The sequence below is a fragment of the Lagopus muta genome, chromosome 5 (assembly GCF_023343835.1).
Source record: "Lagopus muta isolate bLagMut1 chromosome 5, bLagMut1 primary, whole genome shotgun sequence".
In the NCBI taxonomy this organism is placed as follows: domain Eukaryota; kingdom Metazoa; phylum Chordata; class Aves; order Galliformes; family Phasianidae; genus Lagopus; species Lagopus muta.
In genome coordinates, this window is record NC_064437.1 from 35,678,051 (window position 1) to 35,799,946 (window position 121,896).

The window sequence follows — 121,896 nt, forward strand, 5'->3', positions numbered from 1 at the left end:
ATTTGTTACTTTTCCCCTTTTGTACTTTCTGTGATGTATGCTTCCTACACAAAATTGAACTGTAATTGGCATTCTTTGTAATTGGTGCTTTAATTGTTATGTAATAGCACTGTATTCTGGGAAGGATTTAAAAGTTCAGCACCTTTGTTGTAAGAGGAACTCATGACAGAAATTGCTAAACCTTACCAATTCTTAGGATGCTCCCATTGTATCCTTAGCTTAAAAATGCTTATAGTTGATCTTCATTCTGGTGTTGTTAATTGCACAGCTATGTACAAATGCTTATTTTTCAGTATTTGGCCCCAGTATGTGAAGGACAGAATTCGCTCTACCTACATGTACTTTGCGGGAAGCATTGGCTTGACAGCACTGTCAGCTGTAGCAGTAAGCAGATCTCCTGCACTCATGGGCCTTATGACAAAAGGCTCCTGGCTGGTAAGTTCATGTTATATTTAGAGTGTCTGTAAAGTGATCCTAAATGTTAACGGTTGTTATCAAATATAAAAAAAAATCTGTGCAGATATTCACAGATGTAGCCTTTAAGGGCACAGACAATAGTGTAATGCCCTGATGGCTTTTTGTGACTAAAAATCCAATTACATGCTGATGTGCCCCTTTGGTGCCTTGTTGATAGTTTGTGGAAGACCAACTATGTATGCAAGAAATAAAAATGCTATGCTATCCTGACCAGCCGTATGCAAGTAATAACTTGCTATGAGTGGCTGTCTGAAGCTAGTGACACTGCTTCTGTCACTTTCTAAGAATCAAATCAGAGATTTTGATGCGTTTGTACTCCTTTGTGTGCTGTTCTTTGTAACTCTTTGAAAACTTTCCTTTTTGCTGAGACCTAAATGATATTGGCAGACAAATCATCCAGGTAAGATAACAAGACATGTCTGCTTCCTACGCATTCAGTGTGCTGAGTGCAGTGGAATAGTGGTGGTTCAACATAGCACAACATCCAGTGGTTAATCTTTGTGATAAGAGCAAGTTACCTCCTAGGAGGCTGGAAAAGATCACGTGGGAGAGCAGAGATCTTTTGTCCGTATGCCAACTTGAGCTCTGTGATGCTGTTCTTACAGGCAATCGGTGCAACTTTTGCTGCTATGATCGGTGCTGGAATGTTGGTCAGGTCAATATCCTATGAAAACAGTCCAGCAGCTAAACATCTTGCTTGGATGATGCATTCAGGTATGTGTTTATAGTTTTTGTTGTCTGCTTCTGTATGACTAAATTGTCACTTTTACTATAGTATCTAAGCTTTGTTAATTTTTACATGCTGCTGTAGATTTCAGAAACCAATGAGGTGTTCCATGTGTCCTCTAATTTCTCATAGTCTTGTAAAAATCATGCTTAAGCAAAACTTGAGCCAAACTGGATTGAACTCATTTCTTAATACTTGCTTTGGTTTCATGATTGCGTTCTGGCTCCATAGCTTCTGTAAGCGCTACGCTTACTGTATTTCAGCTGTACAGGATAAGTAAGTGTATGAAAACTGATCAGAAGGATACAGTTTTGGTATTAAACTGCGGCTTCTTGATCGTATGTTATCAATTCATTTGTAGGATGGAGTACAGATTTATTTCTTACGGATGTTACACGCTTCAAGTAACAATGGCTGTCATAAAAACTTTTGCCAGAAGCATGGTTTGGGAAAGACAAACTCATCAGGCACTGGAATTGCACTTTTCTTTGTAGAGCTGAAGTTTCTACTAAGAAGAAAGTGAATTTATTGTAGTTATTTGTCATTAATAGGTAGAGGCTTCATAGAATTATCTAGCAGGAAGTATGACTGACGTAGCAAAAAAAAAAAAATAATAATGTATCAGTTTTGAGAGTTCCTGAAGCTGTGAAGGAGTTGACTAGTCCATTATAAGATGAGCTTCCTGAAGTATTTTCTAAAGCCAGAGGAAAGTAGATCGCTGAGCTTAAGATTGCATGCCTATCTAGAAGGCAGCATGATAAATTGGCAGCTAAGTGCCTTGGTGTCATGGAGTTGACCAGATCAATCTATGTCCATGACAGGGGCGACAGGCCTCTGCCCTCCCCCTCCACCCCAGTCCCACAAAAAATGGGAAGGAAGGAAGGGAGGAAAAGAACAGCGGCAACAATCTATGGAAGAAAACTTATTTTACTATAATATTGGAATACAAGATAACACAATATATACAACTTAATTGAAATTGAGATTAATAAGTCAGACAAGATGAGAGAGAGAGTTCCCAGGGCTGAGTCTAACCTGAAAAGCTTGGAATGGCTGGGAAAGCACCTCCAGCACCCGCTGCCAGGCAGCAAGAGAGCGCCCCCCCCACCTGGAAGGTCCAGATCCCGTGACTTCTGTAATGTACAGGGATAGGTACCTGGAATTGGGGCACTAACACTTTAGTACACCGTACACTACATGGTGTTTTGATGTGGAATACTGAAACCCAAAAAGAAAAAAAAAAAAAAAACAACATAGAACCATGACACTTGGTATTCTGTCATGTGAGTGAATTCAAGCCATCTTATCTGACTCAAATAGATATAGTTTTGGTAGGTGGTGTTTTTACCTGGACTGTTCCAAACCTGTTACATTTGTTTTTTTGTTACTTTGGCTAGGTGTCATGGGTGCAGTGGTGGCTCCTTTAGCTTTCTTGGGTGGTCCTTTGCTCATCAGAGCTGCCTGGTATACAGCTGGAATTGTTGGAGGGCTCTCAACTGTGGCCATGTGTGCTCCAAGTGAAAAATTTCTGAACATGGGAGGACCACTTGGAATAGGCTTTGGCTTCGTTCTCGCCTCTTCAATTGGTAATGTACCATTTTAATGCTGTTAAATAGAGTAGGCGGTAAACTGAAGCTGCTAGAATGTGCAGCTTACTTCTGATTGCAAACTGGTCTGTCCAGTTAAAATTGGCCTGGAGTAGCCATTGCAAGACATGTGCTGCAGCTCTGTGTAATGCTATTGCATATTCTTTTCCAGGATCCATGTTCTTGCCACCGACTTCTGCTCTTGGGGCTGGCTTGTATTCAGTAGCTGTTTATGGAGGATTGGTACTCTTTGGCATGTTTCTGCTCTATGATACGCAGCATGTTATCAAGCGTGCAGAGACTATTCCATATTATGGAGTAACAAAATACGACCCGATCAATGCGTAAGTATTTAGATTTGAAGGCACGTGTAACAGTTTTGAGCTGTGTAGAGCTACACTTTATTTCTAAAGAGCTGTGCAATTTGTTTGTTTTTGTCTTTCTGTAAAATGGGAAGAATTGTCAGGTTTAGGAATGTAACATGAAAATAACTAGTGGAGTTGAGACTGAAATCATTTACCTGAAATGAGGGAAACGACTTCGAATATGTGGTGGCACATGCCACTAGTGACACTAACTGTAAAAAAAAAGTTTGTTTTGTGAATCATTTCTAGGAGGATTTGTAGCTGATCTCTGCAAATAATTATCAGTATCAGCTGAGATGAAGAATGCTGAATCTTCTGTAGTCGTGTAATATTTACTAGTCTTAATGTCCTTTAAAAAAAAAGAAAAAAAAATCAGCAAGGCTTTAAAGAAAGGATTAACTGACCGTCGGTCAGGATAAGTCTGACTAATAGGTAACTTCCTCACTGTAAACATCTGTCTGGTCTTAGGTGAATTCCTCATTTCTTTGCATCTGGTCGTCTGTAAATAGGATAGTAGTCATCACCAAAATTCTTGAAGTTAAGCAGTGAGAGTGTAGAAGTAAAAGAATCCTGTGAGAGAATGTTGTGTTGTCTGTGAAGTTTTCTTGCAAATTGATGCTGCTGGCAGAGATGGTAGAGTGAAATAAAGGCGGTATTATTACTCATCGAGCCTAGAAGATGTGCTGTAGTTGAGTTTTATTACAGACCTTTAATGGAGGCTTTTAAGAAGTCAAGTATAATGGCAGGAAATAGCAAAAATAATACTCATTCTGTTTAACAGGATTAACTTTCATTTCATCTCTCCTAGGTGCATGGGCATCTATACAGACACGCTGAACATCTTCATTCGTGTGGCCACCATGCTTGCTGGTGGTGGCGGTGGAAGGAGAAAGTAAACCGAGACTCTTAGCAGCTGTCTGACAGCTCAGACTGTTAAATTGTCTATCTAGTGCATATAGTAAATAAAAATTCATCGTTACCAGCAGTTTTGCTGCAGGTCAGAAGTTAAACGCATTTCAGCCTGTTGTTTAAGTGCAATGTGATTCAGACTTAACAGTGTTTCATCAAACACCTTCCAATAGCGTGAACAACTTCAAAGCATACATATTTGGGGAAAGTAAATTATTTAAAATATATCTGAGTAAAATTGTCTGATTTTTTTTTTTTTTTTTTTAATGGGCTTGGAAGCAGTTCAACTGTTGCTTTCCTTTTTAATGGAACTGCAGAAATAATAGTCACTTGTATAGACATGTATCTTATATGCAGACAATGACAAGCTACTTCAGGAAATACTGTTCACATATAACAGTTTTCAGTTAAGATTGTGTAAATAATATTTTCTTGAAGCGTTTAGAAGAACTGAGCGAAGTGCATATGACACTGAATGTAGCAAAGGCTACTGCTGTCTGGGCAGAAACCTCAGAAAGATTTAAGCAGTTGTCAGAAATGCACTGGATGGGATGGGGGACGTGACCAACAATGTAAAGGAGACAAGATGAGGAGCCTATGTGACATCTGCCCTACGTGAAAATGTCATTCTCCTCCTGGAGCATGTGAAGACACCTTGTCTGTTTCCCAGTACTTTAATGTTGAATGGATGTAATAACAGTTGGACTTTTTTGATAGTAGATCTATCAAGTTGGGTAATTATAGAGGTCTTTCTTGTAGTGACTAATTTTTGGTATTTTAAGTGAAGCACTGTTCTTCAGAAGAGCTCCCCATGTTTACTTGCTCTTAGAAGCTTGTACAATTAGCACTGAAAGAAAGGGAATTGAGAATGGCCTGCTGTAAACCCAAGTATCACAGGCATACCATTGTTAGATGCTGTAGTCTCTCTTTAATTCTTTTCCAGATTGGTATATTTAGCTCAATTGAAAGGAAATGTTCCTGTCAGTGAAATTGATTTAACGTTAAGAAATATATACATGCAAAAGTAGATTGTGTTCTGCTGGATTAAGGGGCAAGGGCACAAGGAAGTTTTGAGCTCATAGAAATGACTCTACTTCAATTTTTCTGGTAAATTATGCTGTGTTTATGGGAGAAATAAAATTCTAGTCTCACATGTTGATAACTCTCACTTTTCCTGTTTACTGAAATATTTTAACATTGCACTAATAATGCACTAATAATACACTAATAACTCGGCGAAGAGTGCTATACTTCTTTCCCCTACTGATTCTTTTGTAAGGGAATGTGTTCTCAGTTTAAAATAAAATAAAAAAAAAAAAATCCATGACTTGCAGTTTCACTGGCTGCCATCCTTTGGAGGATGTTTCCCAGATGGAAAATGATGACCTACAGTTGCTTCCACAGAATGGCCAGGACTGGGAGAGCCTCAAGGATTGTGAATCTCCAGCCTCCTGTCACATGCGGGACAGCCAACCTCCTCACTTAATACCAGACCAGGCTGCCCATGGCCCCATCCAACCTGGCCTTGAACACCTCCGGGGATGGGGCACGCACAGCCTCTTTGGGCAGCCTGTTCCAGCACCTCACCACTCGTAGTAAAGAAAGGGGCCTGGTGTGTCCTGTTGGCTGTGGACTGCAGCCAGTACTGCTGGTTTGTTGTATACTACATTATTTCTCTTCAGTCACAGTGAAGAAATGCTGGACTGTGAAGAACCCTGCCCAAAACCTTTTGTGCCCAAAGATTAGACAGCACAATCTTGTTTCCAGCACTGTTTTCCATGAAGTGAAATATATGGTGCTTAAGAGGAGGGAAGGAATCTCTGAGTTGTGACAAGTATTAACTTTAAACGGTCTCTCACCTTTTCAAGCAACTTCATATGCTTAATCAGTTTCCCCATACTGTTGCTGTGGCTGAACAATAATCAATAATAAACAGTAATTAATAATAAAATATGCTTGTAATCAAGTTCTAATCTATGGCGGGCTGCCCTGTTAGGTAATTCAGATAAACATGTCTGTAACGAAAGAAAACTTAGACCAAACTACTGTTTTTGTTTTTCTGGGAACAAAGGTTTAGAGGCTGAATGAACTGCGATGGGGGTCCCTGGGTGCTTTGGAATTGTAAGGTATAGAAGACAGCACTCTAATGGGAATGTCTCATAACCTTTTAAGAAAAAAGCTAACAACCTAAGGGTGTTTCAGGAAGCATGAACGCTCATTTGTATTGGGTCTTCTGGAAAGATACAACTCCTGTAGATGAAATTGTGTCGTCAGGAAAATATCTTCTTAGGGCTGGCTGTGTGGCCCCCCAAAAATGGGGGAAATGAAACTTATTTTACGTGTGAATACCGTGTGACAATCAAGATTTGTCTTAATGCAGAGCTGATTCGAGGAAGGATAAAAACTTAAAATGCAGTGGTTTAGTAGGCATGAGAACCTGGTGCTCATTTTTCCAGGGGCAGCATCAATCCAGGAGTTTTTCATGCTGGTTTTCTGTCCTGCTCCAATGAATATGAACTTGGAACTTGAACTTTGCATTGAACTGAAAAGATTGTTGAATAGTAATGATAAAATTTATTAGAGTGCTGTTCATGGGAGTAGTTTATTTTGTTTCTGTAGGTTTTGAAAACTTAGGAGATTCTCATAAAGTAAGAATTAAGATCTGTTCAGTACGTCTTAGTTTTGAGAGCAAAGGGAAGCTGTGGAAGGGCTGTTATTTAAGTCTCTTAAATATTGAGTACTTTCAAAAGGACATTAGGTGCTTTATATCCTGAAATTCAGACCTGTAAAAGCTAATCAATACTGCAGTTAGTTTTTACACTCAATTTCATTCAACTCAGAAGAAGAGGAAGCTCAAGTAGTTGTTACCAGGAGGCTAAAAATTCAAGACTGATGAAGGAGTAAAACTGGTTCTGTGGTTTCTTTGAATGAGGAATGTTACTTAACATTTTGCTGGTTTTACTTTGTCCTCTCTTTTGGCTACTTTTGTTGACTTGTTTTTTTGTTTTTTTTTGTTTTTTTTTACAGTTACGGGGCTCTAAGAGGTTCTTTTTTACATCTGATTCTTTTTGTTGTTAGATTGAGGAGAGTTATATGTAATTGAATTCTATGGTTGACTTTTAATGAAGCCTTCAGGAAAAAATTCTGTATGGCACTTAAATTATTTTTGAATTTATGAGGAGTGGAAGAAATGCGTTATAAAAGCAGGCAGGATCAAAACCTTGCTTAGTTTCCTCTGTTTCGAGTGAGTAAACTTGTATTTAAGAAAGGACAGTTGTCAGGTCTTTGAGTGAGATCACAAAGCACTGTGTAGTTTAGTGAGAAGTGTGTAAGCAAGGCAGCAAGAAATTGTAGGTTTCATTAACCAGAAATAGGGCCTTATTTAAATCATGATTAAAATAGTATAAAACCCATGAGCACAGTGCAAGGGGAGACAATTCAAAACTCCCTTCAGTCTAATGGAGATTCTGGTTAGCTTTGTTTATTGAGGTCTTAAGTCAAGTCTTATATCCTATGCTGAATTGTGATGGTTACTGTGAACAGTTGGCTTGCTTCAGCATGGTTTATGCAGGAAGTTGGACAGGATAGCAAAGTTACAGCTTTTCTCAGGCTAAAAATGTAAAAGCCTATTTACTCATACGTAGTGATGCTTAGGGGTCTGTTTCTTTTCTTAACTGAAGCAATTCTGTTGAAAACACTTTTTTCATTTGGATTGTATTTGTGCCCATGAACTACAAGGAAGGAAGAAGGATGGGGTAGGGAGGAGAAGACTAAAGGGTTTTGTTAGCTCATGCAGGCAGCCAAATGGAGCCTCTTGCAGTCATCGAACCATAGATTCTCAATCATATTAGTAACTGAAGCCAATAAGGATGGATAGAGATATATGTCATGCTTCCAGATTGGTCAATCAAGGGTAGTTCAAGGTAATAAGGATTGCTTCAAGAGCAAAATGACTGATATTTTTGCTTGTTTCATTACTCTTAATGTATGTTTACTTGGTGTGGGCTTTATTGCTAAACAGGTTGTAGTTGATCTTGCCCTTGTTTCTGCTGTGTGTGATGGTACCTGAGTGGTCTGTTGCTACGTTTCAATGGGGAGGCTAACCTGCCTTTGATGTGGAGATATCATTTGGAGGGGAGAAAAGAAATCACAATTCAGATCCATGATAGCAGAATACTGATGGAAATGAATTCTGTCCATAAGGACTTAGACTGAATGCGGTGCTAAGTGTTCTACGTGTGAAAGAAATGTTTTTTCTTTTGTTCTGGTCATCTAGTTTAAGCAGGATATAATTTAGGAAACTTTTGACAGCTGATATGACAAAGCTTGCAGCTCCTTGAGAGGGCAGTGAGAAGAGCTGTGCAACTTTCTGGTTATGGAGGCAGTTCTGTTCCCACTGTGCCCCACTCCTTTTCCCCAGAGCGAGGGAGAAACAGCTCCTACATGGGCAGGACCATCTATGCTTCCATTGATTGTAAGAGATTCTTCTCTCATTCATAGCTGCTGCTGTTTGAGAAGTCACTTTTCCTTGTCCTCTTTCAGAAAAAATGATGAAAGAATGCAGGACAGCTGACCGGGTCTTTTGCACAGAGTGCCTGCTTAGATTGCTCAGTGCTTAATGCCTGAAGACTTAGTATGAGAAAATGAAGTAGTACATTGACAAATGTCTGGACAGACATCTTGTTCTCCTTCCTGAATAGGTAGGGCATTTAATCAGCTGGCAAGCCTCCAGAGCAGGAAATACTGTGCAGCTGTCAGCCTTTGGGGTTTCCAGAAAGATGTTGTGATTAATCTGCATATTGATCAGTTTCGAACATAAATAAAACTTGTCTGCTGATCTGACAGGAGCTGGTTTCAGGGGTGGCAGGGAGAGTTTGCCCTTCTTGAATGGGTGTATGTGATGTTGCTCAACCATTGTGGCGTATTCCTGGTTCTTCTGTAGTGTGTGTGTTTATGCTGATGGTTTAATGCAAGACAAGTAAGCGTTTCTTCTTGTTTTGGTAGTATGAAGTCCAGATTTTGAATAAAGGTGTTTGGAAGCACAGGCTGAGGCCTTATGCGTTTCTGTAACAATATAAATTTCAGCTTCTATTCCTTCTGTCGTCTCCTACACAGACAGTTGTACGTTTCATCATTTGGTGTAGTTTCAGCTACTTGTGTCAGCTTGCTAAAACCATGTAGTTCTGTTCACTGGGTGCTGTTTCAGTGAAATGAGCCCAGTCTATCCCTCCAAGCATTTATGGTCACTTCAATTGTATTTGTGACTGGGAAGGAAGAAAAAAATAGACTTCAAGAACAATCGTTTTGCTTTTAGTTTGAAGTTTGATAGGGCAGGGAAGCATGGCTGAAACTTCTATTGAGAGCCCAAATTTTGACTGAATCTACACAGGCAAGTGACATCGGTGATTAGAAGGTAAGCTTTTTGCACTGCACCTGAGCTTGCATTTCTCTTTGCCCTGGGGCACTAATGTGTAATTTGCCAACATATCAGGAGTTTTGTTTTCCTAAAACTGTTCTGGAGAGAAATAAAATCTGCCATGTCACTTGCTCTTACAAGTTCTAAGCTCACGAATGGATGTATTGCTTTAAGAAATGTGGTTATTTTTGCTTGGTTTTGCAGGTGTGTTGTTGTTTTCAGCTTTCTTGTGTTGTCATTCTTCTTCCTTAGAAGAGGATTTGTTGTACTGCTTAGGAGGAAGAAGCGAACTTCTTCATCCCTGGGCAAGCAGTCACCACAAAAAAGGAATGAGGTGGTATTGATGGTAGATTCATAGCAACTTGTTTGGTCTTGGTGGGAGAGTGATTTTGGGTTTGTGCTTAATAAATTAATGGTACATCTGCTATAGCATGACAGCAGTTGTCTTGATACAAGTAAGTCATCATGTCCCCACTACATCACCAGTGCAGTGGTGATGAGTTAGTGACTTGGAAGAAATATGGTACCTCTATAGGTACCTGGACTCCCATATAATTTGTATACTGTATATTTAGGATATTTTGTGAATGTTACCTAAGTCTTAAAGATTTTCCAGTGAAGTATTTAATGCTGTTTTTTTTTTTGTTTTTTGGTTTTTTTTCCTGTTAGTGGTCAGAAGCTCTATTTTTCTCCAGTCCCTGGCAGATTCCTTGTTGACCAAATCCAGGATGACAGTGTTGTCATGCTATTTTCTTATGAAATTAAAACTTAAAAACAGTTTGCAACAATTATTTTTTGTAAGCCTGCTAGTAAGAAGTGGCAACACAATGTGTTAAAAGGTTGAATTTATGTTCTGTTGATTTTTTTTTTAATAAACAAAAATTAACAAATAAAAAGAAAAACACTATTTTTTAGTTACAGCTTCCTTCTTGAGAATGCTTCTGAGGTAAATAATTGTTCAGAAGCTTAATATGGGTGTCTACAAAAACGAATCAAACAGCATTTAAAGTAGGAATGAGGAAATCAGCAAAAATATTATGTCTTTCTGACCCTCTTCCCATTCGTCTATCTCTGAAAGTAGAATCTGAAAGGAGAAATGCTTAAATCTTAAGGTCAGCACTCTAAGACACAGCGAGAGAATATGTGGGTGAGAGAATTATATTTCTAGAGTGGGTCACTTCTGCTGCCATTGGCTATTCTGCACTGCTGGAGTGAGGTTGGCAAATGGTGGGTTAATGACTAATCTGGGGACCTCCTGCTGCTGGGTTTTTTGGCTCTGTAGCAGCTGGAATTCCAGCACGGGGCTGCAGGTCTGAACAGTCATCCTTACTAAGAACTGCCACAGACTGATGTACTCAGTTTCCCATAAGAAGAGCTCTTATAAGTTGTAAGAGCACATCTGTACCTTGTAGCGATGAAAGCCACTGCAACTGAGCGCTGAAATAAAAATCCAGTTCTTCCTTAAATACTACGTGGAAGGGTTATTTAAGTGCATTATTCTTCTCCCAAAATGAGTCCATTTCAAATTTTTAAGTGCAAAGATGGTGCAGCTGCTGACTTAAATTATGGTATAAAGCAGACCTACTTGAAACACTGTGGGGAAAGGCAGCATGCTCATGGCCATAAGGCCATAAAGAAAAGTGCCAGCTAGGTGAAGAGCACCCTTGCTACTACTATTCCATCATTTGAGAGGGAGCAGCTGGGAAAAATATTGCAAGGAACTAAAATAAACCCTTGTGATGAAGGCAGGTGTTTATCCTCATGGAGTAATGGATAACAATCACGTGCACAAGATGTTGGCAACGGAGAGAAGAAGGAAGAGCAGAGCTAACAGGCAGAATAATCATTGTACTGCAACACTAGCAAGAGATCTGTGAGTATCAGGGGAATGGAGGAAACTGCCAGCTGAGTGTGGAGGGGTTAAAAGCAGGGAAATCTTGCAAAAAGTTATAAGGGAATATCTTATTTTACTACTTTTTCATGAGGTAAGTTTGGTAAACCAATATCAGAGCTGCTGAAAGGTGAGTAAGCATGTAGTGAGCTCTGTAAATTCTGGAAGCATTTGCACCAACAGTTATAGCTGCTTCTAGGCAAAGGCCTTATTTTGTGAAAACTAATGCAATGGTTATAGTTATACCAACCCGTTATGATTAACCTCTCCTTAGGAAATTTATGTGTACAAATATGAAACGAGATTAACACACTAAAATTATGATTTTTAATGACTTGAAGGCCTTTAAATGGATGTTTTCTGTAGTACATGGAGATGAGGTACAGTCCACTGTAGTCTCAGTCTATGATGAGATGCTGCTTTTATTACAGGCTCAATTCTTGCCATAGCTGTAGTGTCCATTAATACAGGCATCATACCAGAGGCTCCTTTGAAAAGCAAGGGATTAACAAATTATTTAATAGATATCAACTTTCTTTAGTACAAAACAGGTTTGTTTTTTTTTTTTTGTCCTTCCAGTCCTGTCACTCTGAAGTATATGGGCATCCTTCACATGTACAGAACAAACACAGGGCCTGTTAGTACCAAAAAGGAAGGGGAAGAATGATTGGAATCATGCAAAGAGGCAGGGAGACAGTCCAAGTGAGTCTCCAGTCTCTAAGTGAGAAGACACTTAAAAAGCTAATTGAAATGAGCGTAATTGCTGGTACAGATGTGCTGTCTGAATAGGGGACACTGCCATCAGCAGTGGCAAAGGCGTGAAGCTAAGACTATAAATCAAAACCTATAAGGCTGAGGATAATTTGTCTTGCAGCACACCGTGTGTTTTCACTGAAATAGATGAGAGAAGAGAAAGACGCTGGAGAAAATCCAGAATCAACTGTTCTGCTGTGCTCTGGAGCAGAGATCCTCCATGTTTGATGGGAGGACCAAAACCATGTTGCAGACAGCATCCTCCTATTTGCTTATGAGTTAACCAAAGTTGCAGAGATGGTGGCAGCCTCTCTTTGTAGCAAGCAGAGCTGGGTGCCTATGGGCAGTACTTCAAACTTACCTGGCCAAGTCTTCTGCTCTATCTTGATTTGATGGCTTTTAAGGAAGTGGTTTGTTTGGCTTCTCCAAACTCAGAATGAGAAATAGAAAAGCAGGCTGGAAGCGGACATCACAGCTTGCTGCTATCTGCATGGTTTCCTCACGGTAGTGTATTTGAGCAGTCAGAGATGAGGCAAACACAACTATTATCCTTATTTCCCATGACAGCAGCTGGAAGGCTTGGATTGCTCAACAGATGAGACCTAGTAGCAACCTGCTTCTTTCAAGCAGAAAGCAAGTGAGGTATCCAAGCAATGCATACTTATCTTGCTTGCAGTGGGTGGTAAAATTACAATCTAGTCATCTGTATTTAGGAGAATAATTATTTTTAAGCACTCCTGTTGCCAATGTTGTTTTGTAAGTATTTGAGAAAAATGATTCCTTTTCTTGTGGTGGGTGTTGGTAGCAGCTGTATTGCATTCAACATTCCAGTGCCCTTCCAGCTCACTTAGATGAACGTAGCTGGGGATGTCAACAGCCATAATGTGGCAAGGTTCTCTTATACAATACATATCCCTTATTACTTAGTTACTTTCCCCTTCTGTATTCAACTTTTATTTCTTATTGTGCACACTGAAGGAGGAGGCGATGGTGTTATTCAGTTCTATAGACATGAAAGATTCTTGGGGTATAAAGTCTTACTAGGTTTAAGTTAATATGTGCCTTTTATGAGGTGTTTTTTTTTAATTTATACTTTGTTTAAGGAAGGAAGCCAGTTGGGTGAGGCAGTTTTAAAAGGCAGTTTTAAAATGTTCAGGGTAGGTAACAATTAAGAATTTCAATTCTTTGTCTTTAGAGATTTTACGTATTTCAATTGCAAACAGTAGCTGTTTTCTGGGTTACCATTGAAATATCTTGTTCACGTGGTTACTACCTATAAATAGTTATGCTCAGTCACAGAACTAACTTTTTACCAGTAAAGTAACTGTTCTTTTTCTCCACAACACAAAGTAATACACCTTTTGGAAAACTTTTTCAATCATGATCAGTGTATGGTTTTTGCCTGTTCCTCTGCGTATGTATTGATGCAAATTAAAGGATCCATTCTATACTAACATGCAGAAGTGTTGTTGGCTCTTAAAGCACGAGATCAAGGCTTTCATCCATATGTTTAAACTATTTATGAGCCTAAAATCATAAACATAGATCAAAGTTCTGTTGTCCCATTCATATTTCTGTGTCACTGACTGTAATAGAAAAGTACTTTGAGTTTAGTCACATGAGGGATTGAGATGTAGCTGTGGTAAGGAAGGGATGTTTGTAAAGCACTTAGAAGAGAATGCTTTGTATAGCAAATACTGTTTGTGATTTTTATCTGAAAGGCTTGGTAATGTCAGCCTTAGAAGAAAAGATGGGCAAATTATCAACCCTCGCAATACTTGGATACTGTAAGGTATTAAGGTAGAGAAAAACTTTGTGTGCTAAAGCTGGTAGGCTAAAGGACTGACACTGATTTGGAAGGCTATTGATCCAGCACAAGAAGCAACCTAATTTGAGAATCTGGAATATGGAACTTTTTGAAGTTCAGGGTTGAGAGAAGAGGGATGAATGTGCAGGAGCACCAGAGTGCACCCGTATGTCCTGCTGCAGTTCCAAGTCCAGGCAGCTTGTGGGTGTAGCCCAGGCGGCTGCTCAGCTCACAGCAGATCTAAGTCATTTCAGAATAAGCTGTGAGAGCAAGGTGCCATCAGACCTACACTGCCTCATTTAAGAGACTCAACTGCAGCTGATCCTTTCTTGAAAGGCTTTTTAAACATGCGTTCTCTGAACTTTGATACTTTGTTGAATTTGATGGACTTCCTAATCTTGATCGTCAACTGGAATCTCTGTGAGAGTCTTAATTAACCGAGTATATTAGATACCAAGAAGTTAATGATAAACTCAGAAATATGCTGCATAGCCATCTGTCTTGTTAATTATGTTGACACCACATTGGAGTTGCTTTGATTTAGTTCCTCCAGGTTCAGTGTGGCTTTTCAGTTTCAGCTCCCTTCATTTCAGCTGTGCTCTGTCCTTCCAAGCAATCCAAAGGCTTTCACCAAGGAGCTGCTGTGAGCCACAGGACAAGCGCTCTGCATTGGAGCATCCTTCTGTGCTCTGAAACTCAAAACCAGGCATTCTCTTAACTGGTAGTGCTTTCGCTAAAGCAGCTAACTGCTGCCTGATTTATGAGTAAATTGTTTCTCGTAGGAGGAAGGGCTGTTTGTTTCCATACCCTAAAGTGCAATACAAAGGCCAAATCTCCACCCAATCTCAAGACAGGTCTGATCAACATTATAAAAAAACGTGAAGCTATGCTGGAGGCAAACCAAAACGCTCCTCAGCCTCCTAGAAGACACCTCCTGACTTGTTGGGAGGATGAAGCTCCTGGCGCTCTGTGGCTTTCTGTTTGTCTTCCTTTTGTGCCTCAGTGCCTTTACTGCAGAAGGTACAGTATATATTTTTCTAAGACGACTGTTTCCCTTCTTCTCTTGTGCTTCTCTCTTGTAACTTTAAAAAAAAAAAAAAAAAAAGTGCTCATTCTCTGATTGTTGATTTTAATTAGAGGAAACAAACAGAGCTTGGCAATCGGGGAGGAAAAGACGACAAATTAAGGGAAGAATTTAGAGCTGCCAAATATCTTTGCATGCTTTGCATGGTGGTTTTTTTCTTTGCTGCCTGTTGCACACCGTGTAGAGTTCTCAACCCTTATCTGTGTTCTGAAACCCACTCCCCATCTGCAGCCCTGAAAAGAGGTCCTTGTTATATTTTTTTCCAGTAGACAACTATCTAACATTGTAAGAGTTGCACATTGCTCAAGTTGTGAAGAAAATTAGTGGAAGGCATCTTTACACTTGTGGAATGAGGGGAGTATGGAACAGAATGAGTAAATGGGAAGGTCTGTTCAGAGCATGAGACAGGTGATGGTAGCTCTCCTGACCATCAGTCGGTCTCAATTTTTTTCTTTGGTGCTGATATTGCATAATTTAACAACTGCATTACTTTATGGCACTCATTTACCACTTTGTAGTATTCCAAAGCACGCAATTTCAGAGTGCTTTAGACTTTAAAAGGGGTTTCTTTGTCCACAGAACATATCTGTAGATGCCATTCTGGCTTTGCGAGGTAAAAGGTTTAGTAGGATTTTGAAACTGAAGAATGTCACACTTAGAACTCCTGGTTACCTCTTCAGATTTGATCTTTGATGTTGTAAAGGTCTGAGACCTACCGTTGGGCCCCTCACTACAAGAAAGACATTGAGGCCCTGGAACGTGTCCAGAGAAGGGCAACAAAACTGGTGAGGGGTCTGGAGCACAGACCTTATGAGGAGCGGCTGAGGGAGCTGGGATTGTTCAGTCTGGAGAAGAGGAGGCTCAGGGGAGACCTCATTGCACTCTACAACTTCCTGAAGGGAGGTTGTGGTGCAAAAGGGTCTGGCCTCTTCTCCCAGGCAAATAGTAGGACCCGAGGAAACGGCCAGAAGTTATACCAGAGGAGGTTTAGGTTGGATATTAGGAGAAACTTTTTCTCTCAAAGGGTGGTCAGGCACTGGAATGGCTGCCCAGGAAGGTGGTGGAGTTGCTGTCCCTGGCAGTGTTCAAGAGACATCTGGATGAGGAGCTACGAGATAAGGTTTAGTGCTTGTGGTACTAATAGGAATGGGAGGGTGGTTGCACTGGATGATCTTGCAGGTCGTTTCCAACCCCGTGATTCTGTATTGTTCCATGGTATTTATTTTTTAGACAAGATGTAGTGAATGACTATAAGATAAGGAAAGCCAAATAAGTGTCCAGTCATCAAAAGCAGCAGATTTTTCATGCTTCATGCGTTCTAGAAAGCTCATAAAAATCATTCGATGTGTGCATGAGCATGGAGAAACATGCAGAAGCTGTTCCTCAAAAGTAGTAAAGCGAGTTGCCCAGTTTTCTCCTTTACCAGGGCTGATCTGAGAAGTAGATACGTCAGCCAGAGTTATGGTGAGGGTGACTGAATGCTGGGGTGTGTTGTTATAAGTGTGCCTTAGGTCAAAGGAAGCTGGAGTGTGTCTAGATTTGTCTTCAGGAGCATAGCAGAAGCAACAGCAGTACCCAATAAGACGTAAGTAGAGAGCTGCCGTGTATTAATGTTCCTTCCCAATAGTGTGCATCCAAGGAAGTTCATACTTCCTAGGATCAAAAGAGACAGAAGAATTTTTGTAGGATGCTCTTCCTTATCCATAATGATCCACAAGCACACTGATCAGCAAGACCCCTCCTAAGTAACGTGCATGAGGTTTCTGGGTCGTGTAAGCATGTGAGCGTGCTTAAGTGCAACTGATGCAGTGGTGTTGAAGAGCAGTCTAGAATGAACTGCAGCTATCTGCTCACTTCTGACTGTGGTTCCAGTGCAGTGTTACTCATTCCAGCTGCGGTGAAAGTGCCTGGGTATACAACTTGGTTACATTTTACGTAAAATGTGTTAGATCAGAATGAAACAGTGGTAATGTGACTTCTCAAGCCTCTTGGATGCTAGAGCAGCCACCACCACTTGCCTTGGCTGTAGAACTGTGCCACAGGGATTTCTGGGATCGCTGAGCGTGTGGGAGACTTTGCTGTTGAGAATTCAACCAACCTCCATCCTTTGTGTTCCACCTCTGCTCTGTGCTTGCTACCCTGTCAACCTTTATTCTCCCTATAATGTATCCAGCTCTGTACCAAGCATTCAAGCACAATCAACAGCTCACTTAGGTCTATTAGGCAGGGAGTGACTAAATGGCTTTGCCTGTTCAAAACAATTTATTCTGTATCTCTGTGCATGTGGACGCAGAGATGCTCTATTTGTCCTCTTGGATATCTTCTATCCTTTCCTTAGGTGATGTAGCTGTAAAAAAAAAAACAGAGCTTTGTTTGTTTGTTTTATATTAAGGCAGCTGGAATTTGCTGGTCATGTTGCCTGCTAATGCGTGACCTTCTAAAGGTAAAAATCCTCACATTGTATCTGGCATATTGTGTCTACTAGTAATGATAGAAGATGATGAATTAATTCCTTCTCTGTGCTAGGAACAAGGTGTGAACGAATGTAAAAATCAGTTGTGGTGATCCTTTGTTTCAGAGGTCTCTCTTCTTCAAGGACTTTAATGGTAAATAATGTAATCAACATGTCTATGAACTCTAACACATTTTGTGCATGTACTCTGCATCTTTTTTTTTCCCTTGACAGTGTATGATTTTTTCACTCTTAGGTCGGAATGTTAAAAAAGGCTGCTGTTTAAAACTGGCCAAAATCAACAGAAGAGTGCATAAAGGTAATATCTGCATTTTTATTGCAGCAATTAGATAATGCTTAATAAGATAAGACTTAAAGATAAAATCACATGGTTTAACAGAGTTTGCCATGCAAGAATTACCTTTGTTGTACAAATGAGATGCTGTTTTCTTGATCACGTAATGCTTCAGCATTTGGAATTGAAGAAATAAGACTAGAAAAGCTTCTGTTTGATGCTCACTGTGTCAAACATTTTGGAGAAAGGTAATAGCCTGATCTAAGCATAAAGTGTTGTATCAATTCATGCATTGTGGAAGGCTGTGCTGCTGTTTTGAAGGCAGGAAGTATAGGATCATAGCATGGTTCCTCGTTGACAAGAACAGGGACTACGAAAGTGCAATTTTATGGTGTCTTTGCCTTGCTCCATTTTGTGACTATCTGTGGGTGAATACATCTCCATGTCTTGAGAGACTGACCCTGAAGCATAATTCTGTTAATTACAAAAAGCTCAAATTTTGATCTTGCAATGCTGTTCGGGCTAAGAATTGTGTGAAGCTGGATTTGCCCTAAGTAAGAATGTCTTTGCACTTCTCAAGTACAAGCGTACTTGCATTTGAGAATTTCAAGGCCATCTCTAGCCAAATGTGTTCCCTGCAGGCATAGGTAGAAGAGGAGGGCCACCCTCTAGTCTTCTGAGATCGTTTGTTCTGAGGGGAAATGCCAAAAATCATAGCCTTCGGAGTGAGGACGAGACATTTTGTTGCCTTTCTGGATGGTGATTTTATCCTTTCAGAAAACTTTGAACGTAATTGTGTTTGGAGTGAGTTTTTTTGGCTTCATTTTTTGACTGACTGGTGCCTTGCTGTGAAATGGTGATCAAATGCTTGTATCTATGGACTTGTTATATCCTGTCTGTACCTTTTTGTTGACTGAAAACACTGTAGTTGAACAAGCCTGCAAATGGCTCTATTCACTTGGCACAAGCAGATGAAAAGTGAGAGAAAGCTGAAGGTTGTCTTCTCATCCAGATGGATGATGGAAGAATTATGCCTGATTTCCTTGTTCTAATTAGGTTATTTTGGATAGCAAAAGGAAGGTTCCACTTCCTCCAGAAAGAATCAGATAGAGTTCCTTTCCTCAGAAAAAATCAGTAAGGCGCTGATTAGATTTTTCTACAACTATATGCTTCAGTACATTACACTGTTGTCTCACTTAACAATCTTGTACATTTTTGTTTATCCTTACTACAGTTGCTCAGTACCTTTTCTAATCTCAGCCCAAACTGGTTCTTTCTCTATTTCCATAATGTCATTAGCTTCAATAAGACACGGGTAAAAGAAGTAAACCATGAATAGATATATGAGTGAAAATAATAATAATTAGGTTTGTTCCCTAAAGTAACAATATTTGAAATTGTATGTTTCTAAATGCATTAAAATGGACAGCTAATAAGTTTCAATAAACTTTAAAGACACAGAATATGATCAATAGCCTTTTCTTTTTCTTCCAATTTTTCCTCATGGAACTACTGATATTGAACTTCCCTGCAAATTCATTTCCAGTGAGAAAATACTTGGAATCCTTCATTCCTCTTTGTAGTTAGGTGACCTATGTGGAAATCCTTGTATTTCTCTGCAGTTTTCCTTTAGCTGGTGCCTCCAACTCTTCCTATTTTATCCCCCCTGTGCTGAGTGAAATGGGTAACCTCCAGCAAAGCCATGAAGAAAACGTACTGCTGTCTCATCCTTTTTGTTTTCAGGTAACTTAAGACAGGCCATGTTAACAGTTCAGTTTCAGGTATGAATATTTTGTGTTGTTGCGAGCACTTCAGATTAAAAATCTTACCATTTTCTCTCCTTTCTGTCTCCGTCTTACAGGTTCGCGTTCCAAAATGACTCCAGTGCAAATAAGGAAATGCAAGCCCTGTGCTGCACCAGGCCCTGTCTTCGCTCCCGGACCTCTTCCACAGCTAAAATGAGCAGACGGAGCATCTGTCTGCCCGCATGTCCCAGTGCTTTACTTGGTTGAGGGTCCTCTTTTTGCAAATAGTGCGTGAATGCCTGCTACTTTTGTCAATATTTATGTATTCCCTCAGGTTTCATCTTGTTAACATTAACTTGGCAGCTGAGAAGCCAGGCAGAGCTGCCTGGCTGCTACTAGACTTTATCTGTTGCATGTTCCTCTTAACCAAACAGGGATTTAGCTCTGCAAGCAAGCGAAAGAGGAGGGCTGGACAAAATGCTTTGGTTTGCATTTCTGGATGGGAAAAGGCTGATGTTGTTATTGTTTCTGGTTATTGCTATATATATATGCGTGTATTCAACATTTTATCTGAGGAATTTCTTATTGACAAAAGGATTCTGCTTGTAGCTAGGACAGACTTGTTCCTGCAACATTTGTTCTCAGTGCTCGAAATCCACTCATAAGTGGATTTCTAGCAAGTGAAAATGAGCTTATGATTTAGAAGGGGCTGAGAAGCTAGATAAGCAGGCTGTTTTAAAATAGTTGCAGAGGACTAGATTCAAATACAGTTCTAAGCACTTCAGTATCTCCTCTGGGGGACAAACTGGGCTTCAAAAGCATGGGGGCTGTTCTTTCACTTCCCAGAAGCATGTCATCAGGTGGTTATTAAATATACTGAAAAGATGTTGAAGTTAATCCGATTAAATCTTCTCCTTCTGAAGCCAGAAGGCAGTTTTCTGTTCAAGCACCTGATCTGTGTGATCACTTCAGTAAACAGAACTCACTGAAGTGTGATATTAAACAAATGACATGAATATTGCTTGAGTGCTAATGAGAGAAACGGAAGTTGTCTGATGTCATCACCACTGGAGTTTTCACTCAGGTATCTCTTGTCCTTTTCTACCTGTCTCCTGTCTGTGCTGTTATTTCTGTGCCCAGGGTGAGTCCTCAAACAAGAATTGCTCGGAGGTTTATGAGCTTGGCTTTCCCTCTAGTGAATATGAGGTGCATTGGAAAGCTTTTCTGCTCTTGGGCAAATTGAAATTTGCCATTAGTAATTTTACCTTCAGCAGAAGGAAAACTGCAGTTTCCCTAAGGTAATTTCCAGGATGATAGAAATGGTCTCTGTGCCCTTCATTAATCTGGGGTAGCTGTGTAGGGGTGGTTAGATGCCTATTGTAACCCACCCAGGCAGAAGTGTTTCCCCTGAGAGAAGTTAACGGGCACTCAGATCTGGCCATGCTCTCTTATTGTCAACGTTTATATTGTGCTGAGCAATTGCTATTACTGCACTTCATTGCTTTTTTGAGTTCAGGTAGATCTGACCCTCGGCTTCCTAGCTGTGAGCTGACACACATGGTGTTTTCATATCAAGGATGAAAAGGATCCTCTGGTCCTTGCAGGATCTGAGCCAAGGTTGATGGAAAAGCTGTGTTCAATAGTTACGCTGACCACTGAGCAAACATGTTTAGCTTTATTTTGGTTTTGTACGTCACAAAAGGTGTCAGCAATAGCAGTGATATAGTAAGTGTTTTGGATATGACATGTTTTCAGCCGTGGTTTTATCTCTAAAATGTGGCAATGTGTTTACAGCCCCATGCAAAGCATTAGTAACAGCTATGAGGGGTTCTGCTCTCTAACAACATGAGTTAAGGCCATTTGTTTTATGTTTGCAAAATGCTATGAGATTTTTCTTTTTGTCCTCCTAACAGCAGGATCCACGCTCTGGTCCTTTTTCAGGCAGCGTTGTTTCTGGTAGCAAAAGAAGTTGCCCAAGACCATCAGCATAATTAGAGAAATGCATCACCAAGGCACTTGGGTATTTTTATTCACCTGGCTTTTCAGACTAGCCTCAACCTAGGGTTAAGGGCTCTTCAAATATATAAATATGTCATGTCAGTGAGGCCTTGGTTTTGACTGAACAAACTAAAGCAGGACTCCTCAAGCTATTTCAGCTCTGACTGTGATGACTGCTGCTCAAACACGGTTTTTGCCTGGCCTACTGGTATCCAAGAGGTCATCTGTCATCTTCCCGAAGGTGATTCCTCACCTTGAAGTCGGACTTCTACTTCTTGAACTATTTTCCCTATGTGGTAGAACAGAGTTACCTCCTGATCACAGCTTTACCTTATAGGCACCTGTTCTTCATTTTGTTTCCTTTATTTCCATATTTGTTTTTTTTGGCTTTACCTGAGGAGAAACATATTTACTCAGTGGCTTTGCAAAATCCACAGTCAGTATGCTTACACGAAGCAATAAATTCAGCGTGCCCAAGCTCACACATGCATTTCTTTGTATCCTGCATTTTTGTGTGCACCTGGCTGTCAGGCATGAAGACTGTAGAGCTTTCAAGTTCCAATAAAGATATTTTTGCTGTATCTCTATGCCTCCCAGAATACATGTTGGATCCTAGTCTGATATTGTCCACTTGTTCTGAGATTAATACCATCAGCTGACACCAAATTGGTCTTTTATATGCTACTACGGATGTGACCCATCAGGGGCACAGAGAAATGGTTGCTGCTGAGAGGGGCTGTTAGAGCACAAGCAGTTTGTTGTTTTTTTCCTACAAACTCTGTACCAGAAGACTCAAAGCTACATATTCTTTGTACAAATAATAGCCTCAGAGGTGTATTGGGGATTCTTGCTGTTGAATCCTCAGCTGTCTTGACTCTGGCCTACACCTCATTCGAGGGTCTGGGTGTAGCTGCTTTCAGGATTTTAGCTCTGCAGAAGTTCTGTTAATCCAAAGTATGGGCTACTATCGCAGTTTCCTATGATTATATTTTCTAAGAAAAAACAAAATCCTGCATAGGTAACGTCATTACAGATGATTAGCCAGGTGAAGCATGAAAGCAGAGGCATGACTTCTTGCTCTTGCAGATCTGTATGCTCTTGCTGAAGCTGAGTGGAAGGTTCTTGGTGATTTGAGTGTTCAGAGGATTGAGTCTAGAGACACATTGCCTGATCCTCTTCTGTCCAGTTTTGCTGCTAACTGACCTACCAGACAGATACAGCAGCATTGCCAGATGGTGAATGCAGATTGAATTCTATCTATATTTGACCAAAGTTCATTTTGAGAAGAATCCAGCTAAAATTTAGCTGTGACTTTCTTCTCTCCTCAGTTGAAGCTGAGAAGAAAATTGCTTCACAAGTCAATCTTTTTTTTTTTTGGCATCAAATGGACAAATTTTTCCCTCATTAGATCTGAGCAGTTGTCTCTGCTGTTTTCTCTGCAGAATTAAGTATTTGTTTAGATGATGGTGGGGAGAAAAAAGAGCTCCTTAGCCCTACATTAAGTAACATGTGCAGGCATGTTGGTTCTGACTCGTGCGTGACTTCAGTTCCCAGCAGCAATTCAGCATTATAAGGCTTCTGGTGGGCACTGGATGACTAAGTTGCTTTCTAGCACCCAGCTGTCTCATCATATTTCACATTTTCATCTCAGAGTAGGTGTATAGGCATGGGAGAATTTCCCCCAAATTACTTGTGTTTTCAGTGCGTCACTGGTGAAATCTGCTGGAAAAGTTATCTGGATGTGCATTTGTCCGAGTCATCATTCAGCCCTTCAGCTGCCACTTTGCCTCAGAGGCCCTGCTGTGAGTGTCATCAGGCGTAGGGGATTTAACTCCACATTTTCAGGCTGGTACTCAACGAGGGAATGACAGAGGCCAGAGATTTGCAGTAAGATAAGCACATTACTGTCTCAGTGCCATCTAGTCAGCCTCTGAAAGCATGATCAGAGAAATAAGGTCACTTGATGCCTTGAGAGATCCTAAACTGGGCACGACTTGCCTGTTTTCTTGCACACTCCCAAAAACCTCTGCAATTGCAAGAAGCTGTCAAACCAAGCCCAGTTGATGTCAGGCTCAAACTGCATGCGGCGCGTTTGCTGGAGAGCAAGTAAGTCACAGCTAGCAGTGCAGCACAGATGCTTGCAGGAGAGGGTTTAAGCCTTGTACGGGAGAAATACCAGCCCAAACATTTGAAAGCTTTTGTGCACAATGTGCCTGTTCAGTGAGTGATTGTGATCAAGTCTCTAAAACTGGACCACACGTGCAGCCTTCTAACAGTGTAGCTTACACAATTGTGATATGCTTAACACACTCAAAGCACTAATAGACCCTGGTTAATAAGATGTCCAAGTCTAAAAGTGAAACAGCAGTAGGGTTTCTCTCAGCTGACAAGCAAGGTGACACAATGTCTGTTAGTGGCAGAAGAGAGCAGTTCTCCTCATTTCTCCAATGTTGTTTGGTCATTAGCACTGATACCTCAACCCGAGGGACAAAAAGGCACATTCCCAGGGAGTGCTATGTGGTTAGTTGTAGCCAATTCATCTTCCCTTGGTTTCTGGAAATAAGATGTCTGTGGCATGCTCTTATAATTGGATCCTACAGCCATAGTGCGCTGGATATTACCGTCTTTGCTAGGTGGTTTTTTGAGTCAAAACTTCCCATCTGTCTCACTGAAGAGCCCTATGTCATAGTCAGTGCTGGCTGTGCGGTGCGCTCACTGAGCAGACCTAAAACTTGTTTGCATCTGCTTGGCAAGAAAGATGATTTCATGCAAAAACAGTGTGAAGAAGTCCATCTGATCAGAGAAGCAGTCAGATGTTTTGAAACAAGTTTATGAATGGGATGGATATTCAGTAGGGTCCACAAGTCCCTCTATAAAACATTCCCTTCAACTTAAGAACCTTTCAGTTGCTAACTTTTGATTATATGGGAAACAATGAATGATGGCTGTTGTCACTGGGTTCTTGTCTTGAAGTTGTTTGATTGTACTAAGGTTAAACAAACAAGCATTTTCCTTTGTCTTGGTTAAGTATATACTTAGGCTGCTTGCTTCTGTGAAAGCATTTGGATGAGTGGATGATGAGATGAAACAGAAAATACCTGAGCTCAAGTTATGTCTGGGAAAGGATTACATACGTGGTTAATATTAGCCTTGTAATTTCCACCTTTGATGTTTGAAATCCCCCATATTTCTACTGAGTTAGGTGAAGACTGACTAGATTGGAGAAAAGATCCTGAAGTCTGAGAAGTGAAATCCATTCAGTCCTCAAATTGGCACTTGTAGTTGAGATTCTCACTATATAGTCCTATCAAATCTACTAACGGGATGTTAAAAAAAAAAGAGAGAGAGAAAAATTCAATAACTGTGGTACTTTGAGATAAAGTACTTGAATGTGTGTGAGGTGAAGAGCCTGTCTGTGGGCTTTATCCAGTGTAAACAGCTTGCTTTGAAAATCATGAAAACCAGTGTATTTAGAGGACTGTTGACTGTGTAGAAATTTCTCCAGTGGCAGTTACCAAAAGTTTATGTGGGAACAGAGTGATGGTCCCATGTGTTTTTGAGGTAAGGTAAATTACTTCAAAGCCAAGTTTTTAGATCTCGTGTTATGGATAGAAAAATTATTGAAATGTATCTTGCATTCAGAACTTTCAGGTTAAGGATGAACTTTGGTGTAAGGATTGCCTCTCATTACAGCAATCCAAGGTGAAGACTGAGGTGTTCTCCAGCCAGTTAGATCTTCAAAATCCTAACAAGGTAAGTACCTTGACACATAGTGTTGAGTGTAATTGATCTGTGGGATTCCCCACTGAGAACAGTGAAGGCACACATCTGCATTCTCAGCTACAGAAGTTGTGGAAAGACCTATCAGCAACCATGGTGCCATGCATTTACCTGAGTAAAATCCAGAGACTGCATCATCTGCTGTGGCTGAATTGCTTGTGTGGTTTAAAGCTGATCTCCAGTCAGGGGCGTAGTTTACCTGTGATCTTCGTATTTGTCCATTTCCTCTACTAAAAAGCTGATTTTACTTATATATGCCAATAAAATAAATATATGTAATTTTCATACATCCTCTGATTCAACAAGTCATACCATTGCCTTGTAAACAGACCATCTATACAGTAATGTCCATGGCATGCACGCCACCCATCAAATTTACAGGGCAAACAAGAACGTTTCCTTATTCTGCATTGACAAGTTCTCTTATTTTTTGTTTCATTTTCTCTTGTTTTTCACAGCCATACCAAGTAAATGATAAAATCTTGATTCATTCATTATTCACACCCCACCCTCACAAACTTTGAGATATATGTACAATTTTTGCAGGGAAAATGAACAGTTGTTATTCTTTCATAAATAACTTGGACTGTTTGCTGCTAAGTGGCACCCTTCACACAAATCTGTGTCATGCTCCATGGCATCACATATTTTAGTGACCGTGCTGCTGAAGTGAATACGGGCTATCTAAATATACCTGAATATTTTAGTGTCTGTTTGTTTTTGTGTCCCTGTCAAAACAAAATGAGGACAGCAATATGTAGCTTTTAACAGACTGCATTTACTGAATTGTGAACTGATTTTTCAGTAGCCTTAGAGAGCTTCCAAGCTAATGAAATGGCTTAACAGGAATTTCAATTACTTACCAGACACGTTAAAATTTCTCCATGCCCCAGTTACCTGCAGCACCATTTCTTCAAGTATCATAAACACCCTATAGCAGGCTGTAATGAGGAAGAACCACATCTGAGATGAAGCAGTGGGAATTGTTGCTTCATCCCAGGAATTCCCCGAACCTACTCCATGACCACCTACTGCTAATGACTGCAATTTGTGGTAAGTCATGCTGGCAAGTGCTCTAAAAGTTTTGTGTTGCAGATTGGCATTTTTATCTAGGGGATGGTCTCATTATGCCTGAATTTACCTATCGGGGGGGGGGGGGAAGGAAAAAAAAAAAAGTTTGTTGGGAAGCATTTTGACATCTGTTTGAAAGTTGCCCTGGAAACAAATCAGTAATATTTGTGCCTGCTCTCCCTCTGTTTTCCTTCCATTGTCGGTTCTTAGTTTGTTTGGAGATATGATCTCACTGCTGTGGTTGCCTCATGACAGCATTGTATAAAACTACAGCATGGCATTAACTGTACTGTGGTATGTAAAACTGCAGGCTGTCTGATCACACAGAATAGTATTACTCTCTTTCTAAGACTACCTTCTTTGTCCTAGGGAGGTGTGAGTACTTTCTCTCCGCAGGACATTACCTCGTGTTTGCACTGCTGCCTGGGAGATTTTGTTGGTTCCTGATGCAGAACAGTGAGTCATTTCGTACAGTGCCAAGCAGAAATATTAGCAGATGTCCAGCAAGTTGGGCCCACAGAGAATGAAAATTAGTTTCATTTAGATGTTTCTATAGAGTTTGACATTTTAAATAGTTCCCAGCTAGAGAAGGTTCTGGTCTGACTCAACTGTATCGGACAATTTGAGGAGTTAGGGACAAACAAATCTGTTATTTTTTTGAGCCTTTTGAAATTTTGACCATACTTACTTCCATATCCTGGTTTCCCTCTGTGTATGCTAGAACAACGAAGTATTTCATCCTTTGGGTTCTGGAACGTAACCTCACAAGAACGTGTTGCTGGCAGTTACTGAAACAAAACTTTTTGCTTCCTTCTGCCTTTTCAGTAGCACTGAACACAAGTAGAGGTTTAATTGTAGGTAGACTTCCAGCTTTGGGAGTTTTCTTTGTTTGTTTTTCAATTATACATATTAGAAGTATTTTCCTTTTATTAATTTATTATACTAACAGACTTCTACAAGCCCTCTCTTACCAGAGAGAAATAACCTTTCTTCACAATCACACCTGTAGCAGAAATGCAAGGTCGTGACCTGAACCAATGATGGAGCACCTGGCGGGAAGGCAGGGTCAACCCGGGGGAGCTCAGGTGCACACAATGCCGCTGAGTGATTGGGGGGGCTGGAGCCAGGATCCACCCCTTCCCATACCTCATTTAAGGGCTGACAGTGGAAGCAAGGGTATCCCAGTGGAGATCCCTGCCTATCTGAAGCCTTCCAAAGGTAAGCAGCTTCTTTAATCTATGTCTGTATCTATAGTTGTTGCATTTGAGCAAGTCCTTGCTTGCTGTAGCCTGGGACCTTGCTGCTCTGCTGTCACCACTGTATCTTCCATCTTTGTTCGTGTGACATGAACACTTTGTTCATGTCACAGGTTTTTGGTGATCCGTACGTTTGAACAGTTCTTTTCAAGGGTGAAGAAAGGAAAAGTTTCCAAAATCTCTGATGTACACCTTGAGAGCTCACTGAGAATTGCAGCCACTGCCATTGAACCAGACATTGATGTATTAGCTTTAAAAAGACAAGGTCGTGTATCTCAGTCATTTTATGGTTTTGTTGCCCTCCTTTTTTATGTTTTAACAAAAAATGTACTAAAAAAAGTTTTGTTAACTGTATATGTAACTATATTATACATTCAAAATGTGGCCTAAGGCAGTTCTTCACTCAGTGCAGCTGAGGCAATCCAAAAGGTTGGACACTCATGATCTAGTTCAACTTCCTTGTTAAACAAGTGAATGTACTGCTTCTTTCACAAGGAAACTGCAATTTGTGTGCAAGTTTAATTAGTGGCTTGTTGTTTTTGTTTTGTTTTTTTTTCCCAAACTTTGTGCAAGGACTTCAAAAGTAATCAGCCATTCTGAGTGCTTTCATTTTGTTGTCCAAAATAGGACGCTTCAAGAAGGATCACATTGACATAATGCTTGTTGTAAGGTGCTTGTAGTTGTTTCTCTAAATCTCTCATTTTCTTCTCAAGGATGAAGAATGCTATTCTTGTGTCTTTTGAGGGGAATTGGCATCTTCTTACGTTAGTTACCAGTTTTGTCAAGGGTTTTCCCACTCTGTGTACTACTGATGTTTAGCACAGCTGTTCAGTGAAATTGTAATATAAAAAGGAGTGTAGACAGCTGAGTATAGACTCATGCTGTTTGTTCTTTAAACTCAAACCAAATAGTACAGTAATGCTTTCTGTAGAACACACTGGTAATGTTATTTTCCCCCTCTTTTGTTTACCCTTCTATTCTATGAGCTGCAGAAGATTTGTAAGTTTGGCTAAGATCGCTCATGAAAATCAGTTGCTATCTTTTGATGACTTCAATATGAGTTTAACAAACTTGAGCTGATTATTCATAAACTGTGGCAGAGGTGAAAACTGAACTTAGACCCCCATGTGTAATGGTGTAACTGTGAGATAAGCATTTATTTCAGACATAAAAGCATTAAGCTCATTCAATTCATAATAAAGCAGGAACATTGTGAGAAGAAGAAAGAGATGTTTATTGGCTCCAAGACTATCAAGAAATTCCCTATTGTTTTTAACAATTTTACATATTTCCAGTGACGGGAACAAGTGTGGAGAGGTACATAAACTTCATAGAAGAAGTGATTTATTTGTTCTGGTAACAGGGAAGTATCGAGTTGCCACTGTCTCAAGCACATATCTCTGATTAGATCTAACTCCTATTATCACACGGCTGTTTCTTTTTTGCTGTTGTTATTATGAAATGGTACTGTGAGTCTACTTCCTTACAGCTGGGAAGAAAACTGATGATGATGGATGGTGGAGGGGACCTAAAGGAACTTGAAGCTTTTGTCTACTGCCATCAGACTGCTCAGGGTCCAGTGCTAAGGATTCCAGTGAGCTTCTCATAAAATGAGCTCCTCAGCAGCCAAAAGCTTTGGTGCTGTGGTAGGCAGATTCAAGGTGATACATGGAAATATCACGACTAAAAACAGTTGTCTGAAATAGATGTCATTGCTTGTTGCTAGTTTTTTCACCACCGTTGTTTTTACCCTTGTGTTACGGGTGTTGTGGAGAGTGGTGATGTACCGCAGTCTGATTCATTTCTCTGTCCTTTGGGGGTTGATTTTTGAGGGGTAGAAACTATGTGGCTGTGGTTGCAGCTGTGCCAGGCTTGGGGCTGTTGGAGTGTCCACATTACTGCTGCATGTCGGTGGACTACCCTTCTCCCTTTCCTTTGCCTTCAGTGGTAAATAAGCACTCCCCTGTTGCACCTGAATACTCGAAAATAGGGAGAATTTCAAGAAGGGTCTGGAAAATGGCTTAGCCTCCATTTCTCTCCTTCGTGGCTGTTGAACCAAGCAATTCTGAGTGAATCGTTCTCTGCAAAGTGCCTCCAGAAATGGCTGATTGCTCCCACTGCTCCTCTTTGCAGCTGATTTAGAGAGGGAAAGCAAGAGTAATTTGGGCTCTTTCTTCACACGCTGAGGTTTATATAAAGTGTGCAGTACTGGTAGTGTTGAATTTATTTACGCACATGTACATATAACAAATGCAGAATGTTCTGCCCTGAGGTAGCACTTAATGGTGTATGCAGCCAGCGTAGGAGGATGAGCATAGGAAAAAGAGGAGCTGGAGCAGTTATGACACAAATGGGAATTTCATTACTTAGCAAAACTGTCTGGAGACTAAAACAAAGGAGGCTTTAGCTCAAATGGAGGCAGGCACAAAATATGAAGACTGTGCACAGTTAATATAAAGAAAAGCAGAGCCGTGGAGCGTAATCACTTATTTTCTTTAATTTTATTTTCCTCTCACTTTTAAACTCACATGCAAGCATCTAAAGCCTGGTGGAAATGCAGCTTGGTGAGAACTTCACACACAGATGCCAAGTGGGTGCTGTCAGGAAGGTGTCAGCGAGGGCATTGCTCCCAGGTGGAAAGGCTACCTCCATGGGAAAGCAGCTTTTATCTCCAGGTGCTTTGCCCTTAGCTTGGGTGGAGTTGGGTGCTGGTGGGTTCTTGGCTTCTGGCCAACAGGGACACTTGTATTTTGTTTCTTGCCATTCAGTACACTTAAAATTAATTTATGAAATGGAAATTTAATTCTATAGGGTTTATTCTGTAGAGAGTGGGATTCTGCCACTCCTACAAACATCGCTGTCCTGAAACCCCCTACTGCCATTTCTTTTCCCATCAAAATCAGCCTGGTTTCATGAATTCTGCTAGCTTTAAAGCAAGAATATTTGCTGACTGAAAAAATGTTTTGCTTGAATGCTGCTCCCTAGCTGTATCACCTGTGCGTGCATGGAAGCACATCAGCTGGGTTTTAAAACTCTGTGGGGATTAAGAGCTCAGCCTCCTTGAAATTCAGAGTGAGACATTTTGCTTCCCAGAGATGTGGGCCCTGGGGATTGAGATCCCTGGGGTGCAGCCAGATGAGCTGACAGCTAATAGCTTTGCAGGGCTTACCCTCCCTTTTCTTAGGAACAGGCTGCAGAAAGAAGTGTGCTAAAAACTGTGGGCTGAAGAGGCAGCAAGTGGAAGTTCAGGTGCTATTTGTGTTTCTTCCCAGGTACCAGGCAAGTGTGTTTTGTTATTTTATCTGTGGTTCAGTATTATTGTTAACAATGATGACATGCTTAAATCTGTAATGGGGATTAAACTGATATCTGCCTTCTGTACATGCATTCTCTCCTGCACAGTTTTCAGCACTGGATCCTTGTATTGTGAATTCGAATGCCTTGTCCCCTGAGCATTGCAGGGTGCTGCTACAGCCAAACATTGGTTTGATGCCATGCTTTTCCCAGCATTGCTGTGTAAGAGTAGTCACAATGGGTCACACCACGGGTGTGATCTCTTCAGTGGAAGCTGTAAGAGGAGCAAGTTGACATAAGGCAGAGGAATGTTTCCCCTGGTTTAAACTTTTCAGCTTCTGTCAGGCAGTAATTTAGTGCCTCCTTGAGCCAGGGTTTGCTTCTGTCCTGTCATAGCTATTACTCACCAGTGAGCCATACCTTCATGAGTCTGTCCCATCTACACTGGAGACTTTCCAAGCTTTTTCTCTCTTTGCCACTCTCTGACAAGTTCCCCTACGGATGGTGAGTTTTGCTGACACTATCCACAGTGCTCTTTTCTGGGAGCACCACAGTTGATTCGTTCAGGGGGCAAAGGAGTCCCCACAGGCATACTGCAGGTCCAGTGGAATCTGAAGGCGTACAAATGCCAAAAATGTCCCCCGTTGCCAAATCCAGAGCTGCTTCCTGCTCCATGCTTCTTTGTATCATTGGCCACCGAGCTGCAGTCGCTTCTGGTGCGTTAAAAGCACCGCAAGGGGGAACTCTTTGGTTAACTCTTCCAACACTTTTTTTCATGGGCGTTGTTAGTCAAAAAGCAGAACCAAAACACCGTGAAGGCGTGCTTAAAGGACAAGTGCTTTGCCTCGGGTTACGCCCAAACAGCTAACGCTCTTTGTATCACCACAGGGGGAGCTCCTTCCACCAGCCAAAAACTTGGTCATCAACTTCCCACACCGGCTGCTTTTTAGCTCTATAATTTACTGTATGATAAATGTAGATCTAATTAAAGCAGGCAAGTCTTATGTATAGAGAACCAAAGCAAGAAAGAAAAGCCATTTTTAAAGTTTTTCCACATTTTTAATGAGTTGGTTAGAAATTGCTTGCTGAATGTATGTTTCCAGAAATTTATACATTTAAGAATTTAATAACTGTTCAAACTAACAGGAAAACAAGAAGAAAAAAGACAATTCTGTATTTTTAGTGTGCAATTTTAAGTATTTTCTGCCATCATAAATGCGGTTTGTTTCCTTTAAGCCAGTAACAACAGTATTTACTCTTTGCTGCTTGTGTTAGATTTTCTTCCTTTATAGTTTGTTGTAATTTCTATAACTGAAACAAAAAGAAACCTCTCCCAGTTCTTAGAAGCAGAGGGCTGGCTTAGGGAATTAGAGACATCAGAAAGAAAGCAACCTTCAGATTCACCTTTTCTCTGATTTTTTCACGTTTGGACAGTGCAAACATGGCAGCTGAATTTGTGAGAGGTGCACTGCTTCCTTCAAATCTTGCCTGAGAAACGAGTCCCACAGCTCCCTGCAAAGTAATTGGTCTAATTACGTGGTAGGAAGGAGTTTCTTTAAATTCCTTAGAAATTAAGACGTGTCATCCGCTTAACATCTTAGCATCTGTTACTGCCTCTTGCACATTTCTCCACTGCATCAGCCTGAAGGATGCTTTCCTGGACATTTCAGAGAAAAACAATTAAAATCCTTGAAACAGAGAAGAAATTGTCCCCTTCTGCAGTGGGATGAAGCATGTAAGGCATTTCATCCCCTCCTTATTTCTCAGTTTGGTGCACGTTTGTCTGGGTGAGTACAATGATCCCTTTAAATAAGAATATAGCAGGGTACAGCATAACCTTACATCCTGTGGTAATTCTTACTGATGTGGTAATGTTGTCCTGAAATATTTTCCCTGCCAACTGCTGACCCCTGTGCAGTTGTTGCCCTCTGTGCTTACATGGATTTGTTTCAGATAGGCTGTTAAGAACTCACACACTTCTAACCTGTTTATTGTTTTTCTTTTCTCAAACTCTGCTGTTGTCTGGCAGGAAGTAAGTAACAATTTAATTCTGGCTAATTGCTCATGCAGTAGGCATAACGTTAGGGCAGAATGTGTTCAGAGCCCTGGGAGAGGTGCTGAGGCACCGGGAGCTTCAGATCTGCGTGTGCAGCTCAGCGAGACGCGTGTGGGCATTGCCAGGAGGGTTAATGTTTTGCCCAGAGCTGAATGAGACTTCTTAGAGAGGTCCTGCTGCTTGCTTTGGTTCCCTCGATGTTTTTTTACATGCTCTTCTTCTTCGTTGGCTACTGTGTGAACACAGAGTAGCAGGTAGAAGCGAGTGTATTGAAAGTGCCCGTGCAGATAGAACCCTGAAAGTGCACTGCAGCAACGGATATGTTGTGCCCTCGTAGTATTCCCAACGGAGCTCGTGTTTACTGAGAGTCGGGTAACAGCCAGGTAACTGCCACCGATGACGTGTTTTTCTGTGCCTTCTGTTTTAATTGCAGTTCAGGCCAATTATGCCCCCTATTTCTTCGATAATGGAGCCAGGAGCACAAATGGGAACATGGCACTCCTCAGCCTTTCCGAGGACACACCAGTTGGTCAGTATGTAGACACGTATGGTTAAAGTATGGAACTGAAGCCGGTTGGTCTTTTGCTTGGCAATATGCATTTTGTCATAGGTGGTGCTAAACACTGTGGGTTTTCTTCTCAAGCTTTTGATTTACAGCGGCACATCGGAATTGCAGCTGTAATTTAAAGTGTGACATTTTGCTCCCCTTTCCTCGGTCCGTGAGTCTGCTCATAGCATCAGAGTATGGACCTTTGGGATCTTCTCATCAGTGCTGTAAATGTTTATGAGAAGAAAGCACAAAATTATCGCTGATAACTTTGTCAGCCCTGATAAGAGCAAGCTGTATATTGCAAAGTGAGAGACCTGGTTTTCTGTGAAGAGTTACCACGTTCCTCATGTGCAGCACAAATGGTAGAGCGCGTTTCTGCTTAGAGTGAGAATTGCTTGGTAACAACTGTTTCTTTTGAAACAAGTTCAGTTTTGTTTCACTGAAAACTCAAAAACTGATGCATTCTCTGACTGAATGTTTTGTGGTGGGCTTAAGCATTTCCTTTTTAAACTGTAATTGCAGTTGAAGAAATTAAATAGAACAAAAAGATGATTATTAATCAGTGTTTCCCATGGGGAAAAGGACAACTTCTTATCAGCTAAAAAATGTTACATATGTAAAATCACTCTGATGAAGACCTCCACCTTAATGCTGAAGTCTAGCATTAAGGTTTTCTTTAGGCTTTGCTCATTTGTAAAGAAAAGCACTCGCTATTGTCAAAGCAGTACCAGAGCACCCATTTTCTCTCACATTTGTGTGCAGAGCTGTCTGCACTCTTGCGTCTGTCTGGAGCTGCAGGCAGGCAAAGGAGAGTGTGCATGCCCAGGCAGCCATATGGCCATGAGGGGTCAGGGGTTGTGTCAGCTGCCCCATTTGCAGTGCTACTGTTGTTCATGACTACTAACTTTGGCCAGAATGCATCTACATTGGCTGGTCTGTACTTGCAGTTTGCTTCATAAATGTGTTCAGCTACCCCTGAAGTTTCACTGTCAGCTCAGTGGGATGCGTAACTAAGAAAGAACTGAAGGTTTTTTTTGTTTTGTTTTTTTCCAAGAAGTGTAACAGGACTGGAACCAGAATTGGACGTGCAAAAGCTGACTGGCCTCCACCCCCGCAGTGTTTCTCTGGTGTGATGTTAAGAAGATTTGCTGAGGCCAAGGTGGTTTTCTTGTCTGCTGCTGAACTTTGATCGTGTCTAATGATTAAGGTCTTATATAAGGCATGAGCAACCAGTCCTAGTTCTTCAATTTTCCTTGGCATTTTTAGTTTACTGATAGATATTCTGGTGGTCAAGGTATTAGACTGCCTGTAAAATGACCTGGGCTTCGTCTCTGGAGGTGTCACAAAAATGTGACCCTCTAACTACCCCCGAAACCAGACAACTCTAGAGATCTTCCTCATCTCAAACAAGAGGAGTGAGATCATCCCATGTTTGGGGTGCAACTACATCCTACAGAGACAATGGCTCTCACCATTTCTGTAAATAGCTACTAAAGGGATCGCATCCACATGCCCACTCTGGAGAAATCTGGAAAGTTTGGTTGATCAAATATATTTTGGTTCCATATTTTTTAAAAAGGCAGATTGCTCAGGATAGTCTGTTAAATATTAAAAGAATGTATTCATACATCCAAATTCTGCGTGCTGTTGACCTGGTCAGATGATATTGAATAAGATATTAATTAACACAGTTGGCCATCAGGTGCCAACTTTTACATGGTCTTTGATGAATTCCCATTAAATACATCATGGTAGTTAGAATCCCACAAAGAAGAAAAATGACTTATGTAAGTTAGCCCCAATCTATAACATATGAAGTGCTTTAAGACTCCTTTTCCACTTTAGAGATACCTGGGTGTTCTCCACACGGATAGTTATTCTGGTTTTTGTGATTTTTTTTTTTTTTTTTTTTTTTTTTTTTCCTGATGTTTTTGTGGGGTTTTTTTTTTTCTTTTATGTGCTCAGTTTTGTTAGTGCAAAGACATTGTATTACAATACATCTTTTCATTACCTTTGGCTGCACGTTAGTAGGAAAATGAACAGGTTCACATCAGCTCCAGTCATAACGTGTTCTTCACATTCCAATCCAGGTTTCAGAGAAAGTGAGGATCCTTGTAAAGGATGCTAATGATGAGAGCCCAGAGTTCATCAATACACCTTACATAGTCCAAGTCCCTGAGGTTGGTGAAGTTTCTTTGCATACTGTATTTCAGTAGAATGTAAAGAGGAGCGAGCTGGTGTGCTTCCAGTAAAGTCACAAGATGTGGAGTACTAACTCGCATTCTTATGGGGGTTGGCCAAAGTCAGTTCGGACTTAAGGCATGCTACTTAGTGGGTAAGTTCCACAATGTGATTTTTAGAATTGGTTTCAGTGGAAATAGGGTACACTCTTTTAGCAGTTTTCCCTCCTGATTATTCCAGAAAGCTTTGCTTTGCTCCAGTTTCCTCCATTTTCAATCTCTTGCCTGTTTGATTCCCTCATTCATTTATATTCTTTCTACGAGCACTCTGTCTCCTTACATGCTCCATTTTCACTTCTTGTAGTTCTGCTGGTTTACCACTTCTGTCTCACTGTAGTATCTGTTTTTGGTCACAGAACTCTCCTTCTGGCAGCAGTATCTTTAAGATTGAGGCAGTTGACAGAGACACCGGTTCTGGAGGAAGTATCACCTACTTCTTGCAGGTAAAGTATTATCTGTACTTTTAAGAGTCATCTCTCATTTAAGATTCAGAGGATTGAGCTGCTACCAGTGTCTACAGGGCCAATTCTGTAGCATGCACAAGAAAATAAGCTTTGGGAAATGGATATTGTCTGCCATGAAGCAGTCAAGCACAGCCTGGCAGGCAGGCGTTGGAGCTGGGGTCTCCACTGTCACTCTGGCACATCACAGCATGGCTCCTGTTGGCCCCTTCTTTGGCCCGATGGGAGAGCAAGTCTAATTTGTAACCCTGTGTGCAGGTGGGATATCAAAAGCACGATATAGCTTCCTTCAGAAGGAAAAGTGCATGGAAACCCTGTCTGTACTTGGATGCAGCAGGCTGGTGCAAAATTGAAACCTGTGTTGCATTATAGAGTACTACCTGTTCTTACTGATGAAGCCAGAGCCCACCTGCAACCAGCCTTCCTGGTGTTGCCCTCTGGGGAAGAACAGAAAGCTTTCGTATTTGAAGCTGGACAGACGTTTGTGTGCCAAAAGGGCAACTTTTTACACAATGCCCTTCAAATCCACTATTTCTGTAAGCATTTTCCTCCAGATGAGTGGTAGTTTCCCTTATTCAATAGGCAGTGGAATTTAAAAAAAAAAACACACGAACCAATTTGTTGCAGTATGTACCTTAGATACAGTATGGAGACAAGTTGGAATATATTTACATAGTATTAAAGGTAATCTGGTTAAGAGCTCGGGCACACTGAGAAAGAACACCTTGTTGAAATTCAGTTTTGATTTCACCAATTATGAGCCAATTAAAATGCAGTATGTGCAGGATTCAGTTTTGCACGGGGCTTTTTCCAGTAAGCCAACAGACTCCAAAGCCAGGAACAGCTATTTCGAGCTTCCAGGTCTAGCTAATATATTTGTGTAACAGAAAGGTTACTAAATAAGTTTATTTATTAAAAATATGCTGCTGCATCCTTTCACACAATTCTTGAGTTGCTCAGAAACAGCATTCTTGTAAAGTCTGGTGTGGGCAGGTAGTGATGTCACCAAAAGGACAAAGACTGAACTCAGGCTCCAGTGCCAGGACAGCGAGCTCCTCTGCAGCAAGTCACCTGTACACAGTGAGAGACACCCAGAAGCATGCACTGTTGCACGCAGCCCCAGCTTTGGGATGCATCAGTCCCTTTGGACTCCCTGGTGCTGCTCAGCATCCAGCCCTGTCACAGCAGGGGCAGAGCTCTGGAAGAGTCTGAGGATGTTTCTTTTTTTCACATTTCCGCTGCGTTGCAGCAGGATCTCACACCAATCCCACACATGCTGCTGCAATTCTTTCCTCCCCACTGTTGCTCACAGTAGCGCGGTGCCTGCAGCATGGCTGAGGATTCATAACAGGCATTAAAAATTCAGACTCTGAAGTAAAGTCTCCCAGGATCCTGCAGAGAGCTGTAAGGCTGGCGGCCGCATGTGTGGAAGGAGAATAATTTCACTGCTACTTACAGTGACTTTACATTTCTTGTTTTGTGAAAAATGTATGGACCTTGTTATTTACTTATTTAGCCAGGATTCATTTAAAGAGAAATAACAGAACTTGGGTTAAATGCTGCTTTTGGGCAGTAAAGAGCAAATCTCTTCCAAAATCCAGAACTTTCAGAACGGGCACAGCAGATGCCCAGAATAATTCACACCAGTATGGCCACTGACCACTAGCCAGTGCTCTGAGAGTAAGGGTGTTAAAAGCTTCCAAAACCGTGAGGCATTTCTGTAGTTGGCACTGCTGGATCACCAGCACAGTGCCAATGGTGGTAAAGTCCCCAGAGATTGTTTATATACTGTGGCTGTTGCACAGCTCCTGGGTGTGTGTTGCCATGCTGTCACTTATGCCACGTAAGATCCCCTGGGAGGCTTTGGTCAACTCACCTGTTTAATTTTCCCCTGAAAATGCCCTATTTTACTGCAGTTGCCTTGGTTTCACGGCAGGGTTTTATGGCCTGATAATTTTTTCCATCTGTTTCTAGCTTTCTCCTATTCCAAAAAACAAGAAGAGCCAACAGGATAAAAAAGCCCTGAATTGTCTGTTCTCTGTGTTGTTGATAAGCAATAATGCGTGACTGCATATATGAGCACAATTACTTTAACAGAAGAAATTGCTTCTGAGATTTCGTAAGGTGTCTGCCCACTCAGAGAGGAAATGGAACAGATGGAAAAGAGAAGGGAATAGGGCAGTAGAGCTGAGTGTGCGCTGAGAGACATTAGAGATTCCTGGAACCATGTTCGTGAATGCATGCCTGATACGGTGCGCATGATGCCGTAAATGGATTTGCCTGCATACTTCAGCAGCGGGATCTGACAGCGACTTCTCTTCTAGGATGGCGGTGGGAAGCTGAGGGGAGACAACAAAGTGTTCTCAGCCACAACAACTGTCACCATCAACGTGGAGGATGTTCAGGACACTCCTCCCATGTTCATTGGGACTCCCTACTATGGATACGTCTATGAGGATACGCTTGCAGTAAGTGCTGGTTTTGACCTGCGGAAGTGCAGTCTTTCACGTTTCAGCCAAAATAAACATGTGCTTTGGGCTGCTGCACTAGCCTCTCAATATCTCATCTGGGCCAAGGTGAACCTGACACCAAGTAGCGCAGGATACTTTCTGCTCAGCTAGGCAGGAGGAAGGGCCCAGGAAATCCTCCCAGGTCCAAATGCACCAGAATACTAAGAAAGCAGGGGCAAACTGAGGAGAACCACATACGAGTTGTCCTAAAACTGTGCTTGTTGCTATGCCTATTGCTGAAGATACACCTCCTTATATATCACGGACAGTCTAAGGAATACAGAGATCTCCTGGCTGTGCCACCATCTCAGAAAGTCCTACTGTCAGATCTGCTCAAAAGAGAGCGTAGAGTTTATCCAGTCAGTGTATCATGGCATTTTGAGCCATACAGTAGTCTTGATGCTGGTGATGCTTCCAGACACATATCATTCCCAAAGCTGCAAACTCATCAGTTTGAGGTGCAACTCTAAGCAGAGGCACAGTACTGAATAGGGATCAACTTTCACCCTGATACATGTTTTAATTAAAATTTGCTTCATACAGAGCATGAGAAATGGTACCTACTTATGAAACTACCCAACTTTAGACTATTGTCAATGTTAGCACCCCCTTTGCCTCATTTTTCACTTGAATTGGCATAATGCAGATCTTTACTTTCTGTCTAAAACTGTGACGCAAATGTGTGACAGTAGGCAAAAGCTCAGTTCATAGGCTGTTACATTTCAGCAGGGCCAAGTAAACATTTGCATGCTTTGCAGATGTTCAAAATGTATGGAAGATAAACTTATTCTGAGAGTTACACATAGATCTTGAAATACTATCAGGTGCTCAAAGAAGTGAGCATCTAGCATGAAACGAAAGTCAATAACTGTTACTTATGGCCAGCCTTGAGCTCATAGCTTAGACAAGTATGATATTATAATGATATAAGCACCGACAAGTCTTTTAAGTGATTTGCTATTTTTAAGAGATTTGCTATTAGATTTAATTTCACAGAGAGAAGTGCAGTAAAAGAGTTCAGCATTGTTTTTATTTTTTACTTGAATTCCGTAAACTTGCCTTTTCCTTCATGGAGTTGTGAGGATTAACAAGCCCTGTGTCACTTTCAAAGGGACTGTGCTATATTTTGCTCCATTGACAAGTTTTATTGCAGCTTCCAGCATGAATGGTAATAAATACAGTTTTGTATTTCCAATTGCTCTATTGGAAACTTGCTCTCATTTAAAGAATTTACTCAAGGGATGAGCGAATGAAAGGAACAAAAACATTCCCTGCTGCCATTTGTGTTTAACTGACAGTTTCTTGAGCGTTTCTTGTTTTCGCAGTCCCAAATAATAACACTTCAATTCAGACACCTAAATTGTGCAGCCCACGGCAACTTTTGTGAGCGCTTTAAAGCTGACAGCCTTCATCCTTTTCAGTCAATAGGAACAGCCATATAAATAAATGTTTTCCAGACCACATCCATGTATGGCCCTGGACATTTTCCTAACACAGAAAGACAGCGAAGGCTTTGAGAATGGTTAAATCATCATAATCTTCATTGCTATTTTATGCCCTATGTGTTCAATGAAGCAAGTTGCTTTCTGACCCTTGGCTCACGTTTGCTGCCTGTCTGAACCTGATGAAGTGGTGCTGAGACTATTCTTCAGCAGCTATGGGGGTCTCAGCACACTGTGGGACACACAGCAATAGTATGAGTTCCAGTGACTGCCAGAGGGCATGCTGGTAGCAAACCAAAGCAATCCTCAGGTCTCAGATTTGTTACTCCAAATCTATAGAGAAGGACAAAGGCTGGGTCCTGGGCAAACAGGCACAGCCTCTTGGCAGGAACAATTTTTCTCATTGCAAGTCAATATATCTCATGCAAAAGTACCGCCATTCCCTCTACACCTTACTGCAGAAAGGCTTTCTGAAATTCAGTTTATTAATACACCACTGCACTTTCATTGCTTTTTAATCTCAACACACAAACCGTAACGCCCTATTTCTCTAGGGCTCTGAGGTCCTCACTGTTGTCACACTCGGTGGAGACAGAGGAAAGCCAAATAGCATTCATTACTGCATCATGAACGGTGAGTAGACTTGGCTTATATGAATTCTGAGGGGAAGTCAAATCTAGATGTGACATGAAATTAGAGAGAGAAAAGCCTAGAGCTTGATAACGTTCCGACAAACTCAGATGGAATAGCATTATATATCTCAAACAGCTCCAGGGCCCTGCCTACCAGAAAATAAGATAGGATTCACTGAATTGCAGCACTGTGCTTGGAGTTGTTAACGCAGTCGATTTGTTAGGCATCAGTAGCCCGCTTGTCACTTCAGAAAACTTAAAGGAAGACACATTCAGTGCCACTGAACATCTCTTTAATTCAATTAAGGAAATGAGAAAATGCTTTGGGAGACCCAGATGTGGCATTAAAAGGACTATTTTTATTATTATTTTCATTGGAGTGGGTAAACAGCTGAATCTCTGGTTTCTTGGAAGAAATTGTATTTACTAGAGAAGAGGTCAACCGTACTGTAAGAAAGCAGGTATTATCAAAGCAGCAATGCTTTTCATTAACACTTCTGAGGGTGGCTGTAGCCTCTCTTTCAAGTTTTGTACTTATGCTCTTATCTGAATTGAGGACTCATTAGCTGGTGAAATCAACCATTTACCTCCAAGCCACCTGGTTCTCTCTTACCTCAAAAGAGGACTTGCACCATGACTGGGTACCCAGACTCCCAGGACCCCAACATTTCATACAGTAACTGTCCAGTTTACTTGCAGAGCTACTCATGAAATTATTCCCAAATTTTGTTTGTTACATCATCTAAAAAGCAAAGACTTGAGTGGCCAGAGAGAGGCAGATTTCAGATTTTGTGTTGATGTGGGATGGGACCCATGCTCAAGTTTCTTCTCCCCTGATGCAAGGGAATAGCTAGAGTAGGGGTTGCAGAAGAGAAAAATAGATGAAAAATGAGAGAAGTTGAAAAGAAAGGTGGAGAATGAGGAATGCAAACAAGGAAGTGGGACAGAAAGAAGCTCAACAGGGGAGAAAACTGTTGAAGGAGCGTCAAGGTAGGCAGGTGAACAAGGGGCCATGTCTAAGGAAATGGGGCACATAAAAAAAGAGCATGGCCATCAGGTCAAAGGAGGCAATGCTCCCCCTCTACTCTGCCATGGCTAAAGTACCACATGCAGCTCTGGGCTCCCCGGTTATAGACATGTAGAGAGAGTGCAGCAGAGGGCCACAAGGACGATGAGGGGCCCTCGCACCTCCTGTATGAGGGAAGGCTGAGAGATCTGGGACCATCCAACCTGGAGAAGGCAAGGCTGAAGTGGGTGGGGGTAAATGAGTACATAGAAATTATTTATTCTTTTTAAGCCTTTTCTATCCAGAGTGTGTAAGACTACTTGAGAAAGTACTCTAACCCTCTAAAAATGCAAAAGAGAGGAACACATGTAGCACTACATACCCGGAGTTAACTGTTGCCCTATATACAATTTCCCTGCAGTATGCAGACGCTAACATGAGGCATTGTGGGTTGCAACTGCTATTGATTTCTGCTCCTTCTCAGTCAGGATGTGCTTTCCAGGCCAACACATCTTAATAATTGACCCCCTAGATGTGTCAATCTGTTCAATGTCATGTCCAATATACTTTAATGAAGTTGCAGTTACCACAAGTATTAGCAAAATGGGACTCTATCAGATGGTTTAAAAATAAACATTAGAATCGAGTTAGAGAGAAATAAAAGCGACTGGGCTGTCAGATGATCATCCTCTTTTCTAAAAGCCTCAAGTTCCTTCATTTTAAGAGCTTTTCCCTCACCTCCTTTCAATGGTAGATTCTGCAACCAAGAAGAACCTGTGGACAATCCTACAGGTGAGACTGCATGCAGGGGCGCATAGGGCAGGATGGGTCCCCAGCTGTCAGCCATCCCCTCCTCGAGCAGGGCAAATTCACCAGGTGGAAAGGGATCAAAGCTCTGTAACTGGTTTTCTGTTCAGAAAGATAGAAGTTATGGCACAGGGATCAAAATCAGCCTGCAGCCCCATCCTGCCTGCGGAGCTGTCTCAACCTCTGTGAAAAAAGCCTGGCTTTTACCCTAGATTCTCCTAAATCCCCTTTCATGCAGGCCAGCCTTGCAAGAAGATGCATGCTTTTTAACTAATTGGATGTTTAAAGCCAGAAGATGCTTCTCCCAAGCCGCTCTTCACAGAATGAGTGACTGTGCTTCTTTAGGATAAATTGTCAAACTTCTCACCTTAGCTGATATTAGCAAGAGCAATGTTCTTGTTGCTCAGAAGCTTAATTATGTATGCACTTGCTAATTACAACCAGTTTTTTTTTTGTTTTTTTGTTTGTTTTTTTTTTTTGTTTTTTTTGTTTTTTTTTTTTTTTGTTTTGTTTCTTTTTTTTGTCTAAACTAGCACGTAAAGATGACAGCATAGCAAGAAGGAATACCAAATGTGCAGGCCCGGTTGCTGAGGCTCAAAGGGAACCTTGCCAACACAGGAGAGAGGAAACCAAGGTTGGCCACCTGCACTGTCAGAGCTCTGCCTAGCTGCTCCTGGAAGAGCAAACTCTTGTTGGCCCTCATCTGTGCTTTTACCACACTGCAACCAGGCATAGAAATGCTTCACTTTTCAAAAATTGCCGCAGATCTACTGATAGGAGTAGACACACATACAGATAGATATGCTTAATGAAGCATACAGTTAGTTTATCATGCTGGTTCAAGATACAGGAAGAACAGCACTTAACTAGACTATCTTGTCTTATTGCAGGAGGCGAAGGTTCCTTTGAAATCAGCAACAGCACTGGAGCCATTTCCGTTATAAAAAGTCCAAATCAGCTCAAGAAAGAAGTGCATAAACTAAGAGTTCATGTATATATTGAGGGCCCCAGCTGTGCTCAGTTTACCCCGCTACCACCCCCTTCCTGGCAGACCCCTCATGGGGAAATCTCCTGCTAATTGTGAGTGTAGTTCCCTATATTGGTGCAACCAGAGACATTGCAATCCATACAGTGATACTTATGGGAGTTAAGAAACAATTTGCAGAATCCCCCTAATATCTAGTCTAAATTATGCTGCTGCTTGGCTACTGCTGTTAGCACTAACTGCATCTACTTCAAGATGAGGATCTTTCTTTCCATCCTCAGAAAAAAAGACAACTATTTTTTAAGGAAATTTCATCATATTTTTCCATTGCAGAGCTTTAATACCAAACCAGCGAACATACCAATTTTTCACATGGGAGACAACAAGCGTGCTAAGGAATTTAATTCAGCACTGCCCAAAGTCTGGCATGCTTCAAATAATTGAGCAGTAACTCTTCAGAGGGGTGCAGCAGCAGACAAGTGCTTTTTTTTCCTTGAGCCCTTGTAGCACAAACACATCAGTTAGGGATGTGTTTTGTTATAAAAGATTTTGTGTTCAGACAGCACAAAAGTCTTAGAATGAAGGAGGTGAGTCGGTCTGTACGTTGTGATTGATTAAAACAGATATCATCTTTCTGTTAAGGAAAACACCAACTACATTTGCTCATCTGCACAGCCTACACCCAGCTTAAGCAAAGACAATCTAAACAGCAAAGGAGAATTCCAAATCGGAGAACAAATCTGTCATCTTGCTCTTTCAAATTTCATCCAGCCTCAATTTGAGGAAGTACAGCTTCTCTATCAGAATTCCAGAACTGTCACCCTTCCAGAACAGCAGCAATCAAACACCTATGGTACTGTTACAGTAGGAAAAATTAGCACAGTAAAAAGGCAATACAGGAGCAGAACAGCAAAAGAACAAACAGGAAAGCAACGCTCACCCACTTCAGGATCTAGGCTCACAGGGAAAAACTCCAGAAGGGAGGGATCTCCAACCACAGAGATCCTTCCCTGGCAGCAGTCAGCTCTTAAATGCCATCTAAGTGAGGTGCAGCCAGGCTCCACCCTTCCTGTCACACAGCTGAATTGCCTTCACCTGCACTCTCTGGGCTGACCAGGTCCTTTCCCCAGATGATCAATCAGTGCTTCAGGCCGTGACTCAACAGTTACTATACACACTCCCAGCAAATTTAGTGTACATTTTCACTTTTTATTTTGTCAACACTTCAGGCAAGCAATTATCTTGCCTGTATCAAGTTACCTGTCTTTAGAGAACTGTTTTTACATAGGGTAAAATACAAAGCTCACAAAGCAACATTTTTCCAGCAGAGCTTGGTTGGGACTGGATTATTACCACACTTTCTAATCACCATGAAGTCCAGTGCAAAGCAGACCAATATTTCTATGGAAAGGTAACATTGTGAATGCTTGTACACAAGTCCTGTGTCAGGGTGCTTTGTGCATGCAGAAGACCCGAACGCAGAACTAAGGAAGGAGACAGCTACAGCTAAGAAGGGAATATTCCCTCATCACTGTTCTCCCGCTTTACTTTGTGCGGGCATCAGAAGTCTGCCCAAAAGGTGACATCTCAGCATACTCCTTTGCCACAGTGACTATAAGGGTGGTCGATCTCAACAACTGACATTTCATGGAGAAAGCGGTTCCCAGAACAGATTTGAACTGATCATATAGGAGCATCCCCAGAGGGTGAAATCATAAGCAGATTTAAGATGACAGTCTATAATTCAGATCAGGTACGTGCAAAATGCCTGCGTTTTCCTGCCCTGTTTTCCCAAGATAGAAAGGGACACCAGAGAGACAAATGTCAGGCCTTCGTTTTTTTTTAGAACACACGTTGGAACACGTGCACTCCCAGAAAGCTTAGGGCAAGCAAAATACTTGCCAGGACCATTGCCACAGAGAATTTGGACTCTAAGGCATATTTAGTTTGTCATACATCATTTAGTCTGACCATTATGTCAGAGAAAAGAGCACCGGTCCCAAATCTGCAGCCCACCTCTCGAGGACCTCTGAAATTGAAAAGTCTTCATGCATTTCCTTTGTCTGTTGGTTATGTTCAGTTGCTGTCAGCATAAAGTCTGGGAACATATTCCCTTTAGATAACTACTGAAGCCCCAATTGCTTTAGCAACTTTAAGTGCTTTAAGTTTCCATCCGTACCTTTCATAAGCCCTCTGGAAACAATTCTGTCTGTGCCCTTACATTGTATTTATGGCAGCGTATTATCCTTCTAGAACTTATGTTACAACCAGAGTCTGTAATTCATGCTTTGAAATATCATTCCCATTGGAGTCATATTTTTAGGTCATCTTAAAAATTATGCCTGCACAAAACTAACCATAATCAGATAAAGGAAAAGACAACTCCATCCATCTCAGTCCAATAACTAGCTGACCCCTGACACTCACAGACATTATTGTGACAGTCGCTATAGGCATCCCTAAGCTGAATACTGCAGGAAGGGCATCTGTTCAACTTAGTCTCAGAGTAGGTAGCGACAAGAGAAAGCTTAATGAATCTGATAACTGTATTGCTATTGGAAAGAACACTCTTACTCAATCATTCTCAGTATTGCGCTGTTTTGACTGTGCTGTATTCTAAGAAACCCACCTTCTTCCACCTCCCTCCAACTGCTCTGCAGCAAGCAGATAAACAACTGGTTTCAAAGCAGCACTACGTCTATCTCACTACTGTCACTGAAGATGTTTCTACAGAAGAAACTAAACCTCTTTTATTTGGAGACCAAACATATATGTATCACCTAGACCGACAAAATACTCAGGGCCACAAGTTAGGCTATAAAATAGGCAGAAAATACAGCTAATTGTTCAGATTTCACAAGAAACTTCCTAATACAAGATAAGATACCACTCTATGAGGATTGGGTTGCATAACACTACAATAGGATTGAAAGTACCTGATAAAAAGTACCTGATAATAGTAGGATGATAAAGTCTTTGGCTAGAGCAAACAAGGAGAAGCCCAAACGCAGCAGCTGCAGACGTAATGAAGGAAAAGAGCTCTTACCTTTAAAATACTTACATAGTTGGAAAGAACATCCAGCAAGAAAAACACTTACTCCCACCCTGCCGATCGTTAAATGAAGTCTGGGAAGGGGTGGATCCTGGCTCCAGCCACTCAGGTTACTCACTTGCATTGCACGCACCTGGGCTGGCCCCACCTTCCCACCAGGTGCTCTATCAGTGGTTGAGGCCCTGATTTAGCATTTCCAGTCAGGCTGATACAGTTTCAAGGATCAGAAAGCAATGTTTTTCCCCCCATAAAGACTTACGTCTCTGTAACAGCCATCAAGGTCTCTGGTGGTGCAGGCGAGAAGGAAGCTGCGATCACGGCCTAAGGTTTGATGGAAATGCCATCTTGCAAGAACATCACACAGAAATTTCTCACCCTGCTCTCTTTAGCCAGCAGACGCCACTGAAGGCCTGGTGTGATCGTGCCTTCCGTTGCTCCTCTGTCCCACGGCTATCTGCTTTGCTATGTGCAGCAGGGCTTACTCTGTGCAGATCCGGGCTGGGCGGATAATACTGTAAAAATCACCGAGCCTTTGAAGGGAGGCTTTGAACTCTGAAGTCCAACCGTCCTGAGCGTTCAAAGCATCTTATATATTTAAACTTTATGTGGGGGAAGAATGGAACTCAACACTTATTTGACGGCATAACAATCTGTAGTTTCCTCCATCTGCTTTCTGGAAGTGCAGGCTAAGAACATCCCGATACATCGGTCTTGCGTAGACCGTTCACAACCCAGCAGTGATTTTCCATCTTTTCAAAGCGTGACAAAGTTAACTTGTTCTATTCTTCAAATGTGGATATATTAAAAGGAGCAGTAAATGGAAGTGAAAAAACCGCATGAATTCTCACTACTTAAGTCAGAGTTCTGGCTTTATCTTGACACATTTCTTTGAATAAAATAGCAACCTGAGGAGAAAGCACTCATCATTGACTAATATTTATGAACAGGTCTTTCCTACAGGGAAACCTTTAGTCAGTTGCTACTTAATATCCAAGATACCAGAACAGTCTGAGTTAGGAATATCAAATGTAAAACTGGAAGCTCGATTTTAAAAAAGTAGGTTATGTGCCATTACTGGACAAAGGGTCTGTTATTTATCTAAGTTTCTAAATATAACCGCTCACCTGCATACTCAAAACTCGATCGAACGGTTCCTATAGCCTGGCACCATTAGCAAAATGTAGAAAAAATCAATACAATAGCTTTTCAGATATGGAAACGCTGATGAAGTGCACTCAGGGTTTAAGCTTTTTGTTGTTGTTGTTCAATACCAAAATTAAAATTCAAAGTTCAAATTCTTATATTAAAATAGGAGCACGAGGATGTAAATCCAGGGAGACAGCGGCGAAGCATAGGAACAAAAAACGAGAAAGAACCCCTCAGAATTATTCCTTTAGATATAAGTCTCCCTGGTAAGCCAGTCTATGTCGAGAAAGGTGATTAAAGCCCATCTGATACGTGCGCCTATCTCTGCCTATTCTCTCATTCGCTACTCCAGCCCCTGTCCAATAAATGTTCCCCGTCAGAACAAGCAAAGCTATGGAGTTACATTAAGCAGCAAATTTCAAGTGGAGACAAAGTAGGGAGCTGAGAAGCTCAGTTTAAAGGCCATATTTACTCTCTGTTCATTTTTGTCTCCGTTTTCCTTCCTAACCAGTCACATAACAGAAGTATTTTCTGGAGACGTTGTCATCTGTTCCTCTCTGCTGTATGTTTTGCATGAGTATTTGTTTTTTGTTGTTGTTGTTGTTGTTTTTTTTTTTACAAATGCCTTGGTTTTCAAAAGTGTCCAAAACGCTGTTCCACAGTCATTCTTCCCATATTTTGTAAGCCATCTAATTTAAAGAAATAAAGCAACTCCGCTCTATCCTTTGTCGAAGTGCATCCATTACTGTAGGAAGGGCTGTACATCATTTGTTGGAATTGCTCTATTCCAACAAATCAGCAAAATAGCGAACGTAAGGATTCGCTCCGTGAGGAGTCATAGATGTGGCTAGAGTCAGTGTGAGATAAAAACAGTCAAATGATAAAGGATGGTACTAAAGAAACAAATGTCAGCGGTTTAAACGCGCTCAATAGTACGGCTGAATCGTATATGGTATCGAACCGCTCTCAAAGGGAGAACACTTAAAGGCACTTCTCATGCCACAGCGAGGTCCGGTTGATTTGTCACGGCCACAACTTGTCATAAGTTAAAATTGCCGGATCAATGGAAACAGAACAAATTGTCTTACATTGTTAAAAAGGATGTGTTTAAGTTTTCAAAATGAGGATGTCTGAATTTGTTTTATTCCTTTTTTAGAAATAAAAAATGAGACTGGGTTGATATACGGTAATTTATTTTTCCATCAGTTTCTTCCCGAGAAAACACTTGCAGTTTATTTTTTTTTAGATAGATGTGCAGGCAGGTGATCAATCAGAGCTGACGAACGCACACACAGAACCCTACGAAGGAGTTCCCCTTCACTTGTAGATTACCTTTGTCTTTCAGAATTAGAAAAATTCATCGTTAACCAGCTTGAAGATGCTACAACCAATTCAAAGAGGAATTGCAGTTGGTGACGTTTTAGGTAGTTTTGCTCTAACAAGGAATTACCACAGCGATTCGAAACGGAGCGGAGAAAACATCGTTCAGAAGCTTGCTCCTAGCGCGCTAGTATAGTCGTCAATAAGACGCTCTCTTTGCAATTTAGGCAACCCACCGTGAAACCATCTTGTATTTATTATACCAAATTGCAGGTGTTTTCATGAGAAAGTTTAGATATATCAGTAGTTTAAAAGTAGCTGTGGGCAATAGCTGTCACAGACATTCCACGCCGACATTTCTTTCAAGACCTTGTCATTACGACTGCGGAGTCAAAGGGACTGTTTTCTACTCGTCCACACAGCTGCATTCGGGGCAGAGACAGAAAGCATACAGCGAGGCTTCAGAAAACGGAGGCTGGGGATGTTCTTTGGAAGGGTGTCGGACATGATCCGTTCAAATCACGCACAATTATTTGATTTATTAATGAATTCAACAATGACGTGCGAAGAGAAAGCGCATAATAAACTGTACCGAAGTGCAGTTTCAGTCCCTAAGTCAGATCTAGAGCCCACGCGTCTAACTGTCAGGATCCCCAGCCGGTCCGAGCGAGCCCCGCCCGCACTAACGAGGCAACGACTCTCAGGTGCGGCGGAGCCGCGGCCGGCCGGCCACAGGTGCGCCTCGTCGGCATCCCGGGCGGGGCCGCCCCGACGCCTCTTAAGATCCGCCGGAGGCTGCAAGGAGCCAAGACAGAGCTGCTGGGATTCGCTGCGTGCGGGCGCGGTCTGCGTTCTGTCGCCTGGTCCTTGCGTCGCTGGTGTTGAATAGCGGTACGAGGGGCTGTTTTTAACGCGAGGCCTCGGGATTCTATGCGACGGTCTCTGTTGTGTCGCTTTGTTTCAGGCCGCAGCGGGATTTCAAGCGGCGAGGATCAGCCCAAAGCGGTGAGTCATTCTGGCAGCGGTGGGACCGCGGAGGCAGTGAGCATTTCGGAGCCGGCGGGGGGGGGGGGGGGTGGTCCTGCCGTGCCGACTCTGGTTTCTCGGAGGCGGCAAAGCACCGTTCTCCGTCCGCCGACGTGGTTTCGGAGCGGGCTGCTGCTCGGTTACCCGAGCGCTAGCGCGGCTGCGGGGTTTTGTTAGCCCCAGTCCCTACAGCTTTTTAGCAGGTGTCTCGGTTACTCCCGTTCTCATTAGCGGGAACAAGGCGGATGGAGCCGTGTTCCTGCAGCCTCGATGGCGCTGGGAGTCGGAAGCAACGCCGCGAACTGCTGACATAGAAGCTTTCTCCGATTGCAGGCTGTGCGGGGGTTGCAGTGGAACTTCTTCAGCCCGAACAGGCGAGACGGTGGGAGCGATGAGCGTTTCTGAACCACCCGGTGAGATTTCTTAGAAATCGCGTTGGACCACCGCTCGACCGCCTCCGTTTCTTCGCGATCAGCTCGGTGCCGCCGCCGATCCGGCCGTGACAGAGCGCGACCCCGAGGCGGCCTCGACGCCCCGGGAGGATTTTTCGGGCACTTCGGTCCCTCCAGCTTGCGGCAGCGGCGCGTGCATTTCCTTCCTTCTTTTGTGTAACTTCAGGCGTGTCCTCTTACTTCCCTCGTGGAGACGCGGCGGGACAGCTTTCAAAACTGGAATGCTGTTTTGGATGAGACGTTGTATTTTCTCGAGAAGGAGACCAGCAACTATGCAGCGGCATTTGGCAGGAGAGACGAAGACTCGCTGGAGCGCTGGGGAGGCGCTCAAAGTAAGCCTCCACAGGGTACTTAATATCACATAGGTCACAATGCAGATTCATGGCAGGAAGTTATTGGTTATTATAAAGTCATATTCTCTGGCTTCGTTGTGAAATAATTTCTGAGTTAATGGGAAGCGAGTAAAAGTATTCACAGCCACTGAACACTCACTGTCTTGTAGATGTATTCCCTCACGCAAACTGGTTCTCTCAGCGATGGGAAAAGACAGTTTCTCATTTCTAGACTGTCATTTTTGTGCGATTTCAGTCACACTCAAAATGATATTCTAAACTAAGTTAGAAGACTTAAGGGAGACCTACTTATCTGCTGTTTATTTTTTACTCCCACGGAGACAGACAAGAAGCATGGTTCTGTTTTTTTTTTTTTTTCTGGCAGTACAATCACGACTAGGGCAAAGCTCAGAGCAGTGTTAGATTGCTCTGTTTCTTTCCAGCATAATGACTGTGTGTCTGTGAATGCGTTCAGATGCTGCGGTGAGTTAGCTGCAGCTAACAGACGTGCTCCCACCTGGCCTTTCTCTCTGTGCACCTCTTCATTGGGAACTGAAGCTAGAAATCTCTGGGCAACAGAATAATGAGGAGATCGCTTACCAGTTCTGTTGTGAGAAAAAAGAGACTTGCCTTGGGAAAATTAACTGACTATCAATTAAAAAAAAAATTACTGATTTGACTGATAAGTAATAATAATAATAATAGTAAGCTTTGGGAAAACACTTTTCTTCTCCCCCTTTCCCTTACCCTGGGGGGGGGGGGGGGGAGAAAGCAAGCATTCAAAGCCAGGATAAGCATCCTGGTCTAAAGGGAAGTGTCCCTGGCTATAGTGGGGGGTTGCAACCAGATGATTTTCAAACAAACAAAAAAGTTCCTTTCAACCCAAATGATTCTGTGATTTCATGAATATTCTTAGCTTTCGTAAGTGTGAGTGACGGTTTTTAGAATCTTAAATTGTACTTTTTTCAAGTGCATTTTCTTAGATATTAGATCCGATATTAGATCCATTTCTAGGTAAGGAATGTTGTTGCCCCTAAAGTGCAATGTGTTACTTGGATATATAAAATGAAAACTATGGCAGGCATTGCAGACTTTATTATTTTTGATACAAAAAAAAAAAACAATGATTACTGTAGTCAAATCTCCCTTGAACATCAGAAGCAGAGAGTCTCCTTCTACTGTATGTAATTTATTTTTGGTGGCATTAGTTCAAGTTCTGCATTTAGGAAAGAAAGCAATTGTGAGGCAGGTTGTAGGTTCAACATTCACCCCATAGGAAGAGCAGATGTTTATTAACCAGGAAGATACTACAGGGTCAGACTGCCTAGACTGTAGGCAGTCCAGCCTACAATATAGTGGGAAACACAGGTCAAGGCAGTAAGTAAAGGGACGGCTGCCTACCTTCCTTGCCTGTGGCAGAGGGAATTATGGCGGCTAAGCAGCCTTCAGGCCTGTGCTGCTTTAATCTGTATTTAACAGGGTTCACTGGTCCCTTTGATTTCTCTCCTGCCTATTCTGTGAACCTGGCCTTTCAGCTGTCTGGGAATGCTGAAGGAAACAGACAAGAGCAATATGCAGTTAATTGTACTGACTCTGCTGCGTTCCCATGCCGGGAAGGTGATCCCTTGACCTTCTCAGGCAAGCCCTATGTTTTCTTCTAACTGGAGTCACTGGTTTATGGGACTGAGCTATCTGTGTTGTGGTGGTGTTTTGATAGTGTAGAAAAGGCGTCACGGTGGTCATCAGCCTTTCGCACTGTTTTTTTTTTTTTTCTAGTTCATAGCATATGAAACAGAAGTGTATTACCCATTAAGCTCGAAGGCGGGCACTGCAACTTCCTTCATTGGTTCCTACTGGGGCTTCCTTTCTTCTTGACCAGTGTCTACAGTGGACAATTTACCTAATGCTCCCTGAAGTATAGTATAATACCCTGATCTCATCAAATTGAGATGCTTATGTTTGTTATAGCCATACTGTGGCATGGGATTCAGCAGGTCTTACTCCAGCGAAACTCCTGCTTAATTCTATGATTCCATAATGGCAGCAGCAGGCCTGATTACTTAAGAGCTGAAAATGGACTGTGAGAATTACAGTGTTTTTTTGGTGTGTCCATGAAGCTCGCCACAGTTTTTAGACACAGCGTTCTTAAGACTCACTGTCTAAAGGAATTTCTGTTGTTTCCTTCTTTTTCCTGATACGCACTTGTAGTCTCTTTTGAAATAAGCTTGACTCTCACATACATGTTGGGATCCAGAGCTACACCAAAACATTTTTGTGGTTTCCAATATCTAGAGAGAATGTAATGCCTTTATGCTGCAATACACAGATCAGAATATGTGAGTCAGAATAACTGCATCTCTGGCAACAACAGTAGGAAGACTTGATGTGTGAGTAGGACGATCAGGGGATAATTCTCAAATATATGCTCAAGTAAATACCTAAATCCTTACTTAGTGTATCCTCTGCTAAGATTATTTGTATTGACATCTGCTTCCAAGTTCTGCAGGGCATTCACTCGAGATTTTCAGTGTCTCCTAACCTAGAGCTCCTCACTGTTTCAGTTTCCAGTTCATTCCAGTACAGAGCATCTAGCCCCTTGCTTTCCACAACCCATACCCCCACTACCTCAACCACATAGTTCACAATCTCTCAAGCTTACTGCTACAACTCTTCCCTTCCCGATGAAGAGCTACATCCTAGATCCTCGCCTTCTGCACCTCTTCACTCCATGCCAGTTGAAGTGCTTATTCTGGTTTGCCTCACAGCCCTTCAAAGCTTCCCCAGAGTCTTCTGCTCGCTAATGTACTCTCCTCCTACCCTCAGTCTTTCCCACTACATTCCAGTGTTTGCAGCTGGAGAAACAAGAGGCTGTTTCTTCTCCCCAAGAATTTCAAGTATCTCAGTGCAGGAAGCAAGTTAAGTTAGGCTAGGCATATGCTAGCCCTTTGTGTGCTGTAAGAATGGATGGCTCCGGGCATGGTTTGGAGCAAGACCAAGCCAAGAAATACTTCAGCATGGTATATTTTATAAAATGTAGCCCTTGTTATTTCTCTTGCAAGTAAGCCATCCAGTATTCAATGCATCTTGTGAAGCAACTTCAGCCCAATGGGGGCTTTTGAACTGTTTGGTGTGGTTCTCCATGTGATCTTTTCTGTACATGTTATTTCTGTGGTCATGTGTTAACATATCTGTTTCTTGGATGAACAGTGTTTTCAAACATAGGATTTGGAAGCGCTACTGGTTCAGAACTTTTGATGAATGCAGCCCTGTGAAGAAGTGTTATCACATCAGTGTTTCCTAGACAATTTCTTTTGAAAGAAAGCTTACTTATGTAAATGAAGTTTTGTGAAAAACAGCAATGCTGAGGCATCACGGTTTCAGAGAAGCCTTGACTGGGGCTGTTAGTGAAAGTTGTGCTTCTTCCTTTCTCCTAGGGACAGCCAGGGGCTACTGCAACTTGTAGTGAAAACATCAACAGCCTTGGGGCTTCTCTGACTAGGACATCAAGGGTGTAATGGATTACATTTGTCTGAGCTGTTTACTTGCTCAGTGTTTACTGCATTATAGAGCAGTAAACTTGAGGTGGAGGCCGTTAGGGAGCTCCTCCTCCATCTGGACAGTCACAAGTCCATGGGACCAGATGGGCTTCATCCTAGGGTGCTGAGGGAGTTGGCAGGGGTGATTGCTAAGCCACTCTCGTCTATCTACCAGCGCTCCTGGTTGACTGGAGAGGTTCCAGAGGATTGGAGGCTTGCTGATGTGACTCCCATCTACAATAAGGGCCGTAAGGAGGATCCGGGAAACTACAGGCCTGTCATCAGTGCCAGGGAAGGTCATGGAACAAATCCTCCTGGAAGAGATCACACGGCTCGTGCACGATGTCCACGGGATCAGGCCCAGCCAGCATGGGTTCATGAAAGGCAGGTCGTGTTTGACCAACCTCATCTCTTTCTACGACTGGGTGGCCAGACTGGTAGATGAGGGAAAGGCAGTTGATGTAGTCTACCTAGACTTTAGCAAAGCCTTTGACATGGTCTCTCACAGTATCCTTCTGCGGAAACTGGCTGCCCGTGGCTTGGACAGTTTTACCCTCTGTTGGATAAGAAACTGGCTGGAAGGCCATGCTCAACGGGTGGTGGTCAATGCAGTGAAGTCCAGCTGGAGACCTGTTTCAAGTGGTATCCCCCAGGGGTCGGTGCTGGGGCTCATCCTGTTTAATATCTTCATTGACGACTTAGATGAAGGGATTGAGTGTACCCTGAGTAAGTTTGCAGATGACACCAAGCTGGGAGGTGGTGTCAATCTGCCTGAGGGCAGGGAGGCCCTGCAGAGGGATCTAGATAAGCTGGATTGCTGGGCTGAGGTGAATGGCATGAAGTTTAACAAGGCCAAGCATCGGGTCCTCCACTTTGGCCACAACAACCCCATGTAGCGCTACAGGCTTGGGGATGAGTGGTTGGATGACTGTGAAAGGAAATGGACCTGGGGGTGTTGGTTGATGCTCGGCTGAACATGAGCCGACAGTGTGCCCAGGTGGCCAAAAGGGCCAATGGCATCCTGGCCTGCATTAGAAATAGCGTGGCCAGGAGGAGCAGGGAGGTGATCGTCCCCCTGTACTCAGCACTGGTGAGGCCGCACCTCGAGTACTGTGTTCAGTTTTGGGCCCCTCACTACAAGAAAGACATTGAGGCCCTGGAACGTGTCCAGAGAAGGGCAACGAAACTGGTGAGGGGTCTGGAGCACAAACCTTATGAGGAGCGGCTGAGGGAGCTGGGATTGTTCAGTCTGGAGAAGAGGAGGCTCAGGGGAGACCTCATTGCACTGTACAGCTTCCTGAAGGGAGGTTGTGGTGCAAAAGGGTCTGGCCTCTTCTCCCAGACAAATAGTAGGACCCGAGGAAATGGCCAGAAGTTATACCAGAGGAGGTTTAGGTTGGATATTAGGAGAAACTTTTTCTCTCAAAGGGTGGTCAGGCACTGGAATGGCTGCCCAGGGAGGTGGTGGAGTCGCTGTCCCTGGCAGTGTTCAAGAGGCACCTGGATGAGGAGCTACGAGATGTGGTTTAGTAGCTTGTGGTACTAATAGGAATGGGAGGGTGGTTGGACTGGATGATCTTGCAGGTCGTTTCCAACCTTGTGATTCTGTGATTCTGTAATCTACTCCTGATCTAACAGTAGGAGCAGGCTGCAAAGGATTACCACAGTGTATTCCCTTTTCAGATCATGAGTTGACAATTACGTACCTTCCTGGAAGGAATCAGGCTATTGCCAAGCTCAAGTCTCTGGGCAATAAGCAAAAATGTTAGAACGAAATCAATGTTGAGGTCACAGTAAACAAAGACCAACTCAGCACCTGAACTTAGATTCAAGAGATTTCACGGGCTGCTTTTAAAATGCTGATGATAATACAATTTATAATTTTACAAGTAATTCTTCTTTAAAAATGGGTTATTGTTAATGCAAAAAATCTACATTATAATAATTCATTAACAGTAAGTGAATTGAAGCTCCACCTTAAGCTTCTCTGAGGGTAGGTTTGTCTCAGTTTATCTGGCTTGTAGTTTCTCAGTCCATACAAAGTATGCCTGCTTGTTTGTGTCACAAGATTGATCTAGGACTTAAACTGTGTCTTATTTGAAATCTATGTAGGCTACTGTTAAAATGAGAGGTGAGCACACAGCTGTGGTGCATCCCTGGCTTGTTCATCTGCCATCCCAAGTTCCCATCATCTTGGCAACTTCATAGATGAATATTTAATGGCAAGGTGCTTCCTCCATTGAACCCATACCTTTTGTGTATCACTTCCTTGATACTTAAACTTCAAAACAGCAAGATATAGAATAAAATGCTTTCTTCTCTACCTTTTACTATACAGAAATTCCAGCACAGGCATACTATGGAGTCAAGGGGGAGCAGAATCCAGTCCCAGAATGAGACACTTGCTACTGTGTACCATGCTTTGCAACCTGTGTGTCACTGCCTAAGAGGGGCAGGTTTCCTTGCTTTGACAAACAAACAGTGGTTTAAAACTTTCGGAAATTGCAACACGAAGCAGCATTTTATCAGCATACTCAAGATCAAAGCTGCATCCTCCTTATTTTGAGAGAACAGATATATTGAAAGGTACCCATGAGTTGTTTTTGTAAAGCCTATTGATTTTGAAATCCATGGAAAGAAGCTCGGCACTTGGCTACATTTCTAACAGGCACTGATTTTTGCTTGCTTCATCACACATGAACATATTGGGACAGAGCTGAACTTTGTTTGATAAATCAGGTAGAAAAAAATCTATATTTCTCTTGCAGTGAAACTGTGAGCAATACTTTGTCTTACCCAAATTTGCCTGCTGGTTAATATGAACAAATCTTGTCAGAAGGAATATCACAAATGACAATTATGGTGATGACAACTCCCGGTTTGTTCTCAGTTACTATCAGAATTGTGGTTTCTCTCATCTGAAGTGCTCGATTTTTTTTCATCAGGCAGCCTAATCATTTTCCATTGAAGGCTCATGATCTGTTATTTTAACGTAACCAGATTTATATTTTATTACAGAACTGGGTTTGGCAGATTTAGCAAGTGTTCTCAGCGTACTTTTGATGAATGGGATGGGATAAAAGATTTTCACAGCCTTCTTTGTAGAGGATAAAGAGCAGAGGCTCAGCTTCATTTTTATTTGTATAAGATTTCAGTTATAAGAAAAGAGGCTCTAATACCATGACCGGAGAGAGAAAAGGGAATCAAGTTGCTTCTGGTGTTTTTTGGGCATTTTTTGATTGTCTCGCTTTCTGTCTTCTAGCTTCCCAACTTTCATTCTTTCAGTGCAGTAGGCAAACACCTGATGATTCTATACATGTATTAACTGTTGACTTTGAGGTAAAAATGGAAAAAATTAAATGAGGTAAAAATGGAAAAAATTAAAAAAATTTTTTTTTAGTAAACTTGGGAAAGATGCCACAATGTGATCAAAAGAGTTGTTCGATTCAGGCCTATACATCTGAAGAATCTGAATTTTGAAGTTGTTCTCTATGGAAGATTAGACTGGATCTGAAAAGAGGTAATTCATGAAATTCACTTGATGTCTGAACACGTACAAATTTAGGAGAACTGGAATTCACATTGTAACTTGATGTTGGGATTTTCTCTGGCTGCCTGTAGACTCCAACTGCAGTCAGAGTTCGACTTGTGCATTGATTGGGAATGGAAAAAAATATTGCATTTCATCCGTCATGAATTAGGAATAGCACTGATTTACAGTCTGTGATCTGGGGAAAGTATTCTAACAGCTAGTGATCATTTCTCAAGGTTTTTGAGATCTAAACCTGTGATCTACTCTATTATTCATTTTCTCCACTCATTCTAGTATCTCAAAGTCGCACTGTTTTTTTTGGTTTGGTTCGGGTTTTGTTTTAGCAAATCCTGCTGAAAATGTTTAGGGTTTTCATTCCTCCTAGTAATAGATCTTGGTATCTTTATTGGGTTTCTGTGGTAAGATAGTGGAAGGGAAGCAGCAGGAGCGATCTCTGTGAAATATTAGGTGTTGGCTTTAGCATGCTCTGCACTAGATGTATGCCAGAAATGAGACAATATCGTTAGAAGAGCTGTTGGTGAAAAGGAATGTAAGAAAGGACAGAAAGAACTGGACAGGAATACTGAGCGAGTGGGAAGGAGCAGAGGGATCGTGAAGGTCAGAGACAGAGGCGTTCCACAGCAGAGCAGGCAACCCAGGCACACATAACTCATGCAAGAGGAGTTACTTCACTACAGTAGGAGTTACTTCACTGCCATCCATGGATGAACCCCCACTGACATGAGTACACACCAAAGGGACGGCAGCCAACGGAGGGCCCTTGTTTGAGCAGATGAAAAGAGCGAGAGGGAAAGAACAGCAGAGAGAAACCATGACATAATCTTTCACTGTCTGCTCCATCACAAAGGGGTCTGAGCATAAATCGTCGTGATAATAGAGAGGTACTTAGAAGTTAAGCGTGGAAAGGGGGAGAAGACAAGCATTTTCTCAAAGCATAGTAATTTTTAGTATTATTATTTTCTGCTACTGAAATCAGTAATTTTTTTTAATTGACAGTCAATTAATTTTCCCAGGGAAAAAAAAAAAAAAAAAAAAAAAAAAAAAAAAAAAAACGGGCTCAGCCTCAGTTGATCTATTTCTATCATGGAGCTGCTCGGGTTGTAAAGGACCTAAAGGATCATGTTGTTCGAATAGCTCTGCCATGGGCAGGGCCACCACTCACTCGATCAGGCTGCCCAGAGCCCTGTCCGACCTGGCCTCAAACGTGTCTGGAGATGGAACCATCACCACTGCTCTGGGCATCCTGTGCTGGTGCCTCCCCACCCTGAGAACAATATTTCTGCCTCCTACTACATCACCTAAATCTCCCCTCTGTTAGTTTGAAGCCCTGTCACTATCAGACTGTAACAGAAATGCTCAGTCACAGCTGGAACCAGCAACTGATCACCTGGAGAGAAGGCAGGGCCAACCCAGGGAAGCTCAGGTACACGCAATGCAGCCTAGCGAGAGGAAAGGGTGGAGCCAGGATCTGCCCTTTACAGACCTCATTTAAAGGGCTGGCAGTAGAGGTGAGAGCACCTTTCTGGAGCTGTCTGCCTATGGCAGGCTTTTTGCAGGTAAGCAAATTTTTTCCTTTGTTTCTGCATCTGTGGCAGTTCCAGTGTTTAAGTTTGTCCTCTGTTTCAGCCTAAGGCTTTGCCACACTTTGATTATTGCTCAACATCATGTTGTAGCATTACACAGGCCATGTAAGTAGTGCTGCTCCTGTTTATAAGCTCCGTTAGAGTGTTGCAGTGAGGCCTTGTCTTCTGTGATTAACACATCTAATTCCTTTAATCATGTAATTTCTTTGATAAGAGAGTTCCACTCCAGTGGCTCAGTGTTAGTCCTCGTGTTGGCAACCCCAGGCCAGGGTACAGCATTGTAGATGGGGTCCTGTCAGGGTGGAGCGCAGGGGGATCATCTTGTCCCTCTTTCTGAGAGCCGTCTCACTTGTGATGCAGCCCAGGATACCATTGGCCCTCTGGGCTGTAAGGGTGCGCTGTTGGCTCATGTAGAGCTTTTAGTCTTTTAAAATCCTCAAATCTTTTTCCACAGGGCTGACCTCAGTGAGTTTTTCTCTGGGTCTGTAGTTGTGTCTGGGAAGACCCTGATAAGGGGCAGGCTTGGCCACATTGAACTTTATAAGGTTCACACGGGCTCACTTTTCAGGGTTGTCAGCAAGTCAGACCGTGACTTTAGGCACGCACTTTACTGTTTGGTCCTTGTTCTTGATGGGACTGCAATTAAAAACAGAGCAAAAAAAAAAAAAAAAAAAGTTTGTGTGCCGGGCCGTGTCCACAGCCAACTTCTCTGGCAGTAACCACCAGCACGCTCAGTGTTCATCCTCTGAATGCATTTGACCCGTTCTCATGCACTTTAGCATAAGCTCTCCAAGTTTGCAGGATCTCTTCTCTCAGGAAAGGCTTGGAAAAGGACAAGCGATTCCGCCTCACTCTGCAAAGCGCTACCGCCTGGCTTCTCCAAGGCCAGCATGTCTAGGTAGTCTAAATAGCTTCTCCCCTCAAACAACTAACACCAACAGCTGCAAAAAAAGAAAAGCCTGCACAATCACTAACATGCCACACAAGACAAAATATCCCACCACCACATAGTGCAAAACCAAACAAGGCCTCAACTGATTCCAGGTTTGGGCTCAACAGAGACCTGGTAGCACTTCTCCTGCAACTACAGCTTTCAGCAAACTCCAACCCAGGCAAAGAGAACAGCTGCAAACAAACCTATGGAAAAGAGCTATCAAACAAGCTGCAGCACTAGCTACTTTACAAACTGCAGGAGACCCAGGCAGCACTTCTCATCACTCCATTCCTCCAGGGAACAACTTGCCATACAACTTTTTTCACCAGGAAGCACCTCCCAGTTGGGGAAGAAAAAAAAAAAAAAAGTCTCACCTCGCTCCCCAAAGGCACTGCTGTATCAGCATCCAGATCCATTCTCCAGCCCTGAACCTGAGCTGAGAGCTCCATACATCCCTTCTGCAGGGCAACCCTCTAGTCCAAAGCCCCCGCTGCTGATGAATCCTGTCATTGCAGGATGTCAGCGTGAACAGGACATGTTCCCATTCAGCTCCTTTGGTTAAAGGTCTTCTGTAACACACCTCACATACAAAACCCTCTGGACCTACCTTGTGTCCCCACTGAAGAAAACACTCTTTTCATAGGACTCCTGGTGCTCCCGAACAACAGTGCTGCTTCTGTTCTACTGCCAAATACATCCAGCCCCATCTGCAAGACTCCAACACTTCAAATAGTTAAAACCAGTACTGATATTCCCCCACACAACACACACATCCCTCACTTCTCAAACTGCACACGCTCTCAACAACAGAAAAGGCTACCTGGTTGATTGCTGTTCCTTAGAAACCCCTTGTGAGAATCCTTCTCTGTTTTTTTGGCTCAAAGCTTGCTTCCTGAGAAATTTCTTGTGATAAGACTCTGAATGATTTGTTGAGGAGGCAACTAATGGGTGCTAACCGTGTGACAATGGATATCGCTTTGGGAACATTTGAAAGCCCCTTCCCCCAGAACTGCTTGCTCTATACAAGAGCGGATGAGAATGCTCAGCAGTGTTCACTGGCGGAAGATCTGGCCTGTGACTAAACCACTCCAGCTAAGTATGGAAGGCTGGGGGATGATACCATTGTATCCTGCGAAGGCAAGATGCAAGTTGGTGCCTCCCTGCTTCCTCTTATCTGCTGGCAAGGCCAGGAAGATAAGAACAAAGGAGTTTCCTGCTGAGGCCCCAGAGCCAGAAGCTGCCACTCAAAGGAGAGCTGACTCGACCACTTTGGATTTGAGCTGTCACTCCAAAGATAGCTGACTCAACCACTTTGAAGCATTGAAAAAGGGCCATCATCACCATGGTCGTCGTCGTCATTGGCAACAGGACAACTCTGCCTGACGACCCACCGCTACTGAAGATCAAAGACTGAACTACGAACCTCGCTGGATCCATGGTGGTGACTATGTCCCTCTTGCTGCCTGTAATGACTCCTTGCTTCTTCTTTTCTATCTTTTCTATCGCCCTCCTTCCCTTCCCCCATTACCCTAATTCATAATAGTGTCCGTCCTCCCCTTCCCCATTTCCCTGATTAAGATTTGTAATAAACTGGTCGGACCAACATTTGAACCGTTGCTTCTTAATCTCACGCCGGGTATATAGATAATAAAAGAACCTCCTCTCCCTCCTATAAATTGGAGCGAGACACCCCTTCACTTCCTCTTGCTTGCAGATGACCTCTCACACAAGCCATTCTCTCACCTTTCCAGGGAAGGAGGTGAGGCTGCTTGCCCTGTAGCTGTGCGAGCCGTCCTTCTCATTCTTTCTGAACTCCTCAGGGATGTTGGTTATCCTCCAGTCCTCTGGCTCCTTTCCTACAGGAAACACCACAAGTAATAGGATAGAGAGCTATTTCAAAATTGCTTCAGCCAACTCGGTACGCAAAAGTGCATCCTCAACTCCTCTGCCACACAGCTGCCGCTCTCCTGGCTGCCCATGGCCCTTCAGTCCCCAACTGGCCTTTCCTCAGTAAGGAGGATGAGCTCTGGCCGTGGTCCTCCATCTTCTGCAGCAGAAGTTGTCCTTGATGCATCGCTGGAACTTCCTGCAACGAGAAATCTCTGCTTTCCTAACAAACAGCAGACAGGCTCTGGTCTACTATGAGAACTGATGCCCTCAGCTGTGTGCAAACAGCTTCATCTACTTCTTCATCCTGCTCTGTAAAAAAACCTCCCCCAATGAGGTTACCCACACTTACCTACCACATGCTCCTTCCTCCCCTGCGCTCCAGCGATTCTTCATCGCTCCCAGTTCTCTCACCAAATGCTGCCATAGTTGCTGGTCTCCTTTTCAGAGAAATACAGCCTGCCATCCAAAACAGCATTCCAGTTTTGAAAGCTGTCCCGCTGTGTCTCCACAATGCAAGTGAGATGACACACCTGAAGTTACACAAAGGAAGGGAGGAAATACACACTTCAGTGCCACAAGCAGGAGGGCCTGAAGCACCCGAAAAGCCCTCCTGGGGCACTGAGTGTCACGCTGTCCCAGGGTCACACTCAGTCTCAGCACTTACGAGAAGCCATGTGGGAGCCCAGCAGCGGCACTGGTGCGAAGAAATGGAGGCTGTCGAGCAGCGGTCCAACGCGATTTCTAAGAAAAGAAATCTCACCAGGTGGCTCAGAAACACTCATCGCTTCCATTGTCTCGCTTGTTCAAGCAGAAGAAGCTCCGCTGCAATCCCTGCACAGCCTGCAATCAGAGAAAGCTTTTGTTTCAGCAGTTTGTGGCTTTGCTTCTGACTCCCAGCACCACCAAGGCTGCAGATGTGGCCCCATCTGCCTTGTCATCCACCTTGTTCCCACTGATGAGAACAGGAGGAACCGAGACACCTGCTAAAAAGCTGTGGGGACTGGGGCCCTAGACAAACTGGACCTGAGACAAACTATCCCACCACTCAACTCAAAAAACAACCCAGGCAGCCCTGCACCCATTCACAGATTGTGGGGCCTGTGCTTCTCCCCTTCAGCTCAAACAACACCAACTCCAATTAAAGAAAACAACCCTTTGCTTCAACTCCACACTGCAAACATCCAACCCCTAAGGAAAATTGAACAAGCAGACACAGCAAGCAAATCAAACCAATCGAGACCCCAACTCGCTTCTACACAAGCCACAGCTTCAACCAGCCTCCAACAGAAAACGAACATACAGGAGCCCCAGGGAAGTACACACCACACAACGAACACAGGGATGAGGAGGCCTACCACAGCCAAGGAACCACCTGCAACACACAACTCATGCCTACCTGTTGAACCCCCTCTGCTTCTTCTGCAGCTCGCAACCAAGGATGTGGACCTCACTCCTCAGACACCAGCTGCACAGGAACCTGAGGAAGGAGAAACAGCTCTAAAGTGCTGGACCTCAGAGACAATGGCCCCGGGACCCCAGACTCCTGCAGGCAGCGCTGCTTGCCTCCCCTGCTCCAGAAGCAGACCTGCCACGCTCCAAACATGAAACCAAGACAAACCATCACATGCAAAGGACCTGTACTCTGGCACTCAGCCAGAAACTCCTGACTAACCCCAGGGATGGAACAAAAGCATGTGGCTTACCTCGCTCCACAGAGGCACCGGAGTCTCACTGTCAGAGTCCCTGCACTGGCCCTAAACCTGCAAGCACAGTTCTTTTGAGCACATTCAAGGGGCTGCCATGGAGGACGGCCCTCAGGTCCGAAAGCTCATTCCCTCAGGCTGCCCTCTGCTGCTGAAACCTCTCATACCTTTGGACCAACCACCCTGCAATGAGATAAATTGTCCAGTCCCACTTTGCTAAAGCCCATCACCCAGGAAACCAACCTCAAATAGACCCAGAAAAGGGGACTCGGCAGCCTATTTCATCACTGGTGGTGAAATCATTCCTCCTTCTATTTTCATAGAACTTCTGATGTGCAGTAAACACTGCATACCTCCCATCAGCATGCAAACAAGACTCCTGTGCTTAAGATATTCACTAATTGTACTGACTTACCCCCTGCAACATCTAACAGGGAAACACAGAAGGCTACCCAGTTGATCCGGCCACATTTCCCCTTGCAGAATCCACTGTGACCATTCCTTTACGGTTTCTTCTCTTCCGCTGACTTAGAGATGACATCTTAAACAACCTGTTCCTTCACCTTTCCAGGCAAGGAGGTGAGGCTGATTGGCCTTACTGCCCTTTTTGGAGATAGTGGTGATGTTGGCCATCTTTTCTGTAAGAGAGAGCATAGAGAATGTAATACAGAGCTACCTAGCAACTGCTTCTGCCAGCTCCCTCCGCACACACAGTACATCCCCTGTTAGGGCCCAGGTACTTACAGACATGGATTTTACCTAAATCTTTGACCAGCTACTCCGCAATCGAGACAGGGTCACCCCTCCTCAAAGACTCTTCCGCACCAGATCCAGGATTCTGAAGGAGCCGCCTCAGCAGTGACCCCTGAAACCGAGAAGGCATTGGACACCCCAGCATTCTCCCGTCCTCTGTTAACAGGGCCTCTGCATCATAAGCAGGCAGGCTGCTATTTTCCCCTTGATCTTATTTCTGTTGTTGCTAAACTTGTGAACTCCTGTTAGCCTTGACCTCTCTTCCCAAAAGTGATTCCCAAGTGGGCCTTAGCCCTCCTCACCCCATCTATTCCTCCTCCTCCCCTTTGATTTTGCCCGCACAGGTTTCCTGCTAACTCTGCTCTGTTTCTTACTTTTAGAGATCCACTGTGTTCAGAGGAGGTGTAAGTAACACCTGAGCATCAAGAACTGCTTGAGGACCTCTCCCAGTGCTCTAACCTAATGGACACCACCAATTAAGTCCTTTAAGAGGAGGAATTCTGCTCCTTCCAAGACCCATGCATCATTCCTACTTGTTGCTTTGCAGCTGCTGCACTCCAGGCCTCCCCTGGTCTTCTTGTCTCCAGCTGGCCCTTCCTCAGTAGGGAGGACAAGCTTCTGCAGCACCCCTCTCCTCATTGGCTCCTCTGCCACCTGCAGAGAACTAACACACACGGTTCTGAGGTTACTTTCAGCTGCGTGCATAAGATCTCATTGGCTTCCTCATCCCCACCTGTCCCCAAAACCCCCAGTGACATTACCCACATTTACTGCCTCTTGAGCCTCACCCAGCAGCACACCCCTGGTTCTTCATCTGTTCCCAGGCACACCTCAATATGTTCCAATTAGCTCACCGGAAGAGCAACTCCACCACCTCACTGCTCTGTCTTCCCTACTGATAAAAAAAAAAAAAAAAAACCTACAAACAAAACACAAAGCATAGCCATCCACAACAGCATTCCAGTTGTGCAAGCTGTCCCACCATGACTCCACTATGAGAATGAGATGACGCTCCTGAAGTTATCCATAAGGGGCAGGGGGAGGTTGAGGAAATCCATGGTCTCTCACTCTGTGCTGGAAGCGGGAGGGACCAAATCATTGGCAACATCCTTCGGGGTGGAGGGGAAGCTAAGGCCAGCCCACAGTCGTGCTCTGTCTCGGGCGGTTCGGCAAAGGAGGCTCCGTGCTGATCTCAAAGAGAAAAAAAAAAAAAAAAAAAAAAAAAAAAAAAAAAAAAAAAGCCGAGCAGCAGCCCCAGGAATCACAGAATCACCTGGGTTGGAAGGGACCCCAAGGATCATGTAGTTCCAACCCCCCTGCCTAGCAGGGCCACCAAACATACACATTCTGATCAGGTTGCCCAGGACCCCGTCCAACCTGGCCTTAAACACGTCCAAGGACGGGGCATCCACAACCTCCCTGGGCAGCCCGTTCCAGGGCCTAACCACTCTCCTAGTAAAGAACTTCCCCCTAACATCCAACCTAAATCTTCCCTCCTTCAACTTGGATCCATTCCCCCTAGTCCTGCTGTTGTCAGCCCTTTTGAAGAGTTTACTCCCCTCCTGGGTGTAGGTTCCCTTCAGGTATTGATAGGCTGCAATGAGGTCACCCCGCAGCCTTCTCTTCTCCAGGCTGAACAAGCCCAACTCCCTCAGCCTGTCCTGATAGGGGAGCTGCTCCAGCCCCCTGATCATCTTAGTCGCCCTCCTCTGGACCCTTTCCAAAATCTCAATGTCTTTCTTGTACTGAGGGCTCCACACCTGGACACAGTACTCCAGATGGGGCCTCACAAGAGCCGAGTAGAGAGGGACAATCACCTCCCTGTCCCTGCTGGCCACCCCTCTCCTGATGGAGCCCAGGATCCCATTTGCCTTTCGAGCTGCCAGAGCGCACTGCTGGCTCATGTTCAGTCTCTCGTCCATCAGGACCCCCAGGTCCTTCTCTGCCGAGCTGCTCTCAAGGACCACTCCTCCCAGCCTGTACAGGTGCCTGGGGTTCTTCCGGCCCAAATGCAAAACCTTGCACTTTGCCGTGTTGAACCTCATTAGGGTCACCCGAGCCCAGCCCTCCAGCCTGTCGAGGTCCCTCTGAATGGCATCCCTTCCTTGCACCGTATCAACCGCACCACTCAGCTTGGTGTCGTCAGCAAACTTGCTGAGGGTGCATTCAATTCCCTCATCGATGTCATTAATAAAGATGTTAAAGAGCACCGGTCCCAAGACAGACCCTTGGGGGACACCACTTGTTACCGGCCTCCACCTGGACATAGAGCCATTGACCACCACCCTCTGTCTGCGGCCTTTCAACCAATTGCTTATCCATCGGGTCGTCCACCCATCAAATCCACTTCCCTCCAATTTGGAGATGAGGATGTGGTGGGGGACCATGTCAAAGGCCTTGCTCAGGTCCAGGTAAATGACATCGGTCGCCTTCCCTTCGTCCACCAATGCCGTCACTCCATCATAGAAGGCCACAAGATTAGTTAGGCATGACTTACCTGGTGACTCCCAGACACTCGCCGGCTCGAGCAGACAAGCCACTCTGCTGCAACCCTCGCTCAGCCTGCGATAGAAAAAAGCTCGCGTTTTAGCAGCCCTTGGCGTTGCTTCTTACTCCCAGCACCGCCGAGACCGCAGGAATACGGCCTCGTCCCGCTCGTTCCCACCGATGAGAGCGGCAGAAACTGAACCACTCTCTACAAAGCCCTGGAAAGGCTGAAAACATTCCATGGCTACACTAGGACTCAGGAAACCGCACGGCGGACCCCCCGGAAGTAGACAGCAGCCGAGCTGAGACGAAGAAAAGCCGGGGGAGCCCGGCGGGAGCTCTGCGCCAGCCCCGAATGGAGCGCGGCGAGAACCAGATGGCCTCTTGCTGCGGGCGGACGGTCCCGAACGGCCCCAGAGCGCTCGCCTCCTCCGCGGTCCCGTTGTTACCGGAACGGCTCACCGATTCGGGCTGAATCTCTCTTCAGGAGAGACCTCCCTCCAGCCTGAAACGAAACAGCGCAACAGAGAACATTGCATAGAATCCCGAGGTCTCGCGTTAAAAGCAGCCCCTCGTACCGCTATTCCACTCCAACGGCACAAGGACTGAACGAAGGACCGCCAACCACTCCTGCACGCAGCGAACCCCAGCAGCTCTCTCACAGCTCCTTGCGGCCTCCGGCGGAGCTTGAGAGGCGTCTGGGCAGCCCCGTCCCGGGATGCCGACGGGGCGCACCTGGGGTCGGCCGACATTCCAAGAGAATCTTAAGTGCTGAAAAAGGCAAAGAACGAGCTGCAGGCACTGGCAGACAAACTGAGATATAATAATAAGACTAACAATACAGAAAGATAATCATCATTTCTACAGTTAATACCCGCATTGACTAAGCCCCGAAAAGATGTACAATAGGGTTGCTTGGCACGTTTCTAACAGGCTAATTGTGAACGATGTTCTCAAATAACACAAGAAAGATACATCATAATTTAGACAGACTACACAGCTCATAGCTGACCTTATCAAACCCAGGCATGTCGATATAGAAATAAAACTGTTTGCCTATTCTGCCAGGAATGTTTTATCAGATCTTGAAACACTGTTACCTAGAGGAGGGCCACAAAGATGCTCAGAGAACTGAAGACCCGCCCCTATGAAGAAAGGTCAAAGGAGACAGGCTCATGCAGCTCAGAAAACAGAAGGTTCAGGGAAGATCTCATTGCAGCTTTCTAGGACTTGAAGGGAGCTTAAAAAATAATTAAAAAAAAAAAAAAAAAAAAGCAGGAGGGGGATAAATCTCCCCCCCCCCTCCCCCCCAGCAGATGGGGGCAGAACAAGGGGAAAATGGCTCAGAGAGAGGTAATCAAGAGAGGTTTAGGTTAGATACTAAGAGAAAAATTCTTGACTCAGGGGATGGTGGTGAAGCACTGCAACAGGTTGCTCAGAGAAGCCACAGATGCCCCAGCCCTGGAGACATTCAAGGCAAAACATAGCAAAGCACTTAAAAAAAAACAAAAATCAGTGCTGCATTGTTTTCACAGGTGAAAGACATGTTTTGAACATCTACTTAAAGCCCCAGGAGATCTACACATCATTAAAAAAAAAAAAAATGCTTCAAACCCCAGTAAGTATTACCCCTTTCCAAAGAAATAAAATTCCTGCACCTTAGATACCGTTTGTCACAGGATGTAACGAGCACAAGGCTAAACATTAGACAGGCAGAAATATTTATCAGACAGGTAAATTTCTTTTAAAAAGCAGTAATGGCTCAGAAGCACTCACAGTGCTGAAGCAGAATACCATTCATCATAAAAAAAAAAAAAAAAAAAAAAGCCTTTGTCACAAAAAGCAGGAAATTGAAGTTTTCTTGTTGTTGTTTGTTTTACTAGATTTTCAAAAGCAGATTTTAGCTTTGGGCTTTTTGGGCTGCAAGGGCACAGTGCTGGCTCAAGTCCAGCTTCCCAACCACCAGTACCCCTAAGTCCTTTCAGGCAGGGCTTTGCTCAACCCTTCCATCCCCCAGCTTGTATCCATAGGGGGAATTGCTGAACCTTGGGGACCCATGTGCAGGAATCTGAAATTGGATTTGTTGAGGTCCTACAGAGCCCACAGCTTGAGGTTGTCTAGGACTCTCTGGATTACATACTGTCCTTCAAACCTGTTCACAGTATTAGACAGCGTGGTGCCATCTGCAAACTTGCTGAGGGCAAGAGTGATCCCACTCTTGATGATGCTGATGAACATATTAGAGACCGTTAGTTCCAGTACTGACCACTGAGGGACATCAGTCATCACTGATCTGCTTCCAAACATTGACTCACTTTCCTCATTCAACAAATGATCCAGCCATCAAATCCTTATCTTAGGGATTTGGAGAGAAGGAGGCTGCGGAGGACCGTGTAAAAAGCCTTACCAAAATTCAGATAGTTGACATCAGCAGCTCTTCCCTGGCCCATTTACTCCATCATAGGAAAAAAAAAAAAAAAAAAAAAAAAAAAGACAGTAGGTTGTTCAGACAGGATCTGCACTCGCTGAGTCCATGCTAGTTGTCTCATATCACCTTCCTCTCTTCCATATGCCCTAGCACACATTCCAGGAGAATCTGTTCCAAACTCTCCTCCAGCACAGAGGTAAGGCTGACAGATCTCTGACAAGAGCATCATAAGTTTGTCAAGGCATACTGAAGCAGTAAGACTTCATCAGCAGTAGAAGTAATAGTGCTTGACAGATAAACAGTTTTTTGCATTCTAAAAAAAAAAAAAAAAAGTGCTGAAGGAAGTTAACATTCCTGCACACCTCTCAAAGGGGCTAAGAGTTAAACAAATGTGATAGAAAAAAATGTCATAGTCAGTACTTGCATATATTAACCATATTGCTGCATCTTAGATCATGACATTTGCTTAAACAACACATCAAAAAATTGCAGAACTGTACATAAACACTAAGGAGAACATCACCTTAGCATTAAAAAGAAATGGTGACATAGTTCCAACTGGTAGTGACTTCCAGCTGCTCAGAATACCTGGACACACAGCAATGCTCCATGCTTGCAGGAACCCAATGGCTCCAACTGAATTTCAAAGACATTAATTTCACTCTTCTCCTCAGAAAGGGGCACTGGATGTGCTTGAAAAGGCCATCCCATTTTGAGCACTGTAAGGAGCACTTTGTACAACAAGGATATGAAAGGCAGAAGATTCACTAACAGTTCCACACAATTAAGGACAAAATTAAAGAAAATCTTTCCAAGCTGCATGACAAAAAAGCCAACAAAAATGAATAAAAAACACACCATGAACCCACTACCAGAAGATCCAATTGCATAGGTAGTTATTAACTGAAAGACCTTTTTTTTTTTTTTAAAAAAAATACCTTACTATCTCAAACACATTACTCCAAACTTTAACACGTGAAAGGTGATTCTATTACATATTATCATCGCAAGTTGTGCGTGACGTGGAAGTCTTTTAGGATATATTCTCCCTTTCCTAAAGAGATCTCTAAACCTTAGCAAAGAGATATTTCTCCTTCTGAGAGCAAATCAGAATATATGACAGAGGCTCAACAATGAGAAAGTTACAGTATTTTAAGAACCCAGAGACAACGTAATTCATTACTGTCCTGTATGCCTTCAAAAGTTGTGTTTTTTTTGTTTGTTTTTGTTTTTTGTTTTTTTTTTTTTTTTTTTTTTTTTAAACCCACATTTAGGCTTTTTACCACAAAGCTAGGCAAGTGTATCTCAACTATAATTATCATGGAGGTTACATTCCCGCAGGAGTGACATTTTATTCTACGGCAAGCTCTTTGTGAAGAGCTAAGGTAGGACTAACATACCTCGTACCTGTCCATATACACTGCAGAAGGGGATACAATACATTTAAATTAAAAAAAAAAAAAAACACAACATTTTTTGCTTGGAAGATAATACTTCAGTGCTTTTGTGTTCTGAAACATTTTCATGACACGGTGCTAGTGAAGCTAATAGCTGTTGTATTATAGGTGGATTTTGTTTGGTTTTTCAACAAGCATCATTACACTGTCACTTTCGCACATTAGCCTTGTAGAAGTTACACTGAAATTTGAAGTGTACCTAAGTGAGAATTAAGAAGAAAAATAAATGCCAGAAAATAGACATCTGATGTTTATGGAATTACCCTAAGGACTTGCATGAATGAGATAACTTTCCATTGAGTGAAAAAAAAAAAAGTGACATAGAAGCATTAGAAAACCTCTCCATTTTCACAAAATGGGTTCCATGCTAGTTTGTAAGTGTTTTGGCCCTGTGATTATTTCAATTTTTAAAAAAAAATACATGACAAACACTTACTGGTTTGGTGAATGAGATCCTGAGTGCTTCAAATACTCACATCTGTATTTGTATTGATAATTGCTTTGGAGCTGTGCAGAACTGCAGTACCTTACCACGTCTGCAAACAAGATAATGGAGAACACAGAATGAAATAGGATCTAATCACAATTTGTTCTAACACAAATACAATGTCCTCCTCTCTCTGGATAGTAAACATTATCTTCGCGCCAAGTACAGGAAAACAGTCAGGCTCAATGCTTCCAACACAAAGTTGAATGGATAGTGATATTAAAAACACTAGCAACTCCAGACGTCTTTTCCCTTCCCTTCCCCCCTGGAGCGGGAATTTGGAGGAGCATTTACTCCTCCATTAGAAGGACAGTATAAAGCTATTTGTCTCTAAACTTCTGGTAGCCTAGAGGTGCTGGAAATGAGAGCGCATACTTCCAACACTGCCTTTCTAGAATCTTCTGACTCGTTATTTTTGTATCATTTTGACCTTATATTTTCATTTGAGTACACTTAACCATGACATAAACGAGGGTCAGCTTACCATTAAAATGCCAGATAGTTTGAGCTCAGAGAGGAAAAATTCTGGAGGACTCTAGAAGTCCAGAGAGCAATTTTGTCCCTCTCCTACAGACAGTCAGTCAAGCAAAAGGAGCACACATGGCTCATTAACATCATTTCTCAGAGAAACAGCAAGTTTCTACAGACTTGTTTGAGCACAGTCAGTCTTCAGCAAGACTTCACAAACAAGACTTAAGATTCACAGAGGAACAAACTAAGCAAGCAAAATCGTACTGTCTTCACTGTGTTGGTTGAAATTGCACTACTACGAGTACCTACCTTTTCATGTGCAGAGATATCTTGACAGAAGATTCTCAGCTGACCTGGATCTCTTCTAACCTCTCCACCACCTTGAGAAGAGTTCAGGAAAATTTAGTAGACAATAGAAGAAGATTTTGTCAGTTATAAACTTCTGTAAATGCACATCATGCCTCTTACACAAATTTACAATAACAAATAAGAACTATTCTCAAGGCAGGGTGTTAAAGAACATTTGAAGAAAATAAGGAAACTTGTTAAAGAACAATTATATAAAGGTATTCAAATTATGAATATTCATTTCAGTCACCAGCACAAATAGGACAGCTCCTATTTTCAAAAAGGCCGCAGGGTAAAACTCCTGGATATACAGAAAAGCACGTGCAAAAAGAATACATTTACTTTTTAAGTCCTAAGTTACAAGGTTAATACTTAGTCTGTATAAAAGAGGGAGGAGGGCAGCCTGACAGCACTTTCTGCTGTAAAGTATCCAGATAATCTCCCTTTACTGCAGGCAGCATTTGAAGATCTGTTTGCATCCATTTCTGTTAGAGAGAAAAACATATGTTTGAAAGCATCAGAAAAAGGCAGACAACATCCTTCACTGCTTCTCTAGTACACAGCAGTTCAATCCACTTTTTTCCTCTCATAGCACACTGAGTTTTAATAAATTATCCAAATAGATAAAGATTTAAGCTCTGACTCTACAAACCAGAGAGAAACTTTTCCTTGACGGGAAAACAGAATATTCAAGCTCTTACTTCTTCAGTTTCTCTCTAGAGGCATTGGTTTTAACAAAGCATTTACCCATATGGTATTTTTTAATGAGTTACTCAAAGCTTTCTGTGCAGGAGAAGTATAACTCAAATGCAATTTGTCTCAGTAACTCACATCAGCCTACTACAAATTGAAGTTTGGTACGCTTCGATATTTGTTCAGCCTTAATGTTGCCTTTCAGCTGAAAATAAAGTAAGCTAAACTTACCTAAAACTTAACTCCAATTTTGAATGCAAACTTATAACACGATAGAAAGCACAGCAATAACAAGAGTAGCAAAGGTCTTAAACTACAGCGAGAGAGGGCTCATCCAAGCACCACAGCTAGAGACACAGAAACAAAAGAATCTGCTTACCATCAGAAAACCACATAGGTACTTGGGGATCTCCAGCAAGATACCTTCACCCCTACTTTCAACCCTTAAATGAGGGCTGGGAAGGGGTGGATCCTGGCTCCAGCCCTTCTCGTCACTCAGGTGTATTGCGTACACCTGAGCTCTGCTGGGTTGGCCCTGCCTTCCTGCCAGGTGCTCAATCACTGCTTCAGGCCATGAATTAGCATTTCCTCTACACTATTTAATTCCTATTTTAAACAAAAATGTGGCATAAGAAGTATTTAATGCTTGAGTTCTTGTTGTATTCAGCTTAACTCTCCTTGAAATTAAAGTCTTTATGCCTTTAATCCATAGTATTGCAAATGGAAAATAAGTGTAGTTTTAGTAAGCGAGATGCATACCTGAAATTTTTTTTAGTTATTTCTTTATCTAATAATATAACCTTGCAATACTGTGTTTGCACTCATATGGGTTTTGTGGATTTTTCCTCCACTTTGTTGATGTGTTTAATCAACCTCAATAAATGTCCTAACACTTCTTATCTTCTTCCTACCATAAGCATTATAGGACTCAAAGCTGGTAGTTCAGCTTTTTACACTCTACGGCCCAATTATCTGAAATAGAACTCCCACGAGGAAGGCGTAAAAGATTTTCCTTGCTAGTTCTTGAACTACATTTATCCAACTTAATCTCTTGATTCTTTGTATTTGTAGATTGTTTTCTGAAGTGTATGTTTTGTTTCTCCCCGTGCCCACAGTCTAGAGCAACACAACTATGTTATGCAAATTTAATGGTCAGATTTGTTTCCCACACACTTTAGGTTTTGCTACATACACGTGACAACTGAAGTATATTGAATGATGTAGGCAGGACTAATGAGGCAATTGGAATTAAAGCCCACACTACATCTCTAACTCAACTATATCAAACTTCATTTTGTACTGGAAAAGCATACAGAGCTACATGTGCTCTTTAGAAATCTTCACGTCAGTAAGTTTTGGGAAGGGCAAGGCAGCTGTAAAATCTATCAGTTTTAATGTTCTGAAGTTCTCCAAGAGAATGGCACCATCTTCTCAGTGGAAAAGTTGCCTGAATTCCAGGGGATTTGTGTTAGGATGACAGTGTATGAAAGATACGAGGATAATCATTCTTGCTTATTTTCAGCCTTTCATATGTATTTGTATCATTTCAGAAGAACACTCCAGATTCATGCTACTGATGTGGGGAAACACACTGAATGAGTAAGTTGAGTTAAAAAGTGAGCAATGTACCCGTTACTGAGAAGAAGGGAAAAACTGCTCAGAAAAATCATTATTGCTTTTTAAATACTATCTCTGCCAACTCAGACCACCCCTGGCATTACAACATTAAGAATTACTCTTAACATCCACTCATTTCTCAGCTTGTCTCAGTTTCTGAGTGGCCACTCCCAAGCAATTAAATGCAACAGTCACGTGAATTATGCTGCAAGTGATGGAGAAAAAAAATATATATATTTTTTTTATTTCAATTGCATGCTGGTACTTGTTTTTCTCACCACAACCCAGTATTCAAAACCACACAAAAAAGAGCACATTTCCTTTCAAAACAGGCTAGTGGGATAGTAAAACAGCTTTGCTTTGGTTATTTTTCTACTGAAAATGACAAAACAAATTAAAGATCTTAAATATTATACACTTGACAGCAGAGACACTGTAGTTCAGCCAGGTTATCTGATAGCTGCAGAAACCTTCACAAAGCAGAAGAATAAATCATTTGCCTCAGGTCACATCCAAACAGCTAACCCTCTTTATAAGCATCCCTGACCAGAGGCATCACCACTGAGGGAGTTTCTTCCAGCAGCCAACAACTTTGTCAACAGCTTCTCACACTGGCTGCTTTTTAGCTCTATAATTAACTGGATGATACATATAGTTTAAACTAACACAGACAGGTTTTATGTGCAGAGCATTTAATAACGGTGCCAACTCACAATTAAAAAAAAAAAAAAGCTTTTGATTTCTATATTTTTAGTGTGCAATTTTATGTATTTTCTTCCATCATAAATGCGGTTGTTTCCTTTAAGCCAAAAACAACAGTATTTACTCTTTGCTGCTTATGTTACATTTTCTTCCTTTATAGTTCGTTGTAATTTCTATAACTGAAACAAAAAGAAACCTCTTCCGGCTCTTAAAAGCAGAGGGCTGGCTTAGGGAATTAGAGACATCAGAAAGAAAGCAACCTTCAGATTCACCTTTTCTCTGACTTTCATGTTTGGACAGCACAGCTGAACCTCTAAAAGGTGCACTGCTTCCTTCAAATCTTGCCTGAGAAACGAGTCCCACAGCTCCCTGCAAAGTAATTGGTCTAATTACGTGGTAGGAAGGAGCTTCTTTAAATTCCTTAGAAATTAAGACGTGTCATCCGCTTAACATCTTAGCATCTGTTACTGCCTCTTGCACATTTCTCCACTGCATCAACCTGAAGGACGCTTTCCTGGACATTTCAGAGGAAAACAATTAAAATCCTTGAAACAGAGAAGAAATTGTCCCCTTCTGCAGTGGGATGAAGCATGTAAGGCATTTCATCCCCTCCTTATTTCTCAGTTTGGTGCACGTTTGTCTGGGTGAGTACAATGATCCCTTTAAATAAGAATATAGCAGGGAACAGCATAACCTTAAATCCTGTGGTAATCCTTACTGATGTGGTAACGTTGTCCTGAAATATTTTCCCTGCCAACTGCTGACCCCTGTGCAATTGTTGCCCTCTGTGCTTACATAGATTTGTTTCAGATGGGCTGTTTAGAAGCTAATGGCATCAGTAGGCACACCACTAACCTATTCTTTGTTTTTTGTTTTCTTAAATTCTGCTGTTGTCTGGCAGGAAGTAAGTAACAATTTAATTCTGGCTAATTGCTCATGCAGTAGGCATAACGTTAGGGCAGAATGTGTTCAGAGCACTGGGAGAGGTGCTGAGGCACTGGGAGCTTCAGATCTGCGTGTGCAGCTCAGTGAGACGCGTGTGGGCATTGCCAGGAGGGTTAATGTTTTGCGCAGAGCTGACTGAGACTTCTTAGAGAGGTCCTGCTGCTTGCTTTGGTTCCCTCGATGTTTTTTTACATGCTCTTCTTCTTTGTTGGCTGCTGTGTGAACACAGAGTAGCAGGTAGAAGCGAGTGTATTGAAAGTGCCCGTGCAGATAGAACCCTGAAAGTGCACTGCAGCAATGGATATGTTGTGCCCTCGTAGTATTCCCAACGGAGCTCGTGTTTACTGAGAGTCGGGTAACAGCCAGGTAACTGCCACCGATGACGTGTTTTTCTGTGCCTTCTGTTTTAATTGCAGTTCAGGCCAATTATGCCCCCTATTTCTTCGATAATGGAGCCAGGAGCACAAATGGGAACATGGCACTCCTCAGCCTTTCCGAGGACACACCAGTTGGTCAGTATGTAGACACGTATGGTTAAAGTATGGAACTGAAGCCGGTTGGTCTTTTGCTTGGCAATATGCATTTTGACATAGGTGGTGCTAAACACTGTGGGTTTTCTTCTCAAGTTTTTGATTTACAGCGGCACATCGGAATTGCAGCTGTAATTTAAAGTGTGACATTTTGCTCCCCTTTCTTCGGTCCATGAATCTGTTCACAGCATCAGAGCACAGACCTTTGGGATCTTCTCATAGGTGCTCTAAGAGTTTATGAGAGTACAAAATTATCGCTGATAACTTTGTCAGCCCTGATAAGAGCAAGCTGTATATTGCAAAGTGAGAGGCGTGGTTTTCTGTGAAGATTTACCATGTTCCTCATGTGCAGCACAAATGGTAGAGCACGTTTCTGCTCAGAGTGAGAATTGCTTGGTAACAACAACAGTTTCTTTTGAAACAAGTTCAGTTTCATTTTACTGAAAATTCAAAATTTTACTGAAAATTTTACTGATGCATTCTTCAACTCTGAACATTTTATGAGTGAGTTTATACAGTTCTTTTTAAACTGAAATTGCATTTTAAAAAACAGAATAGAACAAATGGATGATTAATAATCAGAATTTCCCATGGGAAAAGGATAACTTCCTATCATTTAAAAATGTTACATGTATTAAATCGCTGTGATGAAGACCTCCAGGCATAGCACTGAGGTTTTCTTTAGGCTTTGCTCATTTGTCTGTAAAGAAAAGCACTCGGCTAATGTCAATGGATTACCAAAGCACCCATTTACTCTTGCCCTTGTGCACAGAGGAGGGAGATGGCTGCACCCAGCCCCTCCCCCCTTGACAGAGCTTAGACAGTGTTGGAGACAGGGCTGATGGCAGACTGAGGGCACAGGCTTCCTAGCCATGGCCGGACACTTAGTGCCTGGGGCTTGCTCAAAAATCTCACTTTCTGGCCCGGAGATCTAGATGCCAGCCAAGATCCACACTGGGCGTGTTTGAAGTGAGGAGGAGATGTCTGGGAGGCAGCAGCTTCTGCTCTTGTTCTTCAACCAGAGAAGCAGAGGGGGAGAAAGCAGCGTGGAACATAGAAGTGACGCACCCAGCAGATGAACGGGCAATGAGCTTGCTTATGATGCAGCAGGGCTTTGCTGTAAGCTCAGCCAGACTTAGGTGGAAGCCTCAGCTGAGGGCCTACAGCAGTGTAGCAGCACATGCAGACCAAGAAGCTTAGATTTGTGCCTTTGCCCAGAGATGCCTGGAAACCACACTAACCCTCAGCAATCAGAACAACTCTGCTGGTCGCTGGAGCAAGGCTGACCAGTGCGATTGCTTCCCTGCTCATGTAGATAGTGCCTGTAATGTGAGGTGCTTAGGGAACAAAGTGACACCCAACCCAGTCCATGTGAGTGATGGCTGCCAGCCCCCACTGCTCTGCAGGCAGCGCAGCTCCCTCAGTGCGACTGGACTCTGTTCCTGGTATGCTGCTGGCCTGCAGGCCCTTAAGGCTGCTCCCTGCTGAGCAATCAGCCACCTCCATGGAGACGGAAGCTGAGGGTGGCACAGTCAGAGGTGTTCCCCCTGGCAGGGCTTCAGTCTGTTCCAGAGGCAGAATTCCCTGTAGCAGTGGTGCTCCAACACAGGGACCTGATGCATTTGGCTGGAGCTGCAGGCAGGCAAAGGAAAATTTGTGTGCCCAGACAGCCGTATGGCCATGAGGGGTCAGGGGTTGTGTCAGCTGCCCCATCTACAGTGCTGCTATTGCTCATGACTGATGGCTTTGGCCAAATTGTGTCTACGTTAGCTGGTCTCTACTTGCTATTAGCTTTATAAATGACTTTTTAAAAGTCAAGAGAGAAGCAACTCCCAGCACAGCACATAGTGGGAAGGCCAGAGCCAGGCCACAACTCAGTGCGAGGACCTCGCACTGCAGGGGAACCTGGAAGAAAGAGGATTCTGGTTTCCCATGTCCATGTGCTGTTCTGAACATCCATATGCAGCCATCTTAGAGTTTTGATCAGGATGATCAGTGACGAAACAGGGGCACTGAGGCTTGTGTATGGCTGATTCTGTGTAGCTTCACTCAGGCTTAGTGCTGCAGAAATGCAGGGGCGGGTTGGCATTTAGTCTTCTGTGCACTCACATAAAAGTGAGACTGTAGGGAGGATGCTTTATTTGGCTGTGCCCCAGACACAGACAGCATCTGATGGGATCAACACCACAAGCAGCTGCTTTAATCTACCTCCAGAAATGCTTTGGCTCTGCTGAGGTTATGAGCTGTGTGTTAGTCACAGTCCCCAGCATGTGCAGGTGAGGGACATGTAGTATTTCAGAGCACTAAAATGAGGTGATGGTTTGTCCATGCTGCTGCAGGAAGAAGTGCTGTAGGTACAAGAATACTCCAAGTTCAACAAAAGCACATTATCATGCTCATGTCATCTTTTACCAGGCTTTCTTTTCCCTTGTGGTATTTTGTCTGCTCATAGGTAGTTGTGGACTGTCAGTTATATACCTTATGATGTCAGTTACCACAAAGAAAGCAATTGGTATTTTGTATGTGACAGCTTAGAATTGCCCGTGTAACTCCAGATTCTTTTGAGAGCTGCAGATCATGAGAGTCTTTGTTGTCAGAGGGGCCAGAACAGCAGCCCCTTCCAGTGGCTGATGTAAGAACCATGGCAAAAGGAATGAGCTAAAGTGGCAGCTGCAGTTTGAGCAGTCACACAGTGGGGCAAGTAGGGATGTTTGGTGCTGAGCTTGTGGCAAAGAGTTGCCTGTGTACATACAAGATGTACGTGACCCTAATCAAGGTCTTAGAGCATGTGTGAGATGCTATTTCAGGTTGTTTGCTTCATCTTACCACATTAATCCTGTAAGCCCTTGTAGCAGAACGCTGAGAAGAGACGCAAAACAAGGGATTGAAGCACTCTCATAGGGGCCCGCTTCTGAAAGTCCAGGCATTCTCAGTGCTTTGGAGATTTCTGCATGCCTCTCATGTTTGCTTTTCTTCTTTCCTTTTTTCCCCATGCTCCCACATATGTGCACCCTCCCACTGAAAGCAGTTTTCAGCTGCACTTCTTTGTGCTCACAGCTCCAACTCCTCACTGCCTGCCTTTGGCTGGCCGCTTCAGATCTTTCCATCCTTCAAGCTCCTCCCATGGCTCCTGCAGCTCCTTTGCTGTTTTCTGGCATGGCCAGCTCCCCTCCCAGGTCAGCCAGGGTGCAGATGTGAAGCAGCAGCAACAGTAATGGTTGGTGAAGAGCAGGTTTGCCGTTGTGGTTTATGGTCCATGTCCTCCAGCAGCTCCTCTTGCCCTAGAGTGAGCTTGCAATCCATAGCCACCTGTGCGCTTGGTGCTGATCGCTCGTTGCCTTTCACGGTGAGGCAGGTAGAGAGCGGGTGAAGAAGTCCAGGTGAGATGGCCTGTCCATGCGTGTCCCTCTCAGTTTGTGTTCTGTACCTCTGTAAGCTGGGTATCTCAGATAAAGCTCCTCAATCACAGCAGGCTGCTATGAGGTAGAAGAAATCTACAGAAATGTGTTTTGTGTGTCAGGCTCAGTTATTGATAGTCATGAAGTGCTTGCAGTTATTTGGATGAAGATATTAATGCACAGAAGAATGACAGACATCCAAGCTTAATAAAAAATGATACGAATAAACGCTCACCATCTTATGAAAGTGTGGGTGTCATAACTCCCCCAGAAATCATCACTTCTGATAAGCAAAGCTAGTTTACTGTGAAAACTGGCACTTAGTTCTCAGATGTGTAAAAATAGAAATGACGATCTTTCTTTCCCCAGCGTGTGGAGGAAATGTATTGATGAATTTAGAGAATTTATTCACTGGTATGCGCACAAGTGGATGTGCTAAGTGGAGAGTTTAATGAGAGAGAAGTAATGATGGGAGATAAGCAGGAAGGAAGACTTTTGCTTGTAACTCTGACAGCAAAGAAGTCTGCAAATGTCCCTGTGTCTCCAGAGCCAGGGCCTTGCCCGGTGGAAGCACTGCCTTCAGCCCACGCTGGTTTGCGTGAGGGCCTTTTGCTGCTGCTGCCAGCAATATCTCCCAGTCTTACAGCAGCATCGCTTCAGACACACCTGGGTTGATAGTCAGGAATTTGTTATCTGCATAGACACCATGGTACAAACAGGAAAGCTGCACAGGAAAGGCCCCTAACTGAGGGAAAATGGCACTGGTGAATTCAGTTTAACCATCAGGGTAAAAGCTGACAGTCGGAACCACTGAACTGCTTATGTGCCTGTACTTTGCAGTAGGTTCGATTCGCAGAAGCTTTGCCTCATGCAGGATGGCTAAGTTCCTAGGAAGCAGGCTGGTGAAATATTCACTGCTGACGTAACCACAGGGAAGTGCTCAGTGGCCGCTTTTTCAGGTGCCCACGTTTATACTCTGAATGGAACTGATCCGGAAGGAGATCCTGTGACGTACGGCCTGACCTACGAGGCTGGATCCAGGCGCTACTTTTCTGTTGATGGGAACCTTGGAAACGTGACGCTGATTGAGGAACTTGACAGAGAGGTAGTGTGCAGTGAGATGCCCTCACTCTGCTTTCATGAAATTTCCTTGACTTTCAGTTAATCAGTGTCTTTGAGGGACAGTGCCAACTTGTTTGTACCTGAGATGTGTCATTTCTAACTTTGAGATGCTAAAATTCACCCATTGGGTTGTTTTCCAGTTGACTTGAACCACTGCCACTACTATCACATTTTTTAGCAGCTGAAGGCTTTCTTTTCAGCTTTTGCCAGAACAATTTATTTTTTATTCCTATCTGCCCCCACCTGCAAAGTATTGAGAACAGTCCTTTAATAGTCAGACACGACTGAATTTCTTCAGAACTCTGTCATAGGGGGAGGTAGAAATTTACATAAGCGCTGTCTGAGGACACGTATCTGATTATGTCATGCTCCTTTAACCCTTAACCACGTGGGTTCAAGATGTTCCCAGCAATAATGGACTGAAGGCAACTGTATTCTGGGAGCACAGACATCACCCATCGTGTAGCCCATGCAGTAAAGACAACACAATACTCAGTAAACCTTTCAAAATACTGCACACTAAGGCAGAGTAATTTTGAACTAATAATGGTGTTCTAAGAAGTATTTCTCCAAAAAGATGACTGGTGTTCCACTAGCGCTTCATAATGCAATATGAATTCCCAGAGCAGCTATCTCCTGTCCGCATCTCCAGACAGCCTGTGGAGCACTTCAGCTGAAGGCTCTGAGGGGTCTCCTTAGCCTCTGCTCTGGTTTTCTTGTATCAGTTGCTGTTTTCTTGTACCTGCTGAGATGTGCAGTTCTTTCTCCAATTAAAGCAAAACCATCTAACAAATATACGTTGCTGTTTTACAGAAAGAAGATGAGATTGAAGTTATTGTCAGTATTTCAGATGGCCTGAGTACAGTAAGTATTAATTCTACTCTAACTTGTCAAACTGCTCACCCTGCAGTTGTGCCTCCTTTCATTATATTACCTTTCAGGGACTATCTCATTTGATCAGAAAACATAATCTCGTTAGAGCCTTACCTCCTGCTTCAACAGCCAGCAGTCTTCCAGTAACTCAGGTCTCGCTCCAGCCCTGTGAGGGTAACTGCAGCGTTGTGTGAGCCGAAAGCTTGATTTAGTAGGCTATGAAATAACAGCAGCTACCCTTGAAGTTTCACTGTCAGCTCAGTGGGATGCGTAACTAAGAAAGAGCTGAAGTTTTTGTTTTTGTTTTTTTCCCAAGAAGTGTAACAGGACTGGAACCAGAATTGGACGTGCAAAAGCTGACTGGCCTCCACCCCCGCAGTGTTTCTCTGGTGTGACATTAGGAAGATTTGCTGAGGCCAAGGTGGTTTTCTTGTCTGCTGCTGAACACAGCTTTGATCATGTATAATCATTAAGGGCTTATATGAGGCATGAGGAACAAGCACCCAGTCCTAGTTCTACAAATTTCCTTGGCATTTACAATTTACAGATAAATGTTCTTGTGGGCACGATATTAGACTGCCAGTAAGAGGACCTGGGCTTTGCCTCTGGAGGTGTCACAAAAATGTGACCCTCTAACTACCCCCAAAACCAGACAACTCTAGAGATCTTCCTCATCTCAAACAAGGGGAGTGAGATCATCCTATGCTTGGGGTGCAACTACATCCTACAGAGACAATGGCTCTCACCATTTCTGTAAATAGCTACTAAAGGGATCGCATCCACATGCCCACTCTGGAGAAATCTGGAAAGTTTGGTTGATCAAATATATTTTGGTTCCATATTTTTTAAAAAGGCAGATTGCTGAGGGTAGTCTGTTAAATATTAAAAGAATGTATTCATACATCCAAATTCTGAGTGCTGTTGACCTGGTCAGATGATATTGAATAAGATATTAACGCTCTAGGCTGTCAGGTGCCAACTTTTACATGGTCTTTGATGAATTCCTGTAAAATGCATCATGGTAGTTAGAATCCCACTAAGAAGAAAAATGACTTATGTAAGTTAGCCCCAGTCTATAACCTATGAAGTGCTTTAAGACTCCTTTTTTACTTTAGAGATACCTGGGTGTTCTCCACACGGCTAGTTATTCTGGCTTTTGTGATTTTCTGATTTTTTTTTTCTTTTATGTGCTCAGTTTTGTTAGTGCAAAGACATTGTATTACAATACATCTTTTCATTACCTTTGGCCGCACGTCAGTAGGAAAATGAACAGGTTCACGTAAATCAGCTCCAGTCATAACGTGTTCTTCACATTCCAATCCAGGTTTCAGAGAAAGTGAGGATCCTTGTAACGGATGCTAATGATGAGAGCCCAGAGTTCATCAATACACCTTACATAGTCCAAGTCCCAGAGGTTGGTGAAGTTTCTTTGCATACTGTATTTCAGTAGAATGTAAAGAGGAGCGAGCTGGTGTGCTTCCAGTAAAGTCACAAGATGTGGAGGACTAACTTGCATTCTTATGGGGGTTGGCCAAAGTCAGTTCAGACTTAAGGCATGCTACTTAGTGGGTAAGTTCCACAATGTGATTTTAGAATTGGTTTCAGTGGAAATAGGGTACGCTCTTTTAGCAGTTTTCCCTCCTGATTATTCCAGAAAGCTTTGCTTCAGTTTCCTCCATTTTTAATCTCTTGCCTGTTTGATTCCCTCATTCATTCATATTCTTTCTATGAGCACTCTTTCTCTGTCTCCTTACATGCTCCATTTTCACTTCTTGTAGTTCTGCTGGTTTGCCACTTCTGTCTCACTGTAGTATCTGTTTTTGGTCACAGAACTCTCCTTCTGGCAGCAGTATCTTTAAGATTGAGGCAGTTGACAGAGACACCGGTTCTGGAGGAAGTATCACCTACTTCTTGCAGGTAAAGTATTATCTGTACTTTTAAGAGTCATCTCTCATTTAAGATTCAGAGGATTGAGCTGCTACCAGTGTCTACAGGGCCAATTCTGTAGCATGCACAAGAAAATAAGCTTTGGGAAATGGATATTGTCTGCCATGAAGCAGTCAAGCGCAGCCTGGCAGGCAGGCGTTGGAGCTGGGGTCTCCACTGTCACTCTGGCACATCACAGCATGGCTCCTGTTGGCCCCTTCTTTGGCCCGATGGGAGAGCAAGTCTAATTTGTAACCCTGTGTGCAGATGGGATATCAAAAGCACGATATAGCTTCCTTCAGAAGGAAAAGTGCATGGAAACCCTGTCTGTACTTGGATGCAGCAGGCTGGTGCAAAATTGAAACCTGTATCGCAGTATAGAGTGCTACGTGTTCTTTCTGATGAAGCCAGTGCGCACTGCAACCAGTCTTCCTGGTGTTGCCCTCTGGGGAAGAACAGAAAGCTTTCATATTTGAAGCTGGACAGACGTTTGTGTGCCAAAAGGGCAACTTTTTACACAATGCCCTTCAAATCCACTATTTCTGTAAGCATTTTCCTCCAGATGAGCAGTAGTTTCCCTTATTCAATAGGCAGTGGAATTTAAAAAAAAAAACACACGAACCAATTTGTTGCAGTATGTACCTTAGATACAGTATGGAGACAAGTTGGAATATATTTACATAGTATTAAAGGTAATCTGGTTAAGAGCTCGGGCACACTGAGAAAGAACACCTTGTTGAAATTCAGTTTTGATTTCACCAATTATGAGCCAATTAAAATGCAATTATGTGCAGGATTCAGTTTTGCACGGGGCTTTTTCCAGTAAGCCAACAGACTCCAAAGCCAGGAACAGCTATTTCGAGCTTCCAGGTCTAGCTAATATATTTGTGTAACAGAAAGGTTACTAAATAAGTTTGTTTATTAAAAATATGCTGCTGCATCCTTTCACACAATTCTTGAGTTGCTCAGAAACAGCATTCTTGTAAAGTCTGGTGTGGGCAGGTAGTGATGTCACCAAAAGGACAAAGACTGTGACAGTGACCATAGATACGGAAAACCAAAGGTGTGCAGTTAGGGACTCTCGCCGAAAGGGGAGGGAGACATTTTTAGGCCCTTTTGAAAGTCAGGTGTCTTTTAGGTGTCAATTCACTACGGAAAAGATTTTGAAAACCCACTTTGAAGTAACTGATTTATTCTGAATAACGAAAGGCTCATGGCTCGTTTATGAATTTTTCATAAACACACAGAGGTGAAATTCATCAGATACAGTTTGGGTGAATGATGTATCATTATTCTAGTCTTTTCCTTTAGCAGATGAAATAAAAGATTAATCCCTACGGCAATCTTGTTTCCATACCTGTAATCTTCTGCCTTTTCTCCTTTCATTTTTCTCTAGAACATCCATGCTAATAAGTTTACAATAGACCGTCACAGCGGCGTCCTGCGCATCAAATCGGGGATCACCCTGGACTACGAGAAGTCAAGAACGCATTTTGTTGTCGTGGTAGCCAAGGTAAAAAGCTTTCTTCTGCAAGTGGAGGAGGTGAAGGATTGTATTTGAGTAAGGCAGCTTAGGTCAAACAGAAGCGTGACTTAGAAGTTTGTTGAGACAGCAGTCACTCCCTCTGCCACGTCTGAAGGAATGGAGGGTACCATGGAGAGGTGAGGCGGAAAGCTGGCCAGTGCCTGCTGCTGAGCAACATCTGGAGGGGGCCAGGGGCGAATTCCCCACACTGAGCTCAGGCTCCAGTGCCAGGACAGTGAGCTCCTATGCAGCAAGTCACCCTTACACATTGAGATTCACTCAGAAGCATGCACTGTTGCACGCAGCCCCAGCTTTGGGATGCATCAGTCCCTTTGGACTCCCCGGTGCTGCTCGGTACACAACCATGTTACAACAGGGACAGAGCTCTGGAAGAGTCTGTGGATATTTCTTTTTTCCATGCCTCCACTGTGTTGTGGCAGGATCTCACACCAATCCCACAAATGCTGCTGCAATTCTTTCCTCCTCACTGTCACTCTCAGTAGTGCAGTGCCTGCGGCATGGCTGAGGATTCATAACAGGCATTAAAAATTCAGACTCTGAAGTAAAGTCTTCCAGGATCCTGCAGAGAGCTGTAAGGCTGGTGGCCGCATGTGTGGAAGGAGAATAATTTCACTGCTACTTACAGTGGCTTTACGTTTCTTGTTTTGCGAAAAATGTATGGACCTTGTTATTTATTTATTTAGCCAGGATTCATTTGAAGAGAAATAACAGAACTTGGGTTAAATGCTGCTTTTGGGCAGTAAGGAGCAAATCTCTTCCAAAATCCAGAACTTTCAGAACGGGCACAGCAGATGCCCAGAACAATTCACACCAGCATGGCCACTGACCTCCAGCCGGTGCTGTGGCTTCCAAAACCGTGAGGCATTTCTGTAGTTGGCATTGCTGTACCACCAGCACAGTGCCAATGGTGGTAAGGTCCCTAGAGATTGTTTATATGCTGTGGCTGTCACACAGCTCCTGGGTTTGTGCTCTACCATGCTTACACTTATGCTACACAAGACTTCGGTCATATTCACCTGTTTAATTTTTCCCTGAAATTGCCTGCATACTTCAGCAGAGGGATCTGACAGCGACTTCTCTTCTAGGATGGCGGTGGGAAGCTGAGGGGAGACAACAAAGTGTTCTCAGCCACAACAACTGTCACCATCAACGTGGAGGATGTTCAGGACACTCCCCCCATGTTCATTGGGACTCCCTACTATGGATACGTCTATGAGGATACGCTTGCAGTAAGTGCTGGTTTTGACCTGCGGAAGTGCAGTCTTTCACATTTCAGCCAAAATAAACGTGTGCTTTGGGCTGCTGCACTATCCTCTCAATATCTCATCTGGGCCAAGGTGAACCTGACACCAAGTAGCACAGGGTACTTTCTGCTCAGCTAGGCAGGAGGAAGGGCCCAGGAAATCCTCCCAGGTCCAAATGCACCAGAATACTAAGAAAGCAGGGGCAAACTGAGGAGAACCACGGACGAGTTGTCCTAAAACTGTTTGTTGCTATGCCTACTGCTGAAGATACACCTCCTTATATATCACTGACAGTCTAAGGAATACAGAGTCCTACTGTCAGATCTGCTCAAAAGAGAGCGTAGAGTTTATCCAGTCAGTGTATCATGGCACTTTAGCCATACAGTAGTCTTGATGCTGGTGATGCTTCCAGACACATATCATTCCCAAAGCTGCAAACTCATCAGTTTTCTTTCTACCTAAGCAGAGGCACAGTACTGAATAGGGATCAACTTTCACCCTGATACATGTTTTAATTAAAATTTTCTTCATACATAGGATAAGAAATGGTATCTACTTATGAAATACCTAGCCTTAGACTATTGTCAATGTGTTAGCACCCCATTTGCCTCGTTCTCCTCCTCAGGGGCAAATGTGTGACAGTACACAGCAGCTCAGTTCATAGGCTGTTACATTTCTGCCGGGCAGAGTAACACTTGCGTTCTTTGCAGATGTTTGGAATGTATGGAACATAGACTTATTCTGAGAGTTACACATAGATCTTCAAATAACTATCAGGTGCACACAAATTCGTATTTACCATGGAACCAGCAACTACCACATACCATCTTGGTAGCAAACTGAAGCGATCAGGTCTCAGATCTGCTGCTCCAAATCTGAAGAGAGGGACAAGAGGCTGGGCACTAGGCAAACAGGCACGGTCTCTTTGCAGAAACATTTTCTCACTGGAAATCAATGAACCTCAGGGGTTTCCCCATGCATCATGAGCAAAAGTACCACCATTCCCTCTATGCCTTACTGCAGAAGGACTCTTTGAAATTCAGTTTATTAATGCACCATTGTAATTTCATTGCTTTTTGATCTCAACACACAAACCATAATTCCCTATTTCACCCCAGGGCTCTGAGGTCCTCACTGTTGTTGCACTTGATGGAGACAGAGGAAATCCAAACAGCATTCATTACTGCATCGTGAACGGTGAGTAGACTTGGCTTATACGAAATCTGAAGGGAAGTCAAATCTAGATGTGACATGAAATTAGAGAGAGAAGAGCCTACAGGTTAATAATGCTGTGACAAACTTACATGGAATAGCACCAAATATCTCAAACAACTCCAGGGCCATGCCTACCAAAAAGCAAGGTAAGATTCACTGAGTTTCAGTATCCGCTTCGCAGCACTGTGCTTGGAGTTGTTAGTGTAGTTGATTTGTTAAGCATCAGTAGCCTGCTTGTCGCTTAAAAAAACATGAAGGGAGATGCATTCAGTGCCACTGAACATCTCTACAATTTGATCAAGGAAATGAGAAAATGCATTGAGAGACCCAGACATGGCAATAAGAGGACTGTTCTTATTAACACTTTCATTGGGGTTCATAAACTGCCAAATCTCTGGTTTCTTGGAAGAAATGATGTTTACTAGTGAAAAGAATCTGTCAACCGTACTGTAAGAAAGTAGATATTATCAAAGCAGTAATGCGTTTCATTAGGTCTACTGTAGGGTGTCTTTCAATGGCATAAATACAAACCTTACCTGAATTGACAACTCATTAGCAGGTGAAGTCAACTGCTTAGCTCCAAGCTAAATCTTTAGTTTCATTTGGTTCTTTCTTCCTTCAAAACAGGACTTCCACAATAACTGGGCACCCAGACTCCCAGGACCCCACAGTTTCATGCAAAAAATGCAAAGTTCAGTTGCAGAGCTATTCAGGATATTCTTCAGTGTGTTACATTGTTTAAAATGCAATGTCTAGAGTGGATGGAGAGGGTTGAAGTTCGGATGTTATCTTGATGTGGGATGGGATCATGCTTAATAAGTACCTGCTCCCCTGATGCAAGAGAATAGGTAGAATAGGGGTTGCAGAATAGGAAAACAGATGAAAAATGAGGAAAGGTAAAAAGAAAGGTGGAGAATGAGGAATGAGAACATAGAAGTGCTACAGAAAGAAGCTAAACAAGGGGAAAAACAGTTGAAGGAAAATACGTGAAGGCAGATGAACCAGGGAAGCTGTCAAAGATATGTGTATGGTGTACGGGGCACACTAAAAAGAGCTTAGCCATTGGGTCAAGGGAGGTGATCCTCCCTCTCTACTCTGCCATGTCTGAAGTACCATGTCCAACTCTGGTGTCCCCAGTTAAAGACAGAATACTCCTAGAGAGATTCCACACAGGGCCACAAAGACGAGGGACCTGGAACACATCCCATACAAGTGAAGGCTGAGAAAATTGGGACTCTTCTACCTGGAGAGAGAAGGCTGGGGAGGGGGGGGGGAGGGGGGGAGGAATCAGCAAATGGGAAATCATTTATTCTAAGACTTTTTTTTAATCTAGAGTGTGTAGGATAACTTTAGGAAGTACTCTAACCTTCTAAAAATGCAAAATGGAGGAACATGTGCATTGCTACGTACCCTGAGTTATCAGTTTCTCTCCCTAAAAATAAACAATGTGGTATTGTGAATTGAAACTACTATTGACTTCAGCTCCTTCTCAGTCAGGATGTGCTTTCCAGGTCAACGTATGTTAATAATTGACGTCAATCTGTTCAATGTTGTGTCTAATATTGGTCTAAGTTAGAGTTAGAGGTCTAAGTTAGAGAGAAATAAAAATGACTGGGCTTTCAGATGATCATCCTCTTTTCTAAAAGCCTCAAGTTCCTTCATTTTAAGGGTTTTTTCCTCACATCCTTTCAGTGGTAGGCTCTGCAACAAAGCAGAACCTGCGGACAATCCTATGGGTGAGACTGGGGCACATAGGGTAGGATGGGTTCCCAGCTGCCGGCCGTTCCCTCTCTGAGCAGGGCAAATTCACCAAGTGGAAAAGAATCAAAGCCCTGTAACTGGTTTTCTGTTCGGAAAGATGGAAGTTACACTGCATGGACCAAAGTCAGCCTGCAGCCTCGTCCTGCCTGTGGAGCTGTCTCAACCTCTGTGAAAAGAGCCTAGGCTTTACTCTAGATTCTCCTAAGTCCCCTTTCATGCTGGCGCCTTGCAAGAAAATGAGTGTTGTTTAACAAATTGGGTGTTTAAAGCCAGAAGATGCTTCTCCCAAGCCGCTCTTCACAGAATGAGTGACTGTGCTTCTTTAGGATAAATTGTCAGACTTCTCACCTTAGCTGATATTAGCAAGAGCAATGTTCTTGTTGCTCAGAAGCTTAATTATGTATGCATTTGCTAATTAAAATGAGTAGTGGTTTTTGTTTCTGTTTTTGTTTTTTATCTAAACCAACATGTAAAGGCAGCAGCATAACAGAAAGGAAAACCAAATGTGCAGGCCCGGTTGCTGAGGCTCAAAGGGAACCTTGCCAGCATGGGAGAGAGAAAAGCAAGGGCAGCTGCCTGTGGGGTCAGAGCTCTGCCTAGCTGCTCCTAGAAGAGGAAACTCTTGTTGGCCCTCATCTGTGCTCTTATCACACTACAAGCAGGCATAGAAATGCTTCACTTTTCAAAAATAGCCGCTGATAGGAGTGGATACACATACAGACAAATATACTAACTGCACACTTCATTAAGAATATCACGCTGGTTCAAGAAACAGGAAGAACGGCACTTAACTAGACTATCTTGGTTTATTGCAGGAAGTGAAGGTTCTTTTGAAATCAGCAACACCACTGGAGCCATTTCTGTTATAAAAAGTCCAAATCAGCTCAAGAAAGAAGTGTATGAACTAAGAGTTCAGGTATGTACTGAGGGACCTGGCTGCACTCGATTTACCCTGCTACTGCCCCTTCCTGGAGGAGCCCTAGTGGGGAAATCTCCCTCTAGTTGTTGGTGTGGCTCCTTATCTCGGTGTGACCAGAGGCATTGCAATCCATACAGTGATACATATGGGAGTTGAGAAATAATTTACAACCCCCCCATAATATCTAGTCAAATTAATGCTGCACCTTGGCTACTGCTATCAGTTCTAACTGCATCTACATCAAGATGATTATATTTCTTTCCATCCTCGGAAAAAGACAACAATCTTTTAGGGAAATCCATCACATTTTTATGTTGCAGAGCTGTAATGCCAAATGAGTGAACAGCCTAATATTTTAAGGGGAAGACAGCAAGTGTGGTATTTTTAAGAGGGGTTCAGCAGACCAGCACCTTTGTTTCTAAGCCATTTCGCATAAACATGCCCATTAGGGATGTGGTTTTTTCTTCCAACAGTTTCTGTCCTGACAGGAAAAACACCTTAAATTGAAGGAGGTGAATTAGTCTGCATGTTGCAATTGTTTAATTTAAACAGATTTTGTCTTTCAGTTAATAAAAACAGCAGCTAGATTTGCTCATCTATACAACCTATACCCAGCTTAAATGAAGTCTATCCAGATGGCAAAGCAGAATTGCAAATCCAAGAACAGAACTGTCATTTTGCTCTTTCAAATTTCACGCAGCCTGAATACCTCAAGTACGTCTTACCTCTCAGAGATCCAAAGCTGCTGCCCTTCCAGAACTCTGCCAGTTAAATACCTATGGTACTCAGCAAATGTCAAGTTCATCTTCCTTTTCCATTTCATAAATACTTTGGGCAAGCAATTATCTTGTCTGTATCAAGTTATCTGTCTTTAGAGGACTGTTTTTACCTAGGGTGGAATACTAAGCTCAAGAACAAAACAAGAATTTTCTCCATCAGAGCTGGTTGAGACTGAATTATTACCACACTTTCTAATTATCGTGAACTCCACTGCAAAGTGGACTGAGATTTCTACAGCAACATAAGACTGTGAATGCTAGTACAAAACTGCTGTTAAGTTGATTTGTGCATGCAAAACAAGACCCAAACATGGAACTAAGGAAGGAGCCAGCTGCAGCTAAGAAGGGAATATTCCTTCATCTCTTTTCTCTCTCTTAACTTTGTCCAGGCATCAGAAGTCAGCCCAGAAGGGGATGTCTCAGCATACGCCTTTGCCATGGTGACTATAAGGGTGGTCGACCTCAACAACCATCCGCCGACATTTTATGGAGAAAGCGGTCCCCAGAACAGATTTGAACTGACCATGTATGAGCATCCCCCAGAGGGTGAAATCTTGAGAGGGCTGAAGATTACTGTCAATGATTCAGATCAGGTACATGGAAACTGTGAGTTTTCCTGCCCTGTTTTCACAAAGATAGAAATGGACATCAGAGTGGCAAGTGTCAGGCCTTCAGTTTTTTTTTAGAACTGAATTCTTTCACGTGCATTCCCAGAAAGCTTAGGGCAAGCAAAATACTTGCCAGGACCATTGCCACAGAGAATTTGGACTCCAAGGCATATTTAGTTTGTCATACATCATTTAGTCTGACCATTATGTCAGAGAGAAGAGCACAGGTCCCAAATCTGCAGCCCACCTCTCGAAGACCTCTGAAATTGAAGAGTCTTCATGCATTTCCTTTGTCTGTTGGTTATGTTCAGTTGCTGTCAGCATGAAGTCTGGGAACATATTCCCTTTAGATAACTACTGAAGCCCCAATTGCTTTAGCAACTTTAAGTGCTTTAAGTTTCCGTCCATACCTTTCATAAGCCCTCTGGAAACAATTCTGTCTGTGCCCTTACATTGTATTTATGGCAGCGTATTATCCTTCTAGAACTTATGTTACAACCAGAGTCTGTAATTCATGCTTTGAAATATCATTCCCATTGGAGCCATATTTTTAGGTCATCTTAAAAATTATGCCAGCACCAAACTAACTGATCAAAGGAAAAAAAAAGACAACTCCATCCATCTCAGCCCAATATCTAGCTGACCCCTGACACTCACAGATACTATTGTGATGGTTGCTATAGGGATCCCTAAGCTAAGTACTGCAGGAAGGGCATCCACCTGAGTTAGTCTCAGAGTAGGCAGTGACAAGAGAGATTAATGCATCTGACAACTGTATTGTCATTGGAAAGAGCTCTCTTATTCAACTGTTCTCAGTATTGTGCTGTTTTGACTGTATTGTACTCTATCAAACCCACCAGCTTCTTCCACCTCCCTCCAACTGCACTGCAGCAAGCAGATAAATGACTGCTTTCAAAGCAGTGCTGCGTCTATCTCACTATTGTCACTGAGGATGTTGCTGCAGAAGAAACAAAACCTATCTCTTTTATTTGGAGACCAAATACATACGTATCACCTAGACCGACAAAATACTCAGGGCTGCATGTTAGACTATAAACTAAGCAGAAAATACAGCTAATAGTTCAAATTTCTCAAGAAGCTTCCTAGTACAACATAAGACATCACTCTGTAGGGATAGGATTTTGTAATGCTATCATGGGATAGAAAGCGCCATGATAATAAAAGAGCTGCTTACCTTCAGAAGGTGTCAGGTAGGTAGGGATTCCCAGTGGCAGACACTATCATCTCCACTGCCAATCCTTCAGTGAGGTCTGGGAAGGGATGGATCCTGGTTCCAGACCTTCCGGCTACTCAACTGCATAGCATGCACCTGTGCTGGTCCTGCCTTCCCACAAGATGTTCCATCACTGGTTCAGTCCCTGATTTAGTATTTCCACTACAGACTGATACTGTTTCAAGACACAGAAAGCAATGTTTTCCCCCCTGTAAAAACTTATGTCTCTAACAGCCATTGATGTCTCTGGTGGTCCAGGTGAGAAGGAAGCCACAATCACGGCCTGTCTCAGGCCTACAGTTTGATGGAAATGCCATCTTGCAAGAACATCACACAGAAATTTCTCACCCCACTCTCTTCAGCCAGCAGACACCACTAAAGGCCTGGTGTCATTGTCCCTTCCATTGCTCCTCTGTCCTGCGGCTGTCTGCTTTGCTATGTGCAGCAGGGCTTATTCCACACAGATCTGGACTGGGCGGATAACACTGTCAAAAATCACTGAGCCTTTGAAGGGAGATAGCACTCTCCCCCACAGCACCGCCGGTTCAAGTGCAGAGGATTTCTTGTGGTCAGACATCCACCTCTCCCCACCGGCACCATTCCCTGCAATCCGGCAGCTCTGGCTTTGCTTTGCGTGCCATAACGCCTGGCAGAAGGAAGCCTGTTGTCTCCTGCATAGCTGCAGGGGTTTCTGTAACCGGCCAACTCAGACCACTGTACTTAGATCCAGGATCACTCTTGTTTTCTTGGGATCTACCATGGAATACTTTTTGTCTTGACACGGGGCAGGGCTGCAGCAAGAACTGCTCGTAACAACCCTCAGGAATAGAAAAGCAAAGTTATCCTGTTCAAAAGTTGCTATTAGAAATTCTTCACCTCAAGATTGATTGTGGGGGCAGAACGCAGCACCAGCTAGGCAGGGAATGCAGCTTGTTGCCCCAGTGTAATCATTTTACTACTGGAAAAACCAGTGACGTTAGAGACGTAGTTCAGTGGGCTCCCTTGTAAGGCAGAGATGTAGGAATCCCACTTCATTTTTTCTTCTCCATATTGCAGCTGATTTTAAAGTTTGTCTGGCACTCTGGCACGCCATCGCCATCTCACACACCAGTGCTGCTAACTTAGGTATCACCACTTCTCTTCTCCTCTATTGTCTAGAAGGTTTATCTATACGCTGGGATTTGGGCTTTCCCTTCACCTGTAGCTGTCAGACGTGTATCACATTTCATTCTGCTCCCAAGTGCTCCAACTTCCAAAAGGCTCAGAGGCCACAACTCAGGGCCAGTTTAACCCAGTCGGTGCAAAATGTCAGGTCCCACTTCTGTTTGGAAATTGCACAATTTCACAGCTCCGTGTCATTCTGCGATGTGAGCTCTTAAACTACAGGTTGGATTTTTTGACAGGTCCATCGTCCTGGCTTGGGCGGGTCAGTCATCTCCCCTCGGCAGGGACCAGGAGAAGGCAGAACTTCCACGCCCATACACAAGCGGTGCTGTCCCTCTCTCCTGCACTATCTTGCAGCACTAGGCAGAAAGCCAAAAACTTCTTACCAAAAGATTGCTTCTCCTAGCCAGACCCACCACAGGGTTTTTCCATTATGACTGGAAGAATAACCGAGCTTGTCAATCTATTTACATAAAAGTTACATGTCTCGTGACCAGGGCTGAAGGGATTATATAGCTAAGCTTCTTTCCCTGGGTATGGAGAACAGAGGGCTCTCAGCAGTAAGACTGATTCTAATTTCATACAGCTTGAAGAAACAGAGCCAGCTTAAGCTTTAAGAAATGCATCATTCACCAAAAGCAATGCAGTATCTGCTTTTCTTCACAGGGAGCCAACGCTAAATTCAACCTCCGTCTTGTCGGACCCGGCGGCATTTTTCGAGTCGTTCCCCAAACGGTCCTGAATGAGGCTCAGGTTACAATAATAGTGGAAAATTCTGCTGCTATTGACTATGAAAAATTCAAGGTCTTAACCTTTAAGGTACTTGTGCTTTCTGGACCCCCTCTGCTCATGTGTCTGATATGTGTATGATGGCTGACAAATCCGAAGGGATGTATTTCCTCCGTCCACCCGGAGCTATCTGGTGATTTGCCACTGACTTTATATTCCATAGAAAGGAAAATCATTTCTCCCTGTGTTTCATCAACTTCCGAAAGGCTTAATAGATCCATCGATGGGATAATTTACTCCAGACAGTACAAGCTGTTGAGTATTAAGTATCAGTGGAAATTGTATATAGTCCAAGTCATTCCAGACTAAGCTCCAAGGGTGTTATTTCTACTTTTACTGTGCTAGGTTCACAGGGTGAAATTCTAATTTCCCTGGAGCCAGAAATTCACCTGTGTAGTCAGAAGTAATTCAATTCATTATCATACTTTGAATACTGGCTGGCTGAAGACCCCATCTGACCAGAAGATAATTTCCCAAAACTGCTCACTGCCTTTGTCAAAGCGAATCTCCCCTGTGTGGCCCTTTGCAGACCGATCTGGGGCCATCTCACCGATGTTCCAAGCCAGCCACACAAGAGCCAGCAATCATCCGAATGCTGGAAACTTTTGTTTTATTATTTTTACAGAAGAAATATCGAATGATTTTGCCAAAAACGCAGAGCCTTTGTCTAAATTCCAAATGAAGAAGGTGTGGTGGGATGATATGGTAATGATACATTTGAGCAAATACTTTATAAAGACTTCATGGCCTTCTCCATTTCCTTGAGAAGTCAAAATTTCTTTCTATCTCGTTATAGTTGCTAACCTAGTCTAGTCATTCTACATAGACTTTAGGGTGAAACAGGCTCTTATTTCTATTTAATGTGTATCCCACAGCAGCTTTGAGAAACTATTCTTTTTTTTTTTTTAATCTTTTTTCCTATAAGCAACAATTCAGTTTCTCTGGTTTGTTATTGAACAGCAAAATGCCAGAGAGATATTAAAGCAGACTCAACAGGGAGGCACACCAAAGCACCACCCAAGGCAAAGGCCGCCAGAGAAAATACATCTTCCGTTCAGAGATGACTTTTAGATTCCATCAGCCATCAGGACTCCCTTCATTTTTGGCTCAGAGCACATCCTTCCTCGAGGAGAGTCCAATCCCACCATCCTCTGTCTGCAGGCACTCACATCTCCTGCAGACTGGGACCAGACGCAGCTGCAACTATCCTCGGTTGCCAAAATAAAAGTCTATTTTAAAGAATCTCCTGCCACTTTTAAAGTTATATCTGTCTACTTTTCTGGCACTTGTATTAATTGCTGCTATGCAGTCCTGTGAAGTAACAGTTCTAGCTTTTTTTTTTCTCTCTCTCTCTGCTTGTAGCACTGCATAATACATTGCAGATCAGAAATCTGACAAAAATCCCATCCCGTGGGAAGTATTTGCTGGTGCGCTGACAGAGCCAGACTGTGGCTGCTGAATGGACAGGGAATGAAAATGAACGTAAACAGAAAGTCAAAGCAGTAAGCTGTCAGAAGGCACATTGGGATGGGCCAGTTCTATCACCAAAGATGATTTCACTGCAGATGCTATAATTTAGTTACAGCACCACATGCATCATAAGCAGTAAGATTTTATCTGTGTGCTGATCTAGGAGGTGATTGCTCACATGCAGGTTTGGTGATGCCTGACTCTACTTTTAAAAATTTATTTTGCTAAAACCCTCTGAATCACCCAAGAACATGAGTTTGCAGAGACATGGCAACAAGATCTCCTTTGAGAACATATGTGCCCTGAGGTAATTCAAGCAATCCTTCAGGTTGTAAGCCTTCAGGAATCCCGTAGCTATTTATTCCTAGCCACTACACCTGTTTACACAGTAGTGGCATTTCCAAAAGATGATGCTGGTGGTCTTCTCCCCACCTACTTCAAACTCTTGCTCCAAGCCCTGCCACCTATGGGCAATGCAGCCTTCCTCCAACTCACAGGGAAGAGAAGCTCCCACAGCCCTCAGCTGCACAAAAGTGGGCAAGAGCTCCGTGGCAGTAACCCTTCCGTGCAATCAGAAGCTCAAAGCTTTCACTAGGATATAACATGTGCTTTTTAGTCATTTTCTGTTTCTTTTTCTGTAGCTTCTTGCAATAGAGGTGAACACACCAGAGAAATTCAGCTCAACGGCTGATGTAGCGATACGCCTGCTGGATACCAATGACAATGTCCCAAAATTCTCCTCTGATTACTACATTGCCAGGATCCCTGAGAACTCTCCAGGGGGCTCAAATGTAGTTGCTGTAACTGTAAGTTTTACTCACTTGTAAATAAATGTTCTCTTTTCTAGCTATTTGTGCAGACAGTTCGATGGCCTTAAAAATCATAAAATCATGGAATTGTTTGAGTTGGAAGGGATCCTAAAAGGCCAGCTTGCCACATTGCTTCTGGATTCAGTTCCAGTTCCTTTCCAGAATCAACACAATAATAATAATTTTTTAAAATACTGATAAATATTTTTCAGATAGATATCAGTATTTTTAAACTGTTTTTCAGAACAACAAGTTTTATTTATTTTTGTTTGAATTAAAGGCCATCTGCTTTTAAGACAAATCACATGATCACTGAATACTAGGAATGCCACAGTCAAATCCATGTCCAATGGAAATATTTGGTTATGTCTAAGTGGAATTACATTTACTGGATTTTCTTGCTTAAGTACAAGTAAAAAGAAAACAAGATGGCTGTTTAGTGGGTATTAGTCTCCTCTTTCTGGGAAGAGTCTGGCTGCTCCATGCCTAATTAGACAGTTATTAAGGGAAGACTATGACACTGAAATGCTTAGAGCTGGGAAAGAAAGATTCCTGTAAGCATCTCCTCACAGAGGGAATAATATGCCTATAAATTTTCTTGTATCTCACATTTTCATAAAATCAGAGTGTTATATGGGTGCTGTGCTGGAGTCGTGGCTGGAAGCCATTAGATGCAAGCTGTACCTCTTCAATGCAGCTGCTGGGAAACACATCCCATGTCCCAGAGCTCCTGGCTGCATGGGGATTGGCAGACAAAACAAGTCACCTTGACTCCATACACCACTGTATTTGCAGCAAGAAAAGTAGGCAATTCCACAAGGTACAAAACAACAACAAAAAAATTATGACAAGTTTCCCAAAGAAGCAAAACTAACCATTCTGAGCCAAGGTGAAAAGGAGATAGCTGAAGATTCCATGTGAAGTTTATTTTCAAGTGGCACCAACTCAGTGCTTGATCTGCATTCATAAATATATTTCACAAAGCAAGATTCGCTGGAAAAAGAGAATCCTGCACATACAGAATGTTTTACAAGAGTCCAGAACAAAGACATCATCTGATGTAGTATCTGCATTTTTAAAAGTGATTATTAAGCATAACTTGAAATAACTTGAAATTTTTGTTATGCATTACTTTAAACTGAATCAATTAAATAAGCAGATTAAAAAAAAAAATCCTCTGGATAAAGTAAATTATTATGACCAGAGAATGTGCATTAATATTTAAATGATAATTGGGAAGGCTTGATAGCAGGCAATTTGTTTGTGTCATTGAGATCGACTTCGTTGCTCGTAAAGGAAGGATGCGTTAAATGTCAATAAATAGAGCCACCTAGCGGCTTGCCTCCGGCACCAGCCTGGCCAGGAGTCCGACGGCATCTTCTCTGCCTTCCTGGGAATATTTCTTCGGCATTTCTTTGTGTCAACGGAGATCTTTTCCCTGTGTTAAAAAATAATCATCATCACCATAACTTATAAATGGCAGTTTTCGAAGAGCACAACTGTTAATGCGACTTCCCCCTAAAAATGTTCTGGGATAAGGAGGGAAAAGTCTTTTCACTGTTAAGTGACTTGTTTTTAAAGGAAAAATGAATACATTTCTTTTCGCAATTTAAGAATATGGCTGTCTCTTCTACTTTTAAGGCTACAGATCCAGACTCTGGGCTTTGGGGAGAAGTCAAGTACTCTATCTATGGAACGGGAGCAGATCTGTAAGTAAAAAAGGAAAATTAAGTGATATGCAAACAGACTTAAGGCACATGTGCAAGAGAAATGAGAGATGTTGGTCTAGTTGTGAAAAGCTCACTATAGGGGGAAAAAATTCCTTGCTCTCTAGCTTCCCTTTCCGTGTAGCTGTACAAATAGTTGAATTCCAACTCCTGTCAAAATAAATCAAAGAAGTCAATACTTTCAAAGATGTAAACCTGAACTTCGAAGGCCAGCTATATTGAATGTTCAAGGCATCTTATATATTTAAACCTTATCGCCCTACATCAGGGAAGAATGGAATTTGATCCTTATTTGATGGTGTAATGATCTCTAGTTCCCTTTCCCTGCCCTTGGGAAGTAGGGGTAAGAGCATCCCAATACACTGGTTTTGCCCACACTGTTCCCATCCCAGTGATTGCTCTGGTCTGTTGGCTGGGGCTCCTAGCCTTGCCTAGCATCAGCAGGCTGTCACAGATATCATTGCTGGAAGTTGCATCTCCTGAACACAGAACATGGAAAAGAACGAGCTGCTGAGGCACTCATCCCCACAATCCATTTTTCTCCAGGCTTTATCCCCTGGAGTTAGAGCTGAACTCCTCTTGTTAGGGTAAAAGCCATTTAGAAGACACTGTCAAAGTCCAAAATCCAAGATGCTAAGGGTGAACCTCTTAGGTAGCCAGAAAGGTACACATATGGGAGCACTTCCAGAACGGATTATTTTGATCTACTCAGTAAGTCCTTAAGCTAGCTGCATAAAGGCAAGCAGGCAGAGATCATGTCATAGAGGCAGACTTCTCTGGTTTAAAATGTAACAGCTGGTGCAACAAAGCTTGTTAAGGTTTCTGACAAAGGATTTAGAAAAAGGTGTAGGTAATACTTTCTTCTGATTGGAGTTGCAGGGATGTTCAGACTCTGTTCTTACACCATCAAAGGAGCAAATTAGGATATCAAGACTTTGTCTGTTCTTAAATATATTTTGGGTGGGTTTTTTTGTTTTGTTGTTGTTGTTGTTGTTTGGTGGGTTTTTTTTGTTTGTTTGTTTGTTTGTTTTGCTTGTGCCAGGCTGGCATGGCTCTCCAAGGCTGGACTGATTTTGAGTTTTGGACCTCCAGAATCACTGAATGCACAGATTTGAGATTTTCAATTAGGAACATGTTTGTTGTTTTTTTTTTTTCTTTTACAGCAGCATAAATGCAGTTATGTTGGCAGAAAAGTGATTTTTTCTTGAGTAAGAGGAATGTTGATAGCCCTTGAAGACATAATCATTACATCAGTGCTATTCCCTCCAAACTGACTTTGGGAGTGGGGCACATTGCTGCAATATCTTCACTTCTCTGTGTTTCTTTCTTCCATTAAGATGGGGATGGTGAGAGTCTCTCTACAAGGTTTCATTGGGCTGGGCATTAAGAAGGCACTCAGCACAGGCACTGACTGCTACCAAGAGTATGCACAACTCTTTCCACCAGTGGGTCTAGTATTTGTATTTAACAGATAAGTGGAAAGAATTGATGAATCCCATTTATTAAGTGCTTGTTTTATAATCACTCTCAATCGTACTCACATCTGTAGTACAGAAAATGTTTTGTCATTCTTTACATTAATTAAAGGGTATGTAAAACCTTCTATTTGTTAAAAACCCTGCTGTTTGGATCCTACATTGGCAGTCCATTTACAAATGATAGTGTGTTAGTATCTTCTCTATAAATCCAAGCTTTTGCTTGTCACTTTTGACAATGTCTCAGTAATTACAATTGTATAGAATTGAACTCACTACAGATAAATCTGAACACCCACTTCATCCCAGTGCCAGTCTGTGGAAAAGTGATTATTTTTGGAAGAAATAATTTGGCCTGCAGTTTTGGGACTTTGAGAACAGTTATTTTTCTTACCTATTCTAAGAAGAAAAGAGCTTAAAAATGATACGCAGCGAACATCCATTAGCTATCAAGGATACATCAATCAATCTCAATTTATCTAGAACACGATCTAATACACTGCACTTCTTATAAACTGAAGGAATAGGCAATTCCTTAATGTTTTAATGAAAAGAAATTATTCTGGGAGAAGGCCAACATGGTGAGCGTTTATTCAGGACAAAGTCTATAACAGAAAATGCAGCTGAAATGATGTGAGCAGTGAATAGAAAAACACCAAAAACTGGTTGTTTTGTGACTTCCAGACCTAAAGACAAGCAGAATGAATGATTCAGAAACATTACTCTGGCATGAGGCTGGTGAACTATATTAATCTTTGGGGCACAGCGTGCCCCAAGTTTTTCAGTGTTTAGAACCCACCTTAACCCTAGAATACAAATACACACTAAGCAACCAAATAGAAAACAAACAAACAAAAAAACCCCATAAGTCTCTCAATGCTTCTTTTCCAGGTTCCTAATCCACCCATCGACGGGTATAATCTACACCCAACCCTGGGCTGTATTAGATGCTGAAGTGAACTCAAAGTATAATTTCTACATGAAAGCAGAGGACACAGATGGGAAATACAGCTTGGCTGAAGTGTTTATCACTGTGCTAGATGTCAATGACCACTCTCCAGAATTCAATGAAAACATCCAGGAAAAGACGATGATCATCGGGTCACCAGTGAAGATAGAGGTGAGAAAGAACATAGTGTGTCACAAAGCAGAGTGCTTTGGAAAAGCCCCACATATGCAGTTTATTGCTCACGGATCATCATGACGAATGCCTGAAGGTTGCCTTTTCCTGAGGCTTTACTCTTCACACCCATCTGTATGTAACAAATGCATTACAGCATGGAAAAATAGTATTTACAGGCTGCTGAAAAGGAAAAATAAAATTATACAGGTAAAAGATATGGTTCTATTACAGCATTTGAACTGTTAGCTGGTGGAGAATCCTGAATTATACATTGATCATAAGAAACCCAACTTGCTTAACATTCCTGTGATGCCACTGTGCTCTTTCCCTTCATTTTGCAGGACTGTACATAATGATCCAGTGCAGAACGGGGGTTAAAAATAATTGCAGTAGCAGTTCACAGGCGAAGGAGCAGAACATCCTATGTTACACCTATTTGAACTTATATAGTCAAGCCTGAATGTGCAACACCTAGCATGAGTAGAATAAAACTACAGCACAAATCTTAAGGCATCTATAAAGTGCATGGAGCTAATCCAGTTGTTCTCTATTCACTTCAACTTTTGTCCACAACACTGCGTGAGATAGTCCCTAGCAATGGACCATTTGCATTCTACAGTTTTTCCTCTTTTTTCCTCTAATCTGAAATAGATATCATTTACAGAATGCTACATTGCTAGCACTGATGTTTTTCACAAGTAAATATAGCGCAGCTGATGTCAGGAAAGGATAATTTGTTTCCAAGGCCAAACTTAAACAGATCAGTAACTTTACTGCATGGATATTATCAGAATTTAATGCTCAGAAACTTCTGAAGTTTTGTCGTTGGGCAAAGACACAAGCACTGTCATCTTTTTCTCTACACTTTCCTTACCAGGCTATAGATCAAGATGCAGAAGAACCAAACAACATTGTGGATTATTCCATCATGCAAGCAGATCCAGCCAATGTGTTTGATATAGACCAAAGCACGGGGGAAATCAAGCTGAAGTCCTATATCCGTTCCCTGGACATCATCCACAACATTACAAAGAACAAAGACTGCATATGGTCATTGGTGGTGCAGGCCAAAGACCGAGGCTCCCCATCCTTCAGTACCACAGCAGTTCTGAAGATTGATATCACGGAGGAGGTAAGAAAACATTTTAGAAAAATTCTTAGGTGGGATGACTCTTGAGAGGCACCAAAGTGTAGCTATTGCTTGTTTCATTTCCAAGACATCTTTAAAAACAGTTCAGGAATTGAAATTGTCAGGAAAAAATGTTGCCTGCCACTGCTTCTTTCTTTGGTAGCTCTGTAGCACAGAACATTCCACAGACACAAATGTAGAAGGTATTTTGGTCAGAAAAACTGCGAAGGTACAAAGGTAGGAGCATAACATGATTGGGAGCTAGAATAGCATAGTTTCAGTTGAAATGGACCACAAAGATCATTGAGTCCAAATGTCTGCCATAGAACTTTGAGACTAACCCAAGCATTAAAGCATTATCAAAATGCCTCCTAAACACACAGGAAGCCTGTTTCAGTGTCTAACTACCATCTTGGCAAAGAAGTTCTTCCTGATGTCCGATTTGAGCCTCCCCCAATGCAGCTTAGAGCCATTCACATGTATCCCACCATTAGGTAGCTGGGAGGAAATAACCCACTCCACTTCCTCTCCTCAGAAAAAAAGTTGCAGAGAGCATTACGTTCACCCGTTAACCTCCCCTTCTTCAAGTTTAATAATCCAGTGTTGCCAATTCCTGTTATATGACATGCCTTCCAGTTCTCCAATTACGAGTTTCTTGCATTTGATTGTTAGGGACAGGTGAAAATTAAGGACTATAGATTCCTGAGAGTAAAAATAAATGCTGACTGCCAAATCTCTGACCTTTTGTTCACACTCAAAAAAGGAAAATACTTTTCTCCCACAAAAAGTGACTGAAAAGTGGCTGGGGACGGAGTGAGATATGTCAGAACATTTTTGCAAATCAAAATTAGTGGTGCAGGAATAGTGAGGAGACTTTATAGGTTTTTGTTAAGTATATAGAAATTTGAATATGAGTTTTGTAATTTCAGTATTATTAGCAAAGGAGATGACTCTACAAGATAGAACACATAGGTTGACTTTCTCATTAGTCCAACTTTATCATCTACCAAAGAGCAGGGAGCGATTTATGGTGAGCAGTGCATGCTTCTGTGGTTATTATTTATTGTTACTTGCCGTGTCTTTAAGTAGGCACCAGCAAAGAGGAAATGGGCTTTAATATGGATGAGATCCACATCATTAGCCACTGGACGAGGCACAGACTGGGTAAACATACAAATCTCTTCCTACACACACCACCTTCTCCTTTTTTTTTTTGGCTCAAGATGCAACCAGGTGATTTTTTTCTGTTTTCTCTGCCTCCTTTTTTTCCACTGATACTCTTTATCAGGTGGATTTATATTACACTCCTTGATTATGCTTCAGAGCTTGCTGGAAGTTAAGTTTCAGCAGAGAGCACTTCTGCTCATCAACAAGGTAAACTCTGAGTACCAAATGCGCAGGAGGATCTCCCCATCCCTGCTCTTGGCATCAACCCACCAGGGCTGCAGCCCTGTAGGGACTGAGGTACAGGACTGAGGGGTGTTGACGGGAGTGAGAGAGCCCTCCACCTCCTCTGCTGGGGGGAGATGATACATACCTAAGCTGTTTCCAGCATCTACACTTGTGGATGAAGGATATCTGGGAGAAAAGAAGGAGTATCTAGTGCTTTGGGATTAACAGTTCCTTGGATTTCTTTCTAATGTGTGAAGCAACATAAGCACCTGATGTAAAGAAGGTGTCTCCTACAGCAGCCCGTCTCTGCTTCCTTTCAATCCAAGCATACGTATCTGGCACAAAGTGAGGGATTTGGAGATCTGGAGTACTAATCTGATGTAACATCTGTCCTCTGAAACTTCTGTACATTTCTCCACTACTTCTTTCACTGCTTGTAGTGATTTGACAAAGCACTCACAAATTTCATCTTCCACTTGAGTGATGTATTACAGCAGTGTAGAAGGCTCCTGCTCACTCCCTGTGCCCCAGACACTTCATGATTACTGCTAGCACTTGGTGAAGGAAGCGGGCTCTTGCTTTAGGGACACCATGTATTCTCTCTCTCTCTGACTGTTATGAATGTCCATTTCCTCCTTCTGTGCCCCAGATGAAAAAAGGTTCTTTTAGTTAGCTGTCTGGAGGTCATTTAAGTATTACTGATTTTGGATAAGAAAGATATTTTTGAGTGTATTCTCTAAGGGATTTCTTGCAGTGTTAATCACACCAAGCAATTAAACAGGCATATTTTCTGATTAACATTTACCACTGCAATTAACACAAGGCTGCGCCCTTCAACCACCTTTAACTTGTGGTTAAGTTCAGCAGTATTGCACATCAAATTTTGCTCTTGGAACAATACAGTGATGAAAAACTCCAGAAGTCTTTTAATTTAACTGAGTTTCATTTTAGGGAAATTGGTGTTGAATAGCATCTGTTAGCCTCCTATCCTTTTTCAACAGAGTAAGAAGCATATGCTGAAAAAGCTATGCTTTTTTCACCCTTACATCACAGTAAGAGATATTCCTGCTGCCCAAGATTTTCACTGGTAGTAGCTGATCCTAAGAATGGCCTGATGGTGGATCCCACTGCCTCCTTTTTGCAGCCCTGCAAGGATATGAGGGTGTTTATTTACAGCCCTCTGGGGACTGAAGCTTAAGTCCACATTTAGACAGCTTAATCTGTGATACCTTTGGTTCTTAATAGCTTTGGCCACTGGTTTAGACTTCTAAACATAGCTGGTGAGTCTTAGTTTTAGATGCCCCTGATTGAAAGTTTCAACAAATACCGTCTTTGAATTAATTTCCTCCTCTCCTGTACTCTGTGACCATCCCTAAAACAAGGCTAGATTTAATCTGAGGAAGAACTCAAGGGATGCTGAAAAGGTGGGAGTGAACTCCTCAGAACCAGCTGGTTGGTTTTACATACCCACCTGCTCAAGTTGACACAAGCTGGCTTGGGCTCTTAACAGCTTTGCCCGCTTACTTAAGCTTCTAAATATAGCCAATGAGCTGTAGCAGCTCTCATGGCTGAAAGCTCAACCACATGCTCCTCCTCTTGGGTCCTGCTTCTGGATGTGCTGCCCACTCAATCTGCTCTCAGCAACCCACGCACTATGACAGGCTTTTGAGATGCTGCCAGGTGTGTGCACACTGTGATGCCCGCCTGCTGCAAACTGCTGTGGCAGAAAAGTGAAGACCAAAGGAAAAAAGTCACAAGTTCAGTAACAGAAAGAGGCATGGACATCCTGTTTGGTTAATTCAGGTTTTGAATTGTAATCTTGTCCCAGGAGCAGAATTCTGGTTTCTCAAAACTGATATACAGCTAATTCCAGACTCCTATCCCGGTTCTGTAGCTGTCCACTTGTTCCCAGCTCTTTTCTGGGCTGGTTCTCATTATAACCATCTGATGGAATTCATGTACACTGTAGCCATGTAATACAGAATGGTGAAGCCCTGACAGTCATGGGCTGCTCTGCTTTTGTATTCTAGCTAAGCTCTGTTGTTGATTAAATAATGGAAACACTCTTTAAGGAGAAAGAAAGTTTCTCCTTACCTTTGAAGTAAGACGGTCCATAACTTTCAATAGCATTTCCTTGCCCATTTCTCTTTAGCAATCAGAAATATTTAGGATATGGGAACAGTGGTCTCAGAGGTAGTTTATGAAAATACAGAAGTGAAGTGAAGACACGTATCTTTCTTTATTTTCCATGTTCCGTACACATTTTACCCTACTTCCCTAGTTGTATTTATAATAGGTGCTCACCTCTTTCAAGCATAACTGCATTTGGGTTGACCGTTTCTCTTATTTTTGACGTTTCCAGATCAAGTCCAGGGTAAAAACCTATATTTTAGGCCTCAAGAAGCGTCCATGGACGATATTTGGAATTTGCATGAGTGGCGTCCTTTCCACCATTTCTGTAACAATGGTGATCTCTACCATCATGTACTGGAAAAGTGTGAAAAGATCCAAGCTCCACCCGCAGGGCAAAATCCGCAAAATTATACGGGGACCGCCAAGACGCACATTGTGCTAAGCTGCAAAGTGAACTGGTCATTCATTTGTCCTTAATATGCCATATGTAGCTTATGTTTTTGCTTATTTCTTTTAAAAACAAAGCTCTTTAGTACTACTCACGTCCCCTACCTCGAAGAGTTTTGTTATGTCTGTAAAAGAGTACTTGAAAACAGAATGCAGCACATATCTGCTTATTACTCATTTATATACTGTAATTTCATAAAACAAAGTTTTCTCATAATCTTTTTAATGCCATATTCAGTAATAGTCCTGTAAAGTGCATCACTGTATCACCTGTGGCTGCTCCTGAAAGACCATTTTCTAATAATAAACCTATATCTGGTTTAGCGCTATTATTCCTAGGAAATTAATTCTGCAGTACAGTGCAACAGTACTGCTGCAGTTCCCAGAGCCAATTATTGTCTTGCTCAGTTCTTGCAAGTTAAGCAAATGCTAAGTGATACACAGGAGCCTACCCTAATCTGGCAGTACTACTCTTGCACATACTCGTGTTTGGTGGCCATCCATTTCACAGTACTGCAGCATTTGCCCAGGCTTTAAATTACCCAAAGCTGGATTGGCTCTTTGGCTCTCCCTTTTCATTAGAGACAACTTCCAATAGTGATCCCTGCTCAATACATATTTTGGACAAATGAAATTTCTAGGTTACTGTCTGTCCCACAGAGTAAGTCATGTGTTTCCTTTGTACTCTTTTACAGACTCTTCACAAAGGGCCTATGGCCGCCTTTTTGATGCAAACTAAAGATAACCCCATGAAAGCCTTAGGAGTGCTAGCTGGTGTCATGGGCATAATGGTGCTGATAACTATCATGATCTCTACTGCCATGTTCTGGCGCAATAAGCGGTCCAACAAAATCATGCCGGTAAGAAGGATCATAAAAAAGAGACAGACCCAGCCGTCCCGCACGGTGAGGATGGAGTGGCTGAAGTTCAAGAGGCCTAGTAATGCTGCGGAGAAGTTTGTCGTTGAGGATGATGCCAAGAGCCTGCAGAACGAGAACAGCAACAACAACGTCCAGGCAGCCCCTGTGCCCCCAGCCGCTCCCTTGCCCCCGCCGCCCCCTGCCCTGGCCGCCAGTGGGAACACCGCAGCGTGGCGGGTGCCAACTGTGTCCGGCTCCCTCACTCCCAAGTTCATCAACAAGCAGCTGAAGAAGAGAGGTCATAGCAGTGCACACAACGCCCTGGTGTCAGAGCTCAAAATGAAGTTTGAGAAGAGAAATGCAGCTATGGGTGAGCCACACATCTAGGCCACGTCTAGGTGCTCTTGGCAGCCCCGGAGACTGTGGGTTGCGGCTGCACATGGGTATGTTATATGCCGTGGTCTTCCCCGTCTGTCAATACCCGTGAACTGAGAGCAGCTTCTCGCTGTGATAGCCATCCCTCACCTTCCAGAAATATTATGTGCTGTGGAGTCGCCCTACCTGTATCAAACGTTGTGATCTGTTCCCAGTTAGGACTGCAGTTCCTTCATCCCATATCCCAGAGCTTGTTCCACCCTGCAGCTGTCTAACCAGGGTGCTCCGTATGCTCTTGCGCCAACCAGAGCCTCCCAAAGTGAGCAGGTCTTTGGGCTGCCCCTGTTCCAGAAACCCTTAGTCAGCACTCTGCAGATGTCACTTCTGATCAGGTCTGGTAGGTGGAGCTGAGGCATTCAAAAACCCTTCATTTCAAAACCCATAACCAGTTCAGAAGGCATTGTTCTGGCCGTGGCACCAGGGGCAGTGTGCAGGTCTCCTTCTGCACCAGCTCACAGAACGCTGAGAGCAAGTTGTGTGCAGGTGAGACCTGTCTTCAGGCATGATGTGCAGTGCAGCAGCTGGTGGAATAATGTACTAATGGCGACAGCACCCTTCATCCTGTGTGCAGGCTTGGAAAAGTTCTTTGTTTTCCTGCAGATTATGCTGGGTTTTGCCAGAGCACATTGGCATGATCCCTCCGCCCCAAGATTGTCAGCTAACCTGAGGATGGGAGGACAGCTGGGGCAGGATACAAGCACAAGAATTCAGTAGTAGTGCTCACCTGATACGGCCTCCTTCTGATCACATACCCAAATGAGAGGCAAGCCGGCAGGAGAAGGATGTGATTAAAGCAGTAGGGAAAATAAGGTAAAACCAAAAGAAAAATGATATCGGAAAAATAGAAACAAAGTGCTGGAAAGTCATATGTATCGGTCAGGGAAAGATAATTTGGTTCTATATAATGCTAGCAGGGGGCTTGGAGAACAGATTTCATCATTCCTACCAGCTTGCTCCAGGGACTGGAGAGTGTAACAGGAGGTTCCATAAAACATTCTGGTTTGTACTAGCAGCATTTTGCCTGAATAATGTAACAGATAACTGGAAAGACTTTTTTTTTTCCAGTTATGTATATATATATGTATATACATATATATGTACATATATGTATATAAAGGGCACTGGAGGCAGAGCAGATTTTTACTGGGTCTACCCTAGTTTCTATGTCACACTTGTCTCTGAGGAGATGTTTTAAGCTGGACCTGGGAAGAAGGCAGCATGCACTGGTCTGGCCAGGGAGAAGCACCCTGTGCCCACACTCCCGCCCCTTAAGGCAGTAGCGCCAGCTGCCTTAAGCTGGCTGTCATGGATGGACACCATGAACATTGAGATGGGGAGCAAACCCTAAGTGACAGAACACTGTATTAATCCAAGGGGGCTGTGAGGCTTCTCAAACAACTGTTTTTTTGAGTCCTTTCAGCTGGACCAGCAGCCTCTGGGGCTTCTCTTCCCTCACTCCATTAGCTGATCTACTCCTTTCATTTGCACCAGGACTTCATCACCTGAGGAGCTAGCATGTTGAACAAGAAATTACCCACTTACCAGAAACAATCCCATGTTTTTTAACTTCTGTTTACTCCAGTTCGCCATACCATGTTCTTGCCACCAGTGGACTGATCCAGGAGCAGCAGAGAGGAGCCATGGTGCCCAGTGCTGCTCAGCCAGTAGGCCCAAGCTTATGAGGAGAGTACAGGGCTGGGCTTCAGGATGTTCCTCTGCATCAGGCTCTAGAAGCACTGGGACTGCTATGCAGTGGACCTAGCTCCCAGATGGGGAGGCACAGCTGCTCAGGCCCCATGTAGATCAGGGACTGAAAACTGCAGAGCATCAAGAAACAACAGTCTACCTGGTTTTGTGGGGGAACACAAAATAATATACATTCACTCATGAACGCACTTCTCTGAAGCAGTCCCTGGTCTTGGGGCTGCACAAGGAGCTGTGTGAGGAACCATGTGGCTGTAAATCTCTCTAAGGAGCCCTCTAAGGACACTTTAATCTGAGTGCAATGCCTGGAGCCAGACAAAGCCTCAGACCCTCAGTGGAGAGATGGATGCTCAGCAGGGAGGAGCAGCCCTTGTGGGTATCACACTACCTTTCCCACTGTGCCCTTCATCACTCCTGTGTTATCTATCCAACTTTCCCTCAGGGCCCGCTGCCCATCCCTTCTCTTGGCTTCAGGTCCTTGCATCACGCACTGTGTCTACATCCTCCGGCCATGGCCATTTGAGAAAGGGGAGACGCAGCCCCATCACAATTGCTCAGCCCTGGTCCTACGGCCACAGCCCCACATGTGCTCCTTTCTCTGGCTTGTGTCTCCTCCGGTCTGTGCAACGCTTCATGGGGCACCAAAACCTTGTGATGTATCCTGTGTTCCACTCTTTTCCCAGTGTTGTGTTGAAGCCAGTATTCAACGTTCATTCTCCATGAGGAAAGCCTATAAGGACCATTCAATTAAGTGAAATATAATTAAGTGAGATTTAGCAGGAATTATAGGCTTATAGTCTTAGAGATTATATTTAAGAAGGAATAAAGATGTTTTATTATAATGTTGTGAGACTTTTCCAGTTACTCTGTATTTCAACTTCAGAAAATTTTTTAATAAATAACAAAAAATATCTATATTGAAAACTTCTCACAGTGTGTTTCTTCTCATGGTGTGTTTTCACTGACAGAGATGCCTTCTTGTTTGGATGCTGCATGACTGGGATGACTTCCCAGGCCAGCCCCCATGGCCCCTGCTGGGCAGTTTCTGTGGGACAGCAGTGCCCCTCCTTTGGGGCACATTGGTAGAGGGGCCTGGGTCCGCTGCTGAGCCAGCACTGCCCTTCCCAGCAAAGCCAGGTCAGGAGGTTCAGCCCTGCCCCTCGCTGCTCAGCACTCTGGTTTCTTTGTGATTTGTAATGACAAAAGAGCAGAAATAAAGCAGAGAACACTGCACATTCTGAAAACCAGTCATGTTTATTACATTAACTCTAAGACAAGACTAAGAAGCCCCTTCAGGTATGACAACAAAAGTCAGCACTGACAGAGCAATTCTGTGTTTAGGAGCCATGCAGGTGGAGGTGCTGCAGAGGGAAATGGGGCCTGAGTTTGAACAGCACAGAACATACACAGGGAAGCCTAGCTTTGGTAACCCAAACACAACTAGAAGCCAAATTGCCACACACTAAAGCTCACATTAGTTTTTTGTCCCTCCAATTATAGCCAAGGTCTCTATTCTGATTTGGTTTTGGCTTTTTGGGTGTTTTTTTGTTGTTGTTGTTTTCATTCTTTTTGTTTGGTTGGTTGGTTTTGTTTTGTTTATTTTTGTGACAAAGTCTACAATAACCTATAGAACAAGGGCTGTGGGTCTGCCAGCCACATAATTTGTTTGTGCTGGAAATCACAAGGTCAAAAATAAAGAAGATGAGTCATGTGTCCTCAGACCCTCTCAAAAAATGCAGCTGCTCTGCAAGCCTGAGCCAGTTGCTCCCACATGCGTATTTGGGTGTTCGGGCTTTTTTGCCTCCAGCAAGAAGGCAAGTGTGGGTTGTGAAGCAGCAGGAGAGACTGGTGGTGCATCCTTGTCTGGGGTGGGGGCCTGGCTGCTGCTCAGACTCACGACACTCAACAGCAGCCAAAGCCCTACAGTCATGGCCATACCCGCACAGTGTTGGCAGCCAATGTCCCAATGGCAAGGGTCATGCCAAGTATCCCCATCACCTTCCCACATCACCTCCAAAGCCACTGCCACAAGCCTTCCTGGGGAAGCTGAGAGAAGTGGTGGTAAGAATTGAAAGGGAAACAGTGGTTGAGTATTTGTCCACAAAAACCAAGATGTTCATTCACCAGCTCTTGTTCTTAGTATTAAAAAATAAATAAATTCACACAACACTTGTGTAACAAAAGGCATTAGATATGCAAGTTTTTGTTATGCAAAAGCATGGCTATGCAGGAAACTAAACTGCTCGTCTAAGACACATGTTTTAGACACAGGTAAATATTCCTTCCCTCTATATTACATACAGCATTCCCATCAGAAAACAAGTAAAACCCTGCACTGCTGTCACGTTACGCTGGTTCACAGGAGTAAGAAAACAACAAAGGAGAATTCAAAACAAACAAAAAGCACTCCAAACCACACCCTCACCTTCTTACTTTTCCACTTGGCAGCCAACAGAAGTCCACACCTGGCACAGGGAGGAGCTGAAACCAACCTCCATGCCTACCACCTCCTGGGTGGGAAAAATAAAGAAATAATAATAAAAATACTTAAAAAAAAAAAAAAAAAAAAAGATGCTTATGTGAAAAAGAGCAGGCAGCTCTAGCCTGTCACTGCATGTGCTTCTACTGAGCTGTAGGGTCTGTGATTTTGTTAATGTTTGTTTCTTTGCATGCCAGATTGAAGCAGTCACACCATGGCTTTAAAACATTTCTCAAGAAGCGACTGCAAAATATTTTTGCTATGTTGTTTGTTAGGTTGATTGAGTGCATCTCAGTGTATGTGTGTGTGCCAATGCATGTTGCTCTGTGGCAGTGCTGGCAGCCTGGGGTGCTGGGGTGCACGCCCCACAGTCCTGGGGCACCGAGCTCTCTGGAGATCCTGGCCATACACCCCACCATGCTCCATGTCTGTGCCACATGGGGAAAGCCAGCAAGATGGAGACCATTCACCAGGCTGTGCAGCCACAGATATGTTTGGGGAGGGGGCTGTGCTAATAGAGGTCAGCGCTGTTCCTGTGGGGCAACCGGGCCTTGCTGGGGCGCTCAGGCTCCTCACGTGCTGGGGGCCGCCGGGCACCACGGCCACCATCAGGACGGCAGAGTCCATCCTGACTGCCACCGGGCAGGCTGTCCAGTGTGCTCTCCTTGCTGCCAGCACCTGGCTGCTTGTCCCCACGGCGGCGGCGGGGCCAGGCAGCAGGGCAGCGGGCCAGACAGCCAGGACGGGCCTCGGCGGTGCAGGCGTACATGCCGGCGGGCACAGCCAACACCATGGCGCAGACAATGACAACAATGTGGATGAGCTTCTCGCGCTGCTCCAGCTGGCTGATGTCGCTGCCTGTTACAAAGACAACACACTGGCCCTTGCGGGGTGCTTGGTTGCGAACAGCCACGCAAACTTCATACTTGGTGGCGGGCAGCAGGTCGGTCACCGAATAGGTGTTGACACCGGGGCCGATATAGATGGCGTCCTTCTGCGCGGTGTCGTAGCGGCCCACCAACAGCGTGTACCAGATCTCTCCCGGCTCTGCCACTGCCGCCGCTGCAAACCACTCCAGGGTGATGCCGTAGACCGTCTGCTTGGCAATACGCACCTCCACATGGGCGCCTGGCTCAACTGGGGCGGCAGCGGCCCAGCCCGGCTGCGTGGCAAAGGCTGGTGAGGTACCCACATGGAGCATGATGGCCGCTGAGGCATTGCCCAAGAAGTTGGCAGCTGTGCAGGTGTAGTTGCCTGCATCTGCAGGCCGTACAGCTGGGATCAGCAGGTCAGAACGGACAGTCTCCTCGCTGATGGGCTGAGTGGAAACTGCAGGGCAGAAAGAAGCCAAGTCAGTATCTTGAGTAGTGATACTGTAGCCCTGAGACCATCTCAGAACAGAGTATGGATAAGGGAGCCAAGCAGCTCCAGCCTATCCTGGGGAAAAGGGAACAGGAGTGTAGCCCTGGCAGCCAAAAGAGCCAACCAACCCAGTCCTGGGGCCGTCGGACACAGCACAGTTAGCTGGCTGAAAGAAGTGACTGGCCCGCTGCACTCAGCATTGGTGCAGCACACCTCCAAGTACTACCTGCAGCTTAGGGCAGTACAGTGCAAGAAAGATGTAATAGCATTATGTTGTGTCCAAAGTAAGGCAACGGATACTGGAAGGACTGAAATGCATGACTTCTGTGGAGCAGCTGAGGTTCTTTAGCTCGCTCAGCGTAAAGAAGAGTGTAAGGACCCTCACTGGCCTCACAAGAGGAGCAGAGAGGCACGTACTGCCCTCAGCTCTTTGGTAACAAGAGGATGCAAAGTAAGGGCTTACAGCTGCATCAGAGGAGGGTCAGATGATAGGACCACTGAGAAGCTGGTCAAGCACTGGAACACTCTTGAGGCAGCGGTCTCAGCGTCAAGCATTCTGGAGCTCGACAACTGTTGGGTCAGTACTCTAAGTTACATGGTTTAACTTTTAGGTGGCCCTGTGTGGAGTGACAAGATGGACTCAATGATCTTTGTGGGTGCTTTCCAGCTCAGGATATTCAGTGAACCTACCCTGAGAGGGACATTTCACTGAGCAGACCCTAAATGCCTCATGGCGCTCTGCCCTCCATGTGTCCAGGCTGCAAGAAAGCAGGGAAGGCTCTCTAGTTCAAACATGTGCTGCATTCCACTAGACTGGAAATTGAAAAACTCTATTCCCAAGGGGCTCTGGCCCAAAAAAGAGGCACGTGAGGCCAAGGAAGGGCAAACCTGAATGCAAAATGCAATTTTAGTAACTTTATGAACTAGCACATTATCTACACAAACATGGATACATTGGTAAGAAGAACCTGTGTGTTATTAATCCAGCATGTGCTCACAGAAAGATGCACAAGTGCTGCTAAAATGCTGAAATAAATCAAACATCAGACCAAGATTAAAGGTAAATGCTGCCTTACTTAGATAGCAGGATTGTTAGGGCTACACATAACCTGCACAGTGGCTGTGTATCTTTTTAGCTTTGAACGTATGAAAATAGCAACTTGCCCTGTTGAAGGCTGAACCAAAAATAGCTGTGAGGAAGGGCTTGTATGAGGCCAGCTGGACAGAGAGGAAGGGAAAAGGTCTCCTAGTATGAAGTCCTCAGCAAAGCAGATAAATTAGCAGGGTTTATGCAGAACAACAGCATTCATTTTGGTTATAAAGTAAGAGTGGACAGTGTCTAGTGATGTGGCTTCGAGGGTTTGTGGATTGCAGGGATATTTCCTGAGAAAATATATGGGAATAGTCTACAAGTGTGTACGTGTTCACACATGTAAACACATACATAAACATATAATTATATACAGAGAGATACATGTATAGAGAATGTGTGTATGGAGACTACATACGTACATAGACGTATCTAGTCACACACACCTATGTACTTATATAATTGTATATTATGCAGTATATATTATATATTTATATGCATGCCTAGATAACTGCATATTTTATATATATATATGGCTGAGGTATTATTTATAGTTCTTATATCATTTGCCATGATGGAAAGGCTACTAATAAAAATCCACATGTCATAAAATAATTGTGGAACTTGTTCCCTTCATCTTTAGCCAATTTCTCACATAAAGTGTGATAATTAAGATTGCGTGGATTCTTTTGCCACAATGACAGTGATGCACCGAAGAGTCAGAGAACTGGTGTGGTGACTAGATGGCCTAAAGAACTACATCAGCAGAGTAGCAAAACATAAATAAATACAAAAAAAATCTTTTCTCTGCTTACCATTAAATGCCCGTAGAAGTTTGAATGTGTAAGTCCACCAGACGGCCGGGGCAGGGCTGGCTTGCACAAAGCAGGTCAGGGTGATGTTCAGCCCCACTGGGACTGTCAGATTGGTGTCAAGGGCTGAAGTTTGTGGCTTCATGCAGCTGTTGAGCTCCACCTCATGAAAAAACTTCCCTGCCCTGAATTTCGGGCTTGAGCAAGTTAAGTAGGAATTCATCAGAATAAGAGGAGGACCAACTGACTTGATAAACTGGACAAATCCTCTCAGGCGGCAGTCACAGATCCATGGGTTGTCATGGAGGGCCAGCACAACGTTGGGAATAGCTTCGCCCTGCCCTGCCACCCTCTCGCTTCTCTGATAGATAGGCCAGCTGTAGAAGACATCCCTGGATATGACAGTAAGCTGATTTGAGGATAGATCTAAATAGGTCAGGTTGGGCAGATAGCGGAGCGCGTGTTCTGGAAGGACATCCAGCCGGTTGTGCTTCAGGTCCAGAATTTTCAGAGCTGGGGTGTCTTGAAATGCTGTCCATGGCACCGAACTTAATTTGTTCCCTTGCAAGCGCAGCTCCTTCAGAGCCGGCAGGTACTCCAGGCTCTTCATGTGCATCACCGTGATGTTGTTGAAATTGAGCCAGAGATACTCCAAGGCACTAATGTTCGCAAATGACCCGCGAGGCAATTCTGTTAGGTGAGAGTTTTCTATTCTAATTTTTCTAATGTCTTGAGGAACGTTTTCAGGAATCTTCCTCAGCAGTGCAGACATGCAGAGTAAACTCCTGAGGAGGAAACAAGAAAATTCTCTAGGTCATATGCTACTTTCATGGGTAACAAATCATTTCCTTACATAGATCTGCAAGCACACGAAGAATTAACAAGTGTTGCTTTCATGGCGTGCAGAAGCAGTGTATCCATCCTTCAGTTCAGTTTTACACCATCTTTCCCACTAAGAATACAATTAAAATAATTTTTAAAAAGCATTAAAAAAAAAAAAAGTTACATGTGTTCATATCTACATATGACTACGTATCTCAAGGAAATAAAAGAGATCTCATAATTATATCTTCAAGATGGTAATGTGCAGTATTAGTTATAGCAAAGGCATACCATGAGGCCACTTGGTTCTGGTCCTCATCACAACAACAAATATGTATAGGAATATATATATAGAAATCTCTGAGCTTCTACACTGATGCTACAGCTAAGGTAACTAGTTCTCTTACCTTCCAAAACTGTCTTGAGAACAAGAGCATCCTGTGACACAAGATGAAAAAGAGGGGTTTATCTTGTGGAAGGCCACAAGAAGAAGAAAAATGTGATGAATAGTAGGGTCCATATTCTCCTTTAAGACAGCACTGTGCAGGGTGTTCACCAAACATGCCAACAGCCTCCAAGAAGCAAATCCTATTATCTGTAATCTTCCTTGACGCAGAAATAAATCCTGCTGGGGACCCAGGCCTAAAGAACACATGTAGTATAGTTCACAGCCTATGTCGAAGGGCTAAAAATCACCCCTGGGCTCACTCCTGGCCGCCTCTTACACAGCCATGGGGATGACAGATTTGCTTGGATGGTTATATAAAGCTCAACAGGCTCCTGAAGCTGAAAACTCTTCTGATCCCAAGTAGTTAACCAGGCCTATTTGTGTTTGCTTGTTTGTTTGCTTGTTTGTTTGTTTTAAAATGAGTCTGCTTCAGTCTCCTGTATTTTAATGGCATTCATCAAGGCCAAAAACCACAATAAGGACCAGACCTCCCAGTTGTGATTTGGCAGTACATAGTGCTGATTGTGCAAACCATAAGGCTCCAAAACCTCCTCACAGCTCATCGCAGGGTGCACTATTACACGTGGTGGGCAAGAAAGCTACTCAGCTATTCTGTTTCTGAAACTGGACACTAGTTTTCCAGTGAGACAACTACCAAAAAATATATACATATTTTCCCCTCTCATTGTCTCCATTCTTACACAACGGCAATGAAAACAGCAACAGGTATAGCCAGTCCATGGACTTCCCTGAGAAAAGACTGGTTTTAACATTCATCTACATTGTACAAAATATAAAATTTCAGTGCTATTTTAAGTTTAAGTGGGCTTCCCACATAAGACGTGTACCAATTGCTCTTTGGTCTCCTTGAAAAACTCAGTCTAAATAATATCATTAGAATATATATATATATTTCTTTTAAAATCCAAAGCCAGCAGTTTTCAGTTCTGATTTCCAAGCAGCACTGTGTTCTCTTGGGGCCATCTAGTGTGCTTGGACTTCATTACAGCCTGCTGGATGCAGCAGCCGTCGGAAAAGAGCTTAACCTCAGTACCAATACATGTGAAGCTGGGTCACAAATCAAGATTAGCCTGAACCTACTTAACCTCCAACCTGCGGACCAGGATAGAAAAATATTTATAGCACAAAAGCTTAGAACCATACATATCTTCTGGGGCACGTGCGCTAGTGTAGCTGCTGTAAGCCTCCAGAAGACGTGGGGCTGATTCTGTAGATTTAAAATCAGCAGGCTCTTTGATTTTAAGGCTAATCAGAAAAACAAACTGATGGAGAACGTTGAGGACTGCTGCTGGGTTTTGTGACTGCTTCCAGCTCACAAGGGGCAGGCTGCAATTAGTGGGTCCATTGGGCTGCCACTGCTGTCTATGCCTAGCAGCTAACCACAGCCATATGGGCATGATATTTTTAGCAAAAATGCACATTACTTACCATGATGTCATACTTGATGGTATTTCAACAAATGCCCTCCAATCTAATATGTCATTAGCAAAACACGACATGAAAGAGAAAGGTGTTGGTCTAGTAGTGCAGCAGGGACAGCAGCTACTAGCTCCCACCTGACAGTGGTGGCTGCAGGGATGTCACTGAGGAGTTCTTACAATGTAGACCTTGTAAGCCAACACAGGTGCTCTTTATCCCCTATTAATATGGCTTAAGTGGCAAAGTGGTCACCAGTCATTGGGGCTTGCTGGCTAAACCAGGAGGGCTGCAGGATTCACACTGGTAGCAGTGATAAGAAGTTGTGTCACACGGTGGTCTTGGCCATGGGAACTGAAGCCTCAAAACTCCATGGGCCTACTTTGTGTAGGCATGAGCATCTAAGAAAGTGAACACCACAGGCACTTTGTGCTTGAAGTCCTGTCCTGTAGTCTGCCATGGAATTAACTCCTCATGGAACAATGTTATTATAATGCTATAGTAATAATTTTGTAATTTTACAATTTATTATAGCTGCTGATAATATTACATGGTAATAATAGTAGTAACATACCAAAAAAGAGTTGGGCATCAGGAACAAACCTATGTGCACTGCAGAAGCAACTAGGGAAACACTTTCAGATGAGGCAAAAAAGAAACACCAAAAAACAATAAAAAACAATGTCTTAATGGCACTCATTGAGAAAAATGCTCTAGGAAATGCTCATTTCATGAGTCACCAAAGTTCAATCTCTAATACAGCTGGGTTGGGGACTGTTGATGAGAAGCTGTGGTTGTTTTCTTGGTTCCACTTCTCCCAGTCCCACCTATTTCCTATGAGGCTGAGAAGTGGCCTTTCAGAAGCAGAGCTGTCTGCCAGTACCACGGGCCAATGCACTGGCTGTTTTAAAGTTGATATTTATTTGCTATTTGAGAGGCCATTTAAATATTCCCAAATAATTTCCAAAATTCCCAAGTGTGCTCAGAAGGTTCAGTATTAACCTGAGGAACTACAGAGGAATTATATATCAAAATAAGATGAATTGATGGGTAGAGAGTAACCACACTATAGGGTAGAGACTGGGAGAGGAGGAAAGAGTATACATCCTCCAAACAGTGTTAGCCACAGCCTTTATGCTTATGCTCCCTACTGGAGTGAGATTTTTGTCGCATGTTCAATACAGCCGAGTTTATGCCTGCCTGTAAATTTAACGGCCACTTTTGTGGCAGCAGATGTCCACTCAGTTCAGCTGTTCTTTACCGTCACGTGGCATCACGATTGAAGCCAAAATGCAGAACAAACTGTCTAAAACCCAAGCTGTCAAAATAAATTTCAATAGAGATATTGTATGCTAATCCATGGGAAATAGAGTTTAAGAGATCATGCTCATTTCCAAAGCAAATGCTGAAGGGAAGCCCCTCGCATGCCTCCAGCAACAGAAAGGGATCCAAACAGTTGTCTTGAAATGATGGGCACATGCATCTGTAAGAAATCAAGTTAAGGCCAATGCTTTACAATTAGAGGCCCTTTACCAGGGTTATCACAGCTAGAAATCCCTGCTAGGGAGGGCAAACGAGGTGAAGACTGCAGTTAGTTATTTCAGACATGGTGCATCTAACACCAAATGGCACAGGGATGGAAAAGCAGCTTTTGAAAAGAGGACAGTGATGTGAAAAAGAAGAGGTAAATTCTTTCATGAATCTTCAACAGCAGCTGTACAAACCTGCAAAACTTTCCCCATTTTCTCAGTAACCCAACAACACTGACAGCATCCCTCTGGGATTCCTGACACATCACTGACCCTAGCAGGTCCCACAGGGGGCAGGCAAGGAGGCCACCAGCCCTCCAATACATTTAAATCACTGTATGGAAATGACGTGGTTATCAGTCAGGACATTATTCTGCACCTGTGGAATTTTTAGCATATGTTCTATTGAAAACATTTGCAGAGACTTTGTAGTTCAGAGCACATACTATTCTTTTTCTGGATCTGCTCATCAGACAACCTGGGCACTTCTGAACATGTTTGCAAAACCATTTTTCAAAGCCTTAACCTACTTTTTTACCTTTCTTCCAATGCACTTCAACTACTTGCAGTACTCCTGTTTTAATCACTTTTGTCATATTATTTCCTTTATATTCTGCTTACTTCTTTCATTTTGATAGCTGCTCTTCTCAAGAGTCTTTTGATTAAAACCAGTTTCTTCAGTACAATTCAGAGCTATTTGGATCCATTTTTAAAACACTATCGTGTTCTTTTTGACACCTTATCCTTAATATTTCACTTTTGCACCAAGAAAACCAAAACATTAAAGTGAGGATAGGAGGGGGGGAGGAAGGGGAGAGCACGGAAACGGTCCTTACAGAACTTCTGTCCAAGGACTGACCCTAACCAAGTAAGAAGCTGTTCCCAGGGATGAACTCTGAGCCATCTCTGTTCGGCGTGCAGTGACCAGAGATCATCACTCACCTACACTGATCCTGCTGAAAGAGGAAAGAGGTCCCTAACACCCATGGGTTAAAGAAACAGAAAAGTGCAATGAGGTTTTTATTTGCATTTTCACTTGCCTCATACAACTGCAGATCCCATTCACAGTTTTGAAATCTGCCAGCCATCCATTCTGCAGAAAATCAGTTTAACTGTAACAGTTTGAAATTCCACATACAGTTTAGCAAAGTATGACACCGCAGAACACAGGGCTTACACATGTTTCAATCTATTGCCTACCTTGTGTGAATAACCAGTCTGATACAGATATTCTGGTTTTGGAGCAGCAGCTGAGCTGCTAAAGCATTTTGCATCACCTACAGGACAGTGAGAATCACCATAGGAAACAGAAATGGAAAATCACATTTATTCTACTTGGGATTGCTATTTATTCCAAGTGCAAAAATATCCAGTAGAGTCTAAAGCTTAACACATCCACAAGGAAGGCCACGGGATGACCTGTCCTTCCCATCCCCACGGGTAAGGACTGATGGGACTAACCCAACCAGTGCCTTTATCACTGTGGTTGCCCTGGAGTGGATAAGGGCTGTTCTTAGCCAGGACTAGGTGTGGCAAATTACCCTGCTCCTGCCTTCAGGCAGCTGAAAGGTAAATACATCTCACTCCCAGATGGC

General features: G+C 43.1%; 3 protein-coding genes across 8 annotated transcripts in view; 2 read left to right on the forward strand and 1 right to left on the reverse strand.

Moving 5' to 3' along the window:
- Positions 1-4,329, forward strand: part of GHITM (growth hormone inducible transmembrane protein) — an 8,212-nt gene extending 3,883 nt beyond the window's left edge. For both annotated transcript variants that reach the window (XM_048945940.1, XM_048945939.1), the window contains exons 5-9: positions 294-435; positions 1,083-1,191; positions 2,602-2,790; positions 2,963-3,134; positions 3,964-4,329. In XM_048945940.1, the coding sequence (XP_048801897.1) occupies positions 294-435; positions 1,083-1,191; positions 2,602-2,790; positions 2,963-3,134; positions 3,964-4,051 (700 nt within the window). In that variant the 3' untranslated portion in view covers positions 4,052-4,329. The remainder of the gene's footprint in view (positions 1-293; positions 436-1,082; positions 1,192-2,601; positions 2,791-2,962; positions 3,135-3,963) is intronic.
- A 26,577-nt stretch (positions 4,330-30,906) lies between these two features.
- Positions 30,907-111,174, forward strand: CDHR1 (cadherin related family member 1). 5 transcript variants are annotated; one of them, XM_048945247.1, is made up of 19 exons: positions 50,004-50,118; positions 50,473-50,923; positions 74,797-74,845; positions 76,927-77,022; positions 81,398-81,543; positions 82,374-82,424; positions 83,758-83,847; positions 84,264-84,350; positions 85,756-85,872; positions 86,991-87,134; positions 88,268-88,346; positions 90,941-91,041; positions 92,213-92,416; positions 95,496-95,648; positions 97,730-97,894; positions 99,539-99,606; positions 101,991-102,219; positions 103,100-103,354; positions 108,019-111,174. In XM_048945247.1, the coding sequence occupies exons 3-19, from the start codon at positions 74,842-74,844 to the stop codon at positions 108,568-108,570; spliced, it is 2,541 nt and encodes an 846-aa protein (XP_048801204.1). In that variant the 5' UTR covers positions 50,004-50,118; positions 50,473-50,923; positions 74,797-74,841; the 3' UTR covers positions 108,571-111,174. The 5 variants fall into 5 exon arrangements, with proteins under 5 accessions (XP_048801203.1, XP_048801202.1, XP_048801204.1 ...); XM_048945244.1 differs by lacking the exons at positions 50,004-50,118; positions 50,473-50,923 and adding exons at positions 68,691-68,980; positions 75,866-76,209; XM_048945243.1 differs by lacking the exons at positions 50,004-50,118; positions 50,473-50,923 and adding an exon at positions 68,691-68,980 and having other exon boundaries at positions 74,797-76,209.
- A 2,138-nt stretch (positions 111,175-113,312) lies between these two features.
- On the reverse strand, positions 113,313-117,329 carry LRIT2 (leucine rich repeat, Ig-like and transmembrane domains 2). Its single transcript, XM_048946638.1, has 3 exons — positions 117,295-117,329; positions 116,069-116,850; positions 113,313-114,130 (listed from the first exon to the last, which is right to left on the reverse strand). Exons 2-3 carry the CDS (start codon positions 116,835-116,837, stop codon positions 113,313-113,315), a joined length of 1,587 nt encoding a protein of 528 aa, XP_048802595.1. The 5' UTR covers positions 116,838-116,850; positions 117,295-117,329.
- Between the last annotated feature and the right edge of the window lie 4,567 nt (positions 117,330-121,896).

What these genes read in the sequence shown, in the direction of transcription:
- CDHR1 (XM_048945246.1), top strand. Translation starts at nt 32,633, where the DNA reads ATGAAGCATGTAAGGCATTTCATCCCCTCCTTATTTCTCAGTTTGGTG. An exon ending in GTATCACCTACTTCTTGCAG is followed by an intron (nt 84,351 to 85,755) that starts GTAAAGTATTAT and finishes ATTTTTCTCTAG; the next exon opens with AACATCCATGCTAATAAGTT. An exon ending in TTGTTGTCGTGGTAGCCAAG is followed by an intron (nt 85,873 to 86,990) that starts GTAAAAAGCTTT and finishes CTTCTCTTCTAG; the next exon opens with GATGGCGGTGGGAAGCTGAG.
- LRIT2 (XM_048946638.1), bottom strand. Translation starts at nt 116,837, where the DNA reads ATGTCTGCACTGCTGAGGAAGATTCCTGAAAACGTTCCTCAAGACATT. An exon ending in ACTTCTACGGGCATTTAATG is followed by an intron (nt 114,131 to 116,068) that starts GTAAGCAGAGAA and finishes TCTGCCCTGCAG; the next exon opens with TTTCCACTCAGCCCATCAGC.